The sequence below is a fragment of the Spinacia oleracea genome, chromosome 4 (genome assembly GCF_020520425.1).
Source record: "Spinacia oleracea cultivar Varoflay chromosome 4, BTI_SOV_V1, whole genome shotgun sequence".
In the NCBI taxonomy this organism is placed as follows: domain Eukaryota; kingdom Viridiplantae; phylum Streptophyta; class Magnoliopsida; order Caryophyllales; family Amaranthaceae; genus Spinacia; species Spinacia oleracea.
In genome coordinates this window covers 41,196,129-41,340,307 of record NC_079490.1, presented here as the reverse complement: position 1 = coordinate 41,340,307, position 144,179 = coordinate 41,196,129, and the positions used below count along the sequence as shown (strand labels likewise).

General features: G+C 37.9%; 1 protein-coding gene, 1 long non-coding RNA gene and 1 pseudogene across 7 annotated transcripts; 2 read left to right on the top strand and 1 right to left on the bottom strand.

Annotated features, from left to right (window-relative positions):
- Positions 1-67,618: 67,618 nt before the first annotated feature.
- Positions 67,619-72,277, top strand: LOC110795344 (uncharacterized). Of its 6 annotated transcripts, none has more exons than XR_002535229.2 (7): positions 67,619-68,109; positions 68,308-68,394; positions 68,721-68,868; positions 69,806-69,943; positions 70,034-70,897; positions 71,408-71,525; positions 72,046-72,277. It is a non-coding gene; the product is annotated as an uncharacterized lncRNA (long non-coding RNA). The 6 variants fall into 6 exon arrangements; XR_002535228.2 differs by having other exon boundaries at positions 68,308-68,398; XR_008919186.1 differs by lacking the exon at positions 68,721-68,868 and having other exon boundaries at positions 67,620-67,891; positions 67,998-68,109.
- A 1,438-nt stretch (positions 72,278-73,715) lies between these two features.
- On the bottom strand, positions 73,716-90,645 carry LOC110795343 (autophagy protein 5). Its single transcript, XM_022000350.2, has 8 exons — positions 90,294-90,645; positions 88,271-88,395; positions 87,376-87,442; positions 86,774-86,863; positions 84,586-84,673; positions 81,586-81,723; positions 75,414-75,545; positions 73,716-74,234 (listed from the first exon to the last, which is right to left on the bottom strand). Exons 1-8 carry the CDS (start codon positions 90,405-90,407, stop codon positions 73,915-73,917), a joined length of 1,074 nt encoding a protein of 357 aa, XP_021856042.1. The 5' UTR covers positions 90,408-90,645; the 3' UTR covers positions 73,716-73,914.
- Positions 90,646-95,358: 4,713 nt separating this feature from the next.
- On the top strand, positions 95,359-121,637 carry LOC110795329 (glyceraldehyde-3-phosphate dehydrogenase, cytosolic-like; annotated as a pseudogene).
- The last annotated feature ends 22,542 nt before the right edge of the window (positions 121,638-144,179 follow it).

The window sequence follows — 144,179 nt, the reverse complement described above, 5'->3', positions numbered from 1 at the left end:
AGCTGGGTGGTGAAAGTTCTATGCAAAATCAAAAGCCACTACAATCACCAATTCAACTCTACTCAATGGCTGTCTAAGCCCAAGTACTCCATCAGGGGCATTTATAGTGAGCTTTGCACTCAAGGAGCCAATGTTCAATGGCAATCCTATGTCTGGAACAGGTTGAGTGTTCCCAAACATAGATTCATACTATGGCTTGCTCTTTTGGACAGATTAAAGACCAAAGACAGATTGTGTAAGTTAAACATAAGAACTAATGATTTGTGTCCTGTGTGTGGGACTTGCACTGAATCCATAATGCATCTCTTCTTTGAGTGCTCTTTTGGCACTGCCTGCAGACAGCAGGTCTTGTCCTGGCTGGGATTCCAACAAGGTAGAAACTCCATTTTACCTCTCTTGAAGTGGATCCAAAGATATGGTAGAAGCAAAGTACAGAAAACAATCTTATACACTGCAATTGCATGTCTGGTGTACCATATTTGGAAGGCAAGGAACTCTGCAGTGTGGAACTTGAAGGTTCCTAGTATCAAATGTATTGTTCAAACTATCCAAGCTGAAGTGAAGGGTAGAGTCACTAATCTCCTAAGTAGTAAAGCAAGTACAAGGGATAGGGACTGGTTTTTCAACCTGTAATGGGTGGGTCTGGTTAGCTAAGGTTTCTTAGCTTTTCTATTTGCTCCTGTTTCCTTGAGATAACATGGTAGCTTGTTTGTAAACTGTTTTGGGTGATCAATAAAATTTATTACTTGTTTGCCAAAAAAAAATGATTGCGTGAATGCTTTTATTTAAGTTGTTAAAGTATGATAAATATTTTTTTTTGCTTTTTCATTTTGTAGAATATGAATGCATATAATTGTAAATCTTCAACTTTATTGCGTTCGGATAATAGAACTGCGATATTTCCTCGATCGATTGGTTACTAATTTTGAGAGCGATTCTCAAAGAAAAAGAGAATGAGAGCGTATCTTGAATGCTATTTTCTTATAGTGATCTTCATGGTTGTTTTCAAACTAAAATGTGAATGGTAGACCAATTGGACCTCATATATTCAGAATAATGGGTAGTTTTGGAAAAATGAAGTATTGAGTTAAAGACTCATGTATAACCAATGGTTAACAACCAATTTTCTTTTGATTCGATAAATGAACTAGATCGATAAATGAACTAGACTCATTGGATGTTGTCATTCCAAGTGAATAAAAGAAAGGGACTTTGTAGGCATAACAAAGTAATAAGATCAAGCAAAGAGTAAAATCTTTTGGACTATAAGAAAACGTGCAAGAAAGAATAGGAAACGGGAACAAAAGAAATGAGTTCAAGATTCAATTTCTACCTAAAAGTTTGCGTTAAAGAGAAACGACTTAGCAAATAAACTCCTATGGTATTAGATTACCGCTTGAGGTTCTAACTCTTGTTAAGAACTCAAATTCCGGGAGCTAAGTCTGGTTATTGACCTACAATTGGGAAATGAAGCAAAGTTGTGCTACATTAATTATAGGGTCATCATGTTTGTTTTAAAGTCCTTCAAAGGCTGGAACTTAATGGTATTATGTTCCATTAATCATCATAAACAATTTCTGTTTGGACCACAGAAAGACTTACATTCAAAGTAAAAAAAAACATTCGTTGAGTGTTTATTTGAATGAAATGGTCATTTACGGGTTGAGTCATATGATTGATTAATAAACAAACAAATCTCTTCACACTCAAACTTCAGAAGGTTCAAATCAAATATTTTGATTTGTGTTCCACATATCTTTGGCAATGTCATACAACCACAAGACAACATTATAATATTCCATGGCATGGATTTTTTTTTTTAAAGTTGATTAATTTAAGACACGTGGGGTCTGACTTGTTGAACATGACATATACATGGACTATTGTTAGAAGGGTCTAGACAATTACGTTCATAGACCAAAGATGGATTTTATGACTTACCTATTTCACAAGAATTTGAGAAAATATGGCTATATTTACTCAAGGTGAAATATGTGAAATGCTTCAATGCGATTCACAAAAGGGTATAAAATCAACTTGGCAAGAATTTTGGCATCTAGGCTGGGTCAAGGTGATGTTTGCATGAGCCAAGAAAGATTATCTAGATTGTTTATATGGCATTATTACAATCGAAGCTCCATAAGAATATGGTATGTCCAAATGGAAAAATCGGAATCTATTCGATTAATGATAATCACGACTATTTTCCTATATAGTTTCTAAATGATACTCTCATGTGACTATCACACTAAACAAATTTGTCAAAGCTAAGGATAAGATGTCATAAGGATTGAACTTCGGTTCAGTACATCTTTTCAGCATATATATATATCTAGGGTTGTCAAACCCAGTGGGAGTTAGTGTTTACATCAAACAAACTCAAGAATAGATATATGTTTCTTTATGAGAAAATCATAGAAACAAAAGGTATTGATTCCACCACAAATCTGAGAATATATGGTTGTTGCTCTAGATAATGTCTTTTAGGAAACCATCATATTTCCAAAAAGGCAAGTGGGAGAAAAATGACCTTGAAGTAGCCTCAAAAGAACTTCGAGTCAAGCAACAAACAAAGTAGGATACTTAGGAGTCTTTGGAAAGGCTCCGTACTTAGAAGCTTTTGGAAGAGCTTCAGGAAGACTTTGGAAGTGCTTCAAGAGAATCCTAATACTCAAAGGAATTGAGTAATGTCTTTATAGACACTAATGTTTAAGGTTCAATACCTATGTAAATCTTATAAGGAATAGATTTCAACCAAGATAGATACATAGATATCTTGAGGAATGAAAACTATGAAGACTTTGGAAGTGCTTCAAGAACATACGACTTACAGGTTAGCTACGACGAATTAAAATTCCCAAGTATGGTTTGAGGCCATCAGAGACATAAGTATGGTTCGAGGCCATATAAAATGGTTTAAGGCCATTTTATCCAAAGTATCTTCATCATAAAGAATCAAATCTATGATTTGGTTGATTTTCATAAAGGGTTCATTCCCATTAGTTGCAAACATGTTTTCTAAACATACAACGTTGATTTGCATAAAGGGTTCACTCCCATTGGTTGCAAACATGTTTTCAAAACATACAAAGATGATATTGTATACACATACAAAAGAAAAGCTAGATTGGTGGTTAAAGATTATAAACAACTTCACGGCGTTGATAATGTTGAAATCTTTTTCACCAAGTCGGAATGCTTGAACTATTTTGGATAAATCTAGGAATCATTGCATATGGCAATATGGCAATTGGAAAACGAAACACCTTCCCCAATTGGACTTGTAGAAAGGAATTGTGTACATCACATAATGTAAAAGTTTTAGATGCTAGATAAAAGAGCAAGCTTAAGAAATCTAATCGTAGATTAAAGCACGCGAGTGGGAATTGTACCATGCTTTTCAACAAGGATATTGAGCAATCATAGCTTTATGAAAATATGGATCATCTTATAGATGAGGAGTTTAGTGTGAGCTAAGTCAATTTTATTGGTTCTATATATATGAGATACATATATCTCTATTGAAAATGACATTCAAATTCTAAATGGTTAGATTTGAAAGTATTTGTCAATATTAGAACCATGGCGAAACTTAGAACATACTGGGTTAAAGATCTATTGGATAGGATCTAAAGCGTTATTTGGATTCTGTAAAAGTAATTACTAAATCTAACACAGTAGAGAGACTCAAAAGAGACTCTCAACCCATATGAGTAAGTCTAAGTAATGAATGCTTTAACTAAAGTATAAAGCTAGGTTGTTATCACTAAAGTTAAACATGAAGGACCTTGAAGAGGTGCCTTCACCTTATATCACATGGAAATGCCAAGATTTTAGCAAGATTCTGTGAGGTTATGACAAATATAGAACATATATTTCATGCGGAAAAACCATAAAGCCAGGAATTCAAATTAATTGTTACATAACAATTAGCATAATTTAGGATGCATACATTCGAAGTGTGCCTTCCCTAGCTGCTCCCGAACCGAACAAGAACAAGTTTAGGACTCCAAGTGTAGTCCCTCCGTAGATAGTCCACAGCACGTTCGGATCCTCCTTAGATTCAATTAACTAGAATTTAGCCTAAGGTTTTATGTTTATTCGATTATAATTTGTGGAAAATTATTAACTTTAGTTTTTAGCTTAAAACTATATGAATACTTGAATTGATGTATTATAAATTGTGATTGCCATCACCTATTTATAGGGTAGGATTATTGGAACTAGAAACCTACTAGGATTTAATTAACCTAATCTTATTAGAATTAGATACCAATTAAATCTATTAAGTTAGTGTTTATTTCAACAACTAACTCTAGTAGTTCTAGGAAAATAATAATTAATCGAACTAATCCTAAACGCTTAAGGATTTGATGCATACACGAACTCAACGCACACACACGCACAACCCACGAAGGGCGCTGGGCACGCGCGCGCGGAGAGCTCGGCCCAGCAGCGCTGCAGCCCACGCTTGGGCGTGCCAGCCTGCTGGCCTCGCTGGGCCTGGCCTTGCGTGTTGTTTGACTGGGCCTTGCGGTGCTTGCGGGCTGCTTGCTTGCCTTGCTGCGCACGGGCTCTGCTAGGCGCAGGCCTGGCTTCGTGCTGGGCCTTGCGTCTAGCAAGCTCGTCCGATGTTTATTTCGTACGACGCGCTTCCGATTAATTTTTCGATTCCGGAATTCATTTCCGATTCGAACAATATTGAATATTTCCGATTCCGGAATTAATTTCCATTTCGAAAAAATATTTAATATTTCCGATTCCGGAATTATTTTCCGATTCCGACAATATTTCCGTTTCCGGCAATATTTCCGATTCCGGCAATATTTCCGTTTCCGGCAATATTTCCGATTCAGGCAATATTTCCATTTCAAATAATATTTTCCAATTCGTACCATGTTTCCGTTTCCGGCAACATCTACGACTTGGATAATATTTATTTTTCCGATACGATCCATATTTTCGTTTCCGGCAATATCATCGTTTCTGGAGTATTCATAATTTGCCTTTTGACGATTTCAGCTCCCAATGGAACCGAGATCCGTCGATTTCGAATATCCATAAATGGAGTATTTAATTCACTTAAATACTTGATCCGTTCACGTACTATTTGTGTGACCCTACGGGTTCAGTCAAGAGTAAGCTGTGGATTAATATTATTAATTCCACTTGAACTGAAGCGACCTCTAGTTAGGCATACAGTTCACTTGATCTCACTGAATTATTAACTTGTATAATTAATTAATACTGAACCTCATTTTTTAGACTTAACATTGAATGCATACTTGGACCAAGGGCATTATTTCCTTCAGTCTCCCACTTGTCCTTAGGGACAAGTGTGCATTGCCTAATTCCTTTGTTTCTTGATGCTTGCTCATGAACATAAGGTAAGAGTTGTCATCCTTATTATGTTCAGAGGTATTTCTCGGTTTCAGAGTTCAACTGGTCAAATAAGCAGATAATCATAGCCTATGATTCATCTGAGCACGGCCATGTTTTTTACAGTTTCTAGCTCTCCGAGTGGCCTTGTACAACTTTCAGCATCTCATTCCGATTTATGGGAGGACAATCCCAATCTTGCAATCTTGAGATTAGACTTTGTTTGATAGGTGATTACCCGAGCGTTGCCGTTATAGCCTCCTTTTACGGTGCGACGGTTGACAACGTCAAAGTAACCAGTTCTAAAACAAGTAATCTCAAATCACTCAGGTATTGAGGATTAATGTCTAATAATTTTAATGAAATTTACTTATGACAGATTTTCATCTCTTACAGTAAAGTTTCATAGGTCTGTTCGATACTAGTCTTCCCAAAGTAAGTATCTATGCAAATGATTGCGACATTGCCATGTCCACATAGTTCAAGAAACAGAACTACTAGTCATCTTTCATTCTAGTCGTCTAGCATTTTCTTCGAGGTCTACTTTTCTCCTACTTCTCATTTTGGAAATGTGATCTCTTTCCAAAAAGATACCATCTCGAGCAACAAACACTTTGTTCTCAGATGTATTGTAGAAGTAATACCCCTTTGTTTCCTTTGGGTAGCCCACAAGGATACATTTGTCAGATTTTGGTTGAAGTTTGTCTAAAATTATTCGTTTGATGTATACTTCACAACCCCAAATCTTAAGAAAAGACACATTTGGAGGCTTTCCAAACCATAACTCGTATGGAGTCTTTTCGACAGCTTTCGGCGGAGCTCTATTTAGTGTGACTGCAGCTGTCTTTAGTGCATGTCCCTAAAATTCTATTAGAAGTTCGGCCTGACCCATCATTGATCAAACCATGTCTAGCAAGGTCATGTTCCTTCGTTCTGACACACCGTTCCATTGAGGTGTTCCGGAAGGATTCAATTCTGACAATATTCCACAACCTTTCAGATGGTCATCAAATTCATAGCTCAGATATTCACCGCCTCTATCAGACCACAGTGCCTTAATCTTCTTTCCTAATTGATTCTCTACTTCACTCTGAAATTCCTTGAATTTGTCAAAGGATTCAGACTTATGCTTCATTAGGTAGACATAACCATATCTACTAAAGTCATCAGTGAAAGTGATAAAGTAGCTGAAACCACCTCTTGCATTTGTACTCATTGGTCCGCATACATTTGTATGGATTAAACCCAATAGTTCAGTTGCTCTTTCTCCAACTTTAGAGAAAGGTTGCTTTGTCATTTTGCCAAGTAAACATGATGCGCACTTACCATAATCCTCTAAGTCAAATGGTTCTAGAATTCTTTCTTTTTGAAGTCTTTCTATGCGCTTCATGTTAATTTGGCCTAATCGACAATGCCACAGATAGGTGAGATCTGAATCATTCTTTTTGGCCTTTTTGGTATTTATGTTATAAACTTGTTTGTCGTGATCTAATAAATAAAGTCCATTGACTAATCTAGCAGATCCATAAAACATCTCTTTAAAATAAAACGAGCAACTATTATCTTTTATTAAAAAGGAAAATCCCTTAGCATCTAAGCAAGAAACGGAAATGATGTTTTTAGTAAGACTTGGAACATGGAAACACTCTTCCAGTTCCAAAACTAGCCCAGAGGGTAACAACAAATAATAAGTTCCTACAGCTAATGCAGCAATCCGTGCTCCATTTCCCACTCGTAGGTCGACTTCACCCTTGCTTAACCTTCTACTTCTTCTTAGTCCCTGTGAATTGGAACCTAAGTGTGAGCCACAACCTCTATCTAATACCCAAGAAGTTGAATTAGAAAGTATACAGTCTATAACGAAAATACCTGAAGATGGAACGACTGTTCCGTTCTTCTGATCTTCCTTAAGCTTCAAGCAATCTCTCTTCCAATGCCCCTTCTTCTTGCAGTAGAAGCATTCAGATTCAGAAATGGGTTGGCCCACCTTCTTCTTTTCAGACTTGGTGCCGCCAGTTTGCTTAGTCGGGTTGGCCTTCTTGCCACCTTTCTTAGCATTCCTCTTCTTGCCAGATTTCTTGAAGTTGCCCCCACGCACCATAAGCACATCTTGCTTATCAATTTTGAGCGTCTTTTCAGCGGTCTTCAGCATACCGTGAAGCTCAGTGAGCGTTTTGTCCAGACTATTCATATTGTAGTTCAGCTTGAACTGATCATACCCGCTATGAAGAGAATGGAGGATGGTGTCTACAACCATTTCCTGAGAGAATTGCTGATCCAGCCGACTCATATTCTCAATAAGTCCAATCATTTTGAGAACATGTGGACTTACGGGCTCGCCTTTCTTAAGCTTAGTCTCAAAAATTTGCCTATGAGTCTCGAATCTTTCGACTCGAGCCAGATCTTGGAACATGTTCTTTAACTCACTAATTATCGTGAAAGCATCTGAGTTGATGAACGTTTTCTGTAGATCTGCACTCATGGTTGCAAGCATTAGACATTTTACATCCTTGTTAGTATCAATCCAACGATTGAGGGCTGCCTGAGTGACCCCGTCGCCTGCGGCTTCGGGCATCGCCTCTTCCAGGACATACTTGATAGGTGTATTTTCCGTCGCTGATAGAAAACAACCTATGCAAACAATATTTATAAAACCACTCAACTACCGGCTAGCGGTAAGCAAAGGGATCGTCCCAAAGAAACGGTGGTTATTGAGTTTGAAAGTCAATCTAGTTCGAACAAGGATTTGGTTGTGAATTGTCACTTTTAAGAATCTAAAAACTAAGAATTATGCTAAATTGAATCAAGAAAGGGAAAAGTTAGGGAGTCGGGGATAGGCTAGGGAAACCGGGGGAAATGAATTCAACTATCTAGCAATGGTGATCATGCAACGAAATGGTGATTAGGCAAATGGCATCTAAAGACGAACCCGCCACCTCTTGGATAGGGAACGCTAAGCGTCTAATCCACGGAAGAGCTTTCGCCTAATCCTAGATTAAACTAACTAGCATATAATAGGTACCGCCATTTGATCACACAAGATAGGCCCACAATCTCTCGCCAAACCTATCCTATGGTTCCACGTGAATCTAATCGAATAGCATTTGCAACTACCACTAAACTAGCATGGATATCCTATCATCAAATCATATTTAATCACATGAATCAACCAACAATCAATAAATAATTTCCCCTAATTAAGCCCCTAGATTCTCCCCTTACCCTAACCTAATTCTACTCACTAGTCATTCTAGAAATCAAGCAATCCATTAATTCTAAGCTAGCAAGCACATGATATTGAAGGAGTAGGAGAAGAGAATTAAGAGTTCAATTGCACAATCAAATCACAAATTGAAAATCAATGTAACTTCAATCAATGAAATCAAGAATTGAAGATATTAAGGAATTGAAGAACCATCAACAACAAAGCAAGAGCAAGAATTAAGAAACTAAGAATTAAATTGCAAGAAAAAGAGAAGAGTTGAAGGAATTACAGAATTGAAGCTTGAAAATCAATGAGTTTCTCTCTCTAGAACACTAGCTTGAAGAGAAAAATATCTAAAAACCTCCTAAAATCTATTTCTGAAATTAATTGTTAATGAAAATAAAGAAAATTCTATTTATACTAAACCCCGAATACAAGAGATTTAAACTCGAAAACTGAATCCCGCGCAGCTGTACGAACGGGCATACCCAGCTGCGATCGCACCAGTGCGGTCGTGCTGTGATCCATGCGAACGAGCTCAGCGACGATTCTCCTCCTTTGTGCCGTGCGATCGTGCTCAGCAACCGTGCGATCACACGGTTCTGACTTGGCCAAATCTTCATAAATCCTCATGTGCTCGCACAGGAATTCAGTGCGAGCCCACCGAAATTCCGTGCGAGCGGGCTCCTCTGTGGTGCGATCGCACAAAATCACTCATAGTTCCTGCATCGATTTTCCAATTTCGTGCAAACGACCTCCTCTGTGGTGCGATCGCACAAATTCCCATATAGTTCCTGCATCGATTTTCCAAATTTGTGCGAACACACACTCCTGGGGCACGAGCACACGAACCTGCTTTACTTTGGAGGCAACTTAGCTGACCCGTACGAACGCACATAAATTTCGTGCGATCGCACGGGCCCTGTTCGAGCAATTCTCAGCCATTTTCCATCATTTTCAACATTTTTACCTGAAAAGTACAAAGATGGAATAAGGGGATAGAAAAGCAACAAAACTACGCAAAACTATCAAAAAGCTTAATAAAATTCTATAAAATCCTAGGCTTAGAGCGACATAAATGCCGCTCATCAATACTCCTTTTCTTCCTGCATAAGAACTATTTGCATGTTCCTTTGCTAGTCAAGGAAGTTTTTCCAGTTCAACTTCTCCTTTTCGAGAATCAATCGGATGTTGAATGAATTGTTGTTTGTCATAGTAAAAACTACAATTGAAAAAAAATAAAAAAAATAAATAACCATTCACAATTTCTCTTAATAAACTTAAATTCTAGCATACATGCATAATTTATTATTTATGAAGTATTTTATTCAAGTTATGTGTTCAGGCAGGTGTGAATATAATGAATCCAAGATCCTTAAATCATTGAAGAATTAAGCACATTATGTATTTAGACTCAATTCTAATATATTTTAGGTAAGCAAAGCCTTTGCTAATAGTCTAGAAACTACTCTTGGTTGATAGGTACGTCTAAGAACTTATTAGGTAAACCTGTCTCATTTGCCACGACATAAAAGGACTCCTTACTTATATCATTGAGTTTCACCAGAACTAACATGTACTCACAATTATTTGTGTACCTTACCCCTTTAGGATCAATAAGTAACACCTCTCTATGGCGGAAAACTATTACTAAGATTGATGTAAAGGTTATCCAAGTAAGTGTTATTTTGGCATGGCACCTTTTAACTCAATTTTTAAAGTTTGGAACTTAAGGCTTTTACTATGTTGGTTAGATTTTAAGTGAACTAAAATCCTTAATCATGCAACATAATCAAGCCACAATCTCATGCATAATTAAGACATATTTAAAGCAATAAATAACTTAAAGCATGCATAAGATATAAATGTGATATAGTATGGCCTGACTTCATCTTGAAGCTTCAACTTCAAACTCCGTCTTGAAAATGGATTGGAAACTCCGTCTTGAATTTCACCATGGGAGGCACCATTTTCTTCAAATAGGATATGCTATAATTGAAACTAATTACAACTATTTGATGGTACGTACGCAGACTATATTTAAAGCAATAAAACTTTGGTACTTTAGACCAATTTTACATTCAAATTAATGGTGCGCAGGCCATATTTTCTATCCTATTTGGGCCATACTAGTCACTTTCCATAACCTGCAAAACAGCACATTTACAATATACCATTCACCCATTCATTTATCAATGAATGGCCCACATAGCTGGTTAGTAGAACATATTATGCATCACATAAATATTTGCAGCAATTAATCAAGGCTTTCAATAATCTACAAATTATTCAATCCTTATTAATTCTAATTGAGTTGTTTTAACCTTAAAGGGACGTAGACCTAATCAAGAGTTTATGACTAAAACGCTCCCACTAAACCAAGAAATTTACATGATTTACTAATTTTAAACATAAAATTGTATTTCCTAGTCCAACCGGAAACATACAAATTTAATTAAAATTTAAAGATCATATAAATTTATTATTAAATTCTTTAATTTATTTTCAGCTTATTAAATTAATTAATTTAAATTTAATCAAGGTTTTAATTTTAGTAAAATAATTAGTATAAATAAAATTTATAATAATTAAATTCTGAGAAATTAAGTTCTGAGAAAAAAAAAATTACGAATTTTAAATTTAATTAAAATCGTTTTTCAACTGAAAATCAAAATTAAATGGAAACGAACCAATCGGGTCAAGACGAGGCCATGGGCTCGCGCCCATGCCCCGCCGAGTCCATGTAGCAGCAACGCCCCACTCGACTGATCGCATAGCAAGGCACGAGCAGCCACTCGTAGACGCAGCAAGCCGAGCCACGCCTACGCGCAGCAGCAGCTCGCTCGCCGTGGCGAGGCAGCGCTCACTAGGCAAGGCATCCTCGCTGCCCGCGCGCGCAGCCTGCTTGCTCGCTTGGTGCCTTGCCTCTCGCCCCATCCTCCCACTCGTCGCAGCACTCCACGCAAGGCAAGGCTGCTACCTTGTGCTCTCGTGCCACGCGCTTGCTCGCTGCATTCGTACCGCATGGGCGACGAGCTCCCTTGCTCGTCGTCGCATGCCCGCACTATACAACACCCCTTAAGGGTAACACTTAGCGTCCATTGCTTTGTGTGTGCAAGATTCGTGAGCGGATTTTATAAAAATCAAAACTTTATAATTTAAATTTGTAGACGAGTTAATAAATCATATTAATTTCATAAATTTAGGGCGAAAAATCGAAAATTTATTATTCAAATTAATTCCCGATCAAATTTATTTTCATGGATTCAAATCTAGGTCATAAAATTTTCAAATTTTCAAATTTAACAAATTTTATGGTGGCTTTTAATCATGGATTCCTAATTAAATTGCTAATTAATTATGAAAATCAAATCAAATTCTAAATTATTCGAATTTGAACAAATTAATTACAATTACAAATTAGGTTGTATAATTAACAAGCTTAGGCATTAAAATTGTTAAACATATACAGTAGGTCAATCATAGATTCAAGATTTACAAACAAGAATCGCAAATATTTAATTTAACATCTTAAAAATTACAAATTTTGTGTTCGGAAAACTAAAACCTCCGAAAAGTCATAGTTAGGCTTCGAATTTGGAAATTTTGGGTTCGGCATCAAATCTTTGATTTTAGTCAAAATTTTAAAATGCCGTTTACATGCGAAATTTTACTATAAAATTATACGATTCCGACCATTATTGAGAAAACTGCTGAAAATTCTGCGAACATATAATTAAATAATCGCACCAATTTGCAAATTACAAAAAATCGAAATTAATCACCTCTTTAATTCATTGCAAATTTATAAAATTTAACCATGTTAACTGATGTGGGCTTGAATATATCTCCCACAAAGCCCAAAGAGGCAGCCTACGACTCATACTGATCAGATGGGCTCAGACCTCGAAAGAAGGCCCAAAATCCTGCTACTCCACCAGAATAGAGACAAAGCCCCATTTGGCAAAGCGCGCCCATTCTCTTTGAAAGCCGGTCCAAATATGGAAGGGCCATCATTGCAGGCCGAAGGCCACGTGTCCTAAATCCCCAAGGGGCACGCATCCCACAGCTAGGGTTGAGGGTGCAGTCCCCAAGAAACCCTAGCACTATAAATAGCTCAGATCCCAAGGTAAAAGGGCATTCAATTCTTGCCCACTAACAAAAAACTTATCTTTGCTCTGCCTTCTCTCTACAAATTACTTATCTCTCTAGCTTATACTTACTTAAGCATCGGAGGGAATATTCCTATGGGAATATTCTTGTTTTGCAGGTTGCCAGAAGTTCGTGCCAAGTCATACTTGATACCTCCGAGGAGCGCGTGTCACGTCAGCACCGTAAAAGATCCCACAACATTTGGCGCCGTCTGTGGGGAGGTACAGTGTCATGGCTGAACTTCAAACTGACTGCGGAAAAACCAAGGGTAAATCAGAACTCCCAGCCAGAAAAGGAGTGTTTAAGGACGGGTCCAACACTCAATGTGACAAGGCAGTTAGCCAGCCTGCTGCCGCCACTTCTATTCGACCCTTGCTGGATGGTCCTCACGAAGACAATCTTCAGCACGATAATGGTAGGATGGTAGAGTTTCTGTCAGAAGATTCTGACTCACCTATGAAAAGAGGCACCCTAGAAGAAGCGAGTCGGCATGTCAAGGAGGTTCGTCCAGGAAGAAGGACGAGACGAATTTTACAGAAGGAAAATGAGGACCGTTCTTCTCTAGAGGCTCCTAGAAGGCAGCATGAAAGCGTCGCCCGAAGGAAGAATGGCGGTGGCTCCGAAGAAAAAAAGGGGCGAAGGAGGACGTCCTCTAGAGGTCCCTTTAGGTTCAACACGGCTCTTGACGAGATCCTCCTTGCTGAAGGATCGAGTCTGGGAATAGAACCGTCCCCCCGACGATCGTCCACCTCCTGCCCACAAGTACCTTTCTGTTCTTTCCACAACGACGAAGGGCATGACACCCAAAGTTTTCGGATGTTGAGGAAGATATTAACTGATCGCGTGGCCGAAGGGCACCTTCGCCAGTACGTCCATCTAGAGGACGCACATAAAGAAGTGAGCCCCACCTCTAAGCATTCAAACGAAAGAGTTATGGTAATATCAAGAGGAATAGCTACAGGAGAACCATGTAAGGAGGGACGACAAAAAGGTCCACCTCATCTTCGCCCAGCACAGAAGAACCTACCCTCTGTAGAAATTTCCGAAGACGACTATAGAAGGGCGGTCGCGCCATATGATGATGATCCTCTGGTTATAGAGGTTAAGGTGGCTAATCTTAAGGTAAAGAGAGTACTGGTGGATACGGGGAGCTCGTCCGACATAATCAGTCTGCAATACCTGCGGAAATTAAGGCACAATCCAGAAGACATAGAAAAAGTTTATGGGCCCTTGGTAGGATTCGGAGGGAGCATCGTTCGTCCAATTGGCTCCATTTTGCTGCCGGCTTCTGTTGGACTTCCCCCAGTAATCAAAGAAGTCGTCATCAGGTTTATAATAGTGGCAAACCTCACCACATTCAACATCATACTTGGTCGTCCAACACTCAACGACCTAAAAGCTGTGATCGTCCCTCATTTACTGTTGGTAAAATTTGTTGGAAGCAACGGACGCGTTGGATCTCTCTATGGAAATCAACAGTTGGCCAGGGATTGTTACTTATCGACATTGGAGCCAACGGCCTGGGGAGCTTCTCCAAAGGGAAAGGAGAAAGCTAAACCTCCAGCAAGCCGCCGTAAACCCCGGGAAATACCGACAGAGCACAATGCAGAAAGACGACCTGAGCCAGTGGGAGCACTTTATGATATAATTCTGGACTTAGCGGACCCGTCTCGAACAGTCCCCATTGGGGTCCACCCTGACGACCCCATGTCAGCAGCATTAGTACAACTACTCCAAGAATACAAGGAGATATTTGCCTTCACGGTAGAGGAGATGCCCGGTATAGATCCAGTTGTGGCCGTGCATAAGTTGAATGTGGACAGTGTTGTGAAGCCAGTACGTCAAAAGAAGAGGAATCATGGAGAAGCAAGAAATTTGGCCGCCGCTACCGAGGTTAAGAAACTAATGGATGCAGGCTTCATACACCCATGCCAGTACCCAGACTGGGTAGCTAACGTAGTCCTGGTACCCAAGCCCAATGGGACGTGGAGAATGTGTGTTGATTACACTAATCTCAATAAAGCATGCCCTAAAGACAGCTCCCCACTGCCGAAGATAGACCGACTCGTCGACTCCACTGCCGGACATGCCATGATGAGCTTCATGGACGCCTACTCCGGATTCCACCAGATCCCATTATGGCCCGAAGATCAGGAGAAGACGTCTTTCGTCACGGAACAAGGATTGTACTGCTACAAAGTAATGCCGTTCGGTTTAAAAAATGCCCCTGCTACCTTTCAACGGTTGGTAAACACAGTTTTCGTAAAGCAGCTAGGGAGGAATATAGAAGCCTATATTGACGACATGATTGTAAAAAGCAAGCAGAAGAAGGATCACCTTGACGACTTGAGAGAAACATTTGAAACCATAAGGACATACCAGATGAGACTCAATCCCAAGAAGTGCATATTTGAGGTATCTTCTGGCAAGTTCCTTGGCTTCCTGATTGACGAAAGGGGCATTGAAGCAAATCCGGATAAAGTGCAAGCGGTCATTAATATGACGTCGCCAAGGACGGTTAAAGACGTGCAACGCCTCACTGGGTGTCTCGCCGCCTTGGGACGATTCTTATCTAGAGCTGGAGACAAGTGTCACTACTTTTTCAGTACCATAAAAAAGGGCACCCAGTTTGAGTGGACGTCGCAAGCTGAGGCTGCCTTCCTCCGCCTAAAAGAACATCTGCACACTTTGCCACGGCTGGTCAGCCCTCTCTTAGGGGAAGTTTTGTATCTGTACCTTGCCATCTCAGAGCACGCGCTAAGCGCCGTCTTGCTTACAGAGAGGGATGGAACGCAACTACCTGTGTACTTTGTCAGTCACATGCTGCAGAATGCTGAACTCAAATATCCAACAGTCGAAAAGTTTGGCTTTGCTCTGTTCTTGGCTAGTAAGAAGCTTCGTCCATATTTCCTGGCTCATCGATTGGTAGTATACACGGATCAACCGCTTAAGCGGCCTTTCACCAACCTTTAAGCGTCCGGAAGAATGCTTAATTGGGCAATTGAGCTTCACGCGTTTGATATCTCGTATGAATCAAGGAAGGCAATAAAGGGACAAGCATTTGCTGACTTCATCGCGAAACTGACCAAGCCACCCTATTTGAAGAATGAAAAAACCTAGTGGATGGTACATGTGGACGGCTCTGCCACTCAGAACGGATCAGGAGCCGGCATTATCTGTGAGTCACCAGAAGGAGATATCTATGAATATCAAATGCGGTTTAACTTTCAGGCGTCAAACAACGAGGCTGAATACGAAGCCCTGATATGTGGAATTCAGATGAGCAGAGCTGCAGGGGCAGCAGACGTCCTGGTTTTGTCTGACTCACAGTTAATCGTCAGTCAGGTCAAAGGAGAGTATGAGGCCAAGGACGAGGCCATGATAAGATATTTGGAAAAAGTCCGCCAAGAAGCTCAACAGCTGTCTAATTTCGAAGTAAAACACATACCCCGGTCTGAAAATAACAAGGCAGACGCTTTATCTAAACTGGCAAGCTCAGCATCCTGCGACACGCCACGTCATGTATTCTCGGAGGTAAAACAGTCCAAAAGCATTGACGCCTCGAGAACAGACATCTTGGACCGAACAGCCACCTGGATGGATGACATTGTCAACTTCAAAATGAATGGACTACTCCCTGATGACCCCAAGCAGGCAGAAAGATTACAAAAGAAATGCACATGGTTTGAGATATGGAATGGAACACTATACAAGAAAGCCTTCTCACGGCCTCTTCTCCGATGCGTAACCCCCGAGAAGGGGCAAGAGGTACTGGAAGATCTTCATCAGGGATTATGCAGCTCCCACATAGGAGGGAGGGCCCTGGCCGAAAAAAATTTAAGAACCGGATACTATTGGCCCACTCTCAAAGAAGACGCCCTCAATATGGTCAAACGTTGTGATAAATGCCAACGATTTGCTCACCTAATTCGACGACCAGCACAGAAACTGACGCCAATCACCAGCCCTATACCTTTTGCCAAATGGGTGATGGACTTATTAGGCCCCTATACGACGGCACCAGGAGGACTGCGTTACGTAATAGTAGCCGTCGACTACTTCACTAAATGGGTAGAAGCTGAGGCTTTAAAGAACACTAAAGCACAGGATGTGAGAGCATTCATTTGGAAAAACATAATCACAAGATTTGGCGTGCCTCAGTCTATCGTCTTCGACAATGGGCCGCAATTCAAGACGCCCAAATTAGAAGATTGGTTGGCCGACCATGGTATCACAGCATGTTTTGCATCAGTAGGACGCCCCCAAGCTAACGGACAAGTAGAGGCATTCAACAAGATTATCTCTGAAGGGATGAAGAAGAAGCTTGATGAGGCAAAGGGTTTATGGGCCGACGAGTTACCCAATGTTTTATGGTCTATACGGACCACGGCAAAAAATTCCACAGGAGAAACACCATTCTTGTTAGCTTATGGGGCTGAAGCCGTCCTACCCATTGAAATGTGCGAACCCACCCTGCGCGTCATGTTGTTTAATGAAGATGCCAATTGGGAAATGATGAAGGCGGCCTTGGATTTCTTACCAGAAACCAGAGGGAATGCGGCTCTACGACAGCAGCTATACAAACTCCGAATGACGAGGGAGTACAACAAAAGGGTTTCTAGAAGAATACTTAAAGTTGGAGATTTTGTACTTAGGAAAATGGAAGCCGTCGGACGCGCCAATGAACAAGGGAAACTCACCCCTACTTGGGAAGGCCCGTATGAGATTTACGAGGAGGTTCGAGACGGAACATACCGGATCAAAGACATGCAGGGATGTCCGATTTCGCGTACATGGAATGCGGATAACCTCAAGAAGTACTTTTTCTAGACGGACACTTATCTAGATTATATGCATTGTAAAGACGTCTAGAGCCTAGACGCACCATGTAGCATGTTTTGAACATTAAATGAAAAATTCACTGCAAGCCGGTCTTGCTGGGAAATCCTTATGAAAAGAATGTTATCAAATCTCTCGGAGAAATACAAACTAATTCTCTCCCAAAAGACTAGTCGTTTAAAGGCCTAAGAAGTGGCCCAGATTAGCACCCTCACTAGGCTGATCACCTAGAACACATGGGTTACACATTCCTAACACAGCTATATAAAGTAGCAAAAGACCTTGGCAAAAAGACCAGGGCAGACATCTGACGTCTCAAATTGGGGGCGTCGGACGTAATCATAAAAAAAATGTGTGATGAAAGCTAAAAAGCAATAAGACGTTCAAAAGGGCATCATGTCATTCCCAAAAAGTTAGTCATAATTACAAGAATTATGCACAAAGCCACCAAGCATGGTGTCAAAAGAACATGTGCACAAAAAAAAAACATTATTAAATACAAAGACGCGTAGGAACTCATTCCTCATCCTCGCTGGGCACGAACTCAGGAGGGATGCGTCCTTCCTTTTGAGCCTTCTCCACCTCAATCTGATAGGTGAGAAACTTCTCAAACAAGCTGAAGGGACGTTCACTTGCAAATTCAGCATTCCATGCAAGCTCCATACCCCTTCGGATCGATTTCTCACCGAGCATGGCCGACTGATCGAGAACGCTCTGTGACGAAGCGACTTCCTTGCTAGCCGCCTCCAGCTGAACCTCCAACTCTTTAAACTGAGTTTCCAGACGAGAAAACTCAGCCTCTTTCTCCTTGATCTTCTTGGAAAGATCCTCCATTTCAGAAAAGTTCTGATCAATGTGCAGGAGACGAGCTGTGTTCTCAGCATTTTGAGAGGCCAGGGCGGTAGTCACAGCGTCAATCTGTTCCCGCCTGTCGAAGCGAAGCTTCTCCAGTGCAGCAAAATGCTGGTCACCACACTGACTGGCCAGAAGACGGTGACGAGCTTCTTCATACACCAAAGAAGTGCGCCACTTTTTCAGCGAGTCCAGCAGAATGAACATCTGCGCAAAAATAGTAACTCAAACAAAAAGAAACGAGTGTGTAAAAATAAAGGTATAACGAAACTTACGTCCAGCGCCGAGGACTGCATGGCGGCAAGCATATTCTCGGCCGCCTCAGGAAGAGTTTCAGCATATTGGGGAGGAATGGCACTGCGCATCAGCGTCATTATCTTCCTACGGTCATGAGAATTGAACCCGCCTGAAGAAAGGATCTGATCCAACTCAGCATCTATGTCTTTCTGAGGATCGGGAATTTCTATGGGAAAAACAACGGCCTTAGAATCCCTGGGGGAAACTAGAGAACTGCTAGACGAGGAACGGCAGGTGGTTACGATGTTGGAGTAAAACTTACCCCTAGAATTCCTAGCTCTCTCAGCCGTCCTCAGAGGGATGTTGCGGCGAACGAATTCAGGAATCCCCGCAAGGGGATCAGCTGCCCCTCCAGTTTTCTCCAAGCTAGGAGAAGCGGATGCAGCCTTGGGGACGGCAAACCCCTTAGAAGCCTTCAACGTCACTGACTTGAAGACGGGTTTTCCTGTGCCGCCAGCCCTGCGTTTAGAGGTAGGACCCGCGTCCGTGGACGCCTTCCTCGTCTTCAAAAAAAAATATATATATATATATATGAAAACAAAAGTTGTAAACAACAAAGGGAATCACGTCGGAAGATTTGATCAATACCTTCTCCTCAGCAGGAGGGGGAGCCATTTGCTCAGAAATGGCTTGCTCGGCTTCCTGCTGACGCTTCCAAGCTTTGAAGGTACTGGCGTCGAGTACCTTCCTTAACCAAGACGGCATATCCACTTGGCCTTTGGAGGCATCGTCTAGCTTGCCCATGGCCTCGTCTGAAAAAAAAAATAAAGACATTAGTGCGGTTTTGATTAAACAGTGAAGAGTTGGAAGTATAGATATATTACCTCTCGGCATATACGGACACAAGCCCACAGCCGAGAGGAAAATGGGATTGCTCAATTGATCCAGATGAGGCAACCATCCCTCGGGTATGTAGGCCGTCTTGTCCTTGATGACGAGCGGCTTGACCTTGAACAGCGACGAGATCCGTTCCCAGAGCTCGGCGGAGACGGGAGGTAAAGAAGCACCTTTCCCAACCAAGTTGGGCTTGACGTTCCAGCGTCTCATCCTCTCACACATCTCCAGATTGGTGGTTTTGATAACCACCCACTTCTTCCTCCAGTGATGCCACTTAGACGCCTTCCCCATCACCGTCCGATAGGCCCCCTTGTATGTAAGAATCAGCCAGCCCGCGGCGGCTCTTGAAACTTGGGACACAGAGGCGATTCTTAGGAACGCCGGAAGAGAAGGGGTGATGCCTGCAAGCTCGCAGCGAGCAATATAGCCAAACACACCCTCCTAGGAGTTCGGGGACATTTGGCACAGGCCAATATTGAAGCCGTCCAGCAACTCCACCACAAAGGAATGAGGGGGGAATCTCATACCCAGCTTCAGAAACGAGCCGTAAACGGCGAACTCTCCTTTCACCAGTCCAAAGCTGGTGTAGTCCATGCCGGCCGGCATACGAAATTTGTACTCCGAACCTAGATTCAGAGACTCCCCATAGGCCTTCCCCTCGAGAGTGAGAAAGTTCAGCCACGTCTGAAGTGGGAAGATGGCGCTGGGATGAAGGTGACCTTCCTCCCCACCTGACGTACTAGCCGGCGCGGCATCGGTGCTTTCGGGGACGTCCTCTATAGGAGAAGAGGATTCTCCTTCGAACTGCTCCTCGTCTTCGATACGCGCCATTAAATCCTGCAACAAGCCAAGACTTGTCTCAAAGCAAGGACAAACTTGAAAAAAGAAGACGTTAAAGGGACAAGATGACGCCCTCAGTTTGACGAGACCCAAGCATGACTAAGAAGAGAATTCGGAGAAATCAAAATCAACAAACACATTTTTCAAAAAGCATTTACCTGATAAATCAAAAGAGAGTTTGTGAAAGAACTTGGAGGAAGAACTACAAGAACACGACTTTGAAGATCGTGGCGGAGCTACGGTGGATGTCGGTGGATATAAGACGCCGGAAATCGCCTTCTCCTATTGCTCTCAAATGATCACTGGAAATGAGGGGGGAAATCACTCAAATTGGCCACTTATTTATAGAGGGGTAAGAAATGATTACCCCTGCCACGCGTCATCACCTCGTTGGACACTCCAAGAGCAGTGAAAACTAACGTCTGTTTTCACTCCTCATGAGGGGCAAATGATGTGGGCTTGAATATATCTCCCACAAAGCCCAAAGAGGCAGCCTACGACTCATACTGATCAGATGGGCTCAGACCTAGAAAGAAGGCCCAAAATCCTGCTACTCCACCAGAATAGAGATAGAGCCCCATTTGGCAAAGCCCATTCTCTTTGAAAGCCGGTCCAAATATGGAAGGGCCATCATTGCAGGCCGAAGGCCACGTGTCCTAAATCCCCAAGGGGCACGCATCCCACAGCTAGGGTTGAGGGTACAGTCCCCAAGAAACCCTAGCATTAGAAATAGCTCAGATCCCAAGGTAAAAGGGCATTCAATTCTTGCCCACCAACAAAAAACTTATCTTTGCTCTGCCTTCTCTCTACAAATTACTTACCTCTCTAGCTTATACTTACTTAAGCATCGGAGGGAATATTCCTACGGGAATATTCTTGTTTTGCAGGTTGCCAGAAGTTCGTGCCAAGTCATACTTGATACCTCCGAGGAGCGCGTGCCACGTCAGCACCGTAAAAGATCCCACAACATTAACTATAATTTATTATGGAATTAATTAGAGGCTCGTGATACCACTGTAAGGTTATGACAAATATAAAACATATATTTCATGCGGAAAAACCATAAAGCCAGGATTCCAAATTAATTGCCACATAACAATTAGCATAATTTAGGATGCATACATTCGAAGCGTGCCTTCCCTAGCTGCTCCCGAACCGAACAAGAACAAGAACAAGTTTAGGACTCCATGTAGTTCCTCAATAGATAGTCCACAGCACGTTCGGATCCGCCTTAGATTCAATTAACTAGAATTTAGCCTAAGGTTTTATGTTTATTCGATTATAATTTGTGGCAAATTATTAACTTTAGTTTTTAGCTTAAAACTATATAAATACTTGAATTGATATATTATGAATTGTGATTGCCATCACCTATTTATAGGGTAGGATTATTGGAACTAGAAACCTACTAGGATTTAATTAACCTAATCTTATTAGAATTTAATACCAATTAAATCTATTAAGTTAGTGTTTATTTCAACAACTAACTGTAGTAGTTTTAGGAAAATAATAATTAATCGAACTAATCCTAAGCGCTTAAGGATTTGATGCATGCACGAACTCAACGCACAATCACGCACACACACGAAGGGCGCTGGGCGCGCGCGCGGAGTTCTCGGCCCAGCAGCGCTGCAGCCCACGCTTGGGCGTGCCAGCCTGCTGGCCTCACTGGGCCTGGCCTTGCGTGTTGCTTGGCTGGGCCTTGCGGTGCTTGCATGCTGCTTGCTTGCCTTGCTGCGCGCGGGCTCTGCTAGGCGCAGGCCTGTCCGATGTTTATTTCGTACGACGCGCTTTCGATTAATTTTCCGATTCTGGAATTCATTTTCGATTCGAACAATATTTAATATTTCCGATTCCGGAATTAATTTCTGTGTCGAACAATTATTTAATATTTCCGATTCCGGAATTATTTTCCGATTCCGATAATATTTTTGATTCCGACAATATTTCCGTTTCCGGCAATATTTTCGATTCCGGCAATATTTCCATTTCCAATAATATTTTCCAATTCGTACCATATTTCTGTTTCCGACAACATCTACGACTTGGATAATATTTATATTTCCGATACGATCCATATTTCTGTTTATGGCAATATCATCGTTTCCGGAGTATTCATAATTTGCCTTTTGACGATTTCAACTCCCACTGGAACCGAGATCCGTCGATTCCGAATATCCATAAATGGAGTATTTAATTCACTTAAATACTTGATCCGTTGCCGTACTATTTGTGTGACCCTACGGGTTCAGTCAAGAGTAAGTTGTGGATTAATATTATTAATTCCACTTGAACTGAAGCGGCCTCTAGCTAGGCGTACAGTTCACTTGATCTCACTGAATTATTAACTTGTATAATTAATTAATACTGAACCGTATTTATTAGATTTAACATTGAATGCATACTTGGACCAAGGGCATTATTTCCTTCATATTCAGTATCTCTTGAAACAAAATAAAGCTAAAAGTCACATGGATAGATTTTAAAATGTGAATGGTTTTTGCATTACAATCAATCATGTATGGTGTGATATATACATCGCCAAGATAACTCGTGAACATTGGATCGTGACGAGTTAATACCAATCTCTATTGATCTAGATCAAAGATCATTAGAACAATATCAAGAACATCCAATACTTCTGGATATGTAGGATGAGCACTTGATAAGAGGAAGTGAGGATGAACTAAAGTTTTGATGCTACATGCATTTGCCTAAGAAAAAGTTGAATCTTGTTGTTAGGCAAACCACGAACATACACGGGCAATTAGGCATCGTGATCTAAAGGTCATAGGTTCTAAACCATATGTGATGCATAGGAAACTCAATCAATGATTAGTTTCTAAGTTCTCAGTTGAAAGATGTATCTCCCACATCTCTGTGAACTGGTTGGAGTATTCCAAGAGGGAAGCATCGTTTGCAATTCTACATAATTGAAATGAACTCATTATAGCCTAAGAAGCAATGAAAAGGAATTGTTTCTAGTGGGAGTTCTTCAATGAACTCAGGTTGATCACAAGTCTGCTATCTGAATGATTTTCTATTTTAAATATGATTATCATTCTAGACAACAATGAAAGACTAGATCATTCTATAAACATATTCAAATATCTTTTCATCTTACATCGAAAGGCTTTCGATAGAAAAGATGCTAAGAATAGCAAAGTATGATAAACTAAACCTCTGCATCGAATGAGATATAACACTCATATGCAGAAATGGAATCAAGTTTGAGTTCCATGGATGTTTTAAGTATCGGGTGAAAGGCCTATATCTGTAAAACATTAAATGCTTGATTTTGGGTTAGAGGCCCACAAATTGGTAAGCATTTGGTTTAAACATTTATCATTTATGAAATCATATTTCATATATCATTTAATTTTGGTTTAGCATTAAATGATGAAGTCCAAGTGATTCAAAACATTCAAATGGGATGTCAAGATGGATTATTAACTTGAATATTGAAGTCACAAAAGGATCCCTATTCCAGGTCATTGAAAGGTTGGACGACAAATGACTAATGAAGATTAGATTGCAAGTTGATTTATAGTTCAGTTTCTTGAACTAGATGGACCGGATGTCATAAATCATTTGCATAGATACTTATTGGATCTTGTATCGGATTGACCATGAGAACACTTTAAGAGATTAAAGTCATTTCATAAGTAGTTCTCATTAATGGTGATTGGAACCTATTCCTCAGAACCTGAGTAGTTATGGCTGCTTGTTTGAGAATTAGTTCGCTTTAATGCTCGCTAAACTTCGCACCGTAAAAGGAGACTATAAAAGCAGTTATTAGGCGTACTATGAATCAAAGTAAGTTGTTCATAAGTTACAAGAAGGGAGTGTCCTCCTATCTTTGATAGGATATGGTGTTGTTGTTGTACAAGGCCTCTCGGAGAGTTAGATACTGAGAAAATGCATGGCCGTGCTCAGAATGGTTAAGGCTTAACCTTCTGTAAATGTTTAACAGTTGAACTCAGTAATTCGAGAAACACTTTTGGACCTAATAAGGATGGCTTGGATCTTACCTTATGTTCAGTAAGTAACACCAAGAGACAAAGGAATTGGAATGCACACTTGTCTGAATGACAAGTGGGAGACTGAAGGAAATATGTCCTTCACCCAAGGTGCATTAGTCCAATACCAAGGTTCGGATTAATTACGAACAATTAATTCAGTGAGATCAAGTGATTGGAACAGCTAGCTGGAGAAATGCTTCCTATCAGTGAGTTCTAATCTATATTAGGCTCACAGCTTACTCTTGACTGAACCTATAAGGCCACACCATTGGCATGTAACAGATCAACGGATTAAAAATCGGAAATTCATTCATAGCTTTTCGGGAAATTAGTTCGGAAAACATAGTTATTCGATTAAACATTGTATCGTGAAATCGTATATCGTATTGCGTATATTCGTAAGCTAGGCGAGGCGAATAATCGTATCGTACGACATTGGATCGTCAAGTTCGAAATGATAAAGAAATTATCGAAGGATAATTTAATCGCAATATGAAAGCAACCCACGAGCCGGAGCGCACAAGCGCAAGGCCCATGGGCGCAGCGTGCATGGCAATGCAGCGCTGGCCCGTAGGCCTCGCTGCTGTGTGGCGCGCGCGGACAAGGCACAAGGCAAGCAGCAGCTCGCGGCCCGCGGCCCATGTTGTTGTGCGCGCATAATGCCCCTCGTGTGCTTGTTGGTCGGCCAATGGCCTTAGGCCTTGGTCGGTTAGCTAGCTTAAATTTTTAGGTTATTCTAATAACTTAAATATATCTTTTTCCATATACAATTCAGTTTTTACATCAAACCCTAAGGAGGAGAGAGAAACCCTAATCTCTCTTAGCCTCCATGGATGTGTTCTTCCCAAAAGCACAAACTCTTAAGTGACGTCTAAGTTACGAATCTCAAGACGGATCTGAATGTGTCCGTAAACCAAATAGAGGAACGACAATTGGAGTTCTCTGTTCGTGTTCGTGAATCATTGAACTAGGAAACACACGCTTCAAATGTAAGTTTTCTTAATCTATGCTTTATACATGCTTCCTGGCTTTGGGGATTGTTCCACACATGTTAATATGTTTTAACTTTATTCCCCTACAACGGAGGTATTTTATATCTAAATTAAAATACCAACGTTTAGATTGTGCTACTGTTCACCACCTTATATATTAGAACAAGTGAGAGGAGTCGTTGATCTCTATGATCATAATGTGAGAGATCATTGCTGATTCCAGTTGTGTGTCTGTGTGTGTCCTCAATGATGGGAATAGGGGATTTCGTAGAGGACAACAAGGGAACCAAATGATGAAATATGTAAACTTAAAATCTTGTATGCAATCAGAGTACGTGCCATCCAAAAAGTTTAATAAGGTTTTGATCGGTCATTACATGATTTATGCCCTTTAAATTTTACAAAAAGTTACCACCTAACACGTTTACCCTTTAAATCTTAACAAAAAGTTCTATCTAATTCTAACTTCAAATTGATTTTACTATATAGCTTTACAAAAAGTTGAGTACATTTCTCGATCACCTAATTTCAAACTGATTTAACTTTTGAATTCTCAAACACTTTTCCAAAAGTTCTTCCTTCATCTTCTTTTACACCATGTGGGCATTTGATGATTGTCCACCCTCTATGATTCATGCATTCAGAAATTGAATTGTGTCTTGGACCAACTCATTCAGTACCTCAACATAAGTTGGTAGTAGACCCAATGTTTTGAAGATTTTTGTTGTCTTTGTGGACTTTTTATAATTGTTGCCTCCTTTCACTTTCAAAATTTCCTCCATTACATACATTGAGTGAAGCCAAGTCATGTTTATGATATTAGGATCATAATTATCATATGACTTGATATCACTTTCAATTAAATCCTCGACTGATTTGGGAAATTCTTGGTATGGGATGGATGGTGTAGCCCTAAAAAACCCCAAGTTTAAAATATTGAGGTCCGGTGATTGCGGAGGTTGGTAGATTAGATGCATATCAAACCCATCTTTCTTTGCTTCTTCCAAGAATTGTGGGTCATCAACTTCAATGTGGGGTCTTGCATTATCCTGATGTATCCATATAGCCTTGCATGCATTCCTTGGCCATTTATCTCTAATTGCTAGCATTACTTCATCCAAAATCATGTTTTTGATGGTTTCTCTTGTTATTGGATGTTTGGGTTTAGTTTCAATTGTCCCATTATCCCTATTCTTGCTGCTTCTTGGTGCTACAACCTCGTCAATTAATAGGAAGATTCCCAGTTTCCCATCCTAAATTATATCCCTAGTTGTTGCTATGTGTGGTCTTGCTATGGTTCCCATGAACAATACTTTCAACATATAGTTTTTGTTCTGAATTTCTCTGTAAGGATTTATTTCTTCTGACAGTAAGTAGAATCTCAGTGTAATTCTACTCATAAATTCACTTCTCATCAATGTGGACCATGTTGTATAGATTTTCAAACCTTTACAATGAGTTTACAGTTCTTGGTAGAGTTTTTGTCAACACAAACTTTAGTCTAAAAGTTTTATGAATAAGGGTTAGTTTGGATTTTATTGAGCTCGTGTGAGACCGTAAAATACCCTTTTAAGTAGCCTGTACTGTTGAAGCACTGACCCCTAAGGCAGAGGCAAATGTTCACAAGGTTGTTCTTTGTTTAAGTGTGACAGATAGTAAGACCCCATCCTCATCATTAGATATCAATGGCTTTCTACCACATTTGTAATTCTCGTGATTCACAATGACATCCTTGCCTTCAGCTCTTTGCTTCTTTGTTTTAGCCCATATCCTATGCACCGTTGTTCTGTGAGCAGAATACTTAGTAGATAAGTATTTAGCTAATCCCCAATGGACTGTCGTACCAACAATTTCTGCAAACAATTTTATAGTCATTTGATGCTTCATGTGATTGGTCAAAACTGGTTTTTTGTTGAGTGAGTTTTTCCCTATTTCGGTGTTTGTGTCATGCATAGGGTGTTAGGTTATGATACATATGAACAACATAAATCATGCGGAAAAACCTATATGCCAGGATTCAAATTAAATGCACATAATCAAATAATTAGTCTAGGATGCATACACTTTGTAGCGTGCCCTCCCTAGCTGCGCCCGAACCGAACAAGAACAAGTCTTTAGGACTCCAAGTGTCGTCCCTCCGTAGAAAGTCCACAGCACGTCCGGATCCGCCTCAAGATTGACCAACTAGAAGCGCCCTTAAGGTACTAGGAATTTTCGGCTAATATGGGCAATAATATGACTGAAATTTTGCTCTCAAAATGTCACTCTGAATACTTGAAAAACTCGTCCATAAATTGTGAACCTAGGCACATATTTATAGGGGTATGGAAAGGGAATTGGATTCCTATTAGGATACTAATTAGCTAATTAGAATTTTATTAAAACTCTTTTAAACTAATTCTATCTATTAGGATTAGGAATTAATCATTGAACGAATCCCATTAGATTTAGGATTTGCATCGAACACAAACGCACACGAGCACGAGCATGCCGCACAGCCCACGCAAGCCTTGCGGCCCACGCGAGCAGCGCAACTCGCAGCCCATGTGCGCGCGCCTTGGCCTGCTGGGCCTGGCCTTGCGCTGGGCCTGGCGTGGCCTTGGCTGCGTTGTGTTGGCGCGCGGGCTTGCTGGACGCGGGCCTGGCTTCGTGCTGGGCCTTCGTCTAGCAAGTCTCGTCCGATGCTAATTCATACGACGCGCTTCTGATTAATTTCCCGATTCCGGAATTCATTTCCGATTACGAACAATATTTAACATTTCTGATTCCGGAATTAATTTCCGTTTCGAACAAATATTTAATATTTCCGTTTCCGGAATTATTTTCCGATTCCAATAATATTTCCGATTCCGACAATATTTCCGTTTTCGGCAATATTTCAGATTCCGGCAATATTTCCATTTCCGATAATATTTTCCGATACGTACCATGTTTTTCGTTTCCGGCAACATCTACGACTTGGATAATATTTATATTTCCGATACGATCCATATTTTCGTTTACGTTAATATCATCGTTTCCGGAGTATTCATTGTTTGCCTTTCACGATCTTAGCTCCCACTAAAACCAAGATCCGTCAATTCCAAATATCCATAGATGGAGTATTTAATACCATTAAATACTTGATCCGTTTACGTACTATTTGTGTGACCCTACGGGTTCAGTCAAGAGTAAGCTGTGGATTAATATCATTAATTCCACTTGAATTGAAGCTAGGCATTCAGCTCACTTGATCTCACTGAATTATTAACTTGTTAATTAATTACTGGACCGCATTTATTAGACTTAACATTAAATGCATACTTGGACCAAGGGCATTATTTCCTTCAGTCTACCACTTGTCCTTAGGGACAAGTGTGCATTTCCTAATTCCTTTGTCACTCGATGCTTGCTCTTGAACATAAGGTAAGAGTTGTCATCCTTATTATGTCCAGAGGTATTTCTCTGTTTTAGAGTTCAACTGATCAAATAAACAGATAATCATAGCCTATGATTCATCTGAGCACGACCATGCATTTTACAGTTTCTAGCTCTTCGAGTGGCCTTGTACAACTTTTAGCATCTCATCCCGATTTATGGGAGGATAATCTCAATCTTGTGATCTTGAGATTAGACTTCGTTTAATAGGTGATTACCTGAGCGTTGCCTTTATAGCCTCCTTTTACGGTGCGACGGTTGACAACGTCAAAGTAAGCAGTCCTCAAACAAGTAATCTCAAATCACTCAGGTATTGAGAATTAGTGTCTAAAAATTTTAATGAAATTTACTTATGACAGATTTTCATCTCTTACAGTAAAGTTTCATAGGTCTGTCCGATACTAGTCTTCCCAAAGTAAGTATCTATGCAAATGATTACGACATTGCCATGTCCACATAGTTCAAGAAACAGAACTACTAGTCATCTTGCATTCTAGTTGTCTAACGTTTTCTATGCGTCCATCTTTATAGAAAACTCCGACCAGGGACCATTTTCAACTTTTGACATTCAAGTTCACTTGATAGACATTTCATAGTCACAGGACTGGTCCTGACAGTCTATCTTGAATATATCGTCAAATTGAAGGGACTCATCATTTAATACTAAACCAAGATTAAATGGAATATGAAAATACATTTCATATATGATAAATGTTCAACCCCAATGTTTTACAACCATGGGCCTCAAACCCATTTTTAAAACAGTTCATGGAATTCAAAGCTATGCTTGATTTCCAGTGCTACAACGTGAGTGTTGCTACTCACTTGTTGCATAGGTTTAGTTATCATGCTTTGCCAATCTTAATATCCTTTTCATCGAATGTTCTTCGAGATATGATGATAAGATCTTTTGAGTATGTTTATTTTGTGATCCAGTCTTTCTTGCTACATTGGTGGTTCTACGCATTTCTCAATGAAGAACTATCAAGTCAGCAGACGCGTGATCTACCCAAGTTCAGTGAAGAACTCTTTAACATAACCAACCCTGTTTTACTGCTTCTTAGGCAATAAGTACTTTTACTTCAACTGTATAGGTTGCTAGTGAAGCTTTGTTTGGATTTACTTATCCAAGTAGTTCATAGATATGTGGAAGACTTTCCATATGTATCTTTAGAACATAGAAATTAATATTTAATTTCCCACGCAACAACTCATGGTCTCCAATCCATGTTTCCATTTCAAAACACGATGATTCTTTAGCTCGTCCTTGTCAATGGTTAACTCCAAAGGAATCTTGCTTGATCCTTTGTCAGTATTTATGCGTGTAGCATCAATATTTAGCATATCTTTATTTCCTTGAATCAAGAACTACTCTTATGTACCTTTTCAAGTACCATAAGTTTTTCTTGATCTCAATCTAGTTGATCTTTACTTAGATCAATAGAGATTGGTATATGTTCGTCATGCCTAAAGTCATACGATACGTTTTAGCGATCCTCATATTATATCATACATGATAAATTCTTTTGCAGAATAATTCCCAATTGAATTCTATTCATGTAGCTTTAGCTCATATAGTTTCAGTAGATACTAAATCCAGCTAAATTCTTTGACATACAATATAGGTGAAGAATCTCATTAGATTCTTTGATGTTTAACTTAGTAAATACTTATACATAGTTCAAACATTCTTTACTTAGATTTATTCATATGGGTCGAATGTCTCCAATGGAGTCTTTCGTGTTTGATTAGTAAATACCATTACTTAATCTAAAACAATATTATAAGATCTTTGTAAATAGATCTTAATACCCAGTATGTACTAAGTTTCGCCATGGTCCATTATTGATGAATAATTTCAAATCTAAGTCATTAGAATTTGAATGTTATTTCACAATAGAGATATATGTGTGTGATACACATAAGACCAATTGAGTTTTACGTACTCCCACTAAACTTCTTATATATCTATAAGAATCATGTACATTTTATGAAACTAAAATACTTATTAGCTTCACTAAAATACAGTTCCAATTCCCAGTTGCTTGCTTAAATCCATACTTAGATTTCATAAGCTAGCTATCCTTTTCATGTATTTATTTGGATCCACAAATCCTATGACATGCCATGTACATAGTTTCTTCCAACATTTGATTGAGGAATTCGTTTTTCTCATCCAATTGCCATATGTACCAATATGCAATCATTTCTTGAATTATAGACTTAAGCATTACGATTATGCATGAGGTTTCAACATAATCCACGCCGTGAATTTGCTTGTAACCTTTAGCAACAAATCTAGCTTTGTGTTGTGAACACAATTTCATGTTTGATGGTTTTCATCCTTAAAACAAACCTGCAACCAATAGGTGTGAAAATATTCTTGCAAATCAACAAAATGTCAATTTTGTCATCAAAACATTGGTGTTGTTTTATGGCCTTTAACCATCTAAAATATTTGAGTCTATATATGGCCTCTAACCATTTTAGGGGATCTAGGTTTCGTCATATCTTTCTCACAAGTCACAAACTCATTAATCAACATAATAGTTTGACTGCAAGTTGTAGGTTTCTTTACTATCTAATAGAAGAATCGCATAGCTTCAGTGACCTGAACTCTATGCCTACTTGGGTATAGAACATCATACAATAGAATATCAACAGCCACTTGAAAGTCCTTTGAATATTCTGTTCTCCTTGAAGCACTTGTAAAGTCTTCTAAGAGATGTCTATTCTTTAAAGCCACTTCTAAAGTCCTTAAAGAATAAGTGTTCGGATTTTCTGAAGAACTTCGAAAAGCCTCCGGAATGTCCGTTTTTGTTGTTCGCCTCGAAGACTTTCGAGGACTATTTTCTCCCACTTGTCATTTTGGAAACGAATCTCCAAAAGGACATTATTTCGAGTAAACAAACATTATGTTCTCAAAAATTCGTGGTAGAAACAATACCCTTGTGTCTCATTTGAATAAATCACAATGAAACATATATCTATACTTGGGCCTCAGTTTGTTAAATAACAAACACTAATCTCCCACTGAGTTTTGCAACTCTTTAGATATATATATTGTTGAAAAGATATTCTAAAATTACTTTTCAAATAGCTTTGACGAATTTGGTTTAGTTTGGTTGTAGTTGAGCATTTTGTTTAGAAATTATAGGAAAAGTCTTTATGATTCATCATTGATCGAATCAAGTATACTTAATTGACTTCTATCATTCCAACGTAGATATGCCATATCTTATGGAGCTAGATCTTGAAATTAAACACACAATCATTGATGATCATTTTTGGTCTCAAGTAATCATCAACATGATTTAACCTAGATCTTTATGATTTCTTGCCATGCGGATTTTATACTTCTGAATCATTGAACTAGCCAAACAGATTCAAATTCATATCACTTTGAGTAAATAAATCCATGTTAACTCAAATATAGGTGAAATAATAAAGTCATAAAATCTTTTTTTAGCTTTGAACTCTATTGTCTAGGCGTTCTAACAATAGTTTATATCTTTTGTTACTTTCAACAAGTAAGACTAGCTTGTCTTGAATTGATCTAAAAACCAATCAAATTTCAAAATTCCATCAAAATAGAGCTTTTGAATGTTAACTTGTTGACATGGTCTAAGCAACAATGCCAAAGATTAGTGGAACTCAAATCAAGGGGTTGATTTGAATCTAGTAAAGTTTTTATTGTTAAAGAGTTGTTTGTTTTAATCAAGCATATTGACTCAACCCGTAAATGACCATTTCATTCAAATAAACAAACAAACAAGCATTGTTTTCATTCTTCTGAATGTGAGTCTTTCTGTGTTTGAAGCAGAAATTTAGGTATGCTGATTATGGAACAAAATAGCCATTAAGTTCCAGCCTTTGAAAGGACTTAAAACAAACTAGATGACCCTACAACTAATGTAGCATTGCCATGCTTCATTTCCCACTTGTAGGTCATTAGTGTATCCTAGCTTCCATTGTTTGAGTTATTACCGAAGTAAGAACCTCAAGCGGTATATGATACCAAGGAAGTTTGATTGCTAGGTCACTTCTCTTTAAACATAAACTTATAGGTAGAAACGAAATCGTAAAATTTCTTTCATTTGTTCCTTACTTTCCTATTTCTTGTACTCTTTCTTATAGTCTTAAGAATTGAATTCTTTAGTGTTGACTTTTATACATTGTTTAGACATGTCCAATGTCACTCCAACAAAGTTCTTACCATTTAAGTTATGTTGAATGTTTTGTTTCAACTAGATGATCTTACCAGAAGCTTCTAAAGTCCTCTAAGAATCGATATATTCGAATGTCTAGGGTCTAGACTCATTCGAGAATTAAATGGAAAAAGATTTTAGGTTGTTAACCATTGGTAAAGATGAGCGTTTAAACTCAATGCTTTATGATCTCAAAACTACATTGTATTTTGAATTCACAAGCATCAATCGGTTTGCCATTCGACTTTGATACTCGAAAACAACCATAAAAGTCGCTAAAAGAAACGTACATTTTAAATTGCTCATTTTCTCTCATTTCCGTGAATCGTTCTTGGATTCACTACCAATCGAGGAAATTTACTGTTACCTTTCTAAAAGGATTTACTGCAGTGCAAGATATTTAATTATAAGCAATAATTAAAACATACATTGAAGCATGCAAAGTCTAAACATTTATCATGAGTAATAACTTGAAAATTAAAGCAATCATGCAATTTAAACAAGTTATTAGCATTTTATTCGAATTTATGATTCCAAGATCCAAAAAATCATTGAATAATTAAGCACATTATGTATTTAGACTCAATTCTAAAATATTTTAGGTAAGAAAAAGCCTTTTGCTAATAGTCTATAAACTACTCTTGGATGATAGGTACGTCTAAGAACTTATTAGGTAAACCTATCGAATTTGCCACGACATAAAAGGACTCCTTACTTATATCGTTGAGTTTCACCAAAACTAACATGTACTCACAATTATTTGTGTACCTTACCCCTTTAGAATCAATAACTAACACCTCGCTATGGCGGAAAACTATTACTAAGATTGATGTAAAGGTTATCCAAGTAAGTGTTATTTTGGCATGGCACCTTTTAACTCAATTTTTAAGTTTGGAACTTAAGGCTCTTACTATGTTGGTTAGATTTTAAGTGAACTAAAATCCTTAATCATGCAACATAATCAAGCCACAATCTCATGCATAATTAAGACATATTTAAAAGCAATAAATAACTTAAACATGCATAAGATATAAATGTGATCTAGTATGGCCCGACTTCATCTTGAAGCTTCAACTTCAAAGTCCGTCTTGAAAATGGATTAGAAACTCCGTCTTGAATTTCACCATGGGAGGCGCCATTTTGTTCAAATAGGATAAGCTATAATTAAACTAATTACAACTATTTGATGGTACGCAGACCATATTTAAAAGCAATAAAATTTGGTACTTTAGACCAATATCACATTCAAATTAATGGTACGCAGACCATATTTTCTATCCTATTTGGGCCATACTAGTCACTTTCATTAACCTGCAAAACAGTACATATACAATATATACCATTCACCCATTCATTATCATGAATGGCCCACATGAATGGCCCACATAGCTGGTTAGTAAAACACATGTTATGCATCACATAAATATTTGCAGCAATTAATCAAGGGCACCAATAATCTACCAATTATTCAGTCCTTATTAATTCTAATCAAGTTGTTTTAACCTTAAAGTATTGTAGACCTAATCAAGAGTTTATGACTAAAATGCTCCCACTTAAACCAATAACTTTATATGCTTTACTAATTTTAAACATAAAAATGTATTTCTAGTCTAACCGCAAACATACAAGTTTAATTAAAATTTAAAGCTCAAAGAAAATTATAATCGAATCCATTTAATTTATTTTCAGTTGATTTATACGATTAAATTTAAATTAATTCAAGGTTTTAATTTTAGTAAAATAATTAGTATAAATTAAAATTTATAATAATTATAATAATCAAAATTAAATTCGAAGAAAACAATTTAAATTATTAATTTTAAAGTTAATTAAAATTATTTCGAACTGAAAATCTCAAATTAAAAACAAAACGTATCGATCATAGCAAGACGAGGCACTTGGGCTTGCGCCCAAGCCCCATCGAGCCATGAGGCTGCTGCGCCCCATTCGACCAATCGCTGCACAAGGCACGAGCAACAGCGCCACACGCACACGCAGCCATCGCTGGCCACGCTGCGCGCAGCCCCTGTGCTGCGTCGCGTCTGCTTCTGCTTTGCTTGGGCGAGCCAGGCGCGCTGTGGCGCAGCACCATCGCTGCCCACACGCGTCTCGCTCGTCGCTTGTGCCTTGCCTCATCGCCCTCGCCCATCTCATAGCACACACGCCCAGGCCTGGGCCTTGCGCGCGCGCATTGCTTGTCGCTCGCTGCATTCGTACCGCACGGGCGACGAGCTCCCTTGCTCGTCGTCGCGTTCCCGCACTATACAACACCCCTTAAGGGTAACACGTAGCGTCCATTGCTTTGTGCGTGCAACATTTATGAGCGTTTTTCATAAAAAATTTAAAATTTTTAATTCAAAATTAATGACAAATTAATAAATCATATTAATTTCATAATTTTAGGGCGAAAAATCGAAAATTTATTAATCAATTAATTTCTGATTAACATGGATTCAAATCTAGGTCATAAAAATTTATAATTTATCACAAATTAACAATTTTTATGGTGGTTTTTAATCATGGATACCTAATTAAATCGTCAATTAATTATGAAAATCAAATCAAATTCTAAATTATTCGAATTTCAACAAATTAATTACAATTACAAATTAGGTTGTATAATTAACAAGCTTAGGCATTCAAATTTGTTAAACATATACAGTAGGTCAATCAAAAATTCAAGATTTAACAACAAGAATCGCAAATATTCAATTTAACATCTTAAAATTACATAGTTAGGCTTCGAATTTGGGAATTCTGGGTTCGGCCAAAAAATAATTATTTTTGTCAAAATTTTAGAATGCCTTTTACATGCGGAATTGACACAAAAATCACTCGATTTGGTTGAGTAACGAAGAAACTGCCGAAAAACTGCGTACATATAATTAAATAAACGCAATTTGCAATTAATTAACAATTACGAAAATTAATCACCCCTTTTTAATTCTTTGCAAATTTGTAAAATTTAACCATGTTAAGCAATTATTGATCATGCAATTAATAAGAGACTCTGATACCACTGTTAGGTTATGATACATATGAACAACATAAATCATGCGGAAAAACCTATATGCCAGGATTCAAATTAAATGCACATAATCAAATAATTAGTCTAGGATGCATACACTTTGTAGCGTGCCCTTCCTAGCTGCGCCCGAACCGAACAAGAACAAGTCTTTAGGACTCCAAGTGTCGTCCCTCCGTAGAAAGTCCACAGCACGTCCGGATCCGCCTCAAGATTGACCAACTAGAATCGCCCTTAAGGTACTAGGAATTTTCGGCTAATATGGGCAATAATATGACTGAAATTTTGCTCTCAAAATGTCACTCTGAATACTTGAAAAACTCGTCCATAAATTGTGAACCTAGGCACATATTTATAGAGGTATGGAAAGGGAATTGGATTCCTATTAGGATACTAATTAGCTAATTAGAATTTTATTAAAACTCTTTTAAACTAATTCTATCTATTAGGATTAGGAATTAATCATTGAACGAATCCCATTTGATTTAGGATTTGCATCGAACACAAACGCACACGACCACGAGCATGCCGCACAGCCCACGCAAGCCTTGCGGCCCACGCGAGAAGCGCAGCTCGCAGCCCATGTGCGCGCGCCTTGGCCTGCTGGGCATGGCCTTGCGCTGGGCCTGGCGTGGCCTTGGCTGCGTTGTGTTGGCGCGCGGGCTTGCTGGACGCGGGCCTGGCTTCGTGCTGGGCCTTCGTCTAGCAAGTCTCGTCCGATGCTAATTCGTACGACGCGCTTCCGATTAATTTCCCTATTCCGGAATTCATTTCCGATTACGAACAATATTTAACATTTCTGATTCCGGAATTAATTTCCGTTTCGAACAAATATTTAATATTTCCGTTTCCGGAATTATTTTCCGATTCCAATAATATTTCCGATTCCGACAATATTTCCGTTTCCGGCAATATTTCAGATTCCCCCAATATTTCCATTTCCGATAAATATTTTCCGATACGTACCATGTTTCCGTTTCCGGCAACATCTACGACTTGGATAATATTTATATTTCCGATACGATCCATATTTCCGTTTCCGACAATATCATCGTTTCCGGAGTATTCATTGTTTGCCTTTGACGATCTTATCTCCCACTGAAACCAAGATCCGTCAATTCTGAATATCCATAGATGGAGTATTTAATGCCATTAAATACTTGATCCATTTACGTACTATTTGTGTGACCCTACGGGTTCAGTCAAGAGTAAGCTGTGGATTAATATCATTAATTCCACTTGAACTGAAGCGGCCTCTAGCTAGGCATTCAGCTCACTTAATCTCACTAATTTATTAACTTGTTAATTAATACTGAACCGCATTTATTAGACTTAACATTAAATGCATACCTGGACCAAGGGCATTATTTCCTTCATAGGGATGTGATAAGTTTCTTGTTTATTTAACTCAATGCATGCATCATTGTACGCATCAATATCATTGTCAGAATCAGACAAGTACCATACCTCATCCTCATGAACATCTTCATCATCTGGTGAATTAATTGCACACTTTATTTGAAGCAATTCCTCCATGCGTATATAATCTTCTGGTGGAATTGCAGATATGGGAATGCTGTAAATGTCGGAGCTTGGTACAGGTTCCCACTCAAAGTAGTTGTTGACAGTGTTCTCCAAAGACAACAACTCTTCTATGGTGATTTCTGTCCAATTATCCAACCCGCAAGAAACCGTGAAGGGCTCAAGCTCTTTATCCATAGTGACACTATGTTGTGTGTGCAAGTGAGAGATAGTGAGAGGAAGTGACAGAGAAGTTTGTGTTTTGTTGAGAGAGAAAGTGAGAATTTCTGGAGATTGTAATTTTTCTGTTCTTAGCTCTCTAAACAAACAATGACATAGTGTTGGTGCTTTAAAGTTGTTTGAATTTTGGTTGACTTTTTTTCAGGTTGCAAAACATTTGAAGTTTTGGTGGGATTTGAAGGGAACTTTGAATTTCACTCCCCCACCCACTTGCTAAATATTAAGCCTCAATTAAACTTCACGTGGGTGTTGTACTTGTTGCTTACTTTTTAACAAAGTTGATTAACTTGTTGTGGGACCAACAAATAGTTAAATCACCCATGTTTATTAAATACCGTGTCGAGGGATATGTTGCAACAATGAAGAATCAGAAGAAGTAATTGACAACCTTTAACATATATATAGTACTCCCTCTGTCACTTAATACTCGCACCGCTTTCCTTTTCGGGTCGTCCCTTAATACTTGCACCGCTTCTATAAATGGAAACTTTTACCAATATTATATTATTTCTCACACTACCTACTAACCCACCTACACTTCTACTCCCTAAACAAAATCATTTAAAAATTCACACCCCCACTCACCACTTCCCATCTCTTACACATTTCCCACTAACTTTATTAAAAAAATACCCCACTATCAATTAACCCCCATTAAAATAATAAGTCAATTCAAGTGTGTTAACCTCCGCACCGGTCAAACCGGTGCGAATATTAAAGGACGGAAGGAGTAATTAAAACTCCCCTAACAACTTGCATTTTAACTAAGGTGTTGAGACCACTTACAAACCTGTGGTTCAGCAATTTAGCCTTCACATTTCATTTGCCACAGCATACGCGTCTTTTCTGAAGTAGTGTGTGTATATATTGAAGGAAATAATGCCCTTGGTCCAAGTATGTATTTAATGATAAGTCTAATAAATGCGGTTCAGTATTAATTATACAAGTTAATTATTCAGTGAGATCAAGTGAACTGTATGCCTAGCTAGAGGCCGCTTCAGTTCAAGTGGATTAATGATATTAATCCACAGCTTACTCTTGACTGAACCCGTAGGGTCACACAAATAGTACGTAAACGGATCAAGTATTTAATGGCATTAAATACTCCATCTATGGATATTCGGAATCGACGGATCTTGGTTCCAGTGGGAGCTGAGTGAAGGAAATAATGCCCTTGGTCCAAGTATGCATTCTATGTTAAGTCTAATAAATGCGGTTCAGTATTAATTAACAAGTTAATAATTCAGTGAGATCAAGTGAGCTGAATGCCTAGCTAGAGGCCGCTTCAGTTCAAGTGGAATTAATGATATTAATCCACAGCTTACTCTTGACTGAACCCGTAGGGTCACACAAATAGTACGTAAACGGATCAAGTATTTAATGGCATTAAATACTCCATCTATGAATATTCGGAACCGACGGATCTTGGTTTCAGTGGGAGCTAAGATCGTCACAGGCAAGAAATGAATACTCCGGAAACGATGATATTGCCGGAAACGGAAATATGGATCGTATCGGAAATATGAATATTATCCAAGTCGTAGATGTTGCCGGAAACGGAAACATGGTACGTATCGGAAAATATTATTGGAAATGGAAATATTACCAGAATCGGAAATATTGCCGGAAACGGAAATATTGTCAGAATCGGAAATATTGCCGGAATCGGAAAATAATTCCGGAAACGGAAATATTAAATATTTGTTCGAAACGGAAATTAATTCCGGAATCGGAAATATTAAATATTGTTCGTATCGGAAATAGATTCCGGAACTGGATATTTAATCGGAAGCGTATCGTACGAATTAGCATCGGACGAGGCCTGCCGGACGAAGGCCCAGCACGAAGCCAGGCCATCGCCCAGCAAGCACGCACGCAAGCCCAGCGCGCGCCAAGGCCACGGATGCGTGGGCCTTGCTGCGTGGGCTGCAGCTCGCACGCATGGGCAGTCCTTGTGGCTGCCGTGTGTGTGTGAGTTTGTGCTCATGCGTGATTCCTGAATCTGCAAGAATCAGTGTATGATTAAATGTCTATTCCTAAATTGGATAAATTAATTAAATAGAATTCATGTAGGATTCTAATTCCAATTAATTCGCATCCTACTAGGATTACGATTCCTTTTCCATAACTCTATAAATAAAGGCCTAGGGGTCATAATTTATATACAAGTTTCAAAGTATTCAAAAGTGAGGTTTTTGAGAGAAAATTAAAACACATCTTGCTCATAAAAGTGCCGAATTTTCTAGTACCTTAAGGGCGATTCTAGTTGGTCAATCTTAAGGCGGATCCGGACGTGCTGTGGACTATCTACGGAGGGACGACATTTGGAGTCCTAAAAGACTTGTTCTTGTTCGGTTCGGGCGCAGCTAGGGAGGGCACGCAACAAAGAGTATGCATCTAATTATGTTATATGATTATGTGTAAATAATATGATTCCTGGGTTAATGGTTGTTTCCGCATGATTTATGTAAATGTCATATGTATCATAACCTAACAGTGGTATCAGAGCCCCTTATTATTTTCATAATCTAAATTGCATGAACATGGTTAAATATTACAAATTTGCAAGAATTAAAAGGGGTGATTAATTTTCGTAATTGTTAATTAATTGCAAATTGCGTTTATTTAATTATATGTACGCAGTTTTTCGGCAGTTTCTTCATTACTCATCCGAATTGAGTGATTTTTGTGTCAATTCCGCATGTAAAAGGCATTCTAAAATTTTGACAAAAATAGTATTTTTCTGCCGAACCCAGAATTCTCAAATTCGAAGCCTAACTATGACTTTTCGAAGGTTTTAGTTTTTCGGATGCAAAATTTCGTAAATTTAAGATGTTAAATTAAATATTTGCGATTCCTGTTGATAAATCTTGAATTTTTGATTGACCTACTGCATATGTTTAACAAGTTTGAATGCCTAGTCTTGTTAATTATGCAATCTAATTTGTAATTATGATTAATTTGTTGAAAATTAGAATAATTTAGAATTAATTTGATTTTCATAATTAATTGTAATTTAATTAGAAACCTATGATTAAACACCACCATAAAAATTGTAAATTTACGATAAGTTTTAAATTTTTATGACCTAGACTTGAATCCATATCAATCGGAAATCAATTGGATAATAAATTTTCGATTTTTCGCCCTAAAATTATGAAATTAATAATATGTATTAATTTGTCATTAATTTTAAATATAAATTTTAAATTTTTATGCGATTCGTTCAAATAACTTGCACGCACGAAGCAATGGACGCTTCGTGTTACCCTTAAGGGGTGTTGTATAATGCGGGCATGCGACGACGAGCAAGGGAGCTCGTCGCCCGTGCGGCACGAATGCAATGAGCAAGGGCGTAGTGCACGAGCGCAAGGCAGCAGCCCTGCCTTGTGTCGTGTGCCACGAGCAATGAACGTATGGGCATGGGCGAGGGGCGAGCCAAGGCAGTCGCGTGTGGGCAGCAAGCGAGCTGCGCCACAACGCGCGCTGCCTCGCACAAGTGCGCGCAGCCTCGCGCGCAGCGAGCGCAAGCTCGCGTGCCACGAGCGCTGCGCACAGCATCACTCGCGCGCACAGCGCGCGACGTCGCCCGCCCAGCGAGCGATGTCGCGCACCAGCGAGCGATGGCTCGCGCGCGCGCAGCGAGCGATCTCGCGCGCCAGCGAGCGATCTCGCGCGCCAGCGAGCGAGCCAGCGCGCCCAGCGAGCGATCTCGCGCGCGCACTGCGAGCGATAGCTCGCGTGCGATGGGGCGCTGTGCGGAGGCTTGCGATGAGACAGCAGCAGCTATGCGACGAGCGCATGGGCTGCGCGCACATGGCCAGCAATGGCTGTGTGCGTACGGCCCATGGGCGTGCAACGCGTAGGGTGTTTGCGTTTCGATTAGATCGTTTTGAATGTTTAATTTGAAAATTTCAGTTCACGTAATTTTAATTAATTTTAAAATTAATAATTTGAATTAATTTCTTGGATTTTAATTTTGAATATTATAATTATAATAAATGGAATTTATTCTAATTATTTTACTAAAATTAAAATCATGAATTAATTTAAATGCGACTGAAATTAAATTAAATTTTTGGATTCAATTATAAATTTATATGAGCTTTAAATTTTAATTAAATTTGTATGTTTCCGGTTAGACTAGAAATACAATTTTATGTTTAAAATTAGTAAAGCATATGAATTTATTGGTTTGAGTGGGAGCGCTTTTTAGTCATAAACTCTTGATTAGGTCTACAAATCCTTAAGGTTAAAACAACTCGATTAGAATTAATAAGGACTGAATAATTGGTAGATTATTGGTGACCTTGATTAATTGCTGCAAATGTTTACGTGATGCATAATGTGTTTTACTAACCAGCTATGTGGGCCATTCATGATAATGAATGGGTGAATGGTATATATTGTATATGTACTGTTTTGCAGGTTATGAAGTGACTAGTATGGCCCAAATAGGATAGAAGATATGGTCTGCGTACCATTAATTTGAATGTAATTGGTCTAAAGTACCAAAGTTATTTTTCAATTCAAATATGGTCTGCGAACCATCAAATAGTTGTAATTAGTTATAGCTTATCCTATTTGAAGAAAATGGTGCCTCCCACGGAGATTTTCAAGACGGACTTTGAAGTCAAAGCTTCAAGATGAAGTCGGGCCATACTAGATCACATATATCTTATGCATGTTTTAAGTTATTTATTGCTTTAAATATGTCTTAAAATGCATGAGATCAAAAGCTTGATTATGTTGCATGATTAAGGATTTTAGTTCACTTAAAATCTAACCAACATAGTAAGAGCCTTAAGTTCCAAACTTAAAAATTGAGTTAAAAGGTGCCATGCCAAAATATACACTTGCTTGGATATCCTTTACATCAATCTAGTAATAGTTTTCGCTCAGCGAGGTGTTACTTATTGGTCCTAAAGGGGCAAGGTACACAAATAATTGTGAGTACATGTTAGTTTTGGTGAAACTCAACGATATAAGTAAGGAGTCCTTTTATGTCGTGGCAAATTCGATAGGTTTACCTAATAAGTTCTTAGACGTACCTATCAACCAAGAATAGTTTCTAGACTATTAGCAAAAGGCTTTTGCTTACCTAAGATGTTCTAGGATTAAGTCGACAAACTGTGCTTAGTTCTTCAATGATTTTAGGATCTTGGAATCATTTTATTCACACCTGCCGGAACAATAAAATCGAATAAAATGCTAATAACTTGTTTGAATTGCATGGTTGCTTTAATTTCAAGTTATTATTCATGATAAATGTTTAGACTTTGCATGCTTCAATGTATGTTTTAATTATTATTTATAATTAAATATCTTGCACTGCAATAAATCCTTTTAGAAAGGTAACAGTAAATTTCCTCGATTGGTAGTGAATCCAAGAACGATTCACGGAAATGAGAGAAAGTGAGCAATTTAAAATGTACGTTTCTTATATCGACTTTTATGGTTGTTTTCGAATATCAAAATCGAATGGCAAACCAATTGGTGCTTGTGAATTCAAAATACAATGTAGTTTTGAGATTATAAAGCATTGAGTTTAAACGCTCAGCCTTACCAATGGTTAACAACCTAAAATCCTTTTTCCATTTAATTCTCGAATGAGTCTAGTTCCTAGACATTCGAATAGATCGATGCTTAGAGAACTTTAGAAGCTTCTGGTAAGATCATCTAGTTGAAACAGAATATTCAACATAAATTAAAATGGTAAAGAACCTTGTTGGTGACATTGGACATGTCTAACAAAGTATAAAAGTCAACACTAAAGAATTCAATTCTTAAGACTATAAGAAAGGGTACAAGAAATAGGAAAACGAGGAACAAATGAAAGGAATTTACGATTCCGGTTCTACCTATAAGTTTAAAGAGAAGTGACCTAGCAATCAAACTTCCTTGGTATCATATACCGCTTGAGGTTCTTACTTCGGTAATAACTCAAACAATGGAAGCTAGGATACACTAATGACCTACAAGTGGGAAATGAAGCATGGCAATGCTACATTAGTTGTAGGGTCATCTAGTTTGTTTTAAGACCTTTCAAAGGCTGGAACTTAATGGCTATTTTGTTCCATAATCAGCATACCTAAATTTCTGCTTCAAACACAGAAAGACTCACATTCAGAAGAACAAAAACAATGCTTGTTTGTTTGTTTATTTGAATGAAATGGTCAATTACTGGTTGAGTCAATATGCTTGATTAAAACAAACAACTCTTTAAAGAACTTTACTAGGTTCAAATCAAACCCTTGATTTGAGTTCCATTAAATCTTTGGCATTATTGCTTAGACCATATCAACAAGTTAACATTCATAAGCTCTATTTTGATGGACTTTTGAAAGTTGGTTGATTTCTAGATCAACTTAAGACAAGCTAGTCTTACTTGTTGAAAGTAACAAAGAATATGAACTATTGTTAGAACGCCTAGACGATAGAGTTCAAAGCTAAAGAAAGGTTTTATGACTTTATTATTTCACATGGATTTGAGTGAATATAGGTTTATTTACTCAAATGTGATATAAGTTGAATCTGTTTGGCTAGTTCAAAGATTCAGAAGTATAAAATCCACTCGGCAAGAAATCATAAAGATCTAGGTTAGATCATGTTGATGATTACTTGAGACCAAATATGATCATCAATGATTGTGTGTTGTAATTTCACAATCTAGCTCCATAAGATATGGCATATCTACGTTGGAATGATCGAAGTCAATTAGTACTTGATTCGATCAATGATGAATCATAAAGACTTTTCCTATAATTTCTAAAACAAAATGCTCAACTACCACCAAACTAAACCAAATTCGTCAAAGCTATTGAAAAGAAATTTCAGGATATCTTTTCAATTATATATATCTAAAGAGTTGCTAAACTCAGTGGGAGCTTAGTGTTTGTTATTCAACAAACTAAGGCCCAAGTCTAGATATATGTTTCATTGTGATTTATTCAAATGAGACACAAGGGTATTGTTTCTACCACGAATTTTTGAGAACATAATGTTTGTTTGCTCGAAATAATGTCCTTTTGGAGATTCGTTTCCAAAATGACAAGTGGGAGAAAATAGACCTCGAAAGTTTTCGAGGCGAACAACAAACATAAACGGACATCCCGGAGGCTTTTCGAAGTGCTTCAGAAAATCCGAACTTATTCTTAAGGACTTTAGAAGTGGCTTTAAAGAATAGACATCTCTTAGAAGACTTTACAAGTGCTTCAAGGAGAACAGAATATTCAAAGGACTTTCAAGTGGCTATTGATATTCTAATGTTTGATGTTCTATACCCAAGTAGGCATAGAATTCAAGTCACTGAAACTATGAGATTCTTCTATTGGATAGTAAAGAAACATAGAGATCAGGTCAATGAAACTATGAGATTCTTCTATTAAATAATGAAGAAACCTACAACTTGCAGTCAAACTATTATCATGTAGATTAATGAGTTTGTGACTTGTAAGAAAGCTATGACGAAACCTAGATTCCCTAAAATGGTTAGAGGCCATATATAGACTCAAATGTTTTAAATGGTTAGAGGCCATAAAACATACTCAATGTTTTGATGACAAAATTGAAATTTTGTTGGTTTGCAAGAATGGGTTCACACCTATTGGTTGCAAGTTTGTTTTAAGGATAAAAACCATCAAACATGGAATTGTGTTCACACACAAAGCTAGATTAGTTGCTAAAGGTTACAAGCAAATTCATGGTGTAAATTGTGTTGAAACCTCATGCATAATCGTAATGCTCAAGTCTATAATTCAAGCAATGATTGCATATTGGTACATATAGCAATTGGATGACAAAACGTATTCCTCAATCAAATGTTGGAATAAACTATGTACATGGTATGTCATAGGATTTGTGGATCCAAATAAATGCTTGAAAAGGAAAGCTAGCTTATGAAATCTAAGTACAGATTTAAGCAAGCAATTGGGAATTAGAAATGTATTTTAGTGAAGCTAATAAGTATTTTAGTTTCATAAAATGTACATGATTCTTATAGATATATAAGAAGTTTAGTGGGAGTACTTAAAACTTAATTGGTCCTATGTGTATTACACACATATCTCTCTATTGTGAAATAACATTCAAATGCTAATGACTTAGATTTGAAATAATTCATCAATGATGGACCATGGCGAAACTTAGTACATACTGGGTATTAAGATCTATTTGCAAAAAAAAATCTTATGATATTGTTTTGGATTAAGTAATGGCATTTACTAAATCAAACACGAAAGTCTCCATTGGAGATATTCGACCCATGTGAATAAATCTAAGAAAAGGATGTTTGAACTATGTATAAGCATTTACTAAGTTAAACATCAAAGAGTCTAAATGAGATTCTTAACCTATATTATATGTCAAAGAATTTAGCTGGATTCAGTATCTGCTGAAATTGAATAAGCTAAAGTTACATGAATAGAATTCAATTGGGAATTATTCTGCAAAAGAATTTATCATGTATGATATAATATGAGGATCGCCAAAAACGTATCGTATGACTTTAGCCATGACGAACATATACCAATCTCTATTGATCTAAGAGAAGATCAACTAGATTGAGATCAAGAATACTTATGGTACTTGAAAAGGTACATAGGAATAGTTCTTGATTCAAGGAAATAAAGATATGCTAAATATTGATGCTACACGCATAAACACTGGCAAAGGATCAAGCAAGACCCTTTGGAGTTAACCATTGACAAGGACGAGCTATAGAGCATCGTGTTTTGAAATGGCAACATGGGTTGGAGACCATGAGTTGTTGCGTGGGAAATTAAAATAATGATTTCTATGTTCTAAGATATAGTTGAGAGTATTCCACATATCTGTGAACTGCTTGGATAAGTAATTCCAAACAAAGCATCACTAGCAACCTATAAAATTGAAGTAAAAGTAATTATTGCCTAAGAAGCAATAAAACAGGGTTGTTTAAAGTTCTTCACTGAACTTGGGTAGATCACCTATCTGCTGGCTTGATGGTTCTTCATTGAAAAAATGCGTGGAACCACTCTTGAAGCAAGAAAAACGTCTGCTAACTTAATGGTTCTTCATTGCAAAATGCGTAGAACCACTAATGTAGTAAGAAAGACTAGATCACATAATAAACAAACTCGAAAAGATCTTATCATCATATCTCAAAGAACATTCGATGAAAAGGATGTTAAGATTGGCAAAGCATGATAACTAAACCTATGCAACAAGTGAGAAGCAACACTCACATTGTAGCACTGGAAATCAAGCATAGCTTTGAATTCCATGAACTGTTTTAGAAGATGGGTTTGAGGCCCATGCTTGTAAAACATTGGGGTTGAACATTTATCATATATGAAATGTATTTTCATATTCCATTTAATCTTGGTTTAGTATTAAATGATGAGTCCCTTCAACTTGACGATATATTCAAGATAGACTGTCAGGACCAGTCCTGTGACTAAGAAATGTCTATCAAGTGAACTTGAATGTCAAAGGTTGAAAATGGTCCCTAATCGGAGTTTTCTATAAAATTGGACGCATAGAAAACGTTAGACGATTAGAATGCAAGATGACTAGTAGTTCTGTTTCTTGAAATATGTGGACATGGCAATGTCATAATCATTTGCATAGATACTTACTTTGGGAAGACTAGTATCGGACAAGACCTATGAAACTTTACTGTAAGAGATGAAAGTCTGTCATAAGTAAATTTCATTAAATTATTAGACACTAAATCCTCAATACCTGAGTGATTTGAGATTACTTGTTTGAGAACTGGTTGCTTTGACGTTGACCAACCGTCGCACCGTAAAAGGAGGCTATAAAGGCAACGCTCAGGTAATCACCTATCAAACGAAGTCTAATCTCAAGATCGCAAGATTGGGATTGTCCTCCCATAAATCGGGATGAGATGCTTAAAAGTTGTACAAGGCCACTCGGAGAGCTAGAAACTGTGAAATGCATGGCCGTGCTCGGATGAATCATAGGCTATGACTATCTGTTTATTTGATCAGTTGAACTCTGAAACCGAGGAACACCTCTGGACATAATAAGGATGACAACTCTTACCTTATGTTCAAGAGCAAGCATCGAGCGACAAAGGAATTAGGAAATGCACACTTGTCCCTAAGGACAAGTGGGAGACTGAAGGAAATAATGCCCTTGGTCCAAGTATGCATTCTATGTTAAGTCTAATAAATGCGGTTCAGTATTAATTAACAAGTTAATAATTCAGTGAGATCAAGTGAGCTGAATGCCTAGCTAGAGGCCGCTTCAGTTCAAGTGGAATTAATGATATTAATCCACAGCTTACTCTTGACTGAACCCGTAGGGTCACACAAATAGTACGTAAACGGATCAAGTATTTAATGGCATTAAATACTCCATCTATGAATATTCGGAACCGACGGATCTTGGTTTCAGTGGGAGCTAAGATCGTCACAGGCAAGAAATGAATACTCCGGAAACGATGATATTGCCGGAAACGGAAATATGGATCGTATCGGAAATATGAATATTATCCAAGTCGTAGATGTTGCCGGAAACGGAAACATGGTACGTATCGGAAAATATTATTGGAAATGGAAATATTACCAGAATCGGAAATATTGCCGGAAACGGAAATATTGTCAGAATCGGAAATATTGCCGGAATCGGAAAATAATTCCGGAAACGGAAATATTAAATATTTGTTCGAAACGGAAATTAATTCCGGAATCGGAAATATTAAATATTGTTCGTATCGGAAATAGATTCCGGAACTGGATATTTAATCGGAAGCGTATCGTACGAATTAGCATCGGACGAGGCCTGCCGGACGAAGGCCCAGCACGAAGCCAGGCCATCGCCCAGCAAGCACGCACGCAAGCCCAGCGCGCGCCAAGGCCACGGATGCGTGGGCCTTGCTGCGTGGGCTGCAGCTCGCACGCATGGGCAGTCCTTGTGGCTGCCGTGTGTGTGTGAGTTTGTGCTCATGCGTGATTCCTGAATCTGCAAGAATCAGTGTATGATTAAATGTCTATTCCTAAATTGGATAAATTAATTAAATAGAATTCATGTAGGATTCTAATTCCAATTAATTCGCATCCTACTAGGATTACGATTCCTTTTCCATAACTCTATAAATAAAGGCCTAGGGGTCATAATTTATATACAAGTTTCAAAGTATTCAAAAGTGAGGTTTTTGAGAGAAAATTAAAACACATCTTGCTCATAAAAGTGCCGAATTTTCTAGTACCTTAAGGGCGATTCTAGTTGGTCAATCTTAAGGCGGATCCGGACGTGCTGTGGACTATCTACGGAGGGACGACATTTGGAGTCCTAAAAGACTTGTTCTTGTTCGGTTCGGGCGCAGCTAGGGAGGGCACGCAACAAAGAGTATGCATCTAATTATGTTATATGATTATGTGTAAATAATATGATTCCTGGGTTAATGGTTGTTTCCGCATGATTTATGTAAATGTCATATGTATCATAACCTAACACTGAGATCGTCAAAGGCAAATAATAAATACTCCGAAAACGATGATATTAACGTAAACGAAAATATGGATCGTATCGAAAATATAAATATTATCCAAGTCGTAGATGTTGCCGGAAACGGAAAACATGGTACGTTTCGGAAAATATTATCGGAATCGGAAATATTGCCGGAATCGGAAATATTGCCGGAAACGGAAATATTGTCAGAATCGGAAATATTATCGGAATCGGAAAATAATTCCGGAAACGGAAATATTAAATATTTGTTCGAAACGGAAATTAATTCCGGAATCGGAAATGTTGAATATTGTTCGCATAGGAAATGAATTCCGGAATCGGAAAATTAACCGGAAGCGCGTCGTACGAATAAACATCGGACGAGCTTGCTAGACGCAAGGCCTAGCACGAAGCTAGGCCCAACGCCTAGCGAAGCCCGCGCGACCTAAGCAAGCAAAGCCCAAGCGCGAGCAAGGCCAGCAGGCGCGCCCCTCGTGGGCTGCGAGCACTTGCTGGGCCTGGGCTCAGCGCGCGCGCGCGCATGGCGCCCCTCGTGGGCTGCTGTGCGTGCGTGTGAGTTTGTGCTTGTGTACGAAACCTTGATCGATTAGGATTCGTTTAGATTGATTTCCTAAATCTACTAGATAATTAATTAATTGAATTTAAGTTGAATTCAGATTAGTTAATTTGTTTCCTAGTAGGATTCTAATATCCGATACCCTTACCCTATAAATAGGTGATCATGGTTCACAATTTATAACGAGTTCTTCAAGTATTCATTCAAGTTTTAGGCTTAAAACTCGGACTATTATTTGTCATGAAAACCGAAAAACACATAGTACCTTTGGCGCAATTCTAGTTAATTAAACCTAAGGCGGATCCGAGTGTGCTGTGGACTATCTACGGAGGGACGACACTTGGAGTCCTAAAGACTTGTTCTTGTTCGGTTCGGGCGCAGATAGGGAGGGCACGCTACAAAGAGTATGCATCCTAAATTATGCTAATTGTTATGTGGCAATTAATTTGGAATCCTTGCTTTTATGGTTTTTCCGCATGATTTATATTCATTTATATGTATCATAACCTAATAGTGGTATCACGAGCCTCTAATTAATTCCATAATAATTGCTTAACATGGTTAAATTTTATAAATTTGCAAGGAATTAAAAGGGGTGATTAATTTCGAAAATTAATTGCAAATTTGCGATTATTTAATTATATTTTCGTAGTTTTTCGGCAGTTTCTTCGTTACTCAACGAAATCGAGTGATTTTTGTGTCAATTCTGTATGTAAAAGGCATTCTAAAATTTTGACCAAAAATGCTTATTTTTCGGCCGAACCCAGAATTCCCAAATTCGAAGCCTAACTATGACTTTTCGGAGGATTTAGTTTTTCGAACGCGAAATTTGTAATTTTTAAGGTGTTAAATTGAATATTTGTGATTCTTGTTGTTAAATCTTGAATTTTTGATTGACCTGCTGTATATGTTTAACAAATTTGAATGCCTAAGCTTGTTAATTATACAACCTAATTTGTAATTGTAATTAATTTGTTGAAATTCGAATAATTTAGAATTGATTTGATTTTCATAATTAATTGACGATTTAATTAGGTATCAATGATTAAAAACCACCATAAAAATTTCTAATTTTTGATAAATTTTTAATTTTTATGACCTAGATTTGAATCCATGATAATCGGAAATTAATTGATTAATAAATTTTCGATTTTTCGCCCTAAATTTATGAAATTAATATGATTTATTAAATTGTCAATAAATTTGAATTGAAAAGTATTAATTTTTATGAAATTCGCTCATGAATGTTGCACGCACAAAGAAAAGGACCCTACGTGTTACCCTTAAGGGGTGTTGTATAGTGCGGGCATGCGACGACGAGCAAAGGAGCTCGTCGCCCATGCGGTACGAATGCAGCGAGCAACAAGCAATGGCGCGCGCGCGAGGCAATGGTGCTGGGCGTGAGTGCTGCGCGATGGGCGATGGGCGATGGGGGCAAGGCATGAGCCAAGCGAGCAGACGCGTGTGGGCAGCGATGGGTACTGCGCCATAGCGCGCGCTGCCTCGCCCAGCGAGCAAACCAGACGCGTCGAGTGAGGCGGGTTGCGCGCAGCGTGGCCTGGGCTGGCTGCAATGCGTGTGGCCATCTCGTGCATTGATGTGTGATCAATCGTTGGGGCGCTGCTGCCTCGTGACTTGATGGGGCTTGGGCGCAAGCCCGAGTGCCTCGTCTTGTTACGATTGATGCATTTTGAATTTATGTTTAAATTTTTCAGTTCGGAAACGATTTTAATTAACTTAAATTGTTAAATTGTTTTCTCGGAATTTAATTTTAAATAATCTAATTATTATAAATTCTAATTTATACTAATTATTTTACTAAAATTAAAACCTTGAATAAATTTAAATTCATTAATTTAATTCAACTGAAAATAAATTAAAGGATTCAATTATAATTTATATGAGCTTTAAATTTAATTAAATTTGTATGTTTCCGGTTAGACTAGGAAATACAATTTTATGTTTAAAAATTAGTAAAGCATGTAAATTTATTGGTTTAAGTGGGAGCATTTTAGTCATAAACTCTTGATTAGGTCTACATTCCTTTAAGGTTAAAACAACTTGATTAGAATTAATAAGGATTGAATAATTGGTAGATTATTGGAACCCTTGATTAGTTGCTGCAAATGTTTATGTGATGCATAATATGTTCTACTAACCAGCTATGTGGGTCATTTATTGATAAATGAATGGGTGAATGGTATATTGTTAATGTACTGCTTTGCAGGTTATGGAAAGTGACTAGTATGACCCAAATAGGATAGAAAATATGGTCTGCCTACCATTAATTTGAATGTAAAATGGGTCTAATGCACCAAATTTTTTAATTTAAATATGGTCTGCGTACCATCAAATAGTTGTAATTAGTTTAAATTATAGCTTATCCTATTTGAAGAAAACGGTGCCACCCATGGTGAAATTCAAGACGGAGTTTTTAATCCATTTTCAAGACGGAGTTTGAAGTTGAAGCATCAAGATGAAGTCGGGCCATACTAGATCACATTTATATCTTATGCATGCTTTAAGTTATTTGTTGCTTTAAATATGTCTTAATTATGCATGAGATTATGGCTTGATTATGTTGCATGATTAAGGATTTTAGTTCACTTAAAATCTAACCAACATAGTAAGAGCCTTAAGTTCAAACTTTAAAAATTGAGTTAAAAGGTGCCATGCCAAAATAACACTTACTTGGATAACCTTTACATCAATCTTAGTAATAGTTTTCCGCCATAGCGAGGTGTTAGTTATTGATTCTAAAGGGGTAAGGTACACAAATAATTGTGAATACCTGTTAGTTTTGGTGAAACTCAACGATATAAGTAAGGAGTCCTTTTATGTCGTGGCAAAACAGGATAGGTTTACCTAATAAGTTCTCTAGATCATTCAAGACAAGCTAGTCTTACTTGTTGAAAGTAACAAAAGATATGAACTATTGTTAGAACGCCTAGACAATAGAGTTCAAAGCTAAAGAAAGATTTTATGAATTTATTATTTCACATGGATTTGAGTGAATATAGGTTTATTTACTCAAATGTGATATAAGTTTAATCTGTTTGGCTAGTTCAAAGATTCAGAAGTATAAAATCCACTTGGCAAAAAATCATAAAATATCTAGGTTAGATCATGACGATGATTACTTTAAGACCAAAAATGATCATCAATGATTGTGTGTTGTAATTTCACGATCTAACTCCATAAGATGTGGCATATCTACGTTGGAATGATCGAAGTCAATTAGTACTTGATTCGATCAATGATAAATCATAAAGATTTTTTCTATAATTTCTAAACAAAATGCTCAACTACCACCAAACTAAACCAAATTCGTCAAAGCTATTTGAAAAGTAATTTCAGAATATCTTTTCAACAATATATATATATATATATATATATATATATATATATATATAAAGAGTTGCAAAACTTAGTGGGAGCTTAGTGTTTGTTATTCTACAAACTAAGGCCCAAGTATAGATATATGTTTCATTGTGATTTATTCAAATGACACACAAGGGTATTGTTTCTACCACGAATTTTTGAGAACATAATGTTTGTTTGCTCGAAATAATGTCCTTTTGGAGATTCGTTTCCAAAATGACAAGTGAGAGAAAATAGACCTGGAAAGGTCTTCGAGGCGAACAACAAACATAAACGGACATTCCGGAGGCTTTTAGAAGTTCTTCAGAAAATCCGAACACTTATGCTTTAAAGAATAGACATCTCTTAGAAGACTTTACAAAGTGCTTCAAGAAGAACAGAATATACAAAGGACTTTCAAAGTGTCTGTTGATATTCTATTTGTTTGATGTTCTATACCCAAGTAGGCATAGAGTTCAAGTCACTGAAACTATGAGATTCTTCTATTAGATAGTGAAGAAACATGGAGTTCAGGTCACGGAAGCTATGCGATTCTTCTATTAGATAGTGAAGAAACCTACAACTTGCAGTCAAACTATTATCATGTAGACTAATGAGTTTGTGACTTGTAAGAGAGCTATAACGAAACCTAGATTCCCTAAAATGGTTAGAGGCCACATATAGACTCAAATGTTTTAGATGGTTAAAGGCCATAAAACATAACCAATGTTTTGATGACAAAATTGACATTTTGTTGATTTGCAAGAATAGTTTCACACCTATTGGTTGCAAGTTTGTTTTAAGAAAAAAAAAACCATCAAACATGAAATTGTGTCTTCACACACAAAGCTAGATTGGTTGCTAAAGGTTACAAGCAAATTCACGGCGTGGATTGTGTTGAAGCCTCGTGCATAATCGTAATGCTCAAGTCTACAAATGAAGCAATGATTTCATATTGGTACATATGGCAATTGGATGAAAAAACATCTTCCTCAATCAAATGTTGGAAGAAACTATGTACATGGCATGTTATAGGATTTGTGGATCCAAATAAATGCTTGAAAGGGAAAGCTAGCTTATGAAATCTATGTACAGATTTAAGCAAGCAATTGGGAATTAGAATTGTATTTTAGTGAAACTAATAAAGTATTGTAGTTTCATAAAATGTACATGATTCTTATAGATATATAAGAAGTTTAGTGGGAGTATGTAAAACTTAATTGGTCCTATGTGTATCACACACATATCTCTCTATTGTGAAATAACATTCAAATGCTAATGACTTAGATTTGAAATTATTCATCAATGATGGACCAAGGCGAAACTTAGTACATACTGGGTACTAAGATCTATTTACAAAGATCTCATAATATTGTTTTAGATTAAGTAATGGCATTTACTAAATCAAACACGAAAGACTCCATTGGAGATATTCGACCCATATGAATAAATCTAAGTAAAGAATGTTTGAACTATGTATAAGCATTTACTAAGTTAAACATCAAAGAGTCTAAATGAGATTCTTAACTTATATTATATGTCAAAGAATTTAGCTGGATTTAGTATCTACTAAAACTAGATGAGCTAAAGTTACATGAATAGAATTCAATTGGGAATTATTCTTTAAAAGAATTTATCATGTATGATATAAATATGAGGATCGCCAAAAATGTATCGTATGGCTTTAGGCATGACGAACACATACCAATCTCTATTCGTCTAAGTAAAGATCAACTAGATTGAGATCAAGAAAAACTTATGGTACTTGTAAAGGTACATAGGAATAGTTCTTGATTCAAGGAAATAAAGATATGCTAAATATTGATGCTACACGCATAAATACTGGCAAAGGATCAAGCAAGATCCCTTTGGAGTTAAACCATTGGCAAGGACGATTTGTAGAGCATCGTGTTTTGAAATGGCAACATGGATTGGAGACCATGAGTCGTTGCGTGGGAAATTAAATATTAATTTCTATGTTCTAAGATAAAGCTGGAAAGTCTTCCACATATCTTTGAACTGCTTGGATAAGTAAATCCAAACAAAGCATCACTAGCAACCTATACAGTTGAAGTAAAAGTAATTATTGCCTAAGAAGCAATAAAACAGGGTTGTTTATGTTAAAGAGTTCTTCACTGAACTTGGGTAGATCACATGTCTGCTGACTTGATAGTTCTTCATTGCAAAATGCGTAGAACCATTGTTGTAGCAAGAAAGACTAGATCACAAAATAAACATACTCAAAAGATCTTATCATCCTATCTCGATGAAACATTCGATGAAAAGGATATTAAGATTGGAAAAACATGATAACTAAACCTATGCAACAAGTGAGAGGCAACACTCACATTGTAGCACTGGAAATCAAGCATAACTTTGAATTCCATGAAGTGTTTTAAGGTTGGGTTTGAGGCCCATGGTTGTAAAACATTGGGGTTGAACATTTATCATATATGAAATGTATTTTCATATTCCATTTAATCTTGGTTTAGTATTAAATGTTGAGTCCCTTCAAATTGACGATATATTCAAGATAGACTGTCAGGACTAGTCCTGTGACTAAGAAATGTCTATCAAGTGAACTTGAATGTCAAAAGTTGAAAATGGTCCCTGGTCGAAGTTTTCTATAAAGATGGACGCATAGAAAATGTTAGACGACTAGAATGCAAGATGACTAGTTGTTCTGTTTCTTGAACTATGTGGACATGGCAATGTCGCAATCATTTGCATAGATACTTACTTTGGGAAAACTAGTATCGGACAGACCTATGAAACTTTATTGTAAGAGATGAAAATCTGTCATAAGTAAATTTCAATAAAATTATTAGACACTAATCCTCAATACCTGAGTGATTTGAGATTACTTGTTTGAGAACTGGTTGCTTTGACATTGTCAACCGTCGCACCGTAAAAGGAGGCTATAAAGGCAACGCTCGGGTAATCACCTATCAAACGTAGTCTAATATCAAGATTGCAAGATTGGTATTGTCCTCCCATAAATCGGGACGAGATGCTGAAAGTTGTACAAGGCCACTCGGAGAGCTAGAAACTGTAAAATGCACGGTCGTGCTCAGATGAATCATAGGCTATGATTATCTGTTTATTTGATCAGTTGAACTTTGAAACCGAGAAACACCTCTAGACATAATAAGGATGACAACTTTTACCTTATGTTTAAGAGCAAGCATCAAGAGAGAAAGGAATTAGGAAATGCACACTTGTCCCTAATGACAAGTGGGCGACAAAAGGAAATAATGTTAGGTTATGATACATATGACAGTTCATAAATCATGCGGAAAAACCATAAAGCCAGGAAAGCATATTATTTACACATAATCATTTAGCATAGAATAGATGCATACATGTTGCAGCGTGCCTTCCCTAGCTGCGCCCGAACCGAACAAGAACAAGTCTTTAGGACTCCAAATGTCGTCCCTCCATAGATAGTCCACAGTACGTTCGGATCCGCCTCAAGTTAGACCAACTAGAATCGCCCTTAAGGTTACTAGGAATTTCGGCTAGTGTTTGCAAGTGTATGGTTGATTTTTATTTCAAAAACTTACCCTTTGAATACTTCAATCGTACATGCAAATAATTACCCTAGGCCCTTATTTATAGAGGTATGGAAAAGGAACTGGAATCCTATTAGGATACTAATTAGTTAAACTAGAATCCTAGTAGGACTCTAACTAATTAATTTTATCCTTTTAGGATTAGGAATTTAATTATCAAACAAATCCTACACAATTTAGGTTTCGTATGTGAACACAAACTCTACACGAGCATGACCCACGAGCGTGCAGGCCATGCCCGCGCACAGCCCACACGGCCGCTCGGCCCACGCGAGCCGCAAGCCCACGCGAGCAGCAGCACAGCTCGCAGCCCATTGTTGCGCGCGCTGCGCGCGCTGCCATGGCCTGCTGGGTCTGGCCTTGCGCTGGGCCTGGCGTGGCCTTGGTTGTTCGCGTGGCGCGCTAGGCTTGCTGGGCGATGGCCTGGCTTCGTGCTGGGCCCTCGTCCGGCAGGCCTCGTCCGATGCTTATTCGTATGATACGCTTCCGATTAAATTCCCGGTTCCGGAATTCATTTCTGATACGAACAATATTTAATATTTCCGATTCCGGAATTAATTTCCGTTTCGAACAAATATTTAATATTTCCGTTTCCGAAATTATTTTCCGATTCCGATAATATTTCCGATTCTGACAATATTTCCGTTTCCGGCAATATTTCCGATTCCGGCAATATTTCCATTTCCGATAATATTTTCGGATACGTACCATGTTTCCGTTTCCGGCAACATCTACGACTTGGATAATATTTATATTTCCGATACGATCCATATTTCCGTTTCCGGCAATATCATCGTTTCCGGAGTATTCATTTCTTGCTTGTGACGATCTCAGCTCCCACTGAAACCAAGATCCTTCGATTCCGAATATCCATAGATAGAGTATTTAATGCCATTAAATACTTGATCCGTTTACGTACTATTTGTGTGACCCTACGGGTTCAGTCAAGAGTAAGCTGTAGATTAATATTATTAATTCCACTTGAACTGAAGCGGCCTCTAGCTAGGCATTCAGCTCACTTGATCTCACTGAATTATTAACTTGTTAATTAATACTGAACCTCACTTATTAGACTTAACATAGAATGCATACTTGGACCAAGGGCATTATTTCCTTCAGTCTCCCACTTGTCCTTAGGGACAAGTGTGCATTTCCTAATTCCTTTGTTGCTCGATGCTTGCTCTTGAACATAAGGTAAGAGTTGTCATCCTTATTATGTCCAGAGGTGTTTCTCGATTTCAGAGTTCAACTGATCAAATAAACAGATAATCATAGCCTATGATTCATCCGAGCACGGCCATGCATTTCACAGTTTCTAGCTCTCCGAGTGGCCTTGTACAACTTTTAAGCATCTCATCCCAATTTATGGGAGGACAATCCCAATCTTGCGATCTTGAGATTAGACTTCGTTTGATAGGTGATTACCTGAGCGTTGCCTTTATAGCCTCCTTTTACGGTGCGACGGTTGGTCAACGTCAAAGCAACCAGTTCTCAAACAAGTAATCTCAAATCACTCAGGTATTGAGGATTTAGTGTCTAATAATTTTAATGAAATTTACTTATGACAGATTTTCATCTCTTACAGTAAAGTTTCATAGGTCTGTCTGATACTAGTCTTCCCAAAGTAAGTATCTATGCAAATGATTATGACATTGCCATGTCCACATAGTTCAAGAAATAGAACTACTAGTCATCTTGCATTCTAATCGTCTAACGTTTTCTATGCGTCCAATTTTATAGAAAACTCCGACTAGGGAACCTTTGACATTCAAGTTCACTTGATAGACATTTCTTAGTCACAGGACTGGTCCTGACAGTCTATCTTGAATATATCGTCAAATTGAAGGGACTCATCATTTAATAAACCACAAATTAAATGGAAAAATGAATTCTCTTCATTTATTGTGAATGATTAACCAATAATTTTTTACAAAGATTTAAACTCTAAAACTTTAAAACATTAAACAAGGATATCAAAGCCATTCTCCAATATGCTTGATTCCCATAGCTGCAGTGTGCGAGTTGTGCTTCGCCTGCGGTAGAGGTTTAGTCAATGGATCTGATATGTTGTCATCAGTTCCAATCTTGCTTATCTCGACTTCTTTCTTTCAACGAATTCTCGTAGAAGGTGAAATCTACGAAGTACATGCTTGACTCTCTGGTGGTGTCTAGGCTCCTTTGCCTGTGCAATAGCTCCGTTATTATCACAATACAGGGCTATTGGTCCTTTAATGGAGGGGACTACACCAAGTTCACCTATGAACTTCCTTAGCCATATAGCTTCCTTTGCTGCTTCATGTGCAGCAATGTACTCCGCTTCAGTTGTAGAATCCGCAATGGTGCTTTGCTTATTACTTTTCCAGCTTACTGCACCTCCGTTGAGGCAGAAGACAATCCCAGACTGTGATCTGAAATCATCTTTGTCGGTTTGGAAACTTGCGTCCGTATAGCCTTTAACAATTAATTCATCATCTCCACCATAGACCAAGAAGTCATCTTTGTGCCTTTTCAGGTACTTCAGAATATTCTTGGCAGCAGTCCAATGCGCCTCTCCTGGGTCTGACTGGTATCTACTCGTAGCACTGAGTGCGTACGCAACATCCGGGCGTGTACATATCATAGCATACATTATTGAACCAATCAATGATGCATATGGAATCCCATTCATTCGTCTACGCTCATCAAGTGTTTTTGGGCACTGAGTCTTGCTTAGAGTTATTCCATGAGACATGGGTAGGTAGCCTCGCTTGGAGTCTGCCATCTTGAACCTATCAAGCACCTTATTGATATAAGTGCTTTGACTAAGTCCAATCATCTTTTTAGATCTATCTCTGTAAATCTTGATGCCCAATATGTACTGTGCTTCTCCTAGATCCTTCATCGAAAAACATTTCCCAAGCCAAATCTTGACAGAGTTCAACATAGGAATGTCATTTCCGATAAGTAATATGTCGTCGACATATAATACTAGGAAAGCAATTTTGCTCCCACTGACCTTCTTGTATACACAAGATTCGTCTGCGTTCTTGATGAAACCAAAGTCACTGACTGCTTCATCAAAACGTATATTCCAGCTCCTGGATGCCTGCTTCAATCCGTAGATTGATTTCTTTAGCTTGCATACCTTTTTAGCATTCTTTGGATCCTCAACACCTTCAGGCTGTGTCATAAACACAGTTTCTGTTAAAACGCCGTTTAAGAAAGAAGTTTTGACATCCATCTGCCATATTTCGTAATCGTAATATGCAGCGATTTCTAACATTATCCGAATAGACTTTAGCATTGCAACTGGTGAAAAGGTTTCATCGTAATCCACGCCGTGGACTTGCCTGTAACCTTTTGCAACCAATCTAGCTTTGAAAACTTCAAGTTTCCCATCCTTGTCCTTTTTCAGTTTGAAAACCCATTTGCTTCCAATGGCTTGGTAGCCATCTGGCAAATCGACCAAATCCCATACTTGGTTTTCAGACATGGAGTCTAATTCAGATTGCATGGCTTCTTTCCATTGCTTGGAGCTAGGGCTCGTCATAGCTTGTTTGTAAGTCGCAGGTTCATCACTTTCAAGTAATAGAACGTCATAGCTCTCGTTCGTCAAAATACCTAAGTACCTTTCCGGTTGAGATCTATATCTTTGCGATCTACGCGGGGTAACATTTCTAGATTGACCATGATTCTCACCAGATTCTTCTAAAGATCTCTGAGTTTCATCCTGAATGTCATCTTGAGCATTCTCTAGAGTTTGTTGTTCGACTCGAATTTCTTCGAGGTCTACTTTTCTCCCACTTGTCATTTTGGAAATGTGATCTTTCTCCAAAAAGACACCATCTTGAGCAACAAACACCTTGTTCTCAGATGTATTGTAGAAGTAATACCCCTTTGTTTCCTTTGGATAGCCCACAAGGATACATTTGTCAGATTTTGGATGAAGTTTGTCTGAAATTAATCGTTTGGCGTATACTTCACATCCCCAAATCTTAAGAAAAGACACTTTTGGAGGCTTTCCAAACCATAACTCATATGGAGTCTTTTCGACAGCTTTAGATGGAGCTCTATTTATAGTGAGTGCAGCTGTATTTAGTGCATGTCCCCAAAATTCTAATGGAAGTTCGGCCTGACCCATCATTGACCTGACCATGTCTAGCAAGGTTCTGTTCCTCCGTTCCGACACACCGTTCCATTGTGGTGTTCCAGGAGGAGTCAATTCTGATAGAATTCCACATTCTTTCAGATGGTCATCAAATTCATATCTCAGATATTCACCGCCTCTATCAGACCGCAGTGCCTTAATCTTCTTGCCTAATTGATTCTCTACTTCACTCTGAAATTCCTTGAATTTGTCAAAGGATTCAGACTTATGCTTCATTAGGTAGACATAACCATATCTACTAAAGTCATCAGTGAAAGTGATAAAGTAGCTGAAACCACCTCTAGCATTTGTACTCATTGGTCCACATACATCTGTATGGATTAAACCCAATAGTTCATTTGCTCTTTCTCCAACTTTAGAGAAAGGTTGCTTTGTCATTTTGCCAAGTAAACATGATTCGCATTTACCATAATCCTCTAAGTCAAATGGTTCTAAAATTCCTTCCTTTTGAAGTCTTTCTAAGCGTTTCAAGTTTATATGGCCCAATCGACAATGCCACAGATAGGTGATATCTGAATCATCCTTTTTGGCCTTTTTGGTATTTATGTTATAAACTTGTTTGCCGTGATCTAATAAATAAAGTCCATTGACTAATCTAGCAGATCCATAAAACATCTCTTTAAAATAAAACGAACAACTATTGTCTTTTATTAAAAAGGAAAATCCCTTAGCATCTAAGCAAGAAACTGAAATGATGTTTTTAGTAAGGCTTGGAACATGGAAACATTCTTCCAGTTCCAAAACTAGCCCGGAGGGCAACGACAAAGAATAAGTTCCTACAGCTAATACAGCAATCCGTGCTCCATTTCCCACTCGTAGGTCGACTTCACCCTTGCTTAACTTTCTACTTCTTCTTAGTCCCTGTGGATTGGAACATAAGTGTGAGCCACAACCTGTATCTAATACCCAAGAAGTTGAATTAGCAAGTATACAGTCTATAACGAAAATACCTGAAGATGGAACGACTGTTCCGTTCTTCTGATCTTCCTTTAGCTTCAAGCAATCTCTCTTCCAATGCCCCTTTTTCTTGCAGTAGAAGCATTCAGATTCAGAAGTGGGTTGACTGACCTTCCTCTTTACAGATTTGGCGCCAGTTTGCTTAGTTGGGCTGGCCTTGTTGCCACCTTTCTTAGCATTCCTCTTCTTTCCAGATTTCTTGAACTTGCCCCCACGCACCATAAGCACATCTTGCTTATCACTTTTGAGCGTCTTTTCAGCGGTTTTCAGCATACCGTGAAGCTCAGTGAGCGTTTTGTCCAGACTATTCATACTGTAGTTCAGTTTAAACTGATCATATCCGTTATGAAGAGAATGGAGGATGGTGTCTACAGCCATTTCTTGAGAGAATTGCTGATCCAGCCGACTCATATTCTCAATGAGTCCAATCATTTTGAGAACATGTGGACTTACGGGCTCGCCTTTCTTAAGCTTGGTCTCAAGAATTTGCCTATGAGTCTCGAATCTTTCGACTCGAGCCAGATCTAAGAACATGTTCTTCAACTCACTGATGATTGTGAAAGCATCTGAGTTGATGAACGTTTTCTGCAGATCTGCACTCATGGTGGCGAGCATTAGACATTTCACATCCTTGTTGGCATCAATCCAACGATTGAGGGCTGCCTGAGTGACCCCGTCGCCTGCGGCTTCGGGCATCGCCTCTTCCAGGACATACTCCTTTTCTTCCTGCATAAGAACTATTTGCAAGTCCCTTTGCCAGTCAAGGAAGTTTTTCCCGTTCAACTTCTCTTTCGAGAATTGACCGAATGTTGAATGAATTGTTGTTTGCCATAATTAAAACTACAATTGAAAATAATAAACAAATAAATAATCATTCACAGTTTCTCTTAATAAACTTAAATTCTAGCATACATGCATAATTCAATGTTCATTAAGCATTTTATTCAAGTTATGTGTTCCGGCAGGTGTGAATAAAATGATTCCAAGATCCTAAAATCATTGAAGAACTAAGCACAGTTTGTCGACTTAATCCTAAAACATCTTAGGTAAGCAAAAGCCTTTTGCTAATAGTCTAGAAACTATTCTTGGTTGATAGGTACGTCTAAGAACTTATTAGGTAAACCTATCGATTTTGCCACGACATAAAAGGACTCCTTACTTATATCGTTGAGTTTCACCAAAACTAACATGTACTCACAATTATTTGTGTACCTTGCCCCTTTATGACCAATAAGTAACACCTCGCTGAGCGAAAACTATTACTAGATTGATGTAAAGGATATCCAAGCAAGTGTATATTTTGGCATGGCACCGTTTAACTCAATTTTTAAGTTTGGAACTTAAGGCTCTTACTATGTTGGTTAGATTTTAAGTGAACTAAAATCCTTAATCATGCAACATAATCAAGCTTTGATCTCATGCATTTTAAGACATATTTAAAAGCAATAAATAACTTAAAACATGCATAAGATAAATGTGATCTAGTATGGCCCGACTTCATCTTGAAGCTTCAACTTCAAAGCCCGTCTTGAAAATCTCCGTGGGAGGCACCATTTTCTTCAAATAGGATAAGCTATAATTAAAACTAATTACAACTATTTGATGGTACGCAGACCATATTTGAATTGAAAAACAACTTTGGTACTTTAGACCAATTACATTCAAATTAATGGTACGCAGACCATATTTTCTATCCTATTTGGGCCATACTAGTCACTTCATAACCTGCAAAACAGTACATATACAATATATACCATTCACCCATTCATTATCATGAATGGCCCACATAGCTGGTTAGTAAAACACATTATGCATCACATAAACATTTGCAGCAATTAATCAAGGGCACCAATAATCTACAAATTATTCAGTCCTTATTAATTCTAATCAAGTTGTTTTAACCTTAAGGATTTGTAGACCTAATCAAAAGTATATGACTAAAAGGGCTCCCACTTAAACCAATAAATTCATATGCTTTACTAATTTTAAACATAAAAATGTATTTCTAGTATAACCGGAAACATACAAATTTAATTAAAATTTAAAGCTCATATAAATTTATAATTGAATCCATAAATTTAATTTAATTTCAATCGTATTTAAATTAATTCATGATTTTAATTTTAGTAAAATAATTAGAATAAATAAAATTTATTATAATTACAATATTCAAAATTAAAATCCAAGAAAATAATTTAAATTATTAATTTTAAAATTAATCAAAATTACGTAAACTGAAAATTTCAAATTAAAATTTCAAAACGATCTAATCGCAACGCAACAACCCCACGCAACGCACGCCCATGGGCCACACGCTGCTGCTCCCCATCGCAAGGCGCGCGCCAGCGCTCGTCGCAACAAGCATGCTGCTAACCATCGCTGGGCGCAGCGCTCGTCGCACGTCGCAACAAGCACGCTGCACGCCATCGTTGGGCGCAGCGCTCGTCGCACGTCGAAACAAGCACGCTGCACGCCATCGCTGGGCGCAGCGCTCGTCGCACGTCGCAACAAGCACGCTGCTCGCAATCGCTGGGCGCAGCGCTCGTTGCTCGCGAGCTTGCGCTCGCTGCGCGCGAGGCTCCGCACGCTTGCGTGAGGCAGTGCGCGCTGTGGCGCAGCTCGCTTGCTGCCCACACGCGACTGCTCGTGCCTTGCTCTCGCCCTTGCCCATGCGCCCATTGCTCACAGCCCACAACACAAGGCAGGGCTGCTGCCTTGTGCTCGTGCACCATGCCCTTGCTCGCTGCATTCGTACCGCATGGGCGACGAGCTCCCTTGCTCGTCGTCGCATGCCCGCACTATACAACACCCCTTAAGGGTAACACGTAGCGTCCATTGCTTTGTGCGTGCAAGTTATATGAGCGAATCGCATAAAAATTAAAAATTTATTTTCAAAATTAATGACAAACTAATAAATCATATTAATTTCATAATTTTAGGGCGAAAAATCGAAAATTTATTATTTAATTGATTTCCGATTAACATGGATTCAAGTCTAGGTCATAAAAATTTAAAATTTAACATAAATTTACAATTTTTATGGTGGTTTTTAATCATAGGTATCTAATTAAATTATAACTAATTATGAAAATCAAATTAATTCTAAATTATTCCAATTTTCAACAAATTAATCATAATTACAAATCAGATTGCATAATTAACAAGGCTAGGCAATCAAACTTGTTAAACATATACAGTAGGTCAATCAAAAATTCAAGATTTATCAACAAGAATCGCAAATATTTAATTTAACATCTTAAATTTACGAAATTTTGCATTCGAAAACTAAAACCTCCGAAAAGTCATAGTTAGGCTTCGAATTTGAGAATTCTGGGTTCGGCCGAAAAATACTAATTTTGTCAAAATTTTAGAATGCCTTTTACATGCGGAATTGACACAAAAATCACTCGATTTGGATGAGTAACGAAGAAACTGCTGAAAAACTGCGTACGTATAATTAAATAAACGCAATTTGCAATTAATTAACAATTACGAAAATTAATCACCCCTTTTAATTCTTGCAAATTTGTAATATTTAACCATGTTCATGCAATTTAGATTATGAAAATAATAAGAGGCTCGTGATACCACTGTTAGGTTATGATACATATGACAGTTCATAAATCATGCAGAAAAACCATAAAGCCAGGAAAGCATATTATTTACACATAATCATTTAGCATAGAATAGATGCATACATGTTGCAGCGTGCCTTTCCTAGCTGCGCCCGAACCGAACAAGAACAAGTCTTTAGGACTCCAAATGTCGTCCCTCCGTAGATAGTCCACAGTACGTCCGGATCCGCCTCAAGTTAGACCAACTAGAATCGCCCTTAAGGTTACTAGGAATTTCGGCTAGTGTTTGATAGTGTATGGTTGATTTTTATTTCAAAAACTTACCCTTTGAATACTTCAATCGTACCTGCAAATAATTACCCTAGGCCCTTATTTATAGAGGTATGGAAAAGGAACTGGAATCCTATTAGGATACTAATTAGTTAAACTAGAATCCTAGTAGGACTCTAACTAATTAATTTTATCCTTTTAGGATTAGGAATTTAATTATCAAACAAATCCTACACAATTTAGGTTTCGTATGTGAACACAAACTCTACACGAGCATGACCTACGAGCGTGCAGGCCATGCCCGCGCACAGCCCACACGGCCGCTCGGCCCACGCGAGCCGCAAGCCCACGCGAGCAGCAGCACAGCTCGTAGCCCATTGCTGCGCGCGCTGCCATGGCCTGCTGGGCCTGGCCTTGCGCTGGGCCTGGCGTGGCCTTGGCTGTTCGTGTGGCGCGCTTGGCTTGCTGGGCGATGGCCTGGCTTCGTGCTGGGCCCTCGTCCGGCAGGCCTCGTCCGATGCTTATTCGTACGATACGCTTCCGATTAAATTCCCGGTTCCGGAATTCATTTCCGATACGAACAATATTTAATATTTCCGATTCCGGAATTAATTTCCGTTTCGAACAAATATTTAATATTTCCGTTTCCGAAATTATTTTCCGATTCCGATAATATTTCCGATTCTGACAATATTTCCGTTTCCGGCAATATTTCCGATTCCGGCAATATTTCCATTTCCGATAATATTTTCCGATACGTACCATGTTTCCGTTTCCGGCAACATCTACGACTTGGATAATATTTATATTTCCGATACGATCCATATTTCCGTTTCCGGCAATATCATCGTTTCCGGAGTATTCATTTCTTGCTTGTGACGATCTCAGCTCCCACTGAAACCAAGATCCGTCGATTCCGAATATCCATAGATAGAGTATTTAATGCCATTAAATACTTGATCCGTTTACGTACTATTTGTGTGACCCTACGGGTTCAGTCAAGAGTAAGCTGTGGATTAATATCATTAATTCCACTTGAACTGAAGCGGCCTCTAGCTAGGCATTCAGCTCACTTGATCTCACTGAATTATTAACTTATTAATTAATACTGAACCGCACTTATTAGACTTAACATAGAATGCATACTTGGACCAAGGGCATTATTTCCTTACTCTTGACTGAACCCGTAGGGTCACACAAATAGTACGTAAACGGATCAAGTATTTAACGGCATTAAATACTCCATCTATGGATATTCGGAATCGACAGATCTTGGTTCCGGTGGGAGCTGAGATCGTCAAAGGCAAATAATGAATACTCCGGAAACGATGATATTAACGGAAACGAAAATATGGATCGTATCGGAAATATAAATATTATCCAAGTCGTAGATGTTGCCGGAAACGGAAAACATGGTACGTATCGGAAAATATTATCGGAAATGGAAATATTACCGGAATCGGAAATATTGCCGGAAACGGAAATACTGTCAGAATCGGAAATATTATCGGAATCGGAAAATAATTGTTCGAAACGGAAATTAATTCCGGAATCGGAAATGTTGAATATTGTTCACATCGGAAATGAATTCCGGAATCCGAAAATTAATCGGAAGCGCGTCGTACGAATAAACATCGGACGAGCTTGCTAGACGCAAGGCCTAGCACGAAGCTACACTAGAGGAAAAATCGACATGTGCTTCCCTTCAAATGCGGCTCATTTATTAAATTGGCAGCACTTGACAGCACAAAAATAGAAAAAAAAATATTTTTTCACAAGTGCGGGATCATTTTAGAAAATTGGAAGCACTTGAACTCAAGTGCGGGCTTTACAGTAAAGTGCGGGCTCATCTTGCAAAGAAGCAGCACAAAATATTTCCCAAAAATATTGATTTACCGCTTCTCTCTCTTTCCTGTTCTCTGGTTACTGCTCCACCCAAATTCATTTTCCCGCTTATCTCTTTTCCCCTCTCTGGTTTCTCTCCTTCCTCTCTCGTTGGTTCTGTTCTGGACGCGAAATTCGAAAGTCACAACATTCACTACACAGATCGCACTGTTTTCCCTCACCGTCGCGGCGCCACTGCTGTTCCCCCACCGCCTCGTCGTTTCTGTCCCCCCACCGCCGTGTCGTTTCTGTCCCCCCACCGCCACGTCGTTTCTATTCCCCCTCTTTTTGGATTGACTAATTTCGATTGTTTGAGCTTTTTTGCTGCTATTGTTATCAATAAATTTATAGATTTTCTCTATCATATTATAGAGCTATTTGGGTTTAAATTGGGTCCGCCGCAGCCGAGCCATGGTGTTGGATTGCTTTACTTTATCGCGTTCTCTCTCCTCAGATCATCAATATTTTGCCTTGATTTTCACTGGTAAGTCTTTAATTTATTTAACTTCGTTTATTTTTGGTTGAAAGGAGTTATTTCATTTTAGCTTTGTTATTGTTGTTGCTTTTTTCGATTATTTTTAGGGCTTGGTGGTCTGATGTTGAATGTTTATATGTTTTTTTGGGTGAATTTAGGTTTTAATTGGCTTTTTTCTGGGTTTTTTTTTGTTTCATGTTTCGGAAGTTGGAGAAAGAACGAAGATGATGATGATGAAAAACCCCGCTTCAAAAAGATCGTTTTCGCTTTGTCGCCATTTCCATTGTTGACTTTGTAGGTCCTCTCTCTCACCCTCTTCTCTGAATTGGTTGATTTTAAAGATTTTTTTGTTTCCTGAATTTTAGCACCGACGAAAATTAGAAGGCATGATTTGGGGAAAATTGTTGTATTCGGTTATGCCAGTAATCTCCTTTCGAATTCATCAATTTTATTTGGATTATCATGAATTAGGGTTTCAATTTTACCTTTTTTAATTGTTTGCTTTGGAGCTGGAATTACTTTAGTGTTGCTTTGAATTATGAATACATTTATACGGAATAGCAAGATTTATGCTTGAGTTTGGATGTGAGCTCAAGATTTATGCCCCGCTCTGTTTCCAGTTTCATTGACCATTACCACCAATCCCTGGAGGCTCATTATTCTCTTTGACTATTTCCACATCATTGGGAGCTGCAAAGTTGATATGTGTCTGCACTGTTGAAACTGCTACTTGAGGTGGTGATGATCTCCTCGCTATTTTATTTTCAGGTTGAGAACCATCCCATTCAACTTTATGCTTTCTAGGTTCCCATACCTTGCTTGTGGCTGCCTTAGTACTTTTAACCACCCAGACCCTCTTCCTATGTTAACACACTGGTCTTCTGTGGCCCCATACCTTTCCATAAATTCGGGTTACTTCTATTCTATAATTTTCTCTACTTATATTTATGTTTCTCGTCTTTCTGTTATCTGGTTAGGTTTCATTCATAAAGCTTCTTTTTTTATTTGCTATAAAAGTGTATATATGACTTATCTTCCAACATTGTGAACTTAATTACTTATGAACCTTAGACTATACTCAGACTTTGAATAATTGTTGCTTGTTCTTGATTAAGCTATACATTTTGGCTTGCAAATGTAATTAGCATGAAGTTGTATGAATTCAGATATTTCAGTTCCGAAATATCAGATTAATAATTATCTAATTCTCCACTTGCATCCTTATTTTGATTAATACTTAGTCATGCGTGATTACCTCAGTTGTTTTCGTGGTTGCTTATACTGTATCTGTTTCAGATGGAGTACTACTTTAGTTTAAATGATTCAGAACCAGCCAAAGAGAGACTTAGTAATGCTGTTAACTACATAGTTTTCTTTTGTGTAGTCTGTGTTTGCTTGCTTGATGGTTTTACTTGATGATCCTCTATATCGGTAGAGTGTTTAATGGGAATAAGAGAGCTAGAAGAGTAGAAATCCAGGCTTAATTAATAAGGAGTAGGTGTCAATTTGTGATGGGTGGGAATATCTATTATCTAGTAAGTTAAGTTTGCAGTTTTCTTTTTGTCAAATCCAACCCTTGATTTAATCTTTAGGTTATAGGCTACAAAGATCTTTCCTGTCACCTAGTATTTTCAGAAGAAGATAAGTTTTAGTATTATGATCTTGGAAAAAAAACTTTCTAACCGATTGAGTTGTGCTGATGCAGTGGCGGTGTTGAAAAATCTCAAGAAACAATGGAAAAACACGCCGCCCAACTGGACCAGACATGATCCATGTGGTGAAAAATGGGATGGCATTTCCTGCAACGGCTCGCATGTGACTGATATGTTAGTCTGCTAATAAAGTGTGTTTCTACAACTTACAATCAATCATTCTCAGTCGATTTCTTGATAGTTTTAATTTTGCTAACTGAGCTTTTAACTTTATATTGCAGCTTATTATCAGGTATAAATCTGACAGGTCCATTGCTTGAAGAAATTGTGTCTTTGTCTGAGCTGCAGAGACTGTAAGTTGTACTAATATAACGTTGCTATTGAAAGGTCCATTCTCTGTCTTATGCACTCCTTGGGGATTCACATCATTTTTTGTTGCTCCTCTTTCCTAGTTTCTTTCTAATATGCGTTCATGATTCATTTTCTGGCTGCCTGGATGGAAGGACATGGTAGTTTTTATTTTGTTTGTATCCCTCCTTTTGTACATGTGACTCCGCTATGATGTCCCGATAATGGTATTCTTATATTTCTTGTCATTCTTCTCTACAACTTAGATGATACTTAGCTGATAAAATTATGTTCGTGTAGTTGTTGACATATTGCTCTCGAGGGACGAGATGGAAACATTTACTTGTTTTCTTATGACGTGTGGTTTGTTCTACTGGTTTTTTCTTAGTGGACGGACATTCATCTCATCTACTGCATGGCTTCTGTTGCTGGCCATAAAATTTATTAGGTTTTTTCTTAGGTTTAAACTGATGACATAAAATGTATAAAACCTCAATGGAAACATAATCTACAGACTAAAAGCAGTTTTCAGGTCCGCGACTAAAGATCCTAGATCCTAACGAAAGTTCTAGACATGCACAAGTTGGAGCCGATAAAACTAAATGAGCAGGAGCAACTGCATTTCATGGTCGAGCTCTCTTGTTGCTGCTACAAGATGGGCATTTGTAATGCTTGATGTGCTCAGCTCTGGCAGAGGTGTGATCTTCACACATTTGCCGTGGAACCACGTTTCACAAATGTCGCAGCAAATCCAGAACTCATCTGATGCATAGGATTCTGCACATGCCCCACATAAGGTATCCCCATGCTCATCCTCTTCCGCATCTTTTTCTAAGCCTTCCTCCACATACCTCTGTGGAATAATATCCTTTGCACACTTGTTACCCTGCAATCAAAGGTTTGCTTGAATTTCATCTTCTCATTTTTAAACAAAAGCAGAGATGGCATACTTACATTGGAGATGGGAAAGAAGCTACTACAAGAATATACAAAGTACACGCTGAATTAAAAAGATAAAAGAAGGTTACTGTCTAAGTAAAGCCATCCCTCTGCCTGTTTCTGTCTAGTCCTTCCCCCAAACAGATCAGGATGAAACCTAACTTACTACTCAATACTCATACAAATCGAACAAAAAACTTCTTATATTGGTAGGAACTACATTAGCAGGCTGCTTTCACAAAGAGAGAGTGAAGGGAGAAAATTATTCTAAAGGGAGACTATTAGATTTCATTATTTTGCAGATTTTTTTCATTATCATTATCATTCTTTTTGCTACTTATATTCATAATTCTTAGTATCCTTGTTAGATCTGCAACAACCATATATTACATGGTTTCTAAACAAGGTTGTAGCAGCGAATGACGAAGCTTGAAAGTAAGCAGGTCTGAGAACTAAACGACACTGTGAATTCTTCATCCTTTAAAGGTTAATAATTTAATGCTTCCAGTTTTAATTTTTCTTACTATATGAAGTTTAATATCTTTAATTTCTACTAAATCTATTGTCGTGCTGCTGTAAGTTTTAACGATGAATGTCAACAAAAAAAATGCTAGTTACAACAGATGCTTAATTTCTTTAACAACTTATGGGTTTGCTCAAATTTTGATTAAAAATTGTGTTTTTGTTTAATTTATAGTTTTAATTTTTTTGAGAAGTTCGGTCAATAATTTTTGATTTGATCTCTTGCTAAATTGTGAATTGTAAATTTGATGATTGATATGGAATTATATTTTGGTTAAGGTGCTTCTTGATTAAATCCCCTGGTTTGTTTTATCTACCTTTTTTTTTGTTGATGCAATTAGTGGATTTGGTTTATTATATTCCGGTTAAACTATTTTACTTCGTAGTCTTAGTGATTGACCAGACTTGGTTAGTATGTTATAATTTGTCTAATATTTGGTGTAGATTCCACTAATCAATTCCTCCTATGCCTTTTTTGTTTCAGGTGTGCAAGATACAATTGGAGACATTTTTGTTCAAGATTGGAATGCTTAATGACGTAAAAATTCCAATTTTTATTTTATTTCAGAAGTAGTATATTGATACTTGTATAGAAATAGCTTAATAGACACTAGATTGGTTCATATATATGACGATTGTATGTATATTGTTCTATATACGAAGTATAAGAAATATATGTTGGAGTACTTTGCCAATAAAATTTTCATTTGTGTATACAACCCAAATTTGAAGTATAGATTATCATTTAATAAAATAAAAGCTTTATTGTATTTACTAGTATATCAATAAAATATGAAAAAGTGTGAATGCAAATTGCATGTGCAAATTGCAAATTTCTATGTCAAGTGCGGGCTCATTTTCAATTTTGGCAGCACCAAATATGTCAAGTGCGAGCTCATTTTCAATATTGGCGGCACCAAATATGTCAAGTGCGGGCTCATTTTCCAAATTGGCAGCACCAAATATATCAAGTGCGGGCTCATATTCTAAAATTGGCAGCACAAAATATGTCAAGTGCGGGCACATTTTCCAAATTGGCAGCACTTGAGAAACATCAAGTGCGGGCAGGCCATGTGCTGCACATGTAAAAGCCCGCACTAAACCCCTTAAAATGAGCCCGCACTTGAGGTTTTTTCCTCTAGTGCTAGGCCCAACGCCTAGCGAATCCCGCGCGACCAAAGTAAGCAAAGCCCAAGCGCGAGCAAGGCCCGCAGGCGCGCCCCTCGTGGGCTGCGAGCACTTGATGGGCCTGGGCTCAACGCGCGCGCGCGCATGGCGCCCCTCGTGGGCTGCTGTGCGTGCGTGTGAGTTTGTGCTTGTGTACGAAACCTTGATCGATTATGATTCGTTTAGATTGATTTCCTAAATCTACTAGATAATTAATTAATTGAATTTAAGTTGAATTCAGATTAGTTAATTTGTATCCTAGTAGGATTCTAATATCCGATACCCATACCCTCTATGCTTCCGGAAAAAGTTGGTTCTGATTTAACCATAATCCTTCTGGCGGTTTATGCTATAGCTTCTACTTCTACTTAGCAGCCCAAATAAAGTACTCCCCAAAATCTTCGACGAGCAACCTAGCAAAAGAAACTCTAGCCTGGGGCGAAATACAATCGATTTTTCCATTTAAGTGGTTTTTGCGACTGTTCTACCCTCATTCCAGCGAGGAGCGACTGATTGGAGCTCCGTTAATAATCCAACTGACAAACAAGTTAGGAAACCCTAACTCATGTAGGTGATCATGGTTCACAATTTATAACGAGTTCTTCAAGTATTCATTCAAGTTTTAGGCTTAAAACTCATACTATTATTTGTCATAAAAACCGAAAAACACATAGTACCTTTGGCGCAATTCTAGTTAATTAAACCTAAGGCGGATCCGAGCGTGTTGTGGACTATCTACGGAGGGACGACACTTGGAGTCCTAAAGACTTGTTCTTGTTCGGTTCGGGCGCAGCTAGGGAGGGCACGCTACAAAGAGTATGCATCCTAAATTATGCTAATTGTTATGTGGCAATTAATTAGGAATCCTGGCTTTTATGGTTTATCATGATTTATATTCATTTATATGTATCATAACCTAACATATATATATAATGAAAAGCAAAACATTAGAATACCCTCCTCAGAAGGTTACTGGAGCAAGGGGAGTCTGATATGGAAACTTTGTAAGAGAACAATTGATAACTTGTTATTTACAGACTATTTGGGGTTTACAAATAGCACGAGTAAACAAAGAACACGGGGGTCGGAGAAAAGAAACCAACATAGAAGCCAAAGACTGGGGAAGTGACATATACAAAAGAGTTACCCAGTCCACATGAAACAATACTCTTAAAACAAAGACATGTTAACAATGAATCAAATACACACATATGTGAAGGTAGTGATCTGGGTTCATTAGGTTGTTGACTACCCAAGAGAACGGGATCTCGGGTTTTGGCTCAATGCCTTGAATTCGAATGAGTTTGATTTTAGCACTTACTGATGGTTGTTTGGTTTCAGTATGCTCACCAACTGATGTAGTCGCCTCTTCTACATCTTTTGTGTCGTCAGCATCTTCTGAATGTACTTCCTTAACCTCCGCTTCGGTTGTTTTCTCATTATTGCCTTCTCCAAAGTACTCTGGGAGAAGAGTCTTCATAGCATCACTTAGGGCAAAGCATTTACCTGCAGTGTTCTTCACATTTTGAGTATTTTCCTTCAACAAATGGAATATCATCATAGTTACTCGTCTACAAAAGGTGTTCATTAACAGACATCTGTATAACATAGCGACCTACTCAAATACTTGCTATATATGGTCAGAGCTACAGCAAAAAGAGATTTTATAGAAAACAAGTTAATAAGACAGTACCAAGAGCGGTCCTTCCATCCTTCCAAGACAATACCTAGGAATCTCAAAACTGTAGTGATGCATTAATCAGCAATACTTCAATATTCCCTCTGTTTTTCACACTTCCTAAGGATGTCCAAACTGTTTTTCATATTTCCTTTTCGGGTTAAAATACCTACTTCGTTCCCCAAAATACTCTAACAGGCACACATCTCAACTGCTGTTTTTCTCTTCCCCTAAACGTGCCACAGTTAAAATATACTTCGTAAAATCCAATCTCTATTACAGCCTTAATATCTCTCCCAAAACCCCATAGTGAAAAACAATAAAAGACCGTGATAACTATGCTTGGCAATTGGCATAGATACAGGTTATACAGCCAAATTCCGAACCATAGTTAAAATATAGATCGAAAATCAACAAACAAAAATCAGCTTTTTGATTAACAAATCAGAATTCTTTTTTAAAGCTTTATTTGAACAAATCAACCACTCCCTTGACAACTGAATCAAATCTCGTCAAACCTGTTGTGTTTCTAGAATAAGCACAAACAATTTGCTTAGAAAAAATCTTTTTTAATTGGAATATTTTATGTTTAGGAAAAAAAAGGTAAGGAAAAATAAAGGCGACAGCTTTTCGCAGATTGTTCTATTTGCTTTCTTTGTAATTTGCAGGAGATTTAACCTCCCGCTGAGAACAGGGCATAACAGATGAAAGACGTTGCCACTTGCCAGTCACCAAAAGAATTAAGGCTTGCCAAAAATGACATATGAAAATAGAAACAGAAAACCACTGATGACATGACTGTTGACTGCCTGAGAAAATATAGGACAGCTTGCAGTAGTTACACCAGTTGTTGCCATCTTTCCCACAATGGAAAATCGGGAATAATAGACAATTCTGAAAGGCTAGATTATTGAAGGCACATTGTCTTTGAAAATTAACGGTATTTGAACTAAAGAAGAAAAGGGGCAGATCAAAATTCAAAAAATAAATCTACAAAAAATGCTCACCTTCATCTTTATCAAGTCCAATGGGTCTGTTTATGTAAGAAATTTTCTCCCAGCTGTCAATCTCAGGGGCATCTTCCAAGTCATCGAACACCTTGGTAAAAATCCTAGCATACAGCCGAACTGGAATCCTACCTGCCACAATTTCACAAACATGGCTTTTGATTTGGCTGTACCAGATAGGCGGACTGTGACTAACAAAAAAATAAACAAACAGACTCAGGGAGCTGAGAAGGGAGACATTAATCCATAAGGTAATGCGCCATCATGCACACGGAAGAATACAAATGGCACCATTAATCTTACTTCCCCCGTTCCATATACCCTGATCATTTAACTGACTAATATTTGTTCCATATTATTTGTCAATTAGAATATAAATCTATTATTACTTAGTTTAAAACACCAATACAATATCGTTAGTCACTTCTTAAACTCTTTTTTTTTTTGGCAGAACACTTCTTAAGTTCTTAAAGTTGATGCAACAACTAACTCCTTAATATATGTGCACGACCTTAAAAAATATTTGTATGCGAATGGAGGAAGTAGATTTTACCACCAGTGGTAGATCTTGAACACTTGTACGAGCCTACGAGGAGGCCAATCGAAGAATTAAGCAATATAGTATGGAATTTATACAACTATATTCAAAATTTAGGGGGGGAGGCAGAAGTGCAGAACTAAAAATACCAGCGAAATTTTCGCCCGGGGCCACCCAGGCTATAATGAAGAACCGCTACTGTTTACCATTGGAATTTGCAGTAACGACGTTACGTTGGGGCAAAAGGGGGACCCGGCCGCTGTCCCCGGGCCTTGTCATAAATCTGGAAAATTTATATAGTATTTATTCTAGTAACTATAGTCAATGAAATGGGGCATGCTGCAGTCGTTGAGACTTGAGTGTAGAACAATTTGATACAATGTCCGATTGCCAATATATCCGGAATTTTCTTTTTAACGGTTTTTTCACCACACCGGGGGGTTTAACTTAATTCATCATATACCCTCGTGTTTTTAGTAATTCACCATATACCCTTGAGGTATGGAAAATTAACATGAATTATCCTTATTGACTAACGCCATCAAGTTTCCGTTATCTCCTACCTTTATCCACAAACCATTTCCTCCATGGAAGCCAGTCATTGCTGCTCCCCGTTCCTCTCTCCTCTCCTCCATGCTACTCCATCACCAACCACCTCCCTGCCGCCCCCTTATCTCTCCTACCGCCTACCGCTTAGCACTAGTGATAACCACCACCATTCTCCTTCATCAACAAATCTTCACAACCGCAAGCCATAACCGTTACAGTCACCATCTTTTCTCCTCACCTTTGTCTCCTCTTTCCTCTGCCCAGCCCACCTGAACCCACCTCCCCAACTACAATGAATACCGAAACCCCCCACCACCAGTGGCGGAGTCAGGATTTTTCGGATGGTGTCACTATTGTTCGCTGACCCGTATAAATCAATGTTCAATTCATAATTAACAAAAAAAAAATGACATTTCAAAACAGTTAAATAATACCCCCATACAATTACAATTAGATTGAAAATATACAGGACGGAGGCGAAATACAACAACTTTCAAAATTGGACGACATAGGGAGTAGTACATTGGTGCGCCAGGGTAACAGCTTAAAATATTTTTAAATCAAAAATAATTAAAAAAAAAAATCAGAATTAAAAAGAAAATATAAATAATACGTAAAAAATTATAATTATGGTTCTGAAAAGTCAGAAAGGCTAGCACGTGATTACCTTCATCCGTTGGATAAACAACTGTTGGGTAAACCCAAATTGAAAGGGAAAGCTAACAATAACCGCTGGTAAAGACAAAATGGAAGTGAAATTTTTTTAAAAATAATAAAGGACAAACAAAAATCAGATTTGTGTGGCCCCAACTCTTTCCTTTTGTTTTAACCTTTACTTTTACACTGCTTCCTCTTTATCTCTTTCGCAAAAATATAACACATATTTACAGACTTTCTTCCTCTTTAGTTGAAGCCTTGAAGGAGAAGATAGGGATGGAAATATCCAGTGGATGATCCATTAACCCGATCACCCGCTATAATTAAACGGGTGAAAACCCGAATTAAATGGATGAAAAGCGGGTGATGGGTGAAGCGGGTGATGGATGCGGGTTGGATGCGGGTGATGTTTTTTTATCCATCACCCGAACCGTCCCCGTTTATCACCCGATCCATCACCCATTTATTTTAAATATATTATTTATATTAATGTTTAAATATAAAATGTATTGATAAATCCATTATTTATTAAAGTTAGTACATATTTTTTTTTTTGGTTATTAGTTATGCGTGATAAGAAGTAATTATACGTTTCGGAATTAAATGTACGTATATATCCTTTTTCTTTTGGTTAATTACTATGCATATTATTAGATGGCGAATTTTTATAGTTCATAATTTTCACCCGAATACCACCCGATCCACCCGGTTCACCCGCGGGTGATGGATGGACGGAATGCGGGTGATGAGTAAAGCGGGTGACGGATGGACCGGGTGGAGCAGATGAAAGCGGGTGATGGATGCGGGTGATGCTCCACCCGATCCAAATCCCACCCATTTCCATCCCTAGGAGAAGAAGAAAGGTACAACAATGGTGAACTTGTAAGGCATGAAATTTACATCTTCATCTCTCTTATGTCTCACTGTCCCGGTCTCAAGATGTTGCATCCTTAATTTCTTTAATTTTTTTTAAAAAAAATTTAGAGCTTAATTTTTTTGTAAAATAATGGTGTCACTTGACCCAACATGACACACTGTAGCTCCGCCACTGCCCACCACCACCATTTGGAAACGCCCTCCACCCACCCAAAATACGCCCTCATAACCCCGGAAATAACCATCAGTCACTCAAAACCCACCCAACCAACACGAAATTCACTACCACCACCTTGAAATATCGCCATCTGAAGGAGAGGGCGGAAACCGTAGAGAGGAGAGAGAAAGGAGATCAAGAGGAGACAGAAAGAGAAGACTGAGGGGTGAGAGAAAGTAGATCGAGAGGAGAAAGAGGCAATGGTGGTTGTCATGGCAAGAATCAGGAAACGATGCGAGAAAAAGAGTAAAGGTGAAGGAAGGAGGAGGTGGCGAAAGTTGATCTGAGCTGAATAGCCCCAAAAGTTAACGCTTCCCCTCTCTTCTAATCTCTCTCCTCCCTCGTTCGCCCTTTCCCTATTTTTTCTTCCTCGACGTTCAAACTGATATGAGCTAAATCGCCATGGATGAAGAATACGATGCCATAGTTCTCGGAAATGGTTACAAGGAATGCATTCTCAGTGGTCTACTCTCTGTTGATGGCCTCAAGATTTTGATTTCACCCTTTTCCCTCTCAATTTCTCTTTGATTTTCATTGAAGGTTTCGTCAATCGATAATTTGAGATTCATGCTCATAATGTTTAATTGAAATGGGTTTCTCTGTAATTTTTTGTTTGAATGAGGAGGTTATATTAACGGAGATTGATGGTGAAGGTGGAGGAGAGATGAAGATGGAGGAGAGATGAAGAAGATGAAAATGAGAGATCTAACAGAGAATTAATGGCAAGGTCAAGTCATGTTAATTTTCCAAACCTTCGGGGGTATATGGTGAATTACCAAAAACATGACTACATGAGGGTATACGGTGAATTAAGTTAAACCTCTAGGTATTTTGTGAAAAAACCTTTCTTTTACAGTTTTTGCTTTTCTTTTCCGCTTTTTCTTCATCTGCTTTCACCTGGAGGTAGGGAAATTGCCTTGTTTACTTCTTTCCATTGAAGAGTACAGGTGGAGTAATTTCTGAAATAATTCACTGCTTTACCATCATTTCCTATTTTCCTCTTTTTATTATTTTTTCGTACTTTCCATTTCGGTTTTTATAGAGATAATATGAAATATTTGTACAATAGTTAATACAAGTAAATTTATGAATAAAACTTATAAACAACATAAAATCCGGCCCCCATCAAGATTGATTTTAGGTTTCTGGCTTCGTCCCTAAAATTTGGTGGGACTTGGGAGAGCAATTTAACTTTGAAGGAATAGTTTTACATCAAGTACCTCCAAAATGTTCACCTAAGAAACCAAAAACAAGTTCATGCCACACGTGAAGAAAAGTAAAGAACAAAAGTAATATTTTTGAAGAAGGGAAAAGGGAAGAGAGTATTAGTGAAACAATTTCCTAGGGAACATAGGTGTATTAGTCATATTTTAATGTAAAGTTGTGAACGAAGGACAAGTTGGTAAATATAATGATTTGAAACAAAAATGGACCCAAAAAGTTACTTGTGACCTTCACCTTCTGTGTAAACAGTTTCACGTTTGGACTTAATCAGAAACAAAAGAAGAGGCGGGGGGATAAAAACAACTACATCTCAGTCAATATAAAATGCCAAGACATTCAAAAGTTTGAACAATTGAAGCTCTGGTGTTCTAAGTCAGAGTTGGTATTTTCCTTTTCTGACTTCTAAATTGTCCCTAATCCAATTTATTGGGTACTTTGACTTCTCTCCATTTCTTTTCACTTCTGCTTACTAGTTTGTTTGGGCGGGGTGGGGGTGGTGGAGGGAACTAGGCTGCTATCTTTGGTGCTTCTTCCTATACCGGTACTTGAAACGCTAACCTTTCCCAATCCATGTGTCTGTTTGACAATCCAAGGTGTCCATCAAGAATTATTTGCAAGATGTTCTTCACCTTTTGTGGAGTTTGGATATATATTCCTTTATGCCAATACTAAGGTTCTTCTTGTTGTTCTTCTGACGATCACCTCCTCGTGAACCTTGATGTAATTATATTTTTCATTTTTGACTTCCTTGTGAAGCTTGATGTAATTATATTCTTCATTTTCGCTACATTTTACATATTTTTCTTCTTGTATGGTTTCCATTCTAAATGGCGGGTGCCAAAAAGTATATCAAATTCCCTTGATAATTTTTTTCAGCTCTTTATCTCCACTCCAAGAGTGTTCTTTTTCAGGGGTATTCAATTGATCTTATTCTTCTAGGTAATGTTATAGTCACTTGCTCATTAAGGTGATAGTGAATTTCAATTCTTGGTAGAGATAGGACAAAAAAACATAGTGATTGGAGAGAAGAACCCAATTATGCACCTAATAGCATCAATTTGCGTGAAAGTAACGACAATGGATTCAGAAAATCGAGGTCTTTGAACAAAATATTAAATTTTAAAATGGTACGCAGAACTGTCACTATTGGAACTTAGAGTTCAATCAATGCAATTGATCCATCAACTCTTTTTCTCAAGCGCAAATAAGCCTCACAAATACATGTATGGATCTTAAGCTGTGTTCTTTCACGGAACAACTCGTTGTCCTAAAAGTGCAAAAAACAGCACAAACTAAAAACTGAAGAATCTTACAACTAGCATTATGTGATACTTCCTCCGGATTTTTTTAGGGGTTACATATAACAATTGCGGCCGTATTTACATTTCTATTTTTGGCAAATTTTCTACCCACTCGCTAATTATTTAATATATCATACTTTCCTACGGGGCCACCACTACAATAAACTCCCTCTCTACTTTGATTAAATTATTTTTCCCACCATACTTTTTTCTATTTGTTTATTACTCCCTCCCCCAATCGTTTTATTATTATATTACATTCAACTGTCCTTTCTTAATTGACATGTAACTCGTAAAAAATATGGAGGGAGTATCATTGAACAGACTCCTCACCCACTAATCCAATTTTTGTAAGTTTAATGAGATTTTCTAGGGTCAAAATATTGCAAATTATAACCATCACTCGAGCCTAACAAAAAATTCCAAATTTTTTACACCCAAACCAAAATAAGGATCACTGTAACACATGAGATCAAGAAAAGAAAAGTAAACAGGTGAGGAAATTAGTTAATTCATCATGTACCCCACATACCAAGGCCAAGTAAAAAATTGCCTCCTTTAAGAGCTTAAGATTTATAAGGAATTTGATAATTTAACATGCATTTACTACTATACTAGTATAAAACCCCCAATACAGCCCTGCAAACCCCAATTTTCTATTTAACTTTGACAGAATTATTTAACAGTCATGGTAAATTCAAATTCCTAATGTATTTGCGTATTTACGTAACTGTAGGAAAACAAAAATAAAAGATCTCAATGTGGATGCAAAATCCAAGCAGATCTAACTTGACATAATAGTATGATTACCTGTTTTGGCACCAGGATTATCTGTATTACCGGCATCAGACAAAGGTTTTATTGTTGGGTACAGTTTTGCTGAGTAATCATCGTCAACTGCTCCAAGCTTCAGCTTTGATGTTACCTTGAGGAAGGATTCCAAATTTCCTGATACAACCAGATAGATAAATTGTTGATGCATTCACTAGAAAGTACAAAATCTATAATAAGAAAATGAAATAGAAGAATTCAGGAGAGGAAGTGACCAGAAGAAATCATAAAGATGGTCAACTGAGTTTAAACCACTAAAATGTGTGTGGAATCAAAATTTTGACAATTGGGTATTGACATAGAGTTTCATATCCTAAATAGTGATAGCAAAAAGCCTCTTGAAGTAGCTTTCAGCTAGCAGAGAAGAGAATTGTAAGAATTCCCAAGAAAATCCTAAAATAAGGAACATGATAACTGAATCCTAACAGAGATTACAATGCTTAACAATAGATTCATAACCATATACTTTAAAGTTTAACAACAATACTGTCTAAATCTTGATATAGTGATTAGCCGTGCAGCAGAAGTGCGTGCACAGAGACAACTTTCAAGTGTCTCGCAAAATGACAAGGCACAAAACATACATAATTTAAATCTTAGACAGAAAATTGACCCCCTCAATCATTTCATGGGAATCGTCAAGCCCGTTTCAAACACTTTGGTGAAATTACCAGTTCAAACTTCAAATACAAAGAAAGCAGTCCTAGTAAGTAATTCCTTGCCCAGTTTCAGCCAGAGTGAAACAGATTAGTTTTGAAGCATTGCTTTTGTAAACAAATTCCCTAAATGTTATTAATGGTTGGATTGCCAAGACTGTTGTTTGCTGGTACTTGTTTGCTGGTACTGATGGTTGCCAGCTGACCCAACCCACCAACCCAACCTGAACCCAACAATAAAAGGTTGGGTCAAGATTGTAAACCCATTTAATTAAATGGGTCAACCCAACCCGTTTTAAATGGGTTGGGTCAGGTTGAGATTTTCAACCCGAAAGCAACCCGCCTAACACATATATTCCCTCCGTCCCAAAATTTAATTGTCGCACTAAGCTTTTCACAGAGTTTTATGCGATAAGTTGTTGTATGCTTATCTATTATAGTTTAATAGAAAAGTAGGTGTAGTGGGAGATAGTGAAAGAATTTTCTAATTGAATGTGAGAGAATGTGGGTCATAATTTTGGGTAGTGAAAAGAGAAAGATAATAAAAATATTAGTGGGTCCATGCCATAAAAGGAAATGTGACAATTAAATTGGGACGGCGTAAATGGAAAGTATGACAATTAAATTGGGACAGAGGGAGTAACTAATTGGGTCACCTCAACCAGTTTAAAATTTTGAGTCTTTTTAGATTTAATAAATTATAAATATGAAAATTTTAAACTAACACCTAATAGTTGAGGGTACCTACTCTTTTCTCTCAATATCTATCATCTCTATCTCATCTCAAAAATTCTTAACCTAGATTTATTCTCTATGTACGTATTCTCTACATCAACAAATAAAGCATTAGATTTATGGTCATTTCCTAAATAACAATGAAGGAAGACGAGAAGAAAAAGTAAATAACAAACTCCTTCTTAGCATATGAGTGTCGCCTACTCATCTGGCTTTCTTTAATTCATTTATTACAAATTATTATTGCCAAATTAATTCACACTATTCAAATTCAAGCAAGGATGTAGTACAGATGTGTAGAATGTTATTTTAAAGATTTTATTTCTCATTTTTTCCTCCAACATTGAATTATTATTTGAGGTTCTTATTTCCTGACAAATACATATTGGAGTATTAGTTTTTACTACAAGATTTTCCTCAAAAGAAATTACCCTTTAATTTTAAAGTCAAGTCGATTCACTTCAAGAGAAAAAAACTTAAACGGGTCAACCTTGGTTCGACCCATTTATTAACAGGTTGGGTTGGGTTGAGAATCTCAGCCCGTTTACAGGTCGGGTTGGCTTGGAAAAATCTCCACCCGTCTATTAATGGGCCGACCTGATTCTGACCCAACCAACCCATTGACAGCTCTTAAGTGCTGGAACGGCAAAGAGGCGGTATCCACCGAACTCCAATCACACACCTGTTTAATTAATGTAAGTTGTGAAGTCTCAATTGTATATGTTCCAGTAAAGTATGTTTCAGTAGAGAAGCATAACACAACTATAGATTTACACAGAGAAAAACTAAAACCCAACCACAAACTCATTTCTTTGTTAGAATTTGGTTCAGCGGTAAAATTTTGGCCGTTGTGATTTACAAGTGCCATGAGAAATCGACATCACAAATTCTTATTTACAAGGGGTGTACAATAAATATTGTACACCAGAGTAAAGTTGACTTAAAATGTTTAAAAGTTACATTCATATATGTAAAAGTCATCTATTTTTTAATGATAAATTTTTTCATTTGAATAAAAATTATTTTATCAAAATCACTAATAATGTATAAATTAATCATTTAACCCTTTAAAATGTTTATTTATCAACTTTTTATTTTTATAATATAAAAGTTACAAAAAAGTAAGTTAGAGTTACAAAAGACTGCATAAAAGTTATCTTGGTGTACAATAAATTTATTGTACACCTTGTGTGCGCAAGACCTTTTGAATCTACATATCCTACCGGTGCAGGAAGGGACAACATCGTTCCAGATCCTGTCTTTTTTCCATTCTAAGAAATGGATTGCATTGTTATGCCACAAAATATTTTCTTGGAGAAGAGGACTTAAAGGATATGAAAGTGGGTGGGGAAGTTTGGAAGTTGATGTCGGCAATGTTTAATCAAATAAGTTAAATATTTACACTTGAAGATGAGGTTCCTCTCTCCTTTACAGTTGCGGAAGAGACAAGAAGGAAGCTGCCTTGAACAGTATGCTATGCTCATAATACTCATTTCTAATCTATATCTCTGCTTCTTCCCATATGAGATTGAAATCACATGAAGTAAAATGTTATTGTTTGTCTAACTTTAATGAATAGCTCTCTTACCATTTATTAAAGATTGCCACAATTCCAACTGATCTGACTGTGACATGTTCATAATATTCTTACAGTTTCCATTAATTATGTAGGTAGCCTGCAAAGACAAAGACAATCAGCAATTATTCAATGACTCGATAACAGCGGAAAACTTAACTAACAAACATACCAACTTCCTGAAGGCAGAAAAAGAAAGCAGGTGTTTCCCATCTAAAGTCTAAACCTGCGGAGTGAATTAACAATGACAAGTACATAATAACTACGAGGTTTGATCAGTTGATCACTATGTAGTTAAAACTTAAAAATCATAGCTTGGTATTTTACGAAAATCATATTACTATTCTTGCACTTATGCGCGAATGAGAAGGATTTCTTTTGGACAGCTGTTGTTATGCAGGCTAGAAAAGCCAGCAAGTCAATTACATAATACTCCCTCTGTTCCTTAAAGTTCTTCCCGTTTCCCGAATTGGAGTTCCTTTTTATTCTTTCCATTGTGAATCTTTTCCTTTTTTTGCAAATGTTTTTACCCAAACTACCCCCATTCTACAATTTAATTTTCTACCATATCCTACCTTAATTTCCATTGATTTCCCCACCCACCTTATTTAATTCATTATTCCCACTTAATTTCTTTCTTTATTCATTTCTCTCTCTTTTCTTTGTTCATAAAGTAGAATCTTATTTATTTAATATTTTCTCTTACCCCCAATCATTACAAGATTCCAACTTTCTTAATCCCCACCCTGATTCCAAACAGAAAGTAATGAAGAAACTATTTTTTCTCCATGGTGTAGATTGGAGTTGTATATTGCTTAATCACTGTTTTAAGTATGCAAGATAGGAACCGATAGTAGTTGTATTAAATTAAATCATCAATGGTGGAATACAACTTAGGTAGAGAGAGTAAATGGACATGACAGAATAATCAACTTGCATTCTCTTTCCCTACTCCTCTATTTACAGAATAACTAACTACCTCTTCTTGTTGCTCAAGCTACCCATAATATTATTGTGACACTAGTTTAAAAAAAATAAGCTATCCATAACAACAATATTATGACACTTCCTGATGTGCCCTTTCCCTATACGGGCTATATCCGATGCATTACACGTGGAACGTAAGGCTCTTGAACTTTTGTGAAGAAAGTAGTTATGTACAAAGAAAGTAGTTCCATATATAAGAGGATATATGGTTCCTGCAGGTTGTTTCATACCCCGTGCTCTTGGATTTTGAAAAGAACAAAGACGTGAAATTCATAGGGAAAAAATATGTCATTGCAATTCTAGGCTATTTGTGATCATAGAAGGCTGTGTTTGATATTCTTTAGTTAGATAATTTCATGGGTATATAGTAGATCTGAATCATCTGATGGAGCTTTTCATATTACTGGGTTATGCAATGTGGTAGAGATTTTCAAGCTTTATAACTACAATTTTCAGTTTTTTTGTTCAAAAACATGACTTCCTCCATGTCTAACTGTCTACAACATATTAATTACATCAAAACATCCTAGAGTGAGCCCTGTTCGCAGTTTTTGCTTTCGTAAAAGTTTCTTTCTGGGTAAAAACCGTAAAATCAATCATGTTTGTCCAAACTTTCAAGGATGCTCTCCATCGATCTTTTAACCACAAAAACTTCCCGACCAAGAGGACTTTTGAAAGAGCATGCTAACAGGTCACAAGGATCTTTCCTCCCTTCCCTCTCTCTTCACCCAACACATACATCAACCACCCAACGAAATTTAATGCGACGGTAAAAGTTATCCCACTCCTAGCATTTCATAGGCCACCTCAGACATCACTGCAACCACCATCCTTTCCTGACTTGCTCATACTCCTCCCCGCCCCACCCCCAATTCCTAGCATTTCATAGGCCATCCGCCGCCACCATCTTTTCCTGATTTTCTTACACTCCTCCCCCCCCCCTGAAGTCCTTCCAGTAAATACCAGATGATCCTTTGAAAGAGCTGCGGAATAAATTCATAACGTATACAATGATTTAATATTCAATCTGAGAGCTTCACACTACAAACCACATCAGTAACTCAGCAAGTGAAAGTCAACATACATTTTCTACAGTCACAAGCACCTATAACAGAGTATACAGCTTCCCTTCACAAAGATGCATGTGCAGGGAATATATATATATATATATGTATCTAGCCACAAAATGCATTTAGTTTTCCATGCAATTTACCTCTTTCAGAGAGTTGATGAAGCTCCACTTAACTGCGTCTTCGCCTTCACATGGGGCCAGTATGTTACTTGGATAACCTCTAAAGTGCACCTGTAAAGGTTAAAAAAAATTTTAAAATTTTAAAAAAAAAAGATTAACACAAAGGGGAAGGGGGGGACTAATGTTATCCATATGGATTCTTGGTTTAAGAAGATAAAACCAGGCCAGAAGAAAAAAAGACGTTATCAACATGGATTCATAATTCAGCCTCTTTGACTAATTTAGCTAGGGGCTTTAACTTTTCGATTGGGGGAAGCAACAACAACAAATGGAAAAACAGAGTACCCTTACAAAATCCAACTAGATATGACAAAATAAAGTGTAGACTACAAGCCACAAAATCCATCAAAAATTGTGAAATGCTTAAGAAACAACAACAAAATAAAATGCAATTGATGGTTTCCCTAACCAAAAAAGCACATGATTTGGAATCCTATCCTTAATTTCTAGCCCAGTGCAATTATGCACTGTAAACACAACCAAAGTTACATGTCCAACTACTTGTTCATCTGCAGTTCCTGCAGTCATAAAATGAATTTTTAGAAATATCAAGTTAAACTTACCGTAAGATTCCAAGGTCTCTCAGGCTCCGCACAAAGAAGATCAAAGAGAACGCCAGTTGGTATATACCTGCACAAAGACACACCCGTGATGACAACTCCAAATCTGTTATTCAATTATGACTATAGGAAAGGATAACATCTGCATGACTTTCGTCTATACATATAGGTCAGTAACTCATATTGTTTAAGACTTGCGTGAGTGATGTCGTATAACACTGCAAATAAGGTTATGGCATGGAAACAATATGCGCAAGGTATAATGATACGGCAACTCATGAGCACATTTACAAAATTAAAATAATTCCATAGTTTTGAGAAAGCAAATCAAAATGCGCTGCTGCTTTGTTAACAACAACCAGCCGGGGAACAGATCACCACCATGAACAAGCTATGTTTCTCATACTCCCTAGAGAAACAACATTCATTAGAAACATCTAATGTAGGATCATCCAGTTTCTCTGAGATATTTCATTTATGCTGATCATGACATGCAACTACCTTTAACCCATAAAGGTGTTTGATACTCCCTCCCTCCATAAAAGATTGCCCCATATACCATAAATGGATATCCCTGTTTGTTTGCCCCATACCTTATTTAGTTTGTGGTCTCCATATGTCTCTCCTCACACACTATTATTTAATCTAACTAAAAGACAAACCTACCTACTCATTTGCTTTTGATTATACCCAATTCTTAATAAAGTGTATTTTTCCTATGGGGCAGTCTTTTAGGGGCGGAGGGAGTAATTGCTAAACCTCAAAAGGTAGCATCAGGAAAAAAAATTGAGGATCAAAGTTTATAAAGCTTATTCATAAGAACTTGAGTTCATGAATACAATGATGATGCTATTCAATATAATAGTCTGACATTCACAAAATAAGTTCAGGACTATACCATTTTAGGGGTAATCCCTTGTACTCAAACCAAACAGTATCATCCCCTGGAGGAAGTGTACTGCTGAAGAGGGGTTTTATTTGAGGTGCTAGCAGTGGCAGATAACCTATCCGTGGAGCTAATATCTGCAGTACCAAAACAAGCAGCATACATATAAAAATATGAAAACAAGGAAATCTCATGTCTGAGTAAAGCAAAGAGAATCATGTTAAGGACAAGAAAAGATGTAAACTATTAAAAAAGAAAAAACTAGTTGTTAGAAGCTCATAGAGCAAGGACAAGGAAAATTTAAGAGGAAACTAATTTATGTATTTTGACAAATCACATATGCTCTTCATATCCTAATAGTGCCTCAACTCTTAATACGCTGACAGTAAATTATGGGGGCGCAAAGGAGAATACTCTCACCATAAATAGCAAGACATTGAAATTGGTGTGGATTGTGGAAGGAGAAAATAGTTACCAATAGAACATACAACCGGACCTATTTCCTTCAGTCAGTCCTCACCATAAACCAAAATTTTAATTTCATCAGCTCCACAGACATACTTTTTTAACTAATTTCTCATTTCAATATCCAATATATGATCTCCACACATAATCAAAAGATAAACATGTCACATTAGAAGCCATATCAACTTCCCGACTTTGTTCAGTTAAAAAATACCATTGCCTCTTCAATCAAGAAAACAGAAAGAAAAAAATAATAATAATAATATAGTAAGGCCATCACCATGGACCATGGTCACTAGCTTTCTTATGATGATGACACCATTATCAGATTTTCTATTTTCTATGCAACAGAAACTCTCCTTGCCTTTCATTCATGAGACCAAACTACTGATCATCCATGCAACAGTCATATCATCCCATTTCTCTGAAACATAGGTGTAACATGAATTCATCAAAATATAATTTAGATTATTGTATCATGTCCATCCTCTCTCCACCACTCAATCCAAAAAGAAATAAACTACTTTTCCCAGTCCACCCTAATAGAGTAGATGTCACTATTAATTTTGTGGATATATTTTCAACAACATGCACAAACTAAGGACAACCTCTTTTATAATCTCAATTGTTGGACCTCTCTGTCAAGAGGATCTCCGATCTCCAATACAAATCCCTATTACTTCACAAATGAAACCTTAGTTTGAAACATTCACAAAACAAAAACCACAGCACCTGATGTGATTTGCACTTTTTAAATTATGAGACCAAGTTCGGACCTACATGTCAGAACAAAGGAAATTCTCTTCACAAACTTGAATCCACAAACATGAAAGTATCAACGTTTATCATTCATTCCATTGAAGTTTCACCTGCTCAACTCAGAAGCACCAACATCAATTTCCACTACCGCCATGCTCATGAATTAGGAGATAATATTAATCAATTTAGGGGCTAATATTTAAGGGGTTGGTCAACAGATAGAGGTGGCACTAGTGGTGGTTCGTTCTGAGAGTGGTGGTCAGAATCAGATCAATGAATCTACTGCCCCAATTGGAAGTAAACTTTTTACACAACGGGACGTCGGGAAACCCATTAACCCCATTTGGAGGTAATCTACTAACCTCCCAAACTAACTTACATAATAGTTCACCTCCTATAGTGGCTCCACCATTGTTGAGCGTCACATAAAAAGAAACTGTTTACACCTTTACTCAGTTCGACGACACAACATACAATCACCTCTAACTGGATTCTGTAAAATGCTCAGCCTACCATAATAGGCAACAACTTAGTTAGATTGAGTAGTGTTAGACAACAACAATATTCATTTGGCAATCCAACTAGTAACTAAAGATTCTAGCATAGACCCAACAAACCTAAATCAGCAACAAATTGCATTAATTAGTGTCACACCAAAGACCAAACGAAGAAGAAAATGACAATCAAACTAAGAACTAGAATTAACCCAACAATCACAGGATTAAAGATTAGTAAAACTGCAACAACAAAAAGCAAATTAAAACAAAAAAAGAAAAAACCCAAAAGTGAATAATGAAAAAAAAATGCAGACCAGAACTGGGGGAGGAGGAGGAAGAGTGGCGACTTCAGAATCATGGAGGTGAATTTGAAGGGGTATAGCTCCTTTCCATACGTATTTCAAGGCTTCTGTCCCTTCGTTCTCCATTTCTTCCCAAATTTTCTTTCTTTATCTCTCTCTAGATGAATTAAGAACTAAAATTTGGAGTGATTTGTGCAGATTCCTAGACTGTTTTTCTGGACAACAATGGGACTATGGGAGAAACTTTAAACTTACGGAATACGGAGGAGGAAGATGGAGAACGATCGAACTCATCGAAGACCCCCCGGTTTTCTTTGTGGGAGACTTGGGTATACAGCGTATACTGATCGGGTTGAGCCATGCTCCGATCCAAAACCTGACCATAATTGGAGGTTTTTGTTTTTTTACAGTCAGATAAACCAATTTTTTTTGGTGTTAGCACCCGATTCATCAGATTCACCGTTAAGGCTAATTCGGATTCGGGGCGAGTTATGGGTGGATATGTTTCAATCCCTCCCAATTGTTGTTGCGGGGATCGAACAATGATACTCCCTGCCAAGTTCAGCCTCAATCACCACTAAACCAACATACAATTGGTGCTAGATTAAACCGATTACATAAAAAAAAATGCTCGTTCTTGCCCTATGTGCTAGCATATGGGCTTGATGGACACAGAATCTACTGACTTTAAGGATAAGAGCAAAAGAGGCCAATTTTGCAACCGAGTGGATTTCCCAAACAATGTTCCTTATTTTTTTGGGGGCTTGATCCCGGATCTCTTATATTATCCACTGCATTTTGTTATTATGATAATATATGTTCCGCACTTAAGGCCTTCTTTGAGCCCAAGCAAGATAGTTTACATTCCGCATGAATATGAGAGCTTGCAAAGGTACGGTCCGCTCCAAATATATGTTTAAAACTTCCACATTCGACAGCTCATCCCATCGGTGCTGACCAAGAGCTTCCATCCCTGGCGCGGGCCTAGCTTCGTGCTGGGCCTTGCGTCTAGCAAGCTCGTCCGATGTTTATTTCGTACGTAGCGCTTTCGATTCGTTTTCCGATTCCGAAATTCATTTCCGATTCGAACAATATTTAATATTTCGGATCCCGGAATTTATTTCCGTTTCGAACAAATATTTAATATTTCCGATTCCGGAATTTATTTCCGATTCCGATAATATTTCCGATTCCGGCAATATTTCCGTTTCCGGCAATATTTCCGTTTCCGGCAATATTTCCGATTCCGGCAATATTTCCATTTCCGATAATATTTTCCGATACGTACCATGTTTCCGTTTCCGGCAACATCTACAACTTGGATAATATTTATATTTCCGATACGATCCATATTTCCGTTTCCGGCAATATCATCGTTTCCGGAGTATTCATAATTTGCCTTTTAACGATTTCAGCTCCCACTGGAATCGAGATCCGTCGATTCCGAATATTCATAAATGGAGTATTTAATTCACTTAAATACTTGATCCGTTCACGTACTATTTGTGTGACCCTACGGGTTCAGTCAAGAGTAAACTATGGATTAATATTATTAATTCCACTTGAACTGAAGCGGCCTCTAGCTAGGCATATAGTTCACTTGATCTCACTGAATTATTAACTTGCATAATTAATACTGAACCGAATTTATTAAACTTAGCATTGAATGCATACTTGGACCAAGGGCATTATTTCCTTCGGTCTCCCACTTGTCCTTAGGGACAAGTGTGAATAGCCTAATTCCTTTGTCGCTTAATGCTTGCTCATGAACATAAGGTAAGAGTTGTCATCCTTATTATGTCCAGAGGTATTTCTCGGTTTCAGAGTCCAACTAATCAAATAAGCAGATAATCATAGCCTATGATTCATCTGAGCACGACCATGCATTTTGCAGTTTCTAGCTCTCCGAGTGGCCTTGTACAACTTTCAGCATCTCATCCCGGTTTATGGGAGGACAATCCCAATCTTGTGATCTTGAGAATAGACTTTGTTTGATAGGTGATTACCCGAGCATTGCCGTTATAGCCTCCTTTTACGGTGCGACGGTTGACAACGTCAAAGTAACCAGTTCTCAAACAAGTAATCTCAAATCACTCAGGTATTGAGGATTAGTGTCTAATAATTTCAATGAAATTTACTTATGACAAATTTTCATCTCTTACAGTAAAGTTTCATAGGTCTGTCCGATACTAGTCTTCTCAAAGTAAGTATCTATGCAAATGATTGTGACATTGCCATGTCCACATAGCTCAAGAAACAGAACTACTAGTCATCTTGCATTATAGTCGTCTAGTGTTTTCTATGCGTCCACCTATATAGAAAACTCCGACCAGGGACTGGTCCTGACAGTCTATCTTGAATACATCGTCAAATTGAAGGGACTCATCATTTAATAAACCACAAATTAAATGGAAAATGAATTCTATTCATTTATATGAATGGTTAACCAAAACGTTTTACAAAGTATTAAACTCTAAAACTTTAAAACATTAATTAAGGACATCAAAGCCATTCTCCAACATGCTTGATTCCCATTGCTGCAGTGTGCGAGTTGTGCTTCGTTTGCGGCAGAGGTTTAGTTAATGGATCTGAGATGTTATCGTCAGTTCCAATCTTGCTTATCTCGACTTCTTTTCTTTCAACGAACTCTCGTAGAAGGTGAAATCTACGAAGTACATGATTGGCTCTCTAGTGGTGTCTAGGCTCCTTTGCCTGTGCAATAGCTCCGTTATTGTCACAATACAGAGCTATTGGTCCTTTAATGGAGGGGACTACACCAAGTTCTCCTATGAACTTCCTTAGCCAAATAGCTTCCTTTGCTGCTTCATGTGCAGCAATGTACTCCGCTTCAGTTGTAGAATCCGCAATGGTGCTCTATTTAGCACTTTTCCAGCTTACTGCACCTCCGTTGAGGCAGAAGAAAAACCCAGACTGTGATTTGAAATCATCCTTGTCGATTTGGAAACTGGCGTCCGTATAGCCTTTAACAATTAATTCATCATCTCCACCATAGACCAGGAAATCATCTTTGTGCCTTTTCAGGTACTTAGGAATATTCTTGGCAGCAGTCCAATGTGCCTCTCCTGGGTCTGACTGGTATCTACTCGTAGCACTGAGTGCGTACGCAACATCCGGACGTGTACATATCATAGCATACATTATTGAACCAATCAATGATGCATATGGAATCCCACTCATTCGTCTACGCTTAACCAGTGTTTTTAGGCACTGAGTCTTGCTTAGAGTCATTCCTCGTTTGGAGTCTGCCATATTGAACCTTTCAAGTACCTTATTGATGTAAGTGCTTTGACTAAGTCCAATCATCCTTTTATATCTATCTCTGTAAATCTTGATGCCCAGTATGTACTGTGCTTCTCCTAAATCCTTCATTGAAAAACATTTCCCAAGCCAAATCTTAACAGAGTTCAACATAGGAATGTCATTTCCGATAAATAATATGTCGTCAACATATAATACTAGAAAAGCAATTTTCTCCCACTGACTTTCTTGTATACACAAGATTCGTCTGCGTTCTTGACGAAGCCAAAGTCACTGACTGCTTCATCAAAACGTATATTCCAGCTCCTTGATGCTTGCTTTAATCCGTAAATGGATTTCTTAAGCTTGCATACCTTTTTAGCATTCTTTGGATCCTCAAAACCCTCAGGCTGTGACATCCATCTGCCATATTTCGTAATCGTAATATGCAACGACTGCTAACATTATCCGAATAGACTTTAGCATTGCAACTGGTGAAAAGGTTTCATCGTAATCCACACAGTGGACTTGCCTGTAACCTTTTGCAACCAATCTATCTTTGAAAACTTCTAGTTTCCCATCCTTGTCCTTTTTCAGTTTGAAAACCCATTTGCTTCCTGTTGCTTGGTAGCCATCTGGCAAATCGACCAAATCCTAAACTTGGTTTTCAGACATGGAGTCTAATTCAGATTGCATGGCTTATTGCCATTTCTTGGAGCTAGGGCTCGTCATAGCTTGTTTGTAAGTCACAGGTTCATCGCTTTCCAGCAATAAAACTTCATGGCTCTCGTTCGTCAAAATATCTAAGTACCTTTCCGGTTGAGACCTATATCTCTGCGATCTACGCGGGGTTACATTTCTAGATGGTTCCTGATTCTCACCAGATACTTCTAAAGATCTCTGAGTTTCAACCTGAATGTCATCTTGAGCATTCTCTAGAGTTTGTTGTTCGACTCGAATTTCTTCGAGGTCTACTTTTCTCCCACTTGTCACTTTGGAAATGTGATCTCTTTCCGAAAAGATACCATCTCGAGCAACAAACACCTTATTCTCAGATGTATTGTAGAAGCACTACAACAAAAGGGTACATATTTAGACGGAATAATTGCGACGGTGTAACAAAGGGTCGCAATGAATTTCGGTGCGCGGATATTACTTTGCAAATAGCGGCGCTTTACACGGTCGCAACATATTACGACTCACTAAAGCGTCGCTATTTACAAAAAAAAAAAAAACACCATATCCCGCCTAATTCTCCTATCCCTGCTCCCACACCCTGCTCCACGATTATCAGATCTCCCTCAAACAACCGACTCAACCTACACTCCCAAAAATCAACTGCTCAGTGCTACCTAGAAACATTCCTTCAGAAAAACTCAAACAACTTTCTTACTCTTCTCTCTAATTTTGATTTCTAAAAAGATCAAGGATTCTCAATTAATCATCTGTATCAATCGTTGCTTGCCGGAAACAGCCACAGAGGTGAAGAACCACCCATTACCCCCGCCAATTCGTGGCCCAAAACCCGCGACCCGTCTCTCACTCCTCTCACTTATTTGGTGTTGGGTTTTTCTTGTTGTCTACCATCGCCGTCGTGCACCACCTCCGGTGTGGCATTGGCGCTGATCCTTCCTTACTTCATCTGCTTCGACACAAGTTGATGCTGCTGCCATCCTTCTAGCACGGCTGGCGGTTGCGGGTGGTGGTTGATCCTTGCCGCCGCTCTCTTTCCGGTTGATCTCATTTGAGGGTCACGTTTGGGGATATTTTCGGAGACCCTGTTGGTCTGTTGTCCGTGTTCCTATTCTCTTCTTTGAAGATGATATGTCAGGTATAAGTTATGCCCAACTTAGTTCTGCTGATTCTAAATCCCAAATTAATGTATCTATTTGAGCTAAAAAATTTCAACCAGATCTAAAATTGTTCACCTTTAGTTTTATACTTAATTCAATTATTTTGATAACTGATATTTAGAAAAATTTAGTGGAATTAATTAAGTTCAATTTAGAGGAATTGATTTTGGAGTAGTTGAGGATGTTTTATGTTAAGGTTATTAAAGCTATTATGTTTTATGGTTTAGGTTATCAATGACAGGTTTGGAATTGTTGAGGGTCTTATGACTACCGTTCACTCCATCACTGGTAAGTCTTCTAATAAGTAATGAATGTACTTGCTATTTTGCATAGCGTTCCTCATCTAATGGTTGATCATTTTCATGTGTTGTGTCCAGCCACTCAAAAGACAGTTGACGGTGCATCAGCTAAGGACTGGAGAGGTGGAAGGGCTGCTTCATTCAACGTCGTTCCCACTAGCACTAGAGCAACTAAGGTAATTTTTTAAAAACAATTTCCAATACAACACGTTGTCTTTCACATAAAAGCTCATGTTCTATTGTGTCATGAGAGAGTGTATAGATTTTTTCTGCAAGATTATATCGGTGAAGTATGTTAATGTCATGGACCTGACAATTGCTGCATTTGGAAAGGTTTTGCCAGCTTTGAACGGCAAATTGACCGGAATGTCGTTCCGTGTTCCCACTGTTGATGTCTCTGTTGTTGACCTTACCGTCAGACTTGAGAAGGGTGCTACCTACGAGCAGATTAAGGATGCCATCAAGTAAGCTACCATCAGTATTATCTCTATCATGTCAAATGTATTTTACATGGCTGTGTTTGGTTGGTTATGGTTTTGGAATGCAATTTCACATTTCTTTTTTCTGTATTAAGGAGGAATCTGAAGTCAAGTTGAAGGGAATCCTTGGATACACAGAGGATTATGTTGTGTCAACTGAATTTGTTGGTGACAGCAGGTAGGATATGATTCTTCTCTGCAGGTCTTCCTTATTCTCTTATAGCTTCAGCAGCTTATAATGAACTAATGCATATACATCTATTTACAGGTCAAGCATTTTTGATGCCAAGGATGGAATTGCCTTGAATGACAACTTTGTGAAGTTCGTTTCCTGGTACGACAACGAGTGGGGTTACAGGTATTGTCTACTTCTCCAACTGAGTTGATTTTTTTTGAGATCGATCCAACCTCAGGAAGCATTTTTTTAATTATTGTGTTGTCTTATATTAGCTATTGGGTTTCGTACATTAGTCTAATAGGAAGGGTTAGTGAAGGGATTGCATAATTAGTTTGTTAAGGGTAGATTGAAGAGAAAGATAGTTGGTTAGTTAGAGGGAAAAGAGAATAAAATTTGCTATAAATAAGATATTAGGAAAAGAAGAGGGCATCTAGAATAATAAAGTGTCGTTTTAGCTTTAGCTCTTGGGAGTGAATCAGAACACTGAAAGCTTGATAACTATCCTCTACATTTTATAACTCCATATTATCAGTCTGTCATTCTTTGCATGTTAGTAAGCCATGTCTTTACCCTTACCTAAGGAGACACTTGTGCTACGACTTGTTCCTCCCAAATTCATAGTAACTTCTTACAAGGATCAATCTAGGGTTATTGTTACCTCGATACTCAATGTTGTATAACATAAACTCTTAAATGTTTGATCTTTGTGCAAGCCAAAACCAGAAATAAGGAAATAACATATGTGGTTTTGTCCTTGTTTACATCTTCAAAGTCTTTTGTGTTATGGTTCGATTAAATACCAAGTTTACCTAAAATCTGATCTGAGTTTCTGCTCATTGTAATTCTTGTTTATGTGAAAATCTTAAACTGATTTAACGTGTATGATTGTCACTTTGAGTGAATACCTATATCGTATTTAGTGATTATTCTTATAGCAATTGAGTTGGTTCATGACCTTTTTGTTCATGGCTGATTGTGTTTCTTACATTCTGAACATGAACTAAATATTTGAGTTTTGTAAGGTTTTAGATGATCCACAAAGGTCACATCGCTGTTTGATGTTACTGATTGGAATTTCAACTAAGAGAAGGGGGTTGGTTCTGACTTCCAGTTGTTTATTTGGTTCCACCCTATCTGTTTCTGGTACTAGTATTTTACCTTATCCGTTTCTGCAATTAGTTTTACCTTTCAGAACATCTGAATCCAGTTTCTATTAGAGTCCCCATCACGTTATTTTGCCAATTCATTCCCGTGCTCGGGCTACTCTGCTGTCTTGTCTATTATGTGCTTGCCTTAATTATTGAATAACATTAAAATTGCCAGATTATAATACCTTTGGATACGAAATGGGTAGGTGGAGAGAGGAACACTTCAATGCTTCTGCCATGACTAGGATGGGAATATGATGAACTATAAGAGTTGTTCTTTTCATGTCATTTATTTTTTCTTGGTTGTTTTATTGCTTGACTATTGATTAGGGTATATACTGAAGACTTTAAGTGCTTTGGTTCAGTTTTAGCTCTTCTGCTTTGTTTTCTCTAGCGCCTTTCTTGTCTGGTTCTGCTTTCTGTTAGGCTCCTCGATCAAACTCGAGTAATTTCTGTTTTCTGAGCATCTATATGGTATATACAGTCTATCAACAAGGTTACACTTGCAAATGGTGCTTTCGCGCAGAATTAGGGAATTCAAATGTCTTTGAATAGATGACTGTAATTAGATCAGTAAAGAGATGTTGCACACCCTAATATTCCTCCTTATGTCTTTAGCCTATTCTCTGCAACCTATTGTCATATTTGCAAGTCTCAATTTAGGGTGCTTGTTACCAATGATCAGAGAATTTTTAATACGAGTCAACAACACTAATCAGGTTGCATTGGCTATGAAATAATGTATCATTACCTGAAATGTGGCATATCTAATTTACATATTAAAATGCTTTTTGTAGATTACTGACGATTCTGGTGGCAATGGTGAAAAGCAGGCTGAGACATGAGACTTTTACACTATTGCCAAAAGTAAGGTAATTTCATATGGAGTTAACTGCGTTTCATGTATCCATATACTGATAACTGAAATAAGCTTTATAGTTGTCGATTATTTATGAATGATTGTGAGATTAGAAGGTAGAATCTTAGATTTAGTATTATCATAATAAGTTATTATGCTGAAATACGAGTTGGTGTTAGGTCTGGGTTGTTAGCCTGTTTTAAAGTTTGTCAAGCAAGAAACGATTAGTACTGGAACAACAAAATCCCTTGTGCAGAGATTTCCATATACAGTTCGTCTACCTTGGTGTGGTTGTCCTTTACAACTACAATAATTTCATACACATTCACGGACTCACTGTATCCATGAACTTACTAAAACTGAGAAAATTTCATATAGTGAGTAATGAGTTACTATTTTCAAACCGAATGAGAAATTTTAGTTGATGTGGACCCACACTTAGCTGCTTTGTCCATAGAAACCAATCTCTCCCCTCCAGCACACTAATCCTAGATTCTAGCACAAAACTTCGCGCTAATCAGTAGAACACTAACTTGAATAAAGTTTAAATCTGGATTCCTGGTAAGAATCATTGGTAATTTTAAGAAAAAGGTAGACCTTAAGAATTTTCATGTCTGTGAAGACTGAAGAATCATACAATGTGTAGTAATTTTTTTCGTACAGCTATTGAACACTTGCAATAGGTTTATTCTTTGATTGTGCGTTCATTTTAATTAGTTGATTTTGTGCTTTCTACCTGTACATTACTGCTGAGTGGTAGGATAAACGATAGTGATTGCTTGCTTGCTTGTGCAATCGTGATTAATGCATACTCTTAGGAAGACAGTTTAAAGAATTTATATGAATTTTATGATAAAAATGAAAGAAGCACTACCCAGGTTCAGATAGTTACTGAAAAAGGGATAAAAGAACCATTTCTTGTAACCTTTTGAACAACTGCATCAATGTTTCAATTGAAGCATGCATTGTCTCTTTAACACGGAATCACAGAAACCATTCTAACGTTAAAATTTTCAGTATAATTAAGGTAAAACAGATAGATTAAAAGTTATAACTCAATAAAGGTTAAAGGTTATAAAATAGATAGATTAAAGGTTATAAAAGAGCCACTTTACCTGACCTCAAAGTTGTTACTTTTCCAGTTTGGAGGAAAATGGATTTTCTGGTATGAAATGCAAAGTTGCATAACTTTTGTAATTGTTTAAAGGGGTGTGAATAACTGAATATGGTGGTGGGAATGTTCAAAGTTCAATATTAGCAGACAATGACTTAAATATTTTACTTGACCTGAAACTTGTTACTTTCCCCGTTATTATGTTAAACATAGATTAGCCTGCACACATTAGCCTGAGCATACCCTGTTATTATGTTAAACACAGATTAGCCTACACACATTGGTCCAAGATTTTTCCCAAGAAAAAGAGTTAATCTCTTACGCCTCTTAACTACGTAGTATAAACTACAAAATAAAATGTTGACACATTATCAAACTGCAAATAACAGGAAAATGGATACTGTAATCTTGTTCGAATCAATAAATAAAAGTGAGCTCAATTATGAGAATGTATAGAAAGCAGGACTGGAGGGTTATCTTCCTTTCTGGTTCATGGGAGAGGTGAAGATGAAGGATTTGGCCCTCCCCTCTCGGGCTTTAGGTTCAAGTTACCAGAACTAGAGTAATTCTAGGAGGTCTCTCAAGTCAATAACTCAAGGTAGATCTGAAGGAAATAATGCCCTTGGTCCAAGTATGCATTCTATGTTAAGTCTAATAAATGCGGTTCAGTATTAATTAACAAGTTAATAATTCAGTGAGATCAAGTGAGCTGAATGCCTAGCTAGAGGCCGCTTCAGTTCAAGTGGAATTAATGATATTAATCCACAGCTTACTCTTGACTGAACCCGTAGGGTCACACAAATAGTACGTAAACGGATCAAGTATTTAATGGCATTAAATACTCTATCTATGGATATTCGGAACCGACGGATCTTGGTTTCAGTGGGAGCTGAGATCGTCACAGGCAAGAAATGAATACTCCGGAAACGATGATATTACCGGAAACGGAAATATGGATCGTATCGGAAATATAAATATTATCCAAGTCGTAGATGTTGCCGGAAACGGAAACATGGTACGTATCGGAAAATATTATCGGAAATGGAAATATTACCAGAATCGGAAATATTGCCGGAAACGGAAATATTGTCAGAATCGGAAATATTACCGGAATCGGAAAATAATTCCGGAAACGGAAATATTAAATATTTGTTCGAAACGGAAATTAATTCCGGAATCGGAAATGTTAAATATTGTTCGTATCGGAAATGAATTCCGGAATCGGAAATTTAATCGGAAGCGTATCGTACGAATAAGCATCGGACGAGGCCTGCCGGACGAGGCCCAGCACGAAGCCAGGCCATCGCCCAGCAAGCCAAGCGCGCCGCACAAATAGCCACGCCAGGCCCAGCGCAAGGCCAGGCCCAGCAGGCCGTGGCAGCGCGCACAGCGCGCACAGCGCGCGCGGGAGCTGCGTGGGCTTGCAGCTCGCGCAGGCCTCGCTGCGTGGGCTGCTGCTCGTGCGCACGCATGGGCGGCCCATCGTGGCTGCCGTGTGTGCGTGTGTAAGTGTTTGTGTTCGTGCACGTTTCCTAAAACGTGCAGAGTTCGGTTAATGATTAAATTCCTAATTCTATTTGATAAATTAATTAAATTAGAGTTCTTGTAGAATTCTAGGTTTAATTAATTTGTATCTGAATAGGATTCCAATTCCCTTTCCATACCCCTATAAATATGTGGCCTGGGTTCACAATTTATAATGAGTTTTAAAAGTATTCAAAGTGAGTTTTTGAGAGAAAAATTCAGCCACACATCTTGCTCAAAAGTGCCGAAAATTCTAGTACCTTAAGGGCGATTCTAGTTGGTCAATCTTAAGGCGGATCCGGACGTGCTGTGGACTATCTACGGAGGGACGACACTTGGAGTCCTAAAGACTTGTTCTTGTTCGGTTCGGGCGCAGCTAGGGAGGGCACGCAACAAAGAGTATGCATCTAAATTATGCTATATGATTATGTGTAAATAATATGTAATCCTGGGTTAATGGTTGTTTCCGCATGATTTATGTAATATCATATGTATCATAACCTAACAGTGGTATCACGAGCCCCTTATTATTTTCATAATCTAAAATTGCATGAACATGGTTAAATATTACAAATTTGCAAGAATTAAAAGGGGTGATTAATTTTCGTAATTGTTAATTAATTGCAAATTGCGTTTATTTAATTATACGTACGCAGTTTTTCGGCAGTTTCTTCGTTACTCATCCAAATCGAGTGATTTTTGTGTCAATTTCGTATGTAAAAGGCATTCTAAAATTTTGACAAAAATAGTAATTTTCTGCCGAACCCAGAATTCTCAAATTCGAAGCCTAACTATGACTTTTCGAAGGTTTTAGTTTTTCGAATGCAAAATTTCGTAAATTTAAGATGTTAAATTAAATATTTGCGATTCTTGTTGATAAATCTTGAATTTTTGATTGACCTACTGTATATGTTTAACAAGTTTGAATGCCTAGCCTTGTTAATTATGCAATCTAATTTGTAATTATGATTAATTTGTTGAAAATTAGAATAATTTAGAATTAATTTGATTTTCATAATTAATTATAATTTAATTAGAAACCTATGATTAAAAACCACCATAAAAATTGTAAATTTATGATAAATTTTAAATTTTTATGACCTAGACTTGAATCCATAACAATCGGAAATCAATTGGATAATAAATTTTCGATTTTTCGCCCTAAAATTATGAAATTAATAATATTTATTAATTTGTCATTAATTTTATAAATTTTAAATTTTTTATGCGATTCGTTCATATAACTTGCACGCACAAAGCAATGGACGCTTCGTGTTACCCTTAAGGGGTGTTGTATAGTGCGGGCATGCGACGACGAGCAAGGGAGCTCGTCGCCCGTGCGGCACGAATGCAATGAGCAAGGCATGGTGCACGTGCACAAGGCAGCAGCCCTGCCTTATAACGTGGGCCACGAGCAATGGACGAATGGGCATGGGCGAAGGGCGAGCCAAGGCAGTCGCGTGTGGGCAGCAAGCGAGCTGCGCCACAACGCGCATTGCCTCGCGCAAGAGCGCGCAGCCTCGCGCGTAGCGAGCGCAAGCTCGCGTGCCACGAGCGCTGCGCCCAGCGTTGCTCGCGCGCACAGCGAGCGATGTCGCGCGCCCAGCGAGCGATGTCGCGCGCCCAGCGAGCGATGGCTCGCACGCACAGCGAGCGATTTCGCGCGCCCAGCGAGCGATGTCGCGCGCCCAGCGAGCGATGGCTCGCACGCACAGCGAGCGATGTCGCGCGCCCAGCGAGCGATGTCGCGCGCACAGCGAGCGATGTCGCGCGCACAGCGAGCGATGGCTCGCGCGCACTGCGAGCGATGGCTCGCGTGCGACGAGCGCTGGCACGCGCGCAGCGTGCGATGGCTTGCGATGGAAATGCAGCAGCTATGCGACGAGCGCATGGGCTGCGGGCACATGGCCAGCGATGGCTGTGTGCGAGCGGCCCATGGGCGTGCAATGCGTAGGGTGTTTGCGTTGCGATTAGATCGTTTTGAATGTTTAATTTGAAAATTTCAGTTCACGTAATTTTAATTAATTTTAAAATTAATAATTTAAATTATTTTCTTGGATTTTAATTTTGAATATTGTAATTATAATAAATGTTATTTATTCTAATTATTTTACTAAAATTAAAATCATGAATTAATTTAAATACGACTGAAATTAAATTAAACTTTTTGGATTCAATTATAAATTTATATGAGCTTTAAATTTTAATTAAATTTGTATGTTTCCGGTTAGACTAGAAATACATTTTTATGTTTAAAATTAGTAAAGCATATGAATTTATTGGTTTAAGTGGGAGCGCTTTTTAGTCATAAACTCTTGATTAGGTCTACAAATCCTTAAGGTTAAAACAACTTGATTAGAATTAATAAGGACTGAATAATTTGTAGATTATTGGTGCCCTTGATTAATTGCTGCAAATGTTTACGTGATGCATAATGTGTTTTACTAACCAGCTATGTGGGCCATTCATGATAATGAATGGGTGAATGGTATATATTGTATATGTACTGTTTTGCAGGTTATGAAGTGACTAGTATGGCCCAAATAGGATAGAAAATATGGTCTGCGTACCATTAATTTGAATGTAATTGGTCTGAAGTACCAAAGTTATTTTTCAATTCAAATATGGTCTGCGTACCATCAAATAGTTGTAATTAGTTATAGCTTATCCTATTTGAAGAAAATGGTGCCTCCCACGGAGATTTTCAAGACGGACTTTGAAGTTAAAGCTTCAAGATGAAGTCGGGCCATACTAGATCACAAATATCTTATGCATGTTTTAAGTTATTTATTGCTTTTAAATATGTCTTAAAATGCATGAGATCAAAAGCTTGATTATGTTGCATGATTAAGGATTTTAGTTCACTTAAAATCTAACCAACATAGTAAGAGCCTTAAGTTCCAAACTTAAGAATTGAGTTAAAAGGTGCCATGCCAAAATATACACTTGCTTGGATATCCTTTACATCAATCTAGTAATAGTTTTCGCTCAGCGAGGTGTTACTTATTGGTCCTAAAGGGGCAAGGTACACAAATAATTGTGAGTACATGTTAGTTTTGGTGAAACTCAACGATATAAGTAAGGAGTCCTTTTATGTCGTGGCAAAATCGATAGGTTTACCTAATAAGTTCTTAGACGTACCTATCAACCAAGAATAGTTTCTAGACTATTAGCAAAAGGCTTTTGCTTACCTAAGATGTTCTAGGATTAAGTCGACAAACTGTGCTTAGTTCTTCAATGATTTTAGGATCTTGGAATCATTTTATTCACACCTGCCGGAACACATAACTTGAATAAAATGCTTAATAAACATTGAATTATGCATGTATGCTAGAATTTAAGTTTATTAAGAAAACTGTGAATGGTTATTTATTTGTTTATTCTTTTCAATTGTAGTTTTTAATATGGCAAACAACAATTCATTCAACATTCGATCAATTCTCGAAAAGGAGAAGTTGAACGGGAAAAACTTCCTTGACTGGCAAAGGAACTTGCAAATAGTTCTTATGCAGGAAGAAAAGGAGTATGTCCTAGATGAGGCGATGCCCGAAGCTGCAGGCGACGGGGTCACTCAGGCAGCCCTCAATCGTTGGATTGATGCCAACAAGGATGTGAAATGTCTAATGCTCGCCACCATGAGTGCGGATCTGCAGAAAACGTTCATCAACTCAGATGCTTTCACAATCATCAGTGAGTTGAAGAACATGTTCCAAGATCTGGCTCGAGTCGAAAGATTCGAGACTCATAGGCAAATTCTTGAGACCAAACTTAAGAAAGGCGAGCCCGTAAGTCCACATGTTCTCAAAATGATTGGACTCATCGAGAATATGAGTCGGCTGGATCAGCAATTTTCTCAGGAAATGGCTATAGACACCATCCTCCATTCTCTTCATAGCGGGTATGATCAGTTCAAACTGAACTACAGTATGAATAGTCTGGACAAAACGCTCACTGAGCTTCACGGTATGCTGAAGACCGCTGAAAAGACGCTCAAAAGTGATAAGCAGGATGTGCTTATGGTGCGTGGGGGCAAATTCAAGAAATCTGGAAAGAAGAGGAATGCTAAGAAAGGTGGCAACAAGGCCAGCCCAACTAAGCAAACTGGCGCCAAATCTGCAAAGAGGAAGGTCAGTCAACCCACTTCTGAATCCGAATGCTTCTACTGCAAGAAGAAGGGGCATTGGAAAAGAGATTGCTTGAAGCTAAAGGAAGATCAGAAGAACGGAACAGTCGTTCCATCTTCAGGTATTTTCGTTATAGACTGTATACTTGCTAATTCAACTTCTTGGGTATTAGATACAGGTTGTGGCTCACACTTATGTTCCAATCCACAGGGACTAAGAAGAAGTAGAAAGTTAAGCAAGGGTGAAGTCGACCTACGAGTGGGAAATGGAGCACGGATTGCTGCATTAGTTGTAGGAACTTATTATTTGTCGTTGCCCTCTGGGGCTAGTTTTGGAACTGGAAGAATGTTTCCATGTTCCAAGTCTTACTAAAAACATCATTTCAGTTTCTTGCTTAGATGCAAAGGGATTTTCTTTTTTAATAAAAGACAATAGTTGTTCGTTTTATTTTAAAGAGATGTTTTATGGATCTGCTAGATTAGTCAATGGACTTTATTTATTAGATCACGACAAACAAGTATATAACATAAATACCAAAAAGGCCAAAAAGAATGATTCAGATCTCACCTATCTGTGGCATTGTCGATTAGGCCATATAAACTTGAAACGCTTAGAAAGACTTCAAAAGGAAGGAATTCTAGAACCATTTGACTTAGAGGATTATGGTAAATGCGAATCATGTTTACTTGGAAAAATGACAAAGCAACCTTTCTCTAAAGTTGGAGAAAGAGCAAATGAACTATTGGGTTTAATCCATACAGATGTATGTGGACCAATGAGTACAAATGCTAGAGGTGGTTTCAGCTACTTTATCACTTTCACTGATGACTTCAGTAGGTATGGTTATGTCTACCTAATGAAGCATAAGTCTGAATCCTTTGACAAATTCAAGGAATTTCAGAGTGAAGTAGAGAATCAATTAGGCAAGAAGATTAAAGCACTGCGGTCTGATAGAGGCGGTGAATATCTGAGCTATGAATTTGATGACCATCTGAAAGAATGTGGAATTCTATCAGAATTGACTCCTCCTGGAACACCACAATGGAACGGTGTGTCGGAACGGAGGAATAGAACCTTGCTAGACATGGTCAGGTCAATGATGGGTCAGGCCGAACTTCCATTAGAATTTTGGGGACATGCACTAAATACAGCTGCACTCACTATAAATAGAGCTCCGTCTAAAGCTGTCGAAAAGACTCCATACGAATTATGGTTTGGAAAGCCTCCAAATGTGTCTTTTCTTAAGATTTGGGGATGTGAAGTATACGTCAAACGATTAATTTCAGACAAACTTCATCCAAAATCTGACAAATGTATCCTTGTGGGCTATCCAAAGGAAACAAAGGGGTATTACTTCTACAATACATCTGAGAACAAAGTGTTTGTTGCTCGAGATGGTGTCTTTTTGGAGAAAGATCACATTTCCAAAATGACAAGTGGGAGAAAAGTAGACCTCGAAGAAATTCGAGTCGAACAACAAACTCTAGAGAATGCTCAAGATGACATTCAGGATGAAACTCAGAGATCTTTAGAAGAATCTGGTGAGAATCATGGTCAATCTAGAAATGTTACCCCGCGTAGATCGCAAAGACCAATAGCCCTGTATTGTGATAATAACGGAGCTATTGCACAGGCAAAAGAGCCTAGACACCACCAGAGAGTCAAGCATGTACTTCGTAGATTTCACCTTCTACGAGAGTTCGTTGAAAGAAAAGAAGTCGAGATAAGCAAAATTGGAACTGATGACAACATATCAGATCCATTAACTAAACCTCTGCCGCAAGCGAAGCACAACTCGCACACTGCAGCTATGGGAATCAAGCATATTGGAGAATGGCTTTGATGTCTCTGTTTAATGTTTTAAAGTTTTAGAGTTTAAATCTTTGTAAAACATTATTGGTTAATCATTCACAATAAATGAAAAGAATTCATTTTTCCATTTAATTTGTGGTTTATTAAATGATGAGTCCCTTCAATTTGACGATATATTCAAGATAGACTGTCAGGACCAGTCCTGTGACTAAGAAATGTCTATCAAGTGAACTTGAATGTCAAAGGTTGAAAATGGTCCCTAATCGGAGTTTTCTATAAAATTGGACGCATAGAAAACGTTAGACGATTAGAATGCAAGATGACTAGTAGTTCTGTTTCTTGAACTATGTGGACATGGCAATGTCATAATCATTTGCATAGATACTTACTTTGGGAAGACTAGTATCGGACAAGACCTATGAAACTTTACTGTAAGAGATGAAAGTCTGTCATAAGTAAATTTCATTAAATTATTAGACACTAAATCCTCAATACCTGAGAGATTTGAGATTACTTGTTTGAGAACTGGTTGCTTTGACGTTGACCAACCGTCGCACCGTAAAAGGAGGCTATAAAGGCAACGCTCAGGTAATCACCTATCAAACGAAGTCTAATCTCAAGATCGCAAGATTGGGATTGTCCTCCCATAAATCGGGATGAGATGCTTAAAAGTTGTACAAGGCCACTCGGAGAGCTAGAAACTGTGAAATGCATGGCCGTGCTCGGATGAATCATAGGCTATGATTATCTGTTTATTTGATCAGTTGAACTCTGAAACCGAGGAACACCTCTGGACATAATAAGGATGACAACTCTTACCTTATGTTCAAGAGCAAGCATCGAGCGACAAAGGAATTAGGAAATGCACACTTGTCCCTAAGGACAAGTGGGAGACTGAAGGAAATAATGCCCTTGGTCCAAGTATGCATTCTATGTTAAGTCTAATAAATGCGGTTCAGTATTAATTAACAAGTTAATAATTCAGTGAGATCAAGTGAGCTGAATGCCTAGCTAGAGGCCGCTTCAGTTCAAGTGGAATTAATGATATTAATCCACAGCTTACTCTTGACTGAACCCGCAGGGTCACACAAATAGTACGTAAACGGATCAAGTATTTAATGGCATTAAATACTCTATCTATAGATATTCGGAACCGACGGATCTTGGTTTCAGTGGGAGCTGAGATCGTCACAGGCAAGAAATGAATACTCCGGAAACGATGATATTACCGGAAACGGAAATATGGATCGTATCGGAAATATAAATATTATCCAAGTCGTAGATGTTGCCGGAAACGGAAACATGGTACGTATCGGAAAATATTATCGGAAATGGAAATATTACCAGAATCGGAAATATTGCCGGAAACGGAAATATTGTCAGAATCGGAAATATTACCGGAATCGGAAAATAATTCCGGAAACGGAAATATTAAATATTTGTTCGAAACGGAAATTAATTCCGGAATCGGAAATGTTAAATATTGTTCGTATCGGAAATGAATTCCGGAATCGGAAATTTAATCGGAAGCGTATCGTACGAATAAGCATCGGACGAGGCCTGCCGGACGAGGCCCAGCACGAAGCCAGGCCATCGCCCAGCAAGCCAAGCGCGCCGCACAAACAGCCACGCCAGGCCCAGCGCAAGGCCAGGCCCAGCAGGCCGTGGCAGCGCGCACAGCGCGCACAGCGCGCGCGGGAGCTGCGTGGGCTTGCAGCTCGCGCAGGCCTCGCTGCGTGGGCTGCTGCTCGTGCGCACGCATGGGCGGCCCATCGTGGCTGCCGTGTGTGCGTGTGTAAGTGTTTGTGTTCGTGCACGTTTCCTAAAACGTGCAGAGTTCGGTTAATGATTAAATTCCTAATTCTATTTGATAAATTAATTAAATTAGAGTTCTTGTAGAATTCTAGGTTTAATTAATTTGTATCTGAATAGGATTCCAATTCCCTTTCCATACCCCTATAAATATGTGGCCTGGGTTCACAATTTATAATGAGTTTTAAAAGTATTCAAAGTGAGTTTTTGAGAGAAAAATTCAGCCACACATCTTGCTCAAAAGTGCCGAAAATTCTAGTACCTTAAGGGCGATTCTAGTTGGTCAATCTTAAGGCGGATCCGGACGTGCTGTGGACTATCTACGGAGGGACGACACTTGGAGTCCTAAAGACTTGTTCTTGTTCGGTTCGGGCGCAGCTAGGGAGGGCACGCAACAAAGAGTATGCATCTAAATTATGCTATATGATTATGTGTAAATAATATGTAATCCTGGGTTAATGGTTGTTTCCGCATGATTTATGTAATATCATATGTATCATAACCTAACAAGATCTATTATGACTTATGAGACCTTATTCTGAAAAGTTTCCTAAATATTAATCTCAAAAACTGAAAATTACAAGCAGAGAGCTGAAATAGTCTTAATAAACTGTCCTAGTACCTCTTTAACAATTTACATATCTAATACCTAGTCCCTAAAAAGATTCTAAAATAAGAAGACTAAACCTAATCTAATTAGGAAACCAACTCCTAGTACACAAGTACACTTTTTCAGCTCTTCTTACTTTCTTAGCACCTCTAAGTTTTTAAACAAACCAATCCTGATACACATGGGACTTGAACAAAACAACAATTACTGAAATCCCAAACAGATTTTAATAAAAACTTAAAAATAAACTATGTAAAAATAAAGAAATGACACAGACGCAAAATGATTGCACACAGTAAGAGAAGTAAGTAAGAGAAGTAACACATGGATCTTAAGTACAAGCATTTCCCGTAATTATTCTGAACCTATCTGTGCATATTGACTGGGGAGCAGTGAACTTGGAGAGATGAGAGAGTGACATGACCTGAATAATCTTTAAATGAGCTTAAGTTCTCCTTGCACATTTCATTCCATTATTCAGATATTTTCTATAACTAAATAATGTTATATATCAGCCACTTCTAACAAAAAAAGACAGGATGATGCACGAAACCTTAGCTAAGACTTGACAATCCAGAACTGCATTCCCAAACCCAAACTCATATATTCAGAAGCAAAAAGCATATTATATAAACCCCATTGAAAGATCGAGTTTTATACCAAAGTACATCAACACAATGACACAAGCAGAATGCAAAGTTAAAGTATCTTGCTGGAAGTGCTTTCAGTGAGATGAAGACTAACAAAAACTTTATTAATGCATTTCAGGAATGTTATACTTTGTATATTCCAGAGAACAAAGGCTTAAGATTACACTGCGTAAATACATTGGTAGTTTTAGAATGTTTCTTAAGTAGAGAAACCAAGTTCAGAGTGTGTGATGACTGACTGACTGACTAAAGCAATGAAATGTTTATATTGAAATAAATTGTCTCATCCTATGGTTACTGGTATCGAACTGGAGTCAACGAGTAGTCTAGCAAATTCTCAAGGTTTACAGACACTTGGTGACCAAGATGAAAGGAAAGTACAACTCGATTACTTTTTTTTTTATCTCGGTTCTACAGTGTTATTCTGAACTTCCAAGAAATAAGAAATTGTAGCATTATCAACCTGTCAAGTTAAGTACATAGCAGCTTCATCTACTATATTTTTTAGATTTTAAATTCCGGATAATGTTGTTGTCCTTATATTTTGACCATAATTTATCAACATTATCAGGTTTCGCCGACCACACCGGTTCAAGGTTTCCTGTGATTCTTTAGCGTTGTTCGTAGGTTCGTGAATCGGTTCGTGCATTGCTACACCGGTTCAAGGTTTCCTGCGAGTCTTTAGCGTTGTTCGTAGGTTCGTGCATCGATTCGTGCGTTGCATCTGCTCTTTGACACTAGAGGTAAATAAGTAGATAACTATATACTAAAACAGACTAAATTATCCAAATTTCCTGGTGTCTCTTTTAGTATATAGTTATTTACCATATAACTATATACTTTTATTCTGCGTGATTTGATCATTTTGATGGTAAGAAACACGGGGTTTGGTTAGATTCTGAGAATTTTGGATCAATTTCTTGAAAGTTAGTAGAGAAGGGTAGTATGATTCAGTGCGACTGTAATTTGCTTAATCTGATCATTGTGATGGGTAGTTTTGTCAATTTCTTGAATTTTAGTGGAGAAGGGAATGATTCAGTGTGATTGTGTACCTTTATTCAGCTTAATCTGATCATTTTGATGGGTAGTTTTTCCCTGTGAGTTTGTTTATTTCTTTTTGAAGGGATATGTTTGATCAAAGTTTCGATCTTTTTTGGGAGAATTGAGTTTATGTTGTATACTGAAACTGGCTTCCAGTAGTGCTTCTAAAGGGTGATATTTTTGTAATTGGATTTGTGTTTAGCTGGTTAAATAAGTTACTCTTATGTTCAAAAAGATGTTTGCTTGGCGAATTTTATGATGTCAAGTGAGAACATGTCGAATCGAAGTTTTGCTTTGTTTGACTAACAGTCAGGATATTGGAACATGATTATGGGTGGTATGGATATGACTGCTCAAAGGGTTGAAGTTACCAAATTTGAGAACATTGCCAGTGTTGTTTTCCTAGAAACATGCCTATGTTGTGCTCTTGTGCCTTGGTAGCTAAGTTACTCGGGTAATCAGGACATGTGTATGAGCATCATGAATATAGGTAAAATTTATGGAGAATGGCAGAGGTTAGATCCCTGTATTAGACGTTGGTGCTCTTGTCTAAATTGAAGAAACATTTTGTCAGCTGGCTAGGATAATCACTTATCAGACATGGTAATGTGTGGTATTATCTTAGACATGCAGAACTGTTTAAATATGAGGAAATTGGCGGAGTTGGACCTCTAATACACTATGTCTGTGTTGGACACTGGTGCCTAAGTCAGGCTGAAGCTACATTTTTCACAAATTATCATGATTATCGAATAAGGGCATAATGTATGCCGATTCTTTACTGAATTGGATCTCCAGATACATGTTGGTGTCAGCATTGGCACCCTATTCCATATTGGAACGTTATTGTAAGATTGTTAAGGATTTTCAGGCAAGGGTGTGAAAATTGGAGTCAGAGAGTCATAAATTGGGCCACCCTTTTGTTACTTCACGATATTTTATATATCATTGCTTATGTTACTTAGATAAGGCTAAAGGTCTTTCGACCTTTTTGAGGTCTCATGTCTTTGGCATCTACAGTTGGACATGGTGATTTTAGTAATAGCAAGATTTTCTTGAGTCTTTCTGCTATAGTTTCACGAACGCAGGGGTTTAGATAAAGACTGGATGTTGTAGATTTCGTGATTGACTGAATTCTGAGAGATATTCTCAATGCATATCGAGTTTGATAAATTTAGTATCAAACTATCAACATATGCCTGCAAGTTTTTGATGCTATATTTTTATTCCATTTTATTAATCACTTGACAAACGCGAAGCTTAAGCATGTAAACAACCTAAAGCTGACAGACACATGAAATGAGAGTTCTATTTGAGATGATTTTCTTAATGTTTGTGTCACAAACGGTCATCTTTACTTCTTTATTTTTATATTTCAGATTCTATGCCATGTTCATCAGGAAGGGATCTGACACCTGCGGAGGTTTGCCTTCTCCCGTAAAATTGCCATTACTACCGATTCTACTTTTACTATTGTGTTATATCGTCTTTGGTTATTGAATCAGCTGACATTTGAAAATTCCACAACGATGAAAATGCTTACTGATAAAGATCCCAAAGTTGTTAAATTAATGAAAACTAATCTAGGCATCAACCATTTAAAAATAAATCATATCAAATTAATAATCATATCCTATACTAGAATATAGCACAGATAATAGAGTACTCATTAAGCATATTCTATAAACCAAAAGATAATGTAAACCTGGCATTTAGAACACAGAACTCAGAAATTAGAGGAGTCAGTCAAAAGAAGCTTAATAATTGGTAGGTAAAACCTTTTTTGGTAAAGATTTTGATGCTGAGTAATTAGCTGCAGTTTCAGTTTCCACCTCTCTCACTCGAGAAATCTCTAACTCATCATCATCATCCCAGTCATGGTCTTCTTTAATTTAGGTACTTAGTCTTGATAATCTTGTTTAGCATTGGAATTCTCTTTTCCTTTTCCACAAATCTTATTCTTATCCAACAGTTGTTGAACAATGTCGTTTGACATGAGGTCTTCAGATTTAGGCATTCCTTTCTATGGGCATGGACTTTACTTTCTCATATGGGCTTATTTGAGCTTTTTGTTTCAGTTCTTCGCCATTTTCAACTAAATTCAGTAAATAGAAACAAATGAGTTAAAAAGATTAGTCGAAGGGATAATAATTAAGAAAGAGAACAGAGTTGTAAACAATCATATTGCATGCAACAAAACATAATATTCAGAATAAGACAATGTCGTGAACTAATAAAGAAAACATATAACAATTGAGCCAGCTTGCTGAAACCTTTTCTTCGAACTGTAAGATGCCAATTTAGATGAAGAAAACTCAGGAAATGACCCTAAATTATAATGATATAAAGACTTGAAAAACGGAGTAGCTAAAAGTCCATATATTGAATATCTAGAGTTTTCAACGTTCTTAAAAAAGTTAGTATTGTTGTTAAATGTTAACACACCAATTCAAAATCCAGGCATATGTTACATGGCTGATTAAGAACACCACTGAAAAGAATTGTAACAGGACTTTTACATTAGAAAAGACGTATTGCTAGTGCTGTTTATAGTCACTTCTATAGCCACCTTTGCATATTCATGTCGCAGATTCCACTCGCCCTCCACTTCATTTGATTTCAATTTATCTAAAGTTTAAAATAGTCAATTCCTATTTGCTTCTGTTGTTATCTCCATAGTTCAGTCATATGTTGACTACTAAGTATTGAATAGCCTAGTGAGCTGTAGTAACTAGTGATACTTTAACAAGCATACTGTTCTGCTCAGGCTGGCTTGCTGTTCAGTTTATTTTTTAGCTTGTTGTTGTGCAGTTCTTTTGTGCAGGCCTTGTGTTGTTCAGTCTGGTTCTGTTGTGTAGCTTGTTTGGCTGGTGTCTTTTTTTTTTTGGTTTTCAAATGGGCAAGCTTGCTAATTAAAGAAAGTCACAGTTTAAGCGTTTACACAGCAAGTTAATGAACATTAGTTTGGCTGGTGTCTTTGTAGAATGTTTTAGTGTTCTTTGTTTTTGCTTGGGTGCGGGCTGTGCTCCCTTAGCTTTTGTTTCTCTTGCTGTTTTGTGTTGGTTGTTGTTTGGGTTTTTACCTTTGGTAATTAAGTTCACTAATTTACCAAATATATATATACATATATATATATATATATATATATATATATATATATATATATATATATATATATATATATATTCATTGTTCCTGTCTATATTTCTAATAGTCATGCATTTTTCGCTTGATTTTTCCCTTGATTAATAGTTGGTATTATTTTGAGAAGACCACTAATAGTTAGGATCAAGCTGGTTAGGATTACTGTTAATTTTCCCTTGATTTTATGGAATGTTCATCATACTTCATATATATTTGACATTAAATTTTCTTTGCAGATTATTGATGATTCAAGTGGTAATAGTAAAATGTAGATCAAGAGATGAACAAGTTATCTTGAAGCTAAGCTAGCATAAAGATAGGTTTACTTGGTAATTAGTTTGTTCGTAGCCAGTAAGTTGTTTTTATTTAGTTTTGGATTATCTTGTAGAAAAAATGGTAATGCTAGTTAGAAAGTTATTTTTGTTTTAAAATATCGCTTTTATTTCAGTTTGACTAGACTCTGCGAATTAATTTAATGTAAAGATGATTTTTATCACTTTTTCTAAATTAACTACGTTATCGCTAAGTATATATGAATCATAGCATGACATTTATATATATTGCTTTAAGATAATGTACGTAGTAAGTTAATACTTGCATTTGATTATGATTATCTATGGTCGATATATATTTTTATAGATAATTCATGATTTTAGATTAATTTATGTATATATATATATGATGCAAATTGTGATGCTCCAAAGTGTCTAAATTATTATGTATATATGAAAAATAATATGATGCAAATTGTGACGCTCCAAAGGGTCTAAATTATTTTGGAGGGAATGATGAAAATTCGCACGAAAGTAAACATATAGGGACTCTAATAAGAGTCTATATATTTCGGGTGTCTAAAGCGTCTCTATATGGTTTATAGTGGCGGAGAAATGTGTCTATAAGCGTGCAAATAGTGACGCTTTTTACAGTCTAAATATTGCGACTATCTATAGAGTCCCTATATCTCAAATAGCGGCGGTGAAATACATCGATATTTTGCAAATTGTGACGCTCTAAAGTTTCGGTAAATAGCGGCAATGAAAATAGCGACCCTCTCCCAAAGCGTCGCTATGTGAAATAGCGACACTCTTTACCGTCGCAATTTGTCCCAAAAAGCGTCACAATGTGCCGCGTTTTTTTGTAGTGAAGTAATACCCCTTTGTTTCCTTTAAATAGCCCACAAGGATACATTTGTCAGATTTTGGTTGAAGTTTGTCTGAAATTAATCGTTTGACGTATACTTCACAACCACAAATCTTAAGAAAAGACACATTTGGAGGCTTTCCAAACCAAAACTCATATGGAATCTTTTCGACAGCTTTAGACGGAGCTCTATTTAGTGTGAGTGCAGCTATTTTAGTGCATGTCCCCAAAATTCTATTGGAAGTTCGGCCTGACCTATCATTGATCTAACCATGTCTAGCAAGGTTCTGTTCCTCCGTTCTGACACACTGTTCCATTGAGGTGTTCCGGGAGGAGTTAATTCTGATAGAATTCCACATTCTTTCAGATGGTCATCAAATTCATAGCTCAGATATTCACCGCCTCTATCAAACCGCAATGCCTTAATCTTCTTGCCTAACTGATTCTCTACTTCACTCTGAAATTCCTTAAATTTGTCAAAGGATTCAGACTTATGCTTCATTAGGTATACATAACCATATCTACTGAAGTCATCAGTGAAAGTGATAAAGTAGCTGAAACCACCTCTAGCATTTGTACTCATTGGTCCACATAAATCTGTATGGATTAAACCCAATAGTTCATTTGCTCTTTCTCCAACTTTAGAGAAAGGTTTCTTTGTCATTTTGCCAAGTAAACATGATTCGCACTTACCATAATCCTCTAAGTCAAATGGTTCTAGAAAATTCCTTCCTTTTGAAGTCTTTCTATGCGCTTCATGTTAATATGGCCTAATCGACAATGCCACAGATAGGTGAGATCTGAATCATTCTTTTTGGCCCTTTTGGTATTTATGTTATAAACTTGTTTGTCGTGATCTAATAAATAAAGTCCGTTGACTAATCTAGCAAATCCATAAACATCTCTTTAAAATAAAACGAGCAACTATTGTCTTTTATTAAAAAGGAAAATCCCTTAGCATCTAAGCAAGAAACATAAATGATGTTTTTAGTAAGACTTGGAACATGAAAACACTCTTCCAGTTCCAAAAATAGCCCAGAGGGCAACGACAAATAATAAGTTCCTACAGCTAATGCAACAATCCGTGCTCCATTTCCCACTCGTAGGTCGACTTCACCCTTGCTTAATCTTCTACTTCTTCTTAGTCCCTGCGAATTGGAACATAAGTGTGAGCCACAACCTGTATCTAATACCCAAGAAGTTGAATTTGCAAGAATGCAGTCAATAACGAAAATACCTGAAGATGGAACGACCGTTCCGTTCTTCTGATCTTCCTTAAGCTTCAAGCAATCTCTCTTCCAATGCCTCTTCTTCTTGCAGTAGAAGCATTCAGATTCAGAAGTGGGTTGACTCACCTTCTTCTTTTCAGACTTGGTGCCGCCAGCTTGCTTAGTTGGGCTGGCCTTCTTGCCACCTTTCTTAGCATTCCTCTTCTTACCAGATTTCTTGAACTTGCCCCCACGGACCATAAGCACATCTTACATGTCACTTTGGAGCGTCTTTTCAGCGATCTTCAGCATACCGTGAAGCTCAATGAGCGTTTTGTCCAGACTATTCATACTGTAGTTCAACTTGAACTGATCATACCCGCTATGAAGAGAATGGAGGATGGTGTCTACAGCCATTTCCTGAGAGAATTGTTGATCCAGCCGACTCATATTCTCAATGAGTCCAATCATTTTGAGAACATGTGGACTTACGGGCTCGCCTTTCTTAAGCTTGGTCTCAAGAATTTGCCTATGAGTCTCGAATCTTTCGACTCGAGCCAGATCTTGGAACATGTTCTTTAACTCACTGATGATCGTGAAAGCATCTGAGTTGATGAACGTTTTCTGTAGATCTGCACTCATGGTTGCAAACATTAGACATTTTACATCCTTGTTGGCATCAATCCAACGATTTAGGGCTGCCTGAGTGACCCCGTCGCCAGCGGCTTCGGGCATCGCCTCTTCCAGGACATGCTCCTTTTCTTCCTGCATAAGAACTATTTGCAAGTTCCTTTGCCAGTCAAGGAAGTTTTTCCCGCTCAACTTCTCCTTTTCGAGAATTGATCGGATGTTGAATGAATTGTTGTTTGCCATAGTAAAAACTACAATTGAAAAGAATAAACAAATAAATAACCATTCACATTTTCTCTTAATAAACTTAAATTCTAGCATGTATGCATAATTCAACATTTATTAAGCATTTTATTCAAGTTATGTGTTCCGGCAGGTGTGAATAAAATGATTCCAAGATCCTTAAATCATTGAAGGATTAAGCACATTATGTATTTAGACTCAATTCTAAAATATTTTAGGTAAGAAAATCCTTTGCTAATAGTCTAGAAACTACTCTTGGTTGATAGGTACGTCTAAGGTCTTATTAAGTAAACCTATATTTTTTTCCACGACATAAAAGGATTCCTTACTTATATCGTTGAGTTTCACCAAAACTAACATGTACTCACAATTATTTGTGTACCTTACCCCTTTAGGATCAATAAGTAACACCTCGCTATGGCGGAAAACTATTACTTAGATTGATGTAAAGGTTATCCAAGTAAGTGTTATTTTGGCATGGCACCTTTTAACTCAAATTTTAAAGTTTGGAACTTAAGGCTCTTACTATGTTGGTTAGATTTTAAGTGAACTAAAATCCTTAATCATGCAACATAAACAAGCCACAATCTCATGCATAATTAAGACATATTTAAAGCAATAAATAACTTAAAGCATGCATAAGATATAAATGTGATCTAGTATGGCCCGACTTCATCTTGAAGCTTCAACTTCAAACTCCGTCTTGAAAATGGATTGGAAACTCCGTCTTGAATTTCACCATGGGAGGCGCCATTTTCTTCAAATAGGATATGCTATAATTGAAACTAATTACAACTATTTAATGGTACGCAGACCATATTTAAATTAAAAACTTTGGTGTATTAGACCAATTTTACATTCAAACTAATGGTACGCAGACCATATTTTCTATCCTATTTGGGCCATACTAGTCACTTTCCATAACCTACAAAACAGTACATTTACAATATACCATTCATCCATTCATTTATCAATGAATGGCCCACATAGCTGGTTAGTAGAACATATTATGCATCACATAAATATTTGCAGCAATTAATCAAGGCTTCCAATAATCTACAAATTATTCAATCCTTATTAATTCTAATTGAGTTGTTTTAACCTTAAAGGAATGTAGACCTAATCAAGAGTTTATGACTAAAACGCTCCCACTAAAACCAAGAAATTTACATGCTTTACGAATTTTAAACATAAAATTGTATTTCCTAGTCCAACCGGAAACTTAAAAATTTAATTAAAATTTAAAGCTCATAGAAAATATTATTTAAATCCTTTATTTTATTTTCAGTTGATTAAATTAATTAATTAAAATTTTGTTAAGGTTTTAATTCTAGTAAAATAATTAGTATAAATAAATTTATAATAATTACGAATTTAAATTTAATTAAAATCGTTTTCAACCGAAAAATTAAAACGAACCAATCGGGCCAAGACAAGGCCATAGGCTTGCGCCCATGCCTCGTCGAGGTCTCGTAGCAGCACCGCCCATGGGCTGCCACCCGCATTGATCGTACCTCAAGATACGAGCAGCCACGCGTAGACGTAGCAAGCCGAGCAAGCCACGCCTACGCGCAACATGCTCCCTCGCTGTGGCATGGCTGCTGCGCACGGCTGCGGGGCAATGCTCGTTGGGCAAGCCAACGTTCACTTCCCGCGCGCGGCCTCGTAGCTCGTCGCTGACTTGCTCTCGCCCGTCCGCCCACGTGCACATAACACACAGCGCCAAGACAAGGCCATAGGCTCGCGCCCATGCCTCGCTCGTTGCACCGTACCGCATGGGCGACGAGCTCCCTTGCTCGTCGTCGCATGCCCGCATTATACAACACCCCTTAAGGGTAACACTTAGCGTCCATTGCTTTGTGCGTGCAAGATTCGTGAATGGATTTCATAAAAATTATAACTTTTATTGTTTAAATTTATTGACAAATTAATAACTCATATTAATTTCACAAATTTAGGCGAAAAATCGAAAATTTATTATTCAAATTAATTTCCGATTATATTTATTTTCATGGATTCAAATCTAGGTCATAAAATTTTAAAACTTTTCTATTTTAACAAATTTTATGGTGGTTTTTAATCATAGGTTCCAAATTAAATTGCTAATTAATTATGAAAATCAAATCAAATTCTAAATTATTCGAATTTCAACAAATTAATTACAATTACAAATTAGGTTGTATAATTAACAAGATCAGGCTTTAAAATTGTTAAACATATACAGTAGGTCAATCATAGATTCAAGATTTACATACAAGATTCACAAATGTTTAATTTAACATCATAAAAATTATAAATTTTGCGTTCAGGCTTCGAATTTGGGAATTCTGGGTTCGGCATCAAATCTCTGATTTTAGTCTAAATTTTAAAACGTTGTTTACATGAGAAATTCACTATAAAATTATACGATTCCGACCATTATTGACTAAACTGCCGAAAATCCTGCGAACATATAATTAAATAATCGCACAAATTTGCAATTAATTACAATCAACGAAATTAGTCACCCCTTTAATTCATTGCAAATTTATAAAATTTAACCATGTTAACTATAATTGATTATGGAATTAATTAGAGGCTCGTGATACCACTGTTAGGTAATGACAAATATAAAACATATATTTCATAAGGAAAAACCATAAAGCCAGGAATCCAAATTAATTGCCACATAGCCAATTAGCATAATTTAGGATACATACATGTGATGCGTGCCTTCCCTAGCTGCTCCCGAACCGAACAAGAACAACTTTAGGACTCCAAGTGTAGTCCCTCCGTAGATATTCACAGCACGTTCGGATCCGCCTTAGATTCAATTAACTAGAACATAGTCTAAGGTTTTATGTTATTCGAACTTAATTATATTGGCAAATTATTAAGCTAGTGTACTCTTAAACTATATGAATACTTGTGATTGATGTGTTATAAATTGTGATTATGTATCACCTATTTATTCGTAGAAAATATTGGAATTAGATTTCCACTAGACTAATACGATTCTATTAAAATTAATCCTTTGTATTTTAGTCTTTGATTAAACGACTAACTCTAGTGGATTTAGGAAAACAACTCACCGGACAAATCCTAAGCGTCTAAGGATTCGTAGCGTTGCACGAACACACACACACACAAGCACAACCCACGAAGGGCGCGCTGTGCGCGTGGCTCGGCCCGACAGCGCTGGCACGTGGCCCATTGCAAGGGCGCTGCCAGCCTGCCTTGCCTTGCTCGCTGGGCCTGGCCTTGCTTCGTGCTCGGCTAGGCCTGCTTGCTTGGCGGGTTGCTGTTGCTCGCTTGCTTCGCTAGGCGCGGGCCTAGCTTCGTGCTGGGCCTTGCGTCTAGCAAGCTCGTCCAATGTTTATTTCGTAAGTCGCGCTTCCGATTCGTTTTCCGATTCCGGAATTCATTTCTGATTCGAACAATATTTAATATTTCCGATTCCGGAAATTATTTCCGTTTCGAACAAATATTTAATATTTCCGATTCCGGAATTTATTTCCGATTCCGATAATATTTCTGATACCGGCAATATTTCTGTTTCCGGCAATATTTCCAATTCCGGCAATATTTCCATTTTTGATAATATTTTCCGATGCGTACCATGTTTCCGTTTCCGGCAACATCTACGACTTGGATAATATTTATATTTTCGATACGATATGATCCATATTTCCGTTTCCGGCAATATCATCGTTTCCGGAGTATTCATAATTTTCCTTTTGACGATTTCAGCTCCCACTGGAACCGAGATCCGTCGATTCCAAATATTCATAAATGGAGTATTTAATTCACTTAAATACTTGATCCGTTCATGTACTATTTGTGTGACCCTACGGGTTCAGTCAAGAGTAAGCTGTGGATTAATATTATTAATTCCACTTTAACTGAAGCGGCCTCTAGCTAGGCATACAGTTCATTTGATCTCACTTAATTATTAACTTGCATAATTAATACTGAACCGAATTTATTAGACTTAGCATTGAATGCATACTTGGACCAAGGGCATTATTTCCTTCACTTACTCCTCCGCTACGCCCTCCACCTCTTACTCCTCCTCCTGTTCGTACTGCATCTCCGCCAGCATCACAAGTTATTTCATCTCCTCCTTTGCAGCTTCTCACTTACCGGCGACAAAAGGATTGCTCTGGTAGTCATCATCCTGAGCCAATTTCCGAGGAGGATGAGTCCTCATATTCATCGTCCGAGCATGCAAAGAAACAACGTAGAACTTAGATTTGAGTTACATTAGAAACTTTTAAGTAATCTTTTGTTCTTTTTGCTAGTATTGGAACTTTTAGAACTTTTAGAAACTCATGTGTCATTATTGGAACGATTTTTGGAACGATTGGAAATTTTACTTTGGAAATTTTTAAATTGCACTCTTCTATTTTGTTGCCTAAGTGTTATGGTTTGGTTGGTTGGTATGATTTGTGGAGGTTGTTGGAGTTGGATTATAGAGGTTGTTGGAGATCTTGGAGTCGTTTGCAGGTTTGTTATTTGGCAGGAAGATTTCGGCCCATTTTCTGGCTGAACACTGGAAACAGTATGGCTTGGTTCATGGTACATACTAAACCGCTATCTGAGATAGCGGTTTGGTTTTGAACTAAACCGCCATCTCATATTGCGGTTTAATAACATAAACCGCAATCTGAGATGGCGGTTTAGTTTAAAACCAAACCGCTATCTATCTCAGATAGCGGTTCAGTGGTGAACCGGGAAAAAATAATTAGTTTTCTCTCTCCCTTGTTGACGTGGACGGTATGGTGGGAATTAACGTAGAAAGTAACATATTTTGAGAATTGTCTTATCTTTGTGCAATATTGACGGAAATCGCTCAATTTTGATTGAGGGGTTATGAATGTTGGGTTTATGTGATTTTTTCTACTCATGTCTTATGCCACTTGCAGTATGACTAGTACTTGAACTTGGACCTAGTGTAACTGATGTTTTCAAAATATTTATTCCTAGCTTGGAGAAATCAAAACCGAGAGCACCTGCAAAACCAATCATCAAGAAAGCTAAATTGGGGTTTTTGCTATCTATTGTATTGGAAGAGAGAAGAATGGAGTACATTGGGTCTCATGGCGCCGATGGCTACATAGATACAAGTATAGCGGTGAGGATCACTCATATGCAGCGAAATATATTTTACAACCTTTCTGGATTCATTTCTGCAATTTCCCCCCTCTTTTGATGCCGTATGTATCCTCTTTTGGTCTTTATTTATGCCTATTTAGTTTACAATTGGAGTTTATTATCTGGTGATTTCCCCTTTAAGTGTATATTCCTTGATTCCTTGATCTGTTGAGAAAAATACATTGCAGTGTTTACCTGTTTGGGTACCGAGAAATGGCTCCAAACTAGTTCTTTTGAAGATGATTTTACTATACTATTGGTCCAAGTTGCAACTAGAATTATACTTCATATGTTTTCTTTATTTAAAATATTAAAATATCTTTAAACACATTATAATATTGGAGCTTTTGTTGTGAGATCCTATTTTTATTGATGCGGCTGATGCATTCTGAAATCTTGTTGTGTTTTCTTCCTTCATGAAATCTGGCCATGTATTTTATTTTTTATTTTTGAATTTTTTTTTTCTGAAATACACATGCGGAAAACTGTCTCATTTCTGAATGATATAAATTTAATAGATGGGCCAGAATATTACACAATAATATCAGGAAGGCAAAGGGAACATAGATGCACATATAGAACATGAGACAGTTTCCTGTCTTAGGGAACTCGGGATAGGGTAACATATTGTTTTTTTTCCCCGATTCTGATTTGCGGTATGCCCTTGTGACTACTAGAGCATTGGACTTCTCTGTGTTTATTGGTTCACCTATTGGTATGTATTTTTTTTATTGTTGAGCTGCTGGAAATCATTCAGCTTGATCGTCAACATGATCAGTAACTTTTCTATGTAGGTATACCAACTTGCAGTGTGTAACTCCAATTGCTCTCGTGCTTAATCAACTTGGGAAGTTGTGGTCCTGTGGCAGCTACTAGGTTTTATCAGCAAAATTTAGAAAGAAATCAGCAGCAGGAAGGAGGTATAAAAGGCCAAAAATTAAATGTACCCAATAAGTTTTCTCGATGATGATATTAAAATTAAACATATAACTTCTTATGACTAACAGTGTTGGAAGATATGTGCAATTTCACTTGTTACATGTTATTCCTAAGGTTTTATGTGAATTGAGTTTAGTGCTGGGGTACATTGTGTAATGTATGTGTATTAATTCAACCATAGGTTTATTATTGTTCCTCTAATTTCAATGTATCCCAACACTAAACTCTATTTTCTGCATCTTTTCTCATGTTCTTCGGATTCCCTCCTTTTTCACTCAGACATAGCCATCTTTTCTCATGTTCTTCGGAATTCCTCCTTTTTGATGCATGAGTAATCAACCTAATAATGAGATTGTATCATGTCATATATTAATGTTACTAGTTTAACATTTTTCATTTAAGTTAGGACTCGGAAGCATCTCATGTATTGTTTTAGCTTCTACCGATTTTACGTTTGATATGATTTTGCTCTGATTATATAGTGCATTATTAGGAATGTTTCTGGCTTATCATTTTAATATAGTGCAGTGGCATTTATCCTGTAGTCTCATCTTAAATGGTTTTAGATCCCTACTAGGATAATGGGTTCAAAACACCAACTTCTGAACCATATGTCTGATATTGAGGAGTTTGCGTAGTTGCTGAGGTACATCTCATACGATGACAGTTACCTCTCCCAGAATGGAGGCTCCTCTGATATGCGGCGCTCTTCAATAAACTTTTCCCCTTCTGTCACTCAGATTCCACACCAAGATGTGCAATTTCTGCATGGGGAAAGCTCAGGAATAAGTATTGATGGAAGCTCTTTTATTGCTTCTGCTAATTCTTCATTATCCGGGGTTCCTTATTTGTCAGGCAATGACAGTAGTAGTATAGATTCACTTGCTTCAAACAGTGCAAGAACTTCAGGTACTTATAGAGATCATTTTCCTTCTCAACAGCAGACCTTCCAAGCAGACCAACTTCACCCAAGATGGTGTAGAAGACAAGATGACCAGCTTCCTGGTCCAAGTTTTTCTCCACATATGATGTTACCAGCACATCAGGCATTAGTTCCTCCATACATGAAGTTTACAAAACCCCGATTAGAGATGATACCGGATGAGATACTGCGTGCATATTCTCTACAACATCAGCTATCACCTAGTAAAGTCCCTATAAAGTTGAAAAGTTGCCAACCTGTAGCAACTACTAGGTTGTATCAGCAAAAATTTAGAATGAAATCAGCAGCAGAATCAGGCTCCTTTATTTAATTTGTTCCATCGCCGCAAAGGCATCAAATGCAGTGTGTATCTCCACATCAGGTGCCTGGAGATGCCCATCAAATAGTTTATGTTAGTACCATGAATGGAAGTTCAAGCAATTCGGTCGTGACATCTTTCTTTCGTTTTCTATTGTTTTATTTTCTAGTGTGTTGACAACGTTGCATATGATTTTAAGTTGTGAGACATCGAGACGTTTATTTGATATGATAGAAATAAAATTGGAATATATATATATATATATATATATATATATATATATATATATATATATATATATATATATATATATATATATATATATATATATATATATATATTCAATCTTTCTATTTTTTGGTCTATTTTTTGGGCTCTAAAATGGTTGTTTTTTTTTATTACGTGCATTTAACAATTAAAAATTAAAACTAAAAAAGACCCCGTCAAAAATTAAAAACGGCCTCTAATAGCAACACTTTTTAATTGAACACTACTAATTAATTTAAATTAAATTAGTTGTTTGGTGCACAAAATTTCCCCCCATAACCAAAGCTTTAATAACGCTTACATATTGAATGCTGCTAAATGAGGCAATATATTACAACGCTTTTAAAAAGTGTTATTATTCTTTTAACAGCGGTACTAATTAACAGCGCTTTAAAAGCGCTATATTTAATTGAAAAAAGCGCTATTAAAAGCTTATTGTGGTGTAGTGTTCCTATCTTTACGAAACTTATTTCTTATAAATAGAGCCTCAATCAGCCGAGTAAAGGGAACCAAAATAAGTTCTCATACTATACCCAAGCTACAAGCTTAAGCCTAAGTTCTAAAGCCTAACTTCAAGTACTCAATAAGCATCGGTATTCTACGTGTTCTGCCGTAATTAACTCTTTTCAAGCGGAACTCTGCCGGTATAAGCACTCAAATTAAGTCTGGATCCTGCCCAAGAGTCTACTCAAGTCGAGGAAAGTTCGTTAAATAAAAGGAAAGCGAGTAAAGGCAAGTAGTTAGTTTTTTTAGAACCACAATATAGCCAAAACTATATTGTAAAGTGCCTTAATCTGACCATTATAAATCTGTCAAACATAATCTGATTATTTATAACGCCTAAAAAGATATTCTTGGACAATACGGATTATTGTTAGGTACCTTAAATCAATCTAAATCACCCTTTGACGATTGTTAGTTAATATTTGTGCATTAAAAGCAATTCAGATTAGTAATGTAGTCTAACGCATGTCCCGTCTTGGTTACATTGAACTAGTAAGGAGACCGCTTCATGGGATAATACGTGGCACTCCCCGTATTAGTAAATGACACAAAAACCCTCAATCTCTACTCTGCTGGATGTATGTTGAGTGATTCCACACCAGGAATCAAAAGGGAACCTAAGGTCGTTGTGGTCAAATACTCTAAGCCTGGGTCTCACAATCTTTTACTCACGTATCACAACAACCGGGTTTTGTCATTTTATAAAATTGAATGGCGACTCCAAAGACTAGTAAAAAGAGGCCAATGCCCACAGTTAGTCCGATTTTACTGAATATTTCTTGCCAATCATCCATGACGGAAAAAGTAAGAAAAGGCCCTAAACTCGTCTTTTTCGACCCCCTCACAGTGGCGACTCCGCCGGGGAGTTTATTGAAATACTCGCGCAAATAGTAAGGGGACCTAGCCCAAGGGAAAAATCCATCGCTACGATCTGAAATTTCAATATACACGACTAAACTGGACAGAACCGCACAAAATTCTGGCTTCCTTGGCATGTTTCATCTCGTAAGTTGGGACTAAGGACACCTACTAGCCCCACGGGGTGCACGTGCACCGGATGTTGTCCACTCGGCACTCGGAATCGTAGTACATCCACCCAAAACAAATAGCTTATCTCATAGGTCCATTCTCAATACGCGCCACTCCAGCGTTTATCGGATAGGCCTTGATAAAATTCATCATGAACCTGCCAACTCTTATAGGGGCCTGTCGGGAAATTCGCGATAGGTTTGGTACGTTTGTAACACCCCGACAATTGAGGAGAGCAAGAAATATCCACCGAGTAAGGAGAACGAAAAGAAAAGGGAAAGGAGGGAGGAGAAGTTACCGAGCAGGTCGGCGGTCAGGCGACGGAGAAGAACTCGCGACGGCTGTGCTGGTGGCGAGCACGGCGGTCTCGCTGCGCGAAAACAGGAATAACCAAGAGGAGAGGGTAAGAAACGAAGGGGGAGCAAGAAAAATGAAGCAAGAGATGGAGGAGTTACCGGACGAAGGAGGAGACGCCGACGGCGAGGTATACGGTGGTGCAGGCGGCGGTCAGGCGATGGTGGTTGACGGCGGCGTTGAAGCAAGGAAAGCTGCAGCAATACTTCACGTGAAACTGAAGCAAGGAAAGGGTTTTGTTTTTGTTTTTTTTTTTTTTGTTTCAACGTGAAATCGAAAGAGAGGTGAGGAGGGGAGAGTTGTGGGTTTAATGTTTTGGGCTTCACCAAATTGGGCTAGGTTTATGATTTAGTTTTAGGATTTTAACCCAAAATCGATTAGGATCGTTTTCTAAATTCAATCGGTTTTCGCAATTCGAATTCTTTTCAACGTGAGATTCTAAACTTATTTTGATTTCGTAAATCGTTAAAAATATTCAAAATGTAATAAAATAAATATACGTTAATTATATATTTATTTCTAAAATCCGTAAATTCTTATTTAAATATAATTAAATATACGTTAAAATATATAAATAATGTTTCTAAATTTACGGGGGATTACAACCTTTTTGACACCCAAGCCTATAATTGACCATAGAGACTTACATAAAACTAAAATGTGCATATTAAGTTCAGCAAATTCATGCTCGTTGTTAGTTTCATGTAGATATTATGTGTTGTGTGCAAAACTAATTAACCAGACAAAAAGTTTAAAGTCAACGATATTATAAAGATTAATAAAAGTGCTTAAAACGTTGGAAAATAAATAGTTAGATGTGAATCGATTAAAAACAAAATTAATTAGCCTACGACCAGTACTATGCGCAATTCAAAAACCCTTTCACGCAAGTCTAGTCAGCGCAAAAGAGTTTCTACACACTCACCTTAGCGCAAGAATTCTTTCACGCGAGGCACATATATTTCTGATGCATAAAAAAAGTGAGCCTGCAACTAAGCGTGAGAATTCACTCACGCCAGCAGGCTACCGCAACTTTATTCTTGCGCACTGCTCTGTGCGTGAAAATTCATTTACTGCACAGCGGTTTGCACGCGCAAGGAGTTATTAACGGTCACTTTTATTTTGCTAGAGTTGATTTTTTACGTTTACGAAGTCAAAAAAAAAAAAAACTAATTCAAACGACCGAAACGCATTCGTGCTAAACGATACGTCGATCTGGTTAAAAGTGCCCACCAAAAAAAAAGTGCAAATCCAACATCGCCCCAAAGGCATTTTTACGGAATTACGTTAATCGAACAAGCCATGAAATTAATCCGAATAGCATTTACAAATTACCCCAAAGGCAATAGGCACTAATTATACTTTTGTGCCAAAACGCTGAATGTTTGAGTACACATACACTCAAGCAAATGGCCTAATTCAGTAAATTATAAGCTACAGAGAGATTGGAATGACTAAAGAAATAATAATGTACGAATAAGCAAAAAAAAAAGCCTGCAGGCGCAAGACCCCTTTTGTGCCCAACAGACCTGCGCAACATTGTTTCTGCGCCTAACATCTTGGCGTGAGAACTATTTTGCGCCCCGATTCTCCTTTCGTGCACTGACTTCTTAAAACGTACGCACTAAGTAAATTCGATTCCTAAGTCGTTATTAGCCTTTAACACTAATGTGCGGCCGAATATCGTCATGCTAACGAAATAATTTTGACGTTCACAAAGCAAAGAAATAAAAGAATTTTTTTCGAAAACACGAGAAGAGTCATGTTGCTCGAAGATGTGCAAGCACATCTAGAGAAAATGGCTGCCGCCATGGAGCTGTTACGCTTGGAAAATCAGTCCTTGGCAGCCCAACAAGTCCAAAATGAGCTAGATAACGAAAAGAAGATCGAGAAAATGGTTCTTCAATAAACCATGGGAAGCAAATACTTTTCGCTTGATCCAAAACCCTTTTCTAGCAAATTACCAGAAAAGTTCAAATCATCGGACTTACCTAAGTTTAAGGTGACGGATAACCCCTGTATTCACCTCTTAAGCTTTGTGAATGCCATGAACCTCAGAGGCGTGGAAAAGTCAATGTACTTACCCGCCTTCCCCATGTCCTTGGAACCAACTCCGCTTTGATGGTTTTACCACCAGGACTCCAAAACCTTCCCCACTTGGGAGGATTTTGTTAACATCTTCATCCAGCAATACTCGTCGAACATGAACTTCCAAGTAACCATGCGCGAGCTAAAAGTTCTTTCTCAAAAGAAGAACAAAGGTTTCACAACCTACTTCGCTCGATGGAGAGACCAGGCGACCTAGTTAATCCAAAGGCCCCCGAATCTGAATTAGTCAAAACGTTCATTTATAACTTGGACTCAGCATACAAACAACACGTTAGATATTTGGGCTTGGTTTCATTCAAAAGAACATATGATGTAGACATGAAAATAGAAGATGACATCTTCAAAAGTACCCAAGCTAACCTCGCTAAGCCTGCCTACGCGCCAAGCAAATAACGCGTACAAAAAGGGTGAATCTTCCCAAGTACAAGAAGTTCATGCCATTAAGGACAATCCTCCTTAAAGAGTCAAGAGATGGACAAAATATAGGAAGTTCACCCCACTTGGATCAACTCTCACTCAAGCCTATGAGAGACTAGTCTCCCCAAGAAAGACGACTCCAACCAGACCAACCCATGACCCCGCAATCAAGAATAGATTCTGGGTTGACGGTGTTAGGTTATGAATAATACAATAATATAATTCATGCGGAAAACCCATAAAGCCAGAATCCAAATTAATTGCCACATAGTCAATTAGCATAATTTAGGTTACATACAATGTGATGTGTGCCTTCCCTAGCTGCTCCCGAAACGAACAAGAACAAGTCTTTAGAGCCCCAAACGTTGCCCCAAACAGCACGTTCGGATCCGCCTTAGGTTTAACCAACTCGGATTTTACTTAAGGTTTTATGTATTCGGGCTAGGCTGTATTATGTTCTCCCTTGAACACGATGGGAATAAAGAATATGATTTTCAATGCAATTGATTTGTATAATTATGAGGGCCTAGCCTCATATTTATAGGGTAGGAAATAAGGAATTTGAGTCTTACTAGGAATAGAATTACCAACCCTACTAGGATTGAAATTCTTATTCAATTAGAATTGCAATATTAATTAAACTCTTAATTAAATTAATTCCAGTAGGACTAGGAATACTTAATCCAAGATTACTTGGGAATTAAGCAATCGGACCTTTCTTGGAGCCCAAGACGAAACAACTAACCGCAGCCACAACGGGCCACGTTGGTGCGCGTGCCTGCCTAGGCCCAGCCACAGCCGCAGCTGGCCGAAGGCCCAACGCGTTGGCTTGGCGAGCCCATGGCTGCTGCCTTGCTCGCTTGCTTGGCGCGGCCCATGGCTGCTGCCTTGCTCGCTTGCTTGGCGCAGCCCATGGCTGCTGCCTTGCTCGCTTGCTTGTCAAGCGATGGGCCTGGTTCGCTTGCCGGCTTGTCGCTTGTCGAGCTTCCGATTCGTTTTCCAATTCCGGAATCCATTTCCGTTTCGAACAAATATTTACGTTTCCGTTAATATTTCCGATACCAGAAATAATTTCCTTGTCCGACAATATTTCTGATTCCGGTAATATTTCCGTTTCCGGCAATATTTTCGATTCCGGCAATCTTTCTATTTCCGATAATATTTTCCGATACGAACCATGTTTCTGTTTCCGGCAACATCTACGACTTGGATAATATTTATATTTCCGTCATAAACCATATTTCCGTTTCCGGCAATATCATCATTTTCGGAGTATTCTTAATTTGCCTTTTGATGATTTCAGCTCCCACTAAAATCGAGATCCGTCATTTCCGAATGTTCATAAATGGATTACTTAATGAATAATATATTCACTTAAATACTTGATCCGTTCACGTACTATTTGTGCGACCCTACGGGTTCAGTCAAGAGTAAGTTGGGGATTAATATTATTAATTCCACTTGAACTGAAGCGACCTCTAGCTAGGCATTCAGTGCACTTGATCTCACTGAATTATTAATTTCTTTAATTAATTACGAACCGCATTTATTAAACTTAGAATTAAATGCATACTTGGACCAAGGGCATTATTTCCTTCAGTCTCCCACTTGTCCTTAGGGACAAGTGTTCATTTCCTAATTCATTTGTCGCTTGATGCCTGCTCATGAACATAAGGTAAGAGTAGTCATCCTTATTATGTCCAGAGGTATTTCTCGGTTTCAGGGTTCAACTGATCAAATAAACAGATAATCATAGCCTATGATTAATCTGAGCACGGCCATGCATTTTTCAGTTTCTAGCTCTCCGAGTGGCCTTATACAACTTTCGGCATCTCATCCCGTTTTATGGGAGGACAATCCCAATCTTGTGATCTTGAGGTTAGACTTCGTTTGATAGGTGATTACCTGAGCGTTGTCGTTATAGTCTCCTTTTATGATGCGACGCTTGACAACGTCAAAGTAACCAGTTCTCAAATAAGTAATCTCAAATCACTCAGGTATTGAGGATTAGTGTCTAATAATGTAATGAAATTTACTTATGACAGATTTTCATCTCTTATAGTAAAGTTTCATAGGTCTGTCCGATACCAGTATTCTCAAGTAAGTATCAATGAAAATGATTGCGACATTGCCATGTCCACATAGTTCAAGAAACAAAACTACTAGTCATCTTGCACTCTAGTCGTTTAGCGTTTTCTATGCGTCCACCTTTATAGAAAACTTCCGACCAGGGACCATTTTCAACTTTTGACATTCAAGTTCACTTTATAGACATTTCTTAGTCACAGGACTCGTCCTGACAGTCTATCTTGAATATATCGTCAAATTGAAAGGACTCATCATTTAATAAACCACAAAATTAAATGGATTGTTAACCAAAACGTTTTACAAAGTATTAAACTCTAAAACTTTAAAACATTTATTAAGGACATCAAATCCATTCTCCAACATGCTTGATTCCCATAGCTGCAGTGTGCGAGTTGTGCTTCGCTTGCGGCAGAGGTTTAGTCAATGGATCTGAGATGTTGTCGTCAGTTCGAATCTTGCTTATCTCGACTTCTTTTCTTTCCACGAACTCTCGTAGAAGGTGAAATCTACGAAGTACATGCTTGACTCTCTAGTGGTGTCTAGGCTCCTTTGCCTGTGCAATAGCTCCGTTATTGTCACAATAGAGAGCTATTAGTCCTTTAATGGAGGGGACTACACCAAGTTCACCTTTGAACTTCCTTAGCCAAATAGCTTCCTTTGCTGCTTCATGTGCAGCAATGTACTCCGCTTTAATTATAGAATCCACAATGGTGCTCTGTTTAGCACTTTTCCATCTTACTGCACCTCCGTTGAGGCAGAAGAGAAACCCAGACTGTGATCTGAAATCATCTTTGTCGGTTTGGAAACTTGCGTCCGTATAGCCTTTAACAATTAATTTATCATCTCCACCATACACCAGGAAATCATCTTTATGCCTTTTCAAGTACTTCAGGAAACTCTTGGCAGCAGTCCAATGTGCCTCTCCTGGGTCTGACTGGTATCTTCTCGTAGCACTGAGTGCGTACGCAACATCCTGGCGTGTACATATCATTGCACACATTATTGAACCAATTAATGATGTATATGGAATCCCACTCATTTTTCTATGCTCATCCAATGTTTTTGGGCACTGAGTCTTGCTTAGAGTCATTCCATGAGACATAGGTAGGTAGCCTCGCTTGGAGTCAGCCATATTGAACCTTTCAAGCACCTTATTGATATAAGTGCTTTGACTAAGTTCAATCTTCCTTTTAGATCTATCTTTGTAGATCTTGATGCCCAGTATGTATTGTGCTTCTCCTAAATACTTCATCGAAACACAGTTCCCAAGCCAAATCTTGACAGAATTCAACATAGGAATGTCATTTCCGATAAGTAATATTTCGTCGACATATAATACTAGAAAAGCAATTTTGCTCCCACTGACTTTCTTTTATACACAAGATTCATCTACGTTCTTGACGAAGCCAAAGTCACTGACTGCTTCATCAGAACGTATATTCCAGCTCCTTGATGCTTGCTTAAATCCATAAATGGATTTCTTAAGCTTGCATACCTTTTTAGCATTCTTTGGATCCTCAAAACCCTCAGGTTGTGTCATAAACACAGTTTCTGTTGAAACGCCGTTTAAGAAAGAGGTTTTGACATCAATCTGCCATATTTCATAATCGTAATATGCAGCGATTGCTAACATTATCCGAATAGACTTTAGCATTGCAACTGGTGAAAAGGTTTCATCATAATCCACACCGTGGACTTGCCTGTATCCTTTTGCAGCCAATCTAGCTTTGGAAACTTCTAGTTTCCCATCCTTGTCCTTTTTCAGTTTGAAAACCCATTTGCTTCCTATTGCTTGTTAGCCATCTGGCAAATCGACCAAATCCCAAACTTGGTTTTCAGACATGGAGTCTAATTCAGATTGCATGGCTTATTGCCATTGCTTGGAGCTAGGGCTCATCATAGCTTGTTTGTAAGTCGCAGGTTCATCGCTTTCCAGCAATAAAACTTCATGGATCTCGTTCGTCAAAATATCTAGGTACCTTTCCGGTTGAGACCTATATCTCTGGGATCTACGCGGGGTTACATTTATAGATGGTTCCTGATTCTCACTAGATACTTCTAAAGATCTCTGAGTTTCAACCTGAATGTCATCTTGAGCATTCTCTAGAGTTTGTTGTTCAACTCGAATTTCTTCGAGGTCTACTTTTCTCCCACTTGTCATTTTGGAAATGTGATCTCTTTCCAAAAAGATACCATCTCGAGCAACAAACACTTTGTTCTCAGATGTATTGTAGAAGTAATACCCCTTTGTTTCCTTTGGGTAGCCTACAAGGATACATTTGTCAGATTTTGGTTGAAGTTTGTCTGAAATTATTCGTTTGACGTATACTTCACAACCCCAAATCTTAAGAAAAGACACATTTTGAGGATTTCCAAACCATAACTCGTATGGAGTCTTTTCGACAGCTTTAGACGGAGCTCAATTTAGTGTGAGTGCAGTTGTGTTTAGTGCATGTCCCTCAAATTCTATTGGAAGTTCGGCCTGACCCATCATTGATCGAACCATGTCTAACAAGGTCATGTTCCTCCGTTCTGACACACCGTTCCATTGAGGTGTTCTGGGAGGATTCAATTCTGACAAGATTCCACAACCTTTCAGATGGTCATCAAATTCATAGCTCAGATATTCACCGCCTCTATCAGACCGCAGTGCCTTAATCTTCTTGCCTAGTTGATTCTCTACTTCACTCTGAAATTCCTTGAATTTGTCAAAGGATTCAGACTGATGCTTCATTAGGTAGACATAACCATATCTGCTGAAGTCATCAGTGAAAGTGATAAAGTAGCTGAAACCACCTCTAGCATTTGAACTCATTGGTCCACATACATCTGTATGGATTAAACCCAATAGATCACTTGCTCTTTCTCCAACTTTAGAGAAAGGTTGCTTTGTCATTTTGCCAAGTAAACATGATTCGCATTTACCATAATCCTCTAAGTCAAATGGTTCTAGAATTCCTTCCTTTTGAAGTTTTTCTATGCGTTTCATGTTATTATGGCCTAATCGACAATGCCACAGATAGGTGAGATCTGAATCATTCTTTTTGGTCTTTTTGGTATTTATGTTATAAACTTGTTTGTGGTGATCTAGCACATAAAGTCCATTGACTAATTTAGCAAATCCATAAAACATCTCTTTAAAAAAAAAAACGAGCAACTATTGTCTTTTATTAAAATGCTAAATCCCTTACCATCTAAGAAAGAAACAGAAATGAAGTTTTTAGTAAGACTTGGAACATGGAAACACTCTTCCAGTTCAAAAACTAGCCCCAGAGGGCAACGACAAATAATAAGTTCCTACAACTAATGCAGCAATCCTTGCTCCATTTCCCACTCGTAGGTCGACTTCTCTCTTGCTTAACATTCTACTTCTTCTTAGTCCCTGTGAATTGGAACATAAGTGTGAGCCACAACCTGTATCTAATACCCAAGAAGTTTAATTTTCAAGTATACAGTCTATAACGAAAATACCTGAAGATGGAACGACAGTTCCGTTCTTCTGATCTTCCTTTAGCTTCAAGAAATCTCTCTTCCAATGCCCCTTCTTCTTACAGTAGAAGCATTCAGACTCAGAACTGGGTTGGCTCACCTTTCTTAGCATTCCTCTTCTTGCCATATTTCTTGAACTTGCCCCCACGCACCATAAGCACATCTTGATCATCACTTTTGAGCGTCTTTTCAGCGGTCTTCAGCATACCGTGAAGCTTAGGGAGCATTTTGTTCAGACTATTCATGCTGTAGTTCAGCTTGAACTGATCATACCCGCTATGAAGAGAATTAGGGATGGTGTCTACAACCATTTCTTGAGAGAACTATTGATCCAGCCGACGCATATTCTCAATTAATCCAATCATCTTGAGAAAATGTGGACTTACGGGCTCGCCCTTCTTGAGCTTGGTGTCAAGAATTTTCCTATGAGTCTCGAATCTTTCGACTCGAGCTAGATCTTGGAACATGTTCTTTAACTCACTAATGATTGTGAAAGCATCTGAGTTGATGAACGTTTTTTGTAGATCTGCACTCATGGTTGCAAGCATTAGATATTTTACATCCTTGTTGGCATCAATCCAACGATTGAGGGTTGCCTGAGTGACCCCTTCGCCCGCGCATTCGGGCATCACCTCTTCCAGGACATACTCCTTTTCTTCCTGCATAAGAACTATTTGCAAGTTCCTCTGCAAGTTAAGGAAGTTTTCTCGTTCAACTTCTCCTTTTCGAGAATTAATCGGATGTTGAATGAATTGTTGTTTGCCATAATTAAAACTACAATTGAAAAGAATAAACAAATAAATAACAATTAATATTTTCTCTTATAAACTTAAATTCTAGCATACATGCATAATTCAATTTTTATTAAGCATTTTATTCATTTTTTTTGTTTGTTCCGACAGGTGTGAATAAAATGATTCCATGATACTTAAATCATTGAAGAATTAAGCACATTATGTATTCTGACTCAATTCTAAAATATTTTAGGTAAGCAAATCCTTTGCTAATAGTCTAGAAACTACTCTTGGTTGATAGGTACGTCTAAGAACTTATTAGGTAAACATATCCCATTTGCCACGACATAAAAGGACTCCTTACTTATATCATTGAGTTTTACCAAAACTAACATGTACTGACAATTATTTGTGTACCTTACCCCTTTAGAATCAACAAGTAACACCTCGCTATAGCGGAAAACTATTACTTAGATTGATCTAAAGGTTATCCAAGTAAGCGTTATTTTGGAATGGCACCTTTTAACTCAATTTTTTTAAGTTTGGAACTTAAGGCTCTTACTATGTTGGTTAGATTTTAAGTGAACTAAAATCCTTAATCATGCAACATAATCAAGCCATAATGTCATGCATTATTAAGACATATTTAAAGCAATAAATAACTTAAAGCATGCATAAGAATGTGATCTAGTATGACCCGACTTCATCTTGAAACTTCAACTTCAAACTCCGTCTTGAAAATGGATTGGAAACTCCGTCTTGAATTTCACCATGGGATCGAGGCGCCATTTTCTTCAAATAGGATATGCTATAATTAAAACAAATTACAACTATTTGATGGTACGCATACCATATTTAAATAAAAACTTTGGTGCATTTGACCAATTTTACATTCAAATTAATGGTAAGCAGACCATATTTACTATCCTATTTGGGCCATACTAGTCACTTTCCATAACCTGCAAAACAATACATTTACAATATACCATTCTTCCATTCATTTATCAATGAATGGCTCACATAGCAAGTTAGTAGGAAAAATCATGCATCACATAAACATTTGCAGCAACTAATCAAAGGTTCCAACAATCTACAAATTATTCAACCTTATTAGTTCTAATCGAGTTGTTTTAACCTTAAAGGAATAAAGACCTAATCAAGAGTTTAATGATTAAATCTCCCACTAAAAACAAGCATTTACATGCTTTAAAAATTTTAAACATAAAATTGTATTTCCTAGTCCAACCGGAAACTTATAAATTTAATTAAAAGTTAAAGTTCACATAAAAATAATAATTAATTATAATTTTACCAAGGTTTTAATTTTATTAAAATAATTAGTATAAAATCATTTATAATAATTAAATTAATCAAAATTAAATTCCAAGAAAATTAAAATTACGAAATTAAATTAATTAAAATCGTTGTTCAAAGGAAAAATTAAAACGAACCAACGGGCTAAGACAAAGCCATAGGCCTAAGCCCATGCCTCGTCAAAGCCTCGTCGTAGGAACCCCCATGGTCCGCGTGCACGAGTGCAGCTCCCATGGCCTGGTACTGTCAATGGTCGTAGCATAAGCGTCGAGCAAGCCACGCACAACACACAACATGTAACACCCTAATAATTCCTTGCTTTTATAAAACCATTTTCCAACTTAAAATAAAGGAATTACTAAAGTATTACCGCCACCGTGATAACGGTTAATGCTATTACCAGAATTACGCAGCGGAATTTAATGTCAACTAACTTTTCAAAACATAAATAATTAAATAATCGAGGCCTCCTACAAATTGGAACCATGACGGCCCAAAAACCAAAGTATATAAATTTCAACGAATTCAAACATAATTAATTAAAGTATAATAAAATAGTTCAAAGTACGAAAGCATGCAACTCTCTCAATCATTCCAAGCCATATGATTTCGATCTACCAACCTGCTATATTATTCTACTCCCCATCAATGCAAGTGCAAATGATAGATCATCATAGGGTCATTAAGGCAAAGGCCATGACCAAAAACACAAAGCACGTAGTCAGCAAAAGCTGAGTACTTACAAGAATACAGTGAAACAAAACTAAAACATGCATCACTCACTAAGTACTAATCAACATGCAAAAGCCATTTCATAATTAATAAACAAATCATGAATACAAGACTCGACTCTTGTCTCGACTCTTGACTCACAATTTAATTAGAATAAGCTTCGAACGGGCCAAAGAAATATTCCATAAAGGAAAGGTGATGGGAGCTAACCATACACCAAATAATAAATAATAAAATCGGGTCATACCGAGTGTCGGGCCATACCGACGGAATTCCTGTGCATAATATAAATGAAACAACATCTTGTATCATTAGTAGGAGATCAAGCTTTCCGTCAAGTCTCCCCCCATTGTTCATACTCAAGGTATATACGTTCCAAAAGTTTTGAAGCTTGTTCTGGTTGCACTTTACGTTTATTAATATTTTATTAAAGTTGAACTTAAGACTCAACAACATACACACATACAATTGATAAACAACAACCAAAACAATCTTATTTTAATGCTTTAGGACTTGTGATCAACAAAGCAAGACCCTTGTGAAATTATTACCAGGTTCCTCCTCACAAAAGTGAGATTCCACATCATGCCCATTAACATGAGGGTTGTACCCTTGTGCGACAAATCCTAATTCATTTCATATAATATTCCCAACTGAACCCTACATGTGCGGTGGCTTACGTGAGCTAACCCTTCACATGTGGTAAAATAAATAGTACAACGAGGTACGAATAATTGGCTCAAAGTATGCTAGATATCTCGTACAATAGCATAATAATAAATAATTCATCCCTTGCATGTGAAACAAACCATACATGCATAAATATTGAACAACATGATTTACAATGAAATCCGTACTCATAATAATCCCAACATGCTTGTTCAACGAATAATCCAATAAATCCAACATCATAATTCACATGATTGTTCACCAAAATAAACATGAATCCACATAATATAATTCACGTCAACACAATCATGCAATTCTCTTGACAAATGGTGTGGTCGTCCTAGACTTGTACGTACCTTGAATACCTAAGCGTAGGGGCCACTTTGCAATACGAGCACTCACTTAGAAATCACCTCCTAATGAAACTTAAATTATTTCCATGTTCATTAAATTTCCAGCAACTTTATAAAATCTTAAACCTTGTTTAAACTTTAGAATTCAATCGTTCTTTAATAAAATAGTCGTCTCAATTTGCAAAACCAATCCCTAGTATGAAAACATACTTTTTCCGCCTTTAAATTTAATAAAAATTAACACTTTAAGCCTTTATATAAATCTGAAAATACAATTGATTGTCATAATTAAAATCATCACCTAATTATGCTAATCAATTGACTCATTAGGTTTAGGTTAAAACCCTAACTTGAAAATCCCAATAAAACCAATTAATCATCATAAAAATCAATTCTTTATTAAATAAACGAATCTGAAAATTCATGCTTTAATAATTAAAACAAGCCTAATGAATCACAACACATAAATCCTCAAAGCACGGTGTTCATAACCGATTCCCAGCATTTTAATTATTCAAAACAATAATAATATTATAGTTTAAAATACGGAATTTAAATAGAATAGGTAAGGAAGAAGAGAATTATACCAATCCGGCCTATAGCACGGAACAATCACGAATATAATGTGATTGGGCGAAAAGAATTGAACAAACGGATCAAAACAACACACACACACAAGATCGAGTGCGTGTGCGCGCGCGGCAGCAGGGGCGACGAGCAAGGGCAGCGAGCAGGGGCACAACGCGCGATGGCGCGAGGGCTGGGCGACAAGGGCTGGGCGCGAGGGCGCGCAAGAGAGTGAGCGAGGGAGAGCGTGTGGCTGGCGCGAGCAACGCACACAGCAACAACAACAACAATAGCACAGCAGCAGCGCAAGGGGCGTGCTGGCTGGGCTCGAGCAAAAGAGTGGGCGAGAGTGTGGGGCGACGGGCGAGGCACGAGGGCACGAGCACGAGTGATGTGCGGCGTGCGGGTGAGCCGACAAGAGAGGAGAGGGAGAAGGAGTATGGGGCAAGAAAAGTAAAAGAGGGTTTATGACAAAATAGGGGGATCATTTAATGAGGGGAGTCCTATTTATAGGCTCCCAATTTCTAATGGGCTAGGCTTAGAAATTAGAATTGGGCTTAGGGAATTAAATGATTGGGCTAGCTTAGAGCTTGAATTAAATTCTTTTGATTGGGCTCGTTTAATAAAACGAATTGGACTTTTCATTTAAAACCTAAACCTTTTAAAATTACTTGCGACCCATTAAATTTCCCGACTCGAAAATTAAATTCGTTTCGTAATTAATTAAAATAATAAATATTCTAATTAATTAAAATACATTTAAATAATATTTAAATGCGAAATAAGTTCCAAAAATCGTAAAATGCTTTATAAATATAATAAAATATATTTATAAATATTATAAAAATACGAGGTATTACAGTCTACCCTCCTTAAAAGAAGTTTTGTCCCGAAACTTGGGTTCGGAAAGCACAATTCAAATTCAAAACTTGAGACTTTATGAGACTTTAATGCGTTCACTTGCAAAAATTTTAAGTTGCTGTACTCTTTACATGATTAAACAGGACAATAATAAGTGCAAATTCAATAGAGAGCACTAAATTGATCATAAAATAGGGGAAAACAAGGTAAAAAGCGCGAAATTCTACCGCTCTCTACCGCCCTTAAAAGACACGAGTTACGACCCCGTAACTCAACTAACCTCGGGAAAAAGCTCGGGATATTTCTTTCTCATTTCGTCCTCTGCTTCCCAAGTTGCTTCCTCAGATTCTTGATTAAACCACAACACTTTGACAATTTTCATATCTTTAGTATGTGTACTACGCACTTTACTATCCAGGATTTTGACAGTTCTTTCCTCAAAAGTTAAACTTTGGTCTAATTCTATGGTCTCCAGTTGCAACACATGCGACTTATCCGGGACATATTTCCTTAACTGAGATATGTGGAACACATTATGCACTTTTTGCAAGTCCATAGGCAAGGCTAGTCTATAAGCTACATTTCCAATTCTTTCTAAGATTTCATATGGGCCTATGTACTTAGGGCTTAACTTCCCTTTCTTTCCAAATCTCATGACACCTTTCATTGGTGACACTTTGAGCAACACCTTATCACCTATGTTGAACTCTTCATCCCTACGTTTCAAGTCTGCATAACTCTTTTGGCGATCCTGCGCCGCTTGAATCTTTGATTGGATGGTTTGGATTTGGTTCATGGTGTCCTCTATCATTTGAGGTCCGAACACTACGGTTTCACTAATGTCATTCCAACAAAGGGGACTTCTACACTTCCGTCCATACAGGGCCTCAAATGGTGCCATCCGTATACTAGCATGATAGCTATTGTTATATGAAAACTCAATCAAATCCAGGCTATCTTCCCAACTTCCTTGGAAATCAATGACGCATGCCCGAAGCATGTCCTCAAGGGTTTGGATGGTTCTCTCAGTTTGTCCATCTGTGGCTGGGTGGAAGGCTGTACTCATTTTCAATGTCGTACCAAAGCTATTCTGCACACTTTTCTAGAATTTCGAAAGAAACCTTGAATCCCTATCTGATACGATATCCTTAGGAACTCCATGTAACCTCACAACATTCTTAATGTAAGCTTTAGCAACTTGTTCCATTTTCCAGGTTTCCTTCATTGGTATAAACATTGCTGACTTGGTCAACCTATCTACCACAACCCAAATTGTATCATTTCCGGTTTTCGACTTAGGTAAACAAGTGACGAAGTCCATAGAAATACAGTCCCATTTCCAGCTTGGTCTCTAAAGGTTGGACCTTTCCTTGAGGTCTCCTGTGCTCTATCTTGACCTTCTGACAAGTCAGGCATTTAGCGACAAATTCCGCCACTTCGTTCTTCATTCTGGGCCACCAATAGATCTTTTTCAAGTCCTTATACAACTTGTCACCATCTAGGTGCACATAATATGGCGTATTGTGCCCTTCCTTCATCAACTTTTCCTTCAATTCTCCACACTTTTGAGGCACGCACCACCTGCCTTTGTACCTCAAACTTCCATCATCATGGATTCGGAAATCTAACTCCTTGCCTTGTGAAATCCTTTCCTTGATTCGCTCCAACTTTACATCACCTGCTTGATTCTCCCTAATCTCATCAAATATTGACGGCTGGATGGTTAAGGCATTCATCATTCCCTCAAGACTTTCACCACTTACTATTTCAAGGTTCAAACGCTGCATGTCCTTACACAGCTCGTTAGCAACTACTAACGCATTAAAACTATGACTTGAGTAGGCATCTGCAACTATATTGGCTTTTCCTTCATGGTACTGAATATCCAAATCGTAGTCCTTGATTAACTCCAACCACCTTCGTTGGCGCATATTCAGATCCTTCTGTGTGAAGATGTACTTTAAACTCTTATGATCCGTGAATATTCTACACTTCACACCATACAAATAGTGTCTCCATATCTTCAATGCAAACACTATAGCAGCTAGCTCTAAATCATGGGTAGGGTAATTGGATTCATATGGCTTCAACTGCCTAGACGCATACGCAATAACCTTCCCGTTCTGCATCAACACACACCCTAAACCATTCTTAGAGGCATCAATATACACATCATAGGTACCACTCTCATCTGGCGAGGTTAACATCGGCGCGGTTGTCAATCGCGTCTTCAAGGCTTGGAACGCCTCCTCACACAAGTCATTCCATTCAAACTTTGCTTCCTTCTTTATCAAGGTTGTCATTGGCTTGGCTATCCTAGAAAAGTCTTGCACAAAGCGTCTATAGTAGCCAGCTAATCCCAGAAAACTTCGAATGTCAGTCACACTCATGGGTGTAGGCCATTCACTAACAGCTTTGATCTTAGCAGGGTCTACTGCCACTCCTTCCTTAGACACAAAATGTCCCAAAATGCAACTCTTTCCAACCAAAACTCACATTTCGAGAACTTGGCATACACCTGGTTATCTCTCAGGGTACTCAACACAGATCTCAAGTGTTCAGCGTGATCCTCTTCACTCTTCGAATACACCAGGATGTCATCTATGAAAACCACTACAAACTTGTCCAAATAGGCGTGGGACACACGGTTCATTAAGTCCATATATATTGCGGGTGCATTGGTTAACCCAAAAGGCATAAAAGTGAACTCATAATGTCCGTATCTAGTCCTGAATGCGGTCTTTGGTATGTCGTGATCAGCGATTCTCAATTGATGATAACCCGAACGCAGATCGATCTTTGAAAAGATTCCTGCACCTTTCAGTTGGTCAAATAGGTCTTCTATCCTAGGTAAAGGATACTTATTCTTGATCGTGACCTTATTGAGCTCCCTGTAGTCTATACAGAGCCTCAAACTTCCATCCTTTTTCTTCACAAACAACACTGGTGCTCCTCAAGGCGATGCACTTGGCCTAATGTAACCCTTCTCCAATAGATCCTCCAACTGGCCTTAAATCATTCATTTCTGCTGGAGCCATTCGATATGGTGCTTTTGAAACAGGCGCGGTTTCAGGCACTAAGTCTATGGTAAAGTCAATTGGTCGATTGGAAGACATCCCCGGGATATCTTCCGGAAACACATCGAGGAATTCATTAACTACTGCAATATCTTCAGGTTGGTCTTTGATCACATGCTCTAGGTTTCTCACATTGCATAAGAAGACTGGGTTCCCTTTACTGACTAGCTTCACGAGTTCCATTGCCGTGATAATCCCTATGTTCTTAGGCTTACCAAAACGACGCTCTGATACCATTTGTAACACCCTAATAATTCCTTGCTTTTATAAAACCATTTTCCAACTTAAAATAAAGGAATTACTAAAGTATTACCGCCACCGTGATAACGGTTAAGGATATTACTAGAATTACGCAGCGGAATTTAATGTCAACTAACTTTTCAAAACATAAATAATTAAATTATCGAGGCCTCCTACAAATTGGAACCATGACGGCCCAAAAACCAAAGTATAAAAAGTTCAACGAATTCAAACATAATTAAAGTATAATAAAATAGTTCAAAGTACGAAAGCATGCAACTCTATCAATCATCCCAAGCCACATGATTCCGATCTACCAACCTGCTATATTATTCTACTCCCCATCAATGCAAGTGCAAATGATTGATCATCATAGGGTCATTAAGGCAAAGGCCATGACCAAAAACACAAAGCACGTAGTCAGCAAAAGCTGAGTACTTACAAGAATAGAGTGAAACAAAACTAAAACATGCATCACTCACTAAGTACTAATCAACATGCAAAAGCCATTTCATAATTAATAAACAAATCATGAATACAAGACTCGACTCTTGTCTCGACTCTTGACTCACAATTTAATTAGAATAAGCTTCGAACGGGCCAAAGAAATATTCCATAAAGGAAAGGTGATGGGAGCCAACCATACACCAAATAA

What these genes read in the sequence shown, in the direction of transcription:
- LOC110795343 (XM_022000350.2), bottom strand. Translation starts at nt 90,407, where the DNA reads ATGGAGAACGAAGGGACAGAAGCCTTGAAATACGTATGGAAAGGAGCT. An exon ending in AAGGGATTACCCCTAAAATG is followed by an intron (nt 87,443 to 88,270) that starts GTATAGTCCTGA and finishes GTCTTTGTGCAG; the next exon opens with GTATATACCAACTGGCGTTC. An exon ending in TAATCCTGGTGCCAAAACAG is followed by an intron (nt 75,546 to 81,585) that starts GTAATCATACTA and finishes AAATTGTGGCAG; the next exon opens with GTAGGATTCCAGTTCGGCTG.